Genomic DNA, 110000 nt, shown 5'->3' with positions numbered 1-110000 from the left:
TGTGTGCAGTTCTACAGGTGTTTCAGGGCGTTCCTGAGCTGCTCCGCCCCCGAGCGAGGCTCCACCTTAAAGACGTTGTCCCGGGCGACCAAAACCCTCCGCACCGTTCGCCACGGAAACGAACCCAACGTGTCCGTCCCCGCGGCCTCCACCGCCCCGCCCACGCCCAACTACGTCCGAGGCTCCTCCGAGGGAGCCAATCACGTGGCTCCGTCTAATCCGGACCCACCGCCGGCCCCTCCCGCCGTCCAAACCCCGACCGCTAACAGTCCCAGACCCAAAGTAACTCTGGTGGCTCACTACAGGGAATAGGGACACAGAAAAACTAAACAAAAAAAACAAAAAAACACAACAGGGGGTAGAGGAGAAAGTTTACAGAAAAGAAAGGGAGCAGTGGACCGGGGCACAGGCCTCCAATTAAGACACAAATCTCCTTAATAGTAAAAAAGAGCAAGCACAAATAGAGCTCAGAGGGAGTCTTATACAATTTAGATAAAGACATTTTGGGACTGTTTAATCCCAGACTAGGTTACGATGGGTCTGTGAAGGATAATTCACAAGGCATTAATGAACAAGGACACATTGTACTAAAAAAATGTAATGGCACACTAAACACAGCAGAAGGTAGACATGGAGACTAGGGCTAAACACAGTGTTTGGTATGAGGAAGATTTACAGGAATATATTAAGATTTGTCCCCTTGGAATGTACTTCCTGTCCGGGAAGTGGCGTCCTTCTCATCAGCGAGGTCAATTACAAGTGTAATCAGCGGTCTTTCAGCCGTCGAGACCCCCCACCCCCCAACCCCCTTTGCTAGGTGTCTCTCTAATCACTTTCAGTAATCACATTCATTATACACACACAGAGCACACAGTGAAAATCGCACGAAAACACACTCACCTGTTGCTCGGGCCTTGAGAGAGGCATCACAACAAAATAAAAACACAATTCAACAAGTTTCTGTAGATTTATGTAGTTTTGTCCTTGGTAAAGATTAAGACCTTGAAAGAGTCGGTAATGCATAAATACAGTGGGATAATTAATGTTTGTTTTGGCTAGTGTTAAGTTAGGGCTGCAGGGTCAGAACTCGGCCCACATAGAGTGAAAAATGGAGAGGCTGATGTCAAAATGAGATGGTCCACTGTTTGGAAAAACTGACGCCCGAAAGTAAAGCACATCGTGGGTTAAAGTGATTAGTCATGTTAAGAGCTCTGCTTACAAAAAAAATCTAATGTTTTTGAGGACAGAATCATCTGTGGTTTAGAAATAGAGAAATAAATTATCATGTAGCGAAGGTTTTCGAAAAAAACGGGTGTAGCATTTTGAGATGAAACCCTTTAATTGTAAATTTAGACCTGTTTTTTCTGTTTTTTTTTTTTTTTTTAGAAGATTTGATAATGAATGTGCAATGTGCACCATCTTAGCTACGATCCAAGAATTAGCATGTTTATTGGGTTGGTATTAGCATGTTAGCAATGCACATGGAAATAAGCACGATAGCACTTTACTGATCCAACAGAAACAGATGGAGAGGAACACGCAAAAAAAAAAAAAATTGCATTCGCTCCACCCCGATAATGCAATTACGAAAAAAGACCCACGAAAATAGGTCAAGCCTTTTGCTTGTATTGATGAAATATCGCTGTTATGTAACTAAATGTTCTGTCTTAATCTGAGAAATAATTCAGGGCCATTTCTGAGAAGCACAGTGTTCTTTGGCAGAGATTTGATGAGCTGTTTGGTGATGTTTTTTTGTAAGCGGGGCAATGAGATATTTTGTCAGCACAAGTACGCACTGTTACCAGGATAATTAATTTTTCGATGATAATGCGGCTGAGGAAGGGGGTTCGCGTTTTTTTCCGGCCCCATTTTCACGCTTCATACTTAAGGATTTGATACAGAGTATTACAGATTCGTTAGCAGTGTATGCAGCAATTTTATGCAATTTAGAACTGTCAAGGTTTTTACTATGCCATTAGAAGACATGCCTTTATTTTCACCTTGCTGTATATAGGCCCTCTTGATGGTGGGATTGTTATGGAAGCCATTAAAGGGACATTTCACCTGAAACATGTTTGAGGGACATGTAGAAAAGAGTCGATGTGTCTGAGGCTGCTGCTTCTCTTTGATGTTTGGTTGAAACATGGCTTTGTGTTGATTGTCTCCTAATGACTTATTGTATTTTCCACTGCTTGTGTAACATAAATGAAATCATGTCACAAATTGATTTGGGTGTCTCCTGGTGTTATTCTATTAACTTCACATCCTTATGTGTCCGTGTGTGTCCGTATAATGTGTCTGCACGTGTGTGTGTGTGTGTGTGTGTGTGTGTGTGTGTGTGTGTGTACGTGCATGTGTCTCTCCCTTCAGAAACTGGAGCACAGTGTCGCTTGTCGCTCTCTTTCTTTCGCTCTCTCTCTCTCCTCTTAGTCATATTCACATGTGTTGATTAATCCATGCATTATTAAGTGCAGCTTTAGAGGGAGGAGAGCAGATTAAAGATCTAAATTACAGCCCTCATTTCAGTGAGAAACAAACAGCACTGGAACATTAGAATGGAATATTACATCTGACAGCCATGAATGAATAATGAGCAGAGGGCTGCACGCGCACACACACGCACACGCACACGCACACACACACACGCACACGCACACACACACACACACACACACAATGATCTGTCTGTCACTACACCTCTGATCTTTCAGAATGAATATACCAAACTTTTGAGAACAGGGCTGCTTGTGTGTGTGTGTGTGTGTGTGTGTGTGTGTGTCTGTCTTGTCTGTCTAGGACCCAATTATAAACATTGGTACATTTCTGGAGTTAACCAGCCATGGCTTCATCACTTGCCAAGACAGAGATTACATAATGAAACAGATAAATTATGGACTGATTATCAATTCCAGACATCTGGAGCAAACTGCAATGTCCTTTATAAGATACGACTTGTGATTCTGTTGCAACGACAGTCAGGACGCAGTGTGTCTGTTTTGATGAACTTTTACTGAAAAGTTGGAGGCAAGACGTTTCACATACACTGCTTAGCTCCCATTGGTTACATACAGATTTTTTTTAATAGTATAGTACAGAGCGGTGGCGAAGACAGCATGGAGGGTGGAGGACCAGCTGTTTACCATTCTGTTTATATTGTAACAGCACAAAGATAATTCTACACTCAAAAGACACGCATGTTACGGATGTTAGGTATCAGACACTCCTGCCATTGCCCTTAACCGAGGCACTGCCTCAGAACTGGGGTTGGTCCCTGGGCACTGCACTGTGGCTGCCCACTGCTCCTAAGTAGTTAGGATGGGTCAAAGACAGAGGACAACTTAAGGTAACTTAACGTTATTGCTCTATGCTATTACAGGATGCTTTGCATCGATGAATCCTGTAATGTACTGTACATATCACTATACAGTTTTTAACCCAGGAATGTTAAATTGATAAAATTAAAGATTTTATAACGTAACCTACCTCTGTATGTTTGAATGGAATTCATTTATACATATATTATAATTTGATGGAAGGTTTCCATCACACTGAGAACCAACAGCTGCAAACATAAAAAAAAAAAAAAAAAAAGTGCAGTCCAGTCTGGATTTGGGGTTTGTTTGGTGTGGCTGCTCTTTGCTGTCTCCCTGACCCTGACTCCCTCAATCTCTTGTTGCTATGATACTGATAGAATGGACATTAACTTTAAAAGGTGATCGTACAAAATAGCATCCATAATATTTATTATACAATGGCCTGGCTGAATACTTTATTCTGATTGGCTGGAGGGGTGTTGGTCATTTCAGATAACCACATGGCTCTGACATAGCTCCTTATCACAAGGATGCCAGTTAGGAGATGGGCATCACTTTTATGGCATCAACAACATCTTTAGAAAAACCAGGAATACACTTATTTTAGCTTTATTAATGTGTACACATGGAGTCACCTGAACTCAGCTGGTCTGTCTCCTCTAATCTGTGACTCCTGCCTCCGTTTGGCTCTGTTAAACAGATCAGTGCATGTATTCAGAAGTTACAGGACTGATGGCTGTCTATAGGAGACTTTTTAAATGACTATATTCAGTTTAACTCAAAGATAATATATGATAGGCTGCACCACTGCAAATTATTTAGCTAAAGCTAATATTTAGTTACAGTTAATCAAACAACAATAGATAGCTACATATTCCTTCACTCTCCTTGCCCTGCTTGGTAGCAATAGTTACACTAGGCTAAAGTAATTTCAGTTACAACGATGGCTCATGTGAAAATGACATTTCCGTCTGTTTACTAGTTAAATTCACCTGAACATGTTGCTTTATCACTCACATGGGCTGAAAATAAGACAGAATGTCTAGATGATTCTTTCTTGACAGTTTCACAACACAACCGTCAGCTCCGCAGCTCAAATTGAACTGTCTGTACCTGTCATTTGATTGTATGTTTGTTTAACGTGGCCCAGCTTCCCGGTTGGGTGGAGTGAGGTTTTTAAGCACTATGATTGGCCCAAAGGTCCAAACACTGCCCAGCCGGCAAACTATGGTGTTAAAACGAACTGAACCCCCGCCCTCGGATTTGCTGAAAACTCCAGATGCGCTATACTCTCTAAAATGATTAAATATCAATAATAAATGGCTTACACATTTCTTGATTAGGCTAATATCTTAGTGCCACGAAGAGGGATGAAATGGGGGATGGCAGTTTTACATCCCCCCTGAAATCGACTACTGGGTCTACTGATAGTTCTCATTGAGCAGTTGGTGCTTGCCGTCTGAACAGGCGGGTCTGAGTCAATCTGAGACAATCATCTTGGCGATCTGGCTTTACAATGTCCCTTTGTGTCCGAAGGTTGGGAGTTCAGCTTGTCCTCTTCGTCAGATGTTTCTGTGTCTACGTCAACTGGAAGCAGTATGAAGAATGCAGAGTTTCTGGTAACCTCACATCCAGAAAGGATTTGCTGTCACCGTTGATTTCTTGATCCTCGCAATTTTGTCAGGCTTAGAGTCACAGGGAGTCATTATAGCTTTCCATTGACCTGTTGAGAGTAGAGGGCTTTGCTTTGTTCCTACAGGTCAGCATTCTCTTTCATGTGTCGTTTGGCATGCTGGTCAGTGTCTCAGAGTTTGGTTTTGGGTGCACAGCGCTGGAGTCTGTTGCGTTGTGCTATGAAATGTTCCATGGTAATTCCTGCATAAAACTGTAAAGACTCTGTTTCCAAGGTCTTCCTTCAGATGTTGTGGCTGTAACAGTCTTCTGTAGAGTCTTCATGAAGCGTTCTGTCTCTGCCAGCATGGTGTCAGCTTTCGGTGTTTAAATCTAAGGTAGTGGCTGAAATCTGTGAATTGATGTCCATGAAGTAGGGGTCCATTGTCTGTTCAGAAATCCATGAAATTGTCCATGAAATAGGGGTCCGATGTCTGTCAGCAGCTGGTATTCCACATGATGAAAAGATCTTGTCCAATTCGGGAATTACAGTAGCAGCTGTTGTGGACTTTACTATCTCAGTGTCAGGGAATCTAGAGTATTCATCAATAACAGCAAAAAGGTAGATGCCAGATAGGAAAGGACATGTGAAGTCCATGGAAACATCTTGCCACAGACCTGCGGGAGGCTCAGACATCTTGAGTGGTTCCATGTGGTTTTCTGGTGGATTCTTCTTGACATGAAAGACAGTGTTGTATAGTCTTTTCTACCATGTTGGCTATGCCTGGAAACCATGTTCTCCATCACCATCAGCAACTGTTTAGTCTTGACAATACCAAGATGTCCTGTGTGGGCTATCGGCTAATGGCTTTGTGGTGGAGAGCGGTTGGTAATACAAGCCTTGTTTCTCTGAAAATGACATCCCTTTCTGCACTGACAGTAAGTTCATGCCACAGGAAAGAAGTGCTTGCAAAGTGTGGAAAAAAAATCGGAATTTATGGCTTTGTCCACTAAAAAGTGGACTTACTGTAATATGCCTCAGTCTTCTGTGGTAAGCATTCAAAGTTTGTTCTCATTTTGCCTGGTTTGTCTAAAAACATACTTACCTAGGGACAGAAGTCGTCTTTTAGCCTGTCAACGCCTGTATCGTAGTCATCAAAAATGTCCTACACACACAAAGTGGTCTTTTCTGTGTATCATCCCTAACGTCCAATGCCACCAGGAAGGTCTGGAATTAGTTAATCTATTTCCTCCACCTCGAGCCAACTGAGCTGGGTTTTGTGTGCACAACAAATGATGGGAAAGGCAGTAGGCTTGCCATGGTGTGTTGGTGCTGTTTGCTGTGTGGATTGGGCTTGGTAACTAGTCATTACAGATGCAGATGTGCAAATGTTCTCTGTGTTAGATTACTCACGTGCATAGTTCCATTAGCCACATCGTCACCAGTTGAAATGTCCTTTGCATGGTACTATCAATTGTTATTCTGTTGTAATGGAATAATAGGATGTAGTGAATCCATTTTGATGATTTTTTACTGAGAGTGGCAGGCATTACATGTTTTATATCGGAGTGGCATACACTACTTGGTTGCGTACCGAATTACATTTATAGTCACGCATGTACAGAGCGTAATCATGAAAGTGAACCAATCAATGTTCTCACAATACACTAACCAAATTGTTTGAATCTCTACTTTGTTGTCACTCACTGCCACACACACATCAAAAGACTGGGCTGTGTGTTCATAGATTTTTCTAGTACACTCAAAAGCACTCTCATATATATGTATTTTGTTGATTGTTTATGAGTTTGTGTATTTTGTAAGCATTGCATAGCTATTGAGGCTACTGTCAGTGGAGAAATTGGTCTCTCTCCTCTTCTACGATGGATTTCTCCCTGTATGATTGTTGAACGTCTCTTGGTGCAAAATGGTGAGCCTAGAAAGAAGCCCTTGCTCTTTGATTCTGAGGGACTGACACCAAAACCTGACCTGTTTACCATTGATGTTTTCGATAGCTGAGATTTTTTTTTCTATCAAACTCCATTGTAGCTGCGCTGGAAATATCTTGTGACGTCACATTATCTATGTTTGGCCAGTTATTGAATAAGAAAAATACACCACCGAACAACAAAATGGTCCCAGAAACACAGTAGTAATACAATGTTTTAGGGTGTATTTTTCATTTAATGTTTCTTTACAGTCACAATCACGATAGAGGAGCACTGACAATATCCAACATACAGCAGAGATATGATGGTGATGTTGCCCCTCAACGATTTCAAATAAAATGGATTGGTCAGTCATTCAGCAGCACTCCCAGGACTATTAATGTCACCATGGCGATTACAACAAATGTAGATAAATACTGGCCAGCGCACACACTGAAGATGAGTCAGACAAGATAAATGAGCTAATTATCAATGTCCTCTCATCGCCAGCAAACACTTAGCAAAAGAGTAACAATAGGAAAACACTTCCATTAGTAGCAATTGATTGTTTCACATGTCCTTAGCGTGTCCCTCCTCTGGCTCAACTGTAATTGGATTGAGCAGCGCCAGCTCTCTCATCACATTGCTATCTCATCTGTTACCGGAGTGAATTCAATCATACCAGGAGTCCTACTGGGAAAGTGAGCGAGTGTGTATCTCCATAGAATCACTACATGGATCCTAATTTCGCTGCTTGATAAAGAGCGGTGGTTTGAAATTGGTTTTACAATTGTTGCACGTTCAGGATGAATGTCCAGTCCAGCTCCAGACAGTGAACAGTATGTAGGGAAGAGGATGCTAAGGTGGCCTGGTGGTTAGAGAAACAATTAAAAAACTGAAAGGCAACAGGTGTGATTCTTGCAACAGGTAAACCCCTACTGCTCACTCACTGACATTACTAACATTTGGGTAAACGTGACATTAAAAAGTGACTTTATCCAAATAATATATGATACTTATCAATGGAGAATGACACCCAGTTTAAGAATTCACATTTGTTATTTCGTGCCTCCTCTTTCCTAAAGCTAGAAATCACAGAGAGAATCCTTGAATTTGTGTCTGGGGTGTAAAATCAGGGGCAGCTCCATAGACAATGAATGGGGTGCTGACTCTGTGGAACCATAAGATGCTAAGTTGAGTTATCACACTAAAAGTTTCCATTCTAGCATTGCTAACACGTATGAGCCAGAAGTTAATCCTCATTTGGGTGAAAGAACTCACACAAAAATCAGTCATTCATTCAATCCCATTCATTGTCTATGGAGCAGTGCCAGATTTTACATCCCAGTGAAAACTTCAAGGGTTAGCTCCCCAGTTTCTAGCTTTAGGAAAGAGTGGTGCATGTTCACAAGTATTGACTGAACTATCCTGGGGCACAGGAATAATATATGTAAATTCTTAAAATAAGTGGCATTCCCATGTAAATGCCTTGCTCTGGAGCCTCTCAGCAGGCGCCTTTAACGGTGGGGAGAGTACAACAGCAATGCTTTCAAATCTAGCGGTGCATTTCATTAGTCATTTCAACCGGCATTCGTTGACTTCTACTCAGGGGGAATCCCTCTCACCATCCGAAGTGCCGTTCCATTACTCTTATAACTGAAGTGAATTTCCTGAGTTCGACCCTTCAAGGGCCGAGGGAGCGAGTCAATAACGATGTAGACTTCACAAGCGCATATTTCCCAGGATGCATTGTTATCGTCCGTCAATTCCGGTGCACGAACAGCTGATAAATATAAATGCAAGTAAACAAACAATATTTAGAGGATTTAGACATATTTATGAAATTAACTAATCTGCAATATTCCATTACTCATTGTTTTGTGTAATTTTTATTATTTATTCTTATTATTAATTATTAGGCCTGCTTAAACGCACAGTATGTAATTTCTGCCGCTAGGGTTCTCTCAATCAAAACAATAACAAAAGACATAGTTTGATGACGTCGTGAAGTAGCATGGGATCATGGGAGGTTTTTTTTATGGGGACAGCTTCGGCGACAGAACGCACAGCAAACGGGAATGAATAATCGTGATCCGTCACGAGTGAGCAATAAAAACAATAGAACGACTTCCTTCCTCACTCTCTGATGTATCATCTGGTGTTTCCTGTGTTTCCCCGGAAGTTAGGAGGTAAAGGGGATATGACGCCATTGACAGGCGACCAAATGAAACGCACCGTTACCTTGAATAAAAGAGAATAACAGAGAATAACAGATCCTGAAAATTTGCTGAAATGGAGTGATAAATAGGGCTATTTACGGTATTTTCTGAACAAATTATGAAAGGAATACACACATTAAAGTGTGTGTGTGTGTGTGTGAGAGAGAGAGAGAGAGAGAAAGAAAGAGAGAAAGAGATAGAATGAGAAAAAAGATAGAAAGAGAGAATGAGACGCTAGTCGCCTACTATCACTCAACATAGTGTATGCTAAAGCATGGCAAACTGGTGCAAACAATCTAATGGGACACATGGGTGATTTTGGTGTCTTTTCTCATCACTTAACGGGTAAACTGACTAATGGGCCAATCTCACATAGACTTGATGTACTCCTTTGATGCCCTTCTGTGGGGACAACCTGCCACTTGTGCTCCCAGCATGCAACAGGAGGACGAGCAGTATGAGAGTCTCTTCATTCTGTTCCCTTCGCTCATGTAACCTCCCTCAGAAGTGTTAAGCCGCACTGTTTATTTCTCACCTCTCATTTGTGTGTGATTTGTGTGTGATCATTAGCACATAGCGCACATAGCGCACATTGCAAGTCTCACACCTTTCCCCACTTTCTCTCTCTCTTTCTCTCTTGCACTCATACAATATCCTTCATTTCTCTTTTTCCTGCTTTTTTTGCTCCTGCCTCTTCTTTGCTTCCCCTCTCTTTCTCCTGTCCATCCCTCTCTCTCTCATTATGTCTTACTCTTTGTCATATTCTATCTCTCTATGTCTCTCTCAGTTTAATTTTAAATCAATAGACCTTAATTGGTATGAATGTAACATGAACAGTATCGTGTCTAAACATGAGTAGGAATTCATCATGGAAAGAAGATAGTAGCCACGTGTTTGTTTGTATGTACAGTATATGTGTGTGTGTTGCGGTGTGTGTGTGTTGAAGTGTTTTGTTAATGAAGGTTTTCTGCTGCTGTGTATTCAGCTCCCTACTGCAGAGTGACTCCCTCTCTCCTGACCTCCTCCCTCTCTTTCTGGTATTGGCCATGGGCTGCCAGTCTGTCAGCACAGCTGTGAGCTGACATGTTTTTGGTGAAAACAAGATTAAACGCACGCACACGCACACACACACACACACACACACACACTGTACTACATACACACATTCATGCACATTCATTCACTGTTGGAGGGCATGATGACTTAAGAGAAACTATTCACACAGTAAGTAACACTCAATTAGTCACGCACACACACATGCACAAACAAATCTATGCCTGGACACACACACACACACACACACACACACACACACACAAAGGTTTCCTCTCTTGGCAACATGAGCGTAGAGCCATGTGACACTCGTTTATTGCCAAGCCATTCTGCTCCATCCATCATCTCTCACCTCCGTCCTTCTCTCTATCCCGAGGATGATGAAGAAGAATGCCGCTGCTCGTCTTCACCCCACATAAACATCCTCACCAACATCCTTGACCTCTCTGGGTCCTGTTTGGATGCTCTCACTCTCTCCCTCTCTCTCTCTGTTTCGTCTTGTTTGTTAGCCTTGAATGGGAGTCGTAACATACAGCACGTGGCTTGGATACACACATCACTGGTGTACAAAAGTCAAGGTGCTCAGAAGGCAAAAGATAATCAAAATAGGGAAGGAAGCCACCAGTAATGTAAAAACACATCAATATTTATTGGGTAGCTGGAACCCTCTGTGTGTGTCTGTGTCTGTGTGGCCTCTCACAGCTATCTCATTATTGCTTTGTGCTTTTGTATAATTGCGACTCCACATATGTTTCACGGTGCCCAATAAGTTTTGATATTTTTGCATCATTGGTGGCCGCTGAGAGAAGGAAATGATGGCACCGCTGTATCAAATTACCATTTTATGTAAAAATAAAACAAGTGAGAACTAGCTTAGCGCTAGTTACATTCTCGCCATCTTGACAAATGAGAATATAACAATGAAAACTAAAAACAAATCACAAACAATGACTCACTTCCAACTAATGTTACTGCTAACATACACTTAGCAAGACCCACTACAGTAATGTTACACCCTCAGCAAAGGCTTAAACACATTAAGAAGTCCAGCAAATACAATGCAAAACCTAAATCAAACAATCTAAAGTTGCAAAATGACACAACCTTACCGTTACCTCATCAGGAAACCAGGGAAGTTGACATGAATCTTCTACTAGCTAGCGAAACCTTTCCCCAAGCAGTTTTAATCGTAGAGAAATGTGGAATGGTAAAATCCATCTTTCAATGAAAATGAACTGAACTACCAAAGGCAGTTCAACAAGGACCTAATGAAAACCCTACAGTCTCTTGACCGCATTAGCTCATATAGACACTTCTGAAAACTGGTAACACTTTACAGTGGATTTATTCCACTGTAGTAAGCTGTGTATAAACCTGTGGAAAAGTATTGTAAGTACATTTGAAAATACTCTGTAAGTGCTTAATGAGAATCAGCCTGAAACATGATGTACTACAACACAAGTGTACAATATACACACGTAATTTTTGTACTTTGTGTTGTTATACCCTTGTCATGCATTAAGAATTGGGTAGATTTTCATTGAGGACTAATGCAGTATTATTATTATAAGCTAGAATAAAGCTGTTTGCAAAGTTGCAAAGTGTTGGTGAAAGTTTTAATGTCATGTTCTCTAAAAGCTGTTTCAGTGGCCTTTCTAAACCACCAAGTAGTAATGCCTTGGGGAAACACTAACTCTCACACACACACACACACACACACACGCACACACTCACTCACGTACAAACAAACACAAATACTGACTTTGCTTTTGATGATTAGTTCCCTTCCTGTCTCTCCTCCCTGATGTCTCTCTCACTGTTCGCCTGCTGAGTCCTGAACTTTCTGATACCTGTTATCTGACTTCAGCTCGTCTCGGACCAGGAGAGATGGAGTGGAGGCGGAGAGGAACGCAAGACAGAGTCAGAGGAAAAGACATGGATTTTACTCTCCCTTCCTCCATCCTCCCCAGTGTTAATCTCTAATCTCTAAATTAACGACTGAAATACTCATTGACGAAGGGTTTTTTTTGCCGTTTCATCAACAAAGACTATGAGTAAATATTCTGTCCCATTATGGAATTCTAGTCATTCATTCTAGTATTGATGAAAATATGATAAAACGAAAAAACACTGTTCTGCCCATTCTACTATATCATCGTGATACCAAGAAGAATTATCTCCTCATTATCTGTGCTTGGAACTGCTTTTTCCCTTGAGTGTTATGAAAAAATGTCTGTCAATATTTGAAGGTACACAGGTAAAGTTCCTGGCTATTTAGATCTCCAGTATAGCATGGTCACAATGTTTTTTAATACCTGTATTTGACTGTTTAAATTTAATGTTTTCAACATTATCCTCACAAAAAAATGGCGTTTTGTTTCATTTTAGTTTCAGTTTCATTTATAAGGAAAAATAGGAAAATGCTTAACTTTTGCACATGTAATCTACTCTACAAGAGTGATGCTATTGTGTTTTTTTGTCGAAAGTAGTTGACTAAAATCACAGGCCATTTTAGTAAATACTGACTAAATTTAATCAGTATGCCATGACTAAATTTAGAGGCTATTTTGTCAAAAGACTAAGACTATGACTGAATTAATGAATTAACACTGCTGCTCTCATCTCCCTCCCCTCCCTTGAATGAAGGTCAACATACAAATCTCTGTCGCTTGGGCTATCTCTCCCACTTTCTGATGTCCCACCTCTCTCTCTCTCTCTCTCTCTCTCTCTCCCTCTCTCTCTCTCTCTCTCAAGGGTTAAATGTGTAGGGCCTCAGGAGAGAGGAGGAGGGGCCATCTGTTGCTGTTTTAAACAGCTGCTCTCCCCCTCAAATGCACGTGCACACACACACACACACACACACACACACACACACACAAAAGCACAGAAACACCCACATGGACACACACACACACAAGGACACAAACCCCGGGCATCATGGCTCCAGATGGCACAGCTGCATGGCCAAACATGAAAAGTTTTGAACACACACACACACACACACACAAAGGGGCACACCGACATATTTCAAAAAGGACACACACACTTACATATTCCAACAAATTTGATTAGAATGGACTTTGTCACGCTGAGCAAATGGCTGCTCCACTTCCGCGGCCCTTCAGATTTAATTTCCAGACTGTACCATTAATTCCCTTTAATTAAATGTAGAAAAGGATACACACAGAGGGAAGCAGAGGAAGTGTTACTTCTGTTAACTCTAGTTATCCCCAGGGGCAGATGTGGGGAAGTTTGGATAACAATCCCTACCACTGAACTTGCAGACACACACACACACACAGACACTCACACACACCTGGCAGTGTTTTAATAAGTGATTAATATTTAATCAGACACACTGTTAGCGAGGGATGTGCCCCCCCCCCCCCATGGAACAGCGGAATGATGAACGAGAGCTCAGAGCGAAGGATAGCAAGATAAACACCAGAGCATCGCCAAGACGACAGCAGGAGGCGGGGCCATCTATCACACCAAGGTTTCCACGACAACCTGTCGGCGGCGTCGCCAGGCGACCGCTCCGCGCCGCTCGCCTCCGAGAGCCGTGGCCCTCAAGCAGCACGCGGCACTGGATCCAACTAATCACCAAGTTATACAATGGCAAGTGTTTGGAGGAGAAACAAAAGGGGAGTGTAAAACTTTTCAACAGGGACGAGACACACACACACACACACACACAGTGCGGCACCCAGGGCGCCACGCCACTAGGGGTGCCAAATTTGTCCACACTTGTCTTAATTTGACTGTTACTAGGGTCACACTGGGTGACACAGCATAAATACATTTATCGTGATCTACAAAGAAAGAAAAAACATAAATAAACCTACTAGGCTTATACTCTTTGTTTTACTGAGACTGAGTTACAGCAACAGATTGAGTTCTACTCCCAGTCTATCTCCCGACCTGCTCCCCACGAGTAGCTTTGAATAGCTTTAAGTCTCTTTCAGTAAAGTAATAATAAATATTGCACTACGTGAGTTGATTTAAGTGACATGAGACACAACTGGGGAGGATTTACTAAATTATTTTGAATGTAGCGTAATGTATTAACCAATCAAGGGCGATGTGTGTGTGCGGGTAGGCCTATGTTGTGCGTCGGGTGAAGGTAAGATGCCTTTGCAGTTTATTTTCATGACTTTTTGCTGGGCTGTGCTTTTTACATATTTACTGTGTTGTTTTTTCTTGGTTGTAGGTTGTGTATCTAGCAATTGGCAATGTGTGATGATGGTTAACGGGACATGCACGTTGCGCATTTGGCATCGAAAGCATATGGCAATTTGGCAACAAAATACATGTCAGGAACGAAGTAAAGTGCAAATTTTCATAGTAGATGATCCTATTTTTCTATTTTGCATGGTAACGTTGTGTGTGTGTGTTTGTGAGAGAGAGAGAGAGAGAGAGAGAGAACTGATTGATGCTGTGGGTCATTGTGTGGCAATAACAATCAATGGGCATCATATTATTATTAGTTTTTGAGTTTGTGAAATGAAACCCTACGTGAAATAGTTGATAAAACGTGAGAACGTGTGGATGGGCGGCATTTATAGTTTTGCCCAGGGCGCCTGATTGGCACACGCCGGCACTGCACACACACACACACACACACAAAGAGAGAGAGAGTGTGTGTATGACATACGGCCTCCAAAAGTCAAACTGTCTCTCCCTGGGTTTGTTTTTCAAGTCTCAACAACCAAATGAACCGTTCACACCCCTCACGCGGGGAACAGAAACAAAATTACATTTGCATAATAATGTCAGCATGTGGAACGTATAATTGTTTCCAACACACCTAATATCTCTAAGTAATTAATAGTAATTTTCATGTAAATTTGGTATGAAATTAGTTCACGGCTTTTTTTCTCTCTCTGAGCAACGCTGCTTTGCAACGATAAGACAACCCCAACCCACCTCTCTGTCTCTCCTTCTTTGTCTCGATCCCTCTTTCTCTCTCTCTCTGTCTCTCTCTCTCTCAGCCTCCTTTTTCTCTCCTCCCTTCTGTCTCCCTCAGCCTCCTCATCCTTGTTAGCTCAACGTCTCTCTTTTTCCCCCGGGGGAATGAGATGAACCTTAATGACTGCGTTGGAAGTAAAGACCAGATGCCTTCAGTAATAAAGACTAAACAGTGAATGAGCAATGAAACACTGAATTTTGGAGTGGTGGAGAATGGAGAAGATAGAAGCTTACAGATATATTGGGGCTCTGGTGTGTCGTTATTTCATATTATGTCTTAAAATGCTGTTTTTCTCAAAATATGTGGATACAAAACATCTGCCAATGGTGTGGGATAATTTTGCATTATTTTCAATACAATTCAACTTGTTTCTGAAATGTTCATCATGAAAGTAAGTAGAGTGATATTCATTATTTCAAAACAATATCAGTTGTTACCCAATTTACAGGTTTTTTCCACTTGTTAAATTTGTATCACTTATTCTGAGGCTTACAGGAATATTTCACCAAAATGAAAATTCAGTCATTATCTACTCACCTGCATGTAAGTCGAAACTGTGTTTGGACCATCAAAAACACAGTGAGTAGCTCCATCTCAGTCTATTCTCAAGTTATTAAAGTTATTCAAAGCAATAATGAGGTAAATATTGGACTTTTGGACCCACAGTGCAATCGTTTGGGTACAAAACACACGCTGATTATGCTGCTGTTTGGAGAAATTTGATGGACATTTTATGCTTTTTTTTGGAGCTGTAATAAGAAGGCTCCATTAACTTCAATAGTTTGGGAGAAGGCTGAGATGGAGCTACTCGCTGTGTGTTTGATGATCCTACGAACTTCAGTAGAATTTTGACTGATATGGGGGTGAGTGCATAATGACTGAATTTTCATTTTGGGGTGAACCGTTCCTTTAATATTACATTTTACATGGACATTTTTAACAGTGTAGCTGAAGCAAATGCACTGACATGGACCGTCCAGATTACTTCAACGCATCACTGTGTTGGTCTCCAAATGGTAAGTGTTACTAAAATCTATTTATATTTACATTCATACTGTTCTTATCCAAAGCCACTTACAATAAGTGCAACTATGGAATGAGCTTAACTTAAATCACCATCATCATTACAACCAACCAAAAGTAGAAAGTGCAAGAGTCAAAGCTGCAGGGCCGCAACAATAGATGTCAACATCGCAACACATATATGGTAAAGCAAAGGTAAAGCAAATGTGTGTTGTCCCAATAAGTGATGTGTTGAAAATGACACATCCTTTTTAAGAGTGCAAGACTCTGATCACCTTTACAGAGACAGAAAAGTCAGGCTGCTCCTAGAAGTCAGGGAAGGTGACAGCAAGGGATTAGAAATAGGGAATAATATGGAGGATAAAAGTTCCCTTCAAATCCCCTAATTTCAACATTGTGGACTCTTCTTCAGTTTAATCCTGCAGATGTAGATCTTGTGCAAATCTGCTTTTCAAAATCGCTGACTCTGTGTTCCTCTGTCCTCTCTCTCTGACTGTGAGCACAGATGGATCTTCCACAGTGATGGAGTCACATATGGCTCTGTCATCCACATGCACAGTACAGAAATACACCAACACCACTAACAACTTTTTACAACTAAAAGGTCAGTCTGCTTACTTTAGATAATGTTTGTCACCTAATATAGTGTTATAGTGTGTAATGTTGACAGTTTGAACAATCTACTGGGGGACACATGGGTGATACTGGTGTCTATGTATGTATCTTACATCTCTAGGTCCATGTTGTTGTTTGGTGGTGTATTTTTCTTATTCCCACGGATAACTGGCCAAACATAGATGACATGATATCATGTTAATGTATTCTTGATATATTCTTGTAATCCATTGTTAGTTTATTAATAAAATTAGAATGCCGTTCATATTGTTTCATTTTTAGGGCATTTTCCAGTGTCCCATGGCATGCAGACACCCTGCTGAAAAAAAATGCAAAAATTGAAAAATGCAATCTAAGTATATTTAAAAATGATTGACAGCACACAGGCCACATTGCATGACTTGTTTTTGAAATGCCAAAGAACTCCAACGAGTTGCATAAAGAGTAACTTTGTGACATAACTAGTTACTTTTTAAGATCAGTAATGAAGCAAAGTAACCAATTACTTTCAAAAGTCATTTTCCCCAACACTGCTTATATCTAAACAAAAAAAAAAACGGTCTGTTTACGGTCACAGGTTTTGTTTCACTATCACAGGTTTGTTCGTAAAGTGACTTCACTCTTCTCCCTCTTCATGAAACTCGCTGTAAAATGTTTACAGCTGAAAGAGTTGGTAAAACTGGTAATGGAGGACTTTTACTACAGACTCAATAAAAAAAACTGTCTCTCCTGTTTAATCATGATTTAAAAGGGCATTAAGTAATCTGTGATGTGTATCCACCTCTATCGGCGACCAGAGAGAACTGCAACAACATCGATAGAACTTTTCTCCTCTTACACAATGTAAAACAAATATAACTTTCTGGTTGATGTGTGTGTGTGTGTGTGTGTGTGTGTGTGTGCAAGAGAGAGAAAGACAATGAGCGAGGAAGAGGGAAAACGAGATAAACAGAGAGATAGTTTGGGAGACAGACAGAGAGAGAGAGGGGGGGGGAGAGAGGGAGAGAGCGATAATTCAAACTGGGACCATTTCTCCCTGGTATTTTTTAACCTTCACATCATGACGTCTTATAATCGGCGGTGTGTGCTGGAATATTCCTGCAGAACGCGCCATTCTGTGAGCTTGCCCTTTAGCAAGACGCCTACTCTCTCTCTCTCTCTCTCTCTCTCTCTCTCTCTTCCCCCTGTCTCCTTGCTATAACTCACCCCCCCCCCCCTTGCTCTCTCACCTACTTTCCCTCTTCTCTCTCTGTATTTTTACCCTCTTTCTATTGCTGTCTCTCTTACCCTCTTCTCTCTAACTCTCTCTCTCTCTCCCCCCCCCCCCCCCCCTCTCTCAATTTCTTTTGCTCTCTCTCACTCTTCCTGTCTCTTTCACTTTCTAAAGATCAGTAATTGGATGTGACAGTTGAGTTGGACCCCCTAAGGTTTCCGCCCACCGGTGGTCCGCCTGGTATAGTTCCCTTTTTACAATCCAGCAAAAAAACACTCTGAACCCAAGGTGACTGAATTAACACTGTTTTATATTTGACGCACCATGCTGACGTCACCAGAGCTTATGAGTCATTACCTGAAGTCCATCATTTCCATATCACTAAAATATAGAGGTAAATATAGAGTATTTCGTCAACCGATTACGTTTTTCAGTGGTGCAAATCTCACTTTTGGAATAAAATGCAAAGTGGGTTAGAATTAAAGCTGCAATATTTTTATGTAAAACTACACCTGTTTTATCAGACTAAATCACAAAATGGGGCTGCAACAGAGAGAGAGCATCTCATGCCCCCTAATTGAGATGCTTTGAAATTACACCCAGTCATTTGAAAATGGAAAGGTGAGCGTAAAAAAAAATTGCAAGTGTAGCAGCGAGTCGAAAGTAGAGCTCAAGTCTACTTAATGCAAATTTCAGGTGTCTAGCGTTTACAGCTGAAATGCCAGGTGTCTGTTTGATTGACGTCTGCTCATAAAACATCCAACTTCCACCTAGTTTCACCCCAGAATAAGAATTATCATGGAGGAGAAACTGATCCTCGCCGTCTCCAGTTTTCACATTATCTATGATGCTTCTGTTTTTGAGCACAAAGGGACAAATTAAAACGTGCAGCAGCATGGAAGAAGGTCTCCGAAGCTGCGGGAGTGGATGGTGGGTGAAGACCGGAGAGAACGTAAGCATCACACATATATTGTGTAATTATAAGCCAAGTCCAAATGATCACAGAATTTGTCTACACCCATTCCAAGCCCACGAAGCATCCACAATTTCCCAGCATAGCGTTGTCAAGCGTCGGGAGCGTTGTTATTGTCGGTGTCATTGACAGTCACTGTTAGATTCACTCTATTTGCCCAAATTCAATTCTGGTTTCACATTTGGTCGCTGGCGGAGAGTCTTCTCCATGCACAGGAACTGACGAATCAAAACTTAAGAAGCTCTTTCACCCCACAGCAGTCTGTGCTGCGGCAGATAAAAATAGTTCTGCGATTTCCTGATTAGTGAAAGTGTGCGAAACGGTGGAATTCTGTCATGAAAAATCAGAGTTAATTTAAATAACTTTTCCGTTTCCTCTCATCTCCCCTGTGGAGCCTACAAATGGCTTTTTTGCCAAAGCCCATTTGGACTCATTGTTAGAAGCAAGAGGCAGCGGAGCTCGCCGTTTCAACCGACAGCTGACTCTGGAGCCACTATTCTCTGTGGGTCCAAGTCCTACAGGTATGTATAAGACAAATGATATATAGGTCCAAAATCACCGAGCCTATCCTTTAATGCATTTTGCAACAGCTACACTCTGGACATTATGCTTTGCTCTGTGTGTGACGCTCTGATGTATTGTTGGTCTTGTAAATCAAGAGCCACAAGAGGGAGTCTCAGCTCTTATGCTTAGTGTGTGTGTGAGTGTGAGTGTGTGTGTCTGTGTGTGTATTCCTGGCAGGTCATTTGGACAGTGTATGGGGGGTCTGACTTTGTCACCCGCTGGAGGCAGACTCACTCCTATATTTAGGAGTGACAATCTCACACACATATACACACATACACACATACGCACACACACACACACACACACACACACACACACCTAAATGAGACACACGTCATCACTCAGTTTTTCATTCACTTGGACAGTCTTTGTCACTCTCTCTTCTCTTCAATTTTCTCTTTTTACTGTCTTATTCCCTGCAGGAGTCCAGGGGAAAAGGTAAGAACAGAGCCGCTCTTTTTTTTTTTACAGCACTGTGATCTCTCTCTCTCTCTCTCTCTGTCTCTCTCTCTCTCTCTCTCTCTCCCTCTTTTACAGCATTGTCTTTAATCTCTCTCTCTCTCTTTCAGTACTTCTAAAGGAAACATATGCTCTGTAAACTAGTCACAGACTTTCTCCACATGGTCCATTATGGTTGACAAAGAATAGGGAGACACACACACACACACACACACACACACACACACACACACACACACACACACACACACACTCCCGCACACATACTGTTTTACTGCAGGGACTACCATTAGTGCCATACAGTTTATGTTTACATCATATTTTATATTCCCCCAGGTAGTCGTAGTAAAATCTAATTACAGAATCATTAATCATTATTTTGCTCTCCATGCTTTTATCGCTTCTCGCTTAGACTCCTGCAACTTTCTCTGTTTCTGCCTCCCTTCTCTTTCTCTTGTACGAAATGCAGCAGCAGGGATTATTACTGGAACAAAAACAGAAGACCACATCACCCCAAGTTTAACATCTTTACATTGCTTACCTGTTAGCTTCTGAATTGATTTAATCTTTTTTTTTTTTTTATCACTTTTAAGATTTTACTGATCATGTTTAAGGCACGAATAGGCCTGGCACCAAGCTATATCTCAGACCTTTTAAGCCCATATGAGCCGGATCGTAGCCTGAGGTCTTTGGGTGGGTTCTTATTGGCTGTTCCTAAATGGAGATTATTGATTGGGCCATTGGCAAAATCTATATTATCTTTTAAATCACTTCTTAAAATTAAGGGTTAGGGTTAGTAATTGTTTTTGACCTTCTTTTTATGGCTTGTTCATTAGTTCGATCGTCAGTCCATAACGCGCAGTATCTCAGACACCACTGATTGGATTTTGACAAAAACTGCACTCCAGCATTTTCAGAATTACTCTGACTGGCCCAAGGGGGGGCGCTACATTGGTTGTTTGTTTGTCCATGTGCCATGATCGATATCTCAGACACCACTTATCTGATTTTGAGTAAACTCTGGGAAATTATGCATCTCACCGCAGCACTCTGGAATTTTCTAAATTACACTGACTAACCCAAGGGGGGCGCTGCAACTACAGGTCAAAACAAGGTGATATTTGTAACTGATTACATCACTTGTAAGGAGCGACATGTTTACTGTTACCTTGTTATATTACAAGTAGTGTGTGTCTAGCATTTGTTCATTTGTTCATCATTCACTGTGAGGTCGCTCTGATGAAAGCATGCTGGCTGCTGTTTCTTGTGTGTTGGCTGCTGGGTGGAGCCGGGGCCAAGGTGAGGAGGTGACCCTTGACCCCAGAGAGGGCTGTGCGGACTGGATGAGAGGAGTACCGGGGACCCCAGGCTGGGACGGACAGCCGGGACCGGACGGGCGAGAGGGCCGTCCTGGGGAGCCAGGCGAGACTGGAGAGAGAGGTAGAGCAAACACACTGAATTACATACTAAATTACATTACATTCTACATTTGGACACATGGTAATTGAGGCATATTGGCTATTACAGAAATCAGACATGTGACCTTTCAGTTACAGGACGGTCTCCAGCCCACTTTAACATGTGGACACTTGGTCCTAACGTGGTAGAAACTCGTTCAGCAAAACCTCACAGAGCTTGATAGATCTGTTTACCAAACATGTATGCATCACTGCAAAAATGTATTCTACTGATATTTTGAATTTCCTTGGTTAACACATGCAGTCACAGGTATTTCAACTGTGAATTAAGCTATGCAAGCAAGCAGAAATATGGCTTACAATGAGTGAGCAGGTAGGATACACTTTGGCTGTTTTGGGGATCAAACCTGTGACATAACACCTCCATTTCTCTAGGCTTATGGATTACATGCATACTAACACAGACAATACACACACCTAGGTGTACAGGGCGAGAGAGGGGATCCGGGTGAACCTGGAGATGCCGGGTCACTCTAGAAACCCCCAGTTTCACAACATGCCCCAGTACTCATTCATTCAGTCATTCAGTCATTCATTCATTCAGTCATTCAATCTGTTATTCAGTCAGCCAGTAATTCCTCTCTTCATTTCATAGCATCACTATGATGATATTTCGGGGAAGTTCAGGTGCTTTATCCCAGGATTGTACTACTTCACCTTCCACATCACTGTTCAGGTAACACACACACACACACACACACACACACACACACACACACACACATACACACACAAATGCATTCAAGCATTTGCACACAACCGCGTGCACACACACACACACACACTTTAAATATTTTATTTGAACCCGCTTGTTCAGATAACAGCACAGGATTCAAATATTTCAAGGTTCTACAGTTACGGACGCTTGGTGGCTCCTCCTCCATCTCACAGCCGGTCTACCAGTGACAGTCCAGATGGATCAGTATCTTGCCAGCTGCTTAGCTCTTTCTCCTGGCAGACTTGCAATCCCCAAGCCTCTGACAGCCAGCTGATGGACGCATCCAAGGCTGCCAATAATCCAAACCATGAGCCTACAGGAGAAGAACCCAAGTTACAGATACATTAAGCTAATGGCCTGATTCATATATACGTCAAATATGCAGGCTGTTCCCAGAATCAGGACTTTCCTTAGGCTTTTGTTTACAAAAATGTCATCATGGGTGTTGGGTGCATTGGAAAACACATCATATGGAATATCAAACCACCTCGCCATCACAAGAAAGTGTTTATACATTGTTACAGTACTTGGCAGAACCTCTGGCATCTGTAGCTGTAACTCAACAATACAGAAGCGGAAGCCAGAAGCCTCCCAGAAAATACACCGGTCTTGAAAACAGACTCTGGTCAGGATGGATCACGGCAGTCTGCTCCATTTCCCTGGGTCTCCAGAGGATAGGAAGTTGGTTCTGTCCTGGAGCAGGTTGGTGTCAAGCCCTCCTCTGAAGTTGTATCTATTTATGGTCAAGCTGTGGTCGCTCACAGATGCTGGAGTCCAGTGAAGTATCACCCCTGCCGCACAGGGCTGTATAGGCAGCAACCATGCAAGCTTCACTGGAAGCACACACACATACATGTTGATGTCTGTGTGTCTTCCAGGGTGAGTGGGTTTGTACATTTGGCATCCCTGACCCTGGACCAGTACCTGTCCTCTGATCTGGACCAGGCTTCAGTAGGAGCCGTTCTCTCCCTCACACATGGAGACCAGGTCTGGCTGCAGGTGAGTAACACCACAAATAGAAAAAAAAACTCTACCAGCTGTTGGATGCTTTTACCCAAAACACCTTGCAGTGCCATGAGTGCATTCATTTTTAGCATGGGTGGCCCCAGTGGGAGTCTGACTGCAAAACCTGTCTTGTCATGCTCCATTACTTTATCTAAACAAGGCCACTACAGTTCTGCCTTCACTGTAACATTAATGGAAGAAGCAGCATGCAACCTTTGTATGAAGGTAAATATGTTGCAAAATGCGAGAGCTTGTAGACTTGATGTGAGAACTTGTAAAATACGATGTGAGAACTTGAAGAACAAAAATGAATGTGAAGTCACAGAAAAAATATTCACAAATGTGTAGATTGGTATTTACACGAATGCAATGACAGCTGCAAACTTGTAATCCAACATTTACTCATATTTATTTATTTTACTTGAGTCCATTTTCCAGTACAACCACAACTCTGTGATTACAACCTCTCGAATCGGTCACTGCACCTTCACAAATGTGCTCTCTTGCATCACAAAGTGACGAATCTGCGTGCCTTGACTTTTGCAACACTTCTTGTGATAAATGTGTTCCAAAACTCACTCCCTGTATGATTGCTGAACGTTGGTACAAAACATCTAGAAAGAAGCTCTTACTCTTTGATTTTGAGGGGCTGACACAAAAACCTGACGTTTACCGCTGATGTTTGCTATCAAATTTCACTGTAGCTGTGCTGGAAATAGAGTGTCATCTACATTTGTCCAGTTATCGATGGGAATAAGAAAAATACATCACCAAACAACAAAATGGGCCCAGATAATAAGGTACATAACTGGCTCCTATCAGACTTGCTCTTCTTCCCTGTCAGTTTTTTCCTGTTTCTCTCCCTTCAAAACGAATGTGTCATTTTCAATACGTCCATGTGTCTAGTTTGGGACAACACACATTTACATTTATTTTTTTTACATTACATCTGTTCTACATCTGTTCAGAACAATATACAGTATGTTGCATCAACAGATGTCTCTGTTAACGTACTGCATTTTGTGTTAAAACGGAACAAAAATTAAAGAGACAATGTCGAGAGGCTGAGTGCATATGGAAAGCTTACAAGTTGCAAGTTTCCTCTGAGATTTAATAAAAAACTCAAAAGGCAGTTAAGGATGCAAGAACAACCTTCTATTCTGACAGTGATCTATGTGAATCACCCTAAATCTAGGGTGCTGTTCACTGTAATTAATTCTGTTGTCACCCCTTCCCCTAGATATTCTTCAGAGGCCTCCCCTGCAAAGTGTGAAGAGTTTCTGAAAATCCTCACCAAAGAGTGGAAAATATAAAGTGAAATATTTCCCCTGTGTGGGACCTGTCTATTACTCCAGTTAACTCAGCAGTATTGAACTCTTTTGAAACCATCTCTCTACTCCTGGAGGAGACTTCTACCTGCCATCTTGATATTGTTCCCACTAAACTCCTCAAAGATGTTTTTAGTGTTATATCTATTGTCAACCGCTCTCTGACTCTACAATTTCTCAACCTTTTTTAAGCACGCAGTAGTTCAACCCCTACTAAAGAAAACCTAAGCTGGACCTCACAGTTGTGTGCAACTACAGAGCTACTTCCAAACTTCCTTTTTTATCTAATGTTGTTGAGAAAGTCATATTCTAACAAATTTGGGTAATGTCTTTTCTAATTTTTTTTTACATATTTGAAAAACATATTTGGTTTTGGAATGCTTCATAGCACTGAGACTGCTCTCCTTAAGGTTACAAATGTCCTTCTTTTGACACTCTTGTCAGTTTTAGTTCTTTTAGATCTCAGGGCAGCTTTTGATACGTTTGATCATGCAATTCCTTTAAACCGCCTTAAAGGCTGGCTTGGCTTCTCAGAGACCGCACTAGTCTGGTTCAACTCTTATCTCATTAATAGAACATACTTGAATACACTCTTAAAGCTGCAATAAGCAATTTTTCTGACCACTAGAGGGCTACATAAACCGCAACACATTAAATCACAGACAGCAAAGCCACTGCACTACAGAGACCTATGAAGGACAAATGGAAGGAAAATGCTATAGTTAAGCTAAACGTACCTGCAGAGAAGTCTCACGGTTACCGGTCTCACTTTGCAAGATCTTTCTCCCGCTGAAGATTACATGTCCCAGAATGACAAGTGAAGAGGTAGCTAGCAAATTTACTAGTTTAACAAGTTTACTCGCTCGCATCATTGCTTTTCTTCAGGAATGGGAGGGGGTGAGGTTTGCTTTTAAACAGCGAGGGAGGAGCCAAGCTAGTTTAAAAAAAAAGTGGAAAGGAAATGGAGTGGGAGGAGTTTTGTTCCGGAGCAGAATTTGATAACTAGCTTTAGAAAAGAGGTGAAAACAGCAAGACAGCTGGTCCCCTGTATGGATATTATCATTATGTCTCAATGAAATCTCCACATAGCACATAGTTTCAGGATTGGTTATAAGCTCTGATATCGCTTATTGCAGGTTTAACAGGTAAGTTATTCTCCTTAAGATATAGCCTTTGGGGTCCCACAGGGCTCTATTCTAGGCCCCATTCTGTTGAGTAGGAAAATGTATCAGAATGGGCTAATATCTGTATAAACGTGGTAAGCTGATAGACTTCCGTCTCCTGCCTGAACTAAAGCGATGCTCCATGGTAGCTAGGTGACTGTGGACAAGTTTAAAACATGACCTAGCTTTTGAAACCAAATGGAGTATAAGCCAACATTTCTTGATTTGAGGTAATAATCAACTGACCGCTGCCTTGTTGCTGGCTTGCTGAACATTTCAACCACCTCTTAACACATTAAGTTGTATATCTGGCATGTGTAGATGCTTTAGGGTGGTGGCACAGCACTGTGGACAAACATCTGGCCTTCTTCTGTCAGTTCAGCTCCTCTTTGGCCACAGTGACAGTTGGTGTGAGACTGTGATTCATCTTCCCTGCTGGGCGCTATTTATGTCCCTCTCTTATCTTCTGCTTTATACTAATATGTAATGACACAAGGTCAGCGAGTCTGTGGACATTTTAAAACCAACCTGCTGTGCCTCTGAATGAGTGGAGGAGCCATAGCGATGATAGCTTGTACATCATGATTGCTGTGCCTGCCATTAAGAGGACAAGTACGGGCTCGGAGACAAAGATGAGTGAAGTGGAAAGTGGTACCAGGAAATAATGTTCTGTCTGTAGTGAATTGTTTGAAAGTAGCTAGATAGTCTGTGATGTGGATGTGAGAGCTTCCCTCCGGACCGCCCAACAGCTGGTGTTGTTAGTGTGTCTGAGTGCTCTCTCCGATCAATAAAGTCAGGTCTATGCTCTCTGTGACCCCCTCATGCTGTCTTTTGTGTATTTGGAATTGACAGAGAGAGTCGGTGCGGTAGGCGGCATGGCGGAGGAGGAGCTCAAGGGAGGGGCGAGACGAGAGCAGGAGGGCAGAGGAACCCCTTCAAATAACAAAGCGCAGACCTGGTTCTCTCTGTAAGTTCAAGTCTTGCTCGACTTGGCTGACGAGCCTTTCCAAAAATCAACAATTTCTTTCTGACAGTAGAGACCAGGAGGGAGCAAAAGGATTGATTGTAGGAATACAGAGAAAAATATGACCTGAATGAAAACTTGAGGAGGGGTTTACCTATAATGAATCCATTTTGAGAGAAAAAACAACGTGAAATTCATCACTGAATATTTCCAAAATATTTATGATTCCATCTTCAAAAATCTTTTGAAGATGAAAAGTTGAAAAGTTTTGCAGACAAAGGTCTTCAAATACATAATGGTTTCCATTGAGATGTACTTATATGCCTACAATTATTTTACCAAAGTGTTATTTGTTCAAATGGTGAAGAATTCATTATGGAAAGAAACTCTTCACTTGATATATGAGTCAGTAGGTTTATTAAACTGTTAGCATCAATTTTCATTTCATATGAGGTTGTAAGGAAGTGAGGAGTATGAATCACTGCAGTAATAGGAATGGCGTCATGTATTGTGCCTGGTGGATTGCCCACAGTGGGTCTAGTTTAAGACAATAATTGGAATGTTTTCTTCTAAAATGAAATAGCCACCATCTGGAAAAAAGTGAGATACTGATGATTGACAGTACAAAATTAAATTATGCAACTTTGAAAAGGATAGTGTGTAACTCCAGTCCTTGGCTAACAAAATTCTTACATTTTACATATTAGAATGGAACTCAACAAATACGTTATGTTTGGGTTTCCCAAAATCACCTCAACACATAGAACATCTTTGTCCCATTATAAGTCAATCTGTCCCATGTAAAGGCAATGGCCAAATATGATCTTAAGGCCAAGATGTTTTCAGGTGGCCAGATCTAGGTAGCTGGTAGTACAAAGGACTATTGCATAAAAGAGGCCACAGGTCTTTATTCAGTAAAGCAAAAGCAAAAAAAAAAGTTTTCTAGAGCTTTTATTAGAACATTCAAAATGAAAAAAAAAAAAAACTTTACATAATCCATCATTGACAAAAAGCGACAAACAAATAAAATATGTGAGATGCATAGATGCAGAAGCGAAGCTGAGCGTTGAGAAGTCATTACACATTCCAGTGGTTTGAGGAGGCTTGAGGAGGGAAACTGCAAAGCGAAAGGCCAGATAAAGCAACACGTCTACAGCAGCTACAGAGATGAGAATATTGCCGAAACACCTTCTGCCTGCCAAGCACGCTCCTACAGCTGAGAGCGATGTATGTGTGGGTGTGTGTTTGTGCATGTGCGTGTGTGTGTGTGTGTATGCTTGTGTGCACATGCATGCGTGAGCTTGTGTGTGTGCAAGCGTATGTACATGTATGTGTGTATGTGTGTGCATGCATGTTGAGAATTTGGCATTCTCTGTGACCGCCCAGTTGGTCCATAGACTTGTCCCATAACTGCTCCAGTTAGACCGGATGTGTGCTGATGTTACGATCTGTTAGGCGGTCTAGGGCATAACAAGAACGCATGGGACTGTGTGTTCATGTCCGTCTGTATGTGTGTGTGCGTTTACTTCTTGCGGTAGTCGTCTGCGTAGGCTCTGTGATCACCCTGCTCGGGGAACTGGTCTCCGTAGCCCCTCAGTATGTCCTGGAAGCTGGGCATGCCCTGTGAGAGCTGGGGATAGGCCATGTAGGGCTCCTCCTGGCCGCTCTCGTACTGCTCCTGCTGCTCCGGCTGCTGCTCGCTCTCCGGCGCCCCCTGGCCGCGCTCGTCCTCGGCGTGATGCTCGGGCTGGGCCTCGGCGCGGGGATCCTCGGGCTCGTAGCGGCGCAGGCGGCAGTCGGGGTCGTACTCGGGGTCGCAGTGGGGGTTGGCGGGCTCCAGGACTCCGTTCCGGGAGCCGTCGCCGTTGAGGTGCGGCTCGTAGGCCTCGGCGGGGTAGGCGATGTGGCGGTGAGCTCCGGAGCGAGGCTCGTTGGGCTTCACTGGGAAGCAGTCGCGGTCGTAGCCGATGAAGCAGTCGTAGCCTTCTTTGGTTTTACCCGGGGGGCCCAGAGGGTGGTGCTCCTCCTGGGCGGGCTCCTCGTGGTGGGGCTGGGGGAACTGCTGCCTGGGGGAGGCGGGGCCACGGCGGTGCATGGCAGCCGCCGCCTCGCGCAACACAGAGAAAGGATCGTTAGGGTTAGCCTCTGGGGCGGCTTCCATACGTGGAGCGTACGGGTCGTTAACCTGGGCTTGAGCCATATATTGGCGTAGCATGGCGTATGGGTCGTTAGCTGGAGCGGGAGCTGGAGTGCTAGGCTGGCGGTACATGGCGTATGGGTCATTAGCTGGAGCGGCAGCTGGAGCGCTAGCCTGGCGGTACATGGCGTATGGGTCATTAGCTGGAGCGGCTGCCTGGCGGTACATGGCGTATGGGTCACTAGCAGGAGCACTAGCCTGGCGGTACATAGCGTATGGGTCACTAGCTGGAGCGGCAGCTGGAGCGCTAGCCTGGCGGAACATAGCATAAGGATCACTGGCTCTGTTAGCATTAGCGTTAGCATAAGCATCTCTAAACATAGCGTAGGGGTCGTTGCTGCGCTGCTCGGCGGCAGGAGGGGCGGCACGAATGGCAGCGGCCTCCTCTTTGGGCTCGTTCTTGTACGACTCTGGGGGGGAGGCGTACTTGGTGGCAGTCAGAGGGTTGCAGCCTTCCTCAAACAGAGGGTTGCAGGATCCAGGGCCAGCAGGTGCAGGGGGGTTAGGGGCACGGGACGCCTGGTGGGATGGATCACAAAAAAAACACAGTGAGTCATGATAATCATCATGGAGGAACAGGCAGTGCTAAATGAATGAAACTGATAAATAGATGGGTACTCAAAAAAACATTAATGCAGTACTTAAGTCAAATAATGAATCAATAATAAATTAAGCGTACCACTAGTGAGGCTGCGTAGGCGCACATGGGGTCTCTGAGCGGGTCGCAGTTGGGGTACTGGAGGTAGAGACCAGACGGGGCTTTCTGCACCAGCTGGGGTTTGCAGTTGGGGTCTTTCTTGGGGTCGCAGCCGAGGTGGGCGTAGGAGGGCAGGGGCCCAGCGGAGGGCTTGTAGCCGTAGGCGGCTTTCAGGTGATACTGGAGACACTCCACGTCATCAGAAGAGCAGATACGCAGCAGCTCCGCCTTCTGCTCCTGGAGCGGGAGAAACAATATGGCAGCAGGGTGTCATACATAGTTCAAATGCTGCAGGTTCGATACCCTGCAACAGCTGAGGGTGAGCAAGATGCTGCACCTCTATCTGCTCCCTCAGTGTAAACTGTTCTGGTTAAGAGAGTCAGCTAAAATCCCTAAAATAAAAACATGAGTGAGAACAGTTTCGAGACATTTTCAATGGATTTCGCAGCATTTTGATAAAAGATTGTTTCACAGTCCAAAGAATTTTCTTCTAGAAAATAGTAGACATACAGGTTCAGACAGACATTGTATTTTCCCAGACATGTAATAAATGAAATAGCCGAATTATGTGATAAATTTGTGGTAAAATTGTGATAAACTGTATTTTTTACGGCCCAATATACAAGACATTATTTTTAACTCATATATTATCCTCCTGAAAACAGTAGGCTGACATTGCACTAAACCCCTCAATAAATCACAGTAAGGAAGGGTAATACATGATAAATCAACACGGCCTGGTAGTGTTACCTTGGAAAGGAAAGGCTGCACGGCGGGGGCGTAGTAGTGATACCCTGACTTGGGGTCTTTCACTGGAGCACCAGAGCGGACGTAAAGAGGAGCGGGGGCCTTGACTGGAGCCGGAGCTGGTGCCGGGGCAGCGGGGGCAACAGCGGGGAGCACCAGGGGCAGGTAGGGACTCTTGCCCTGGACCAGAGCGGCGTACAGGCAGTAAGGGTCCTTGGTGGGATCGCAGGTTTTCACTGGCGCAGGCTTGGGGGGCTCTGGTTTAGGTTTGGGCCTGGTGGTGTAGGACGCCACGCAGTTGGGGTCTTCCGTATCGGCGCAGGACTTGTAGATCTCCCCCAGGTGGCGCAGGTAGGCCTTGTAGGAGCGGCGTCCCTCGGCACGGTTCTTGTTCTGGAGGTAGGCCAGGTAGATGCGGTCCAGCTCCTGAACCTGAACGGTAAGGAGGGTTTTTTTTTTTTTACTGAGGAGTCGCTTCAGATAAAGACAGCGTGGGCACGGTTTGGACACATCAGCAAGGGCAAAGATTTAAGACTTTCATTATGATGGAGGAAGAAGTAGGAGGGATAAACACTAGGGTCCCAAGGCAGTGTGTTTTTGCATGTGTGTGTGTGTTTACTCACTGCCTCCTGGTTGCCGTTGTCGGTGAAGTACTTGTACCAGCCCCAGAAGTCGGAGTGCTCTTTGTACCAGCTGATGTTCCTGCGGTTGCGGATCAGCCTCCTGTGTGCCGCAGCAGCAGCCTCTTTCTCCTGGATGCTCTCCCCTGCTGAGGACAACACAGAGGCATCATTTTTTACTCTTCATCTTGTCAAGTCAAGAAATCACCGTGAACACATTCATCTTAAAACTGCTGCTATATCAACACAAATATCCATCAAAGTCTTTTCCGCAGATTGTGAAGTGTTGATGTCAGGACGGAGAGAGATGAGGCATATTGATGAATTTGGGCACTATTGATTTTTACAAAATCAAGTAATTTCAAGGACAGGCATTCATTTTCAAAAACTTTCAAGGCCTTTCAACCCTGTGATACAGTATGGGCATGAGCGCTGTACCTATAGGGTTGAAAGATGGATGTATGTTACACAAGTGGTGGAAATATGATAAACCATTAAGAAACAAACAACACAAACTAAGTTAAATTGCATACATACCATCTCCTTTCTGCTTTTGCACAATTGGTCCAGCGGACAAGAATTCTAAAGGGCCAAAAAAAATGAGACAAACAGAGCTGTAAACAGAGCCAGATGTTGCTGGAGTCAAAGTAAAATCTCAGAAATTGCTTATTCTGTCGATTCTGGCTAATTTTTTATTAAAGTGTCTATAATGCATTGGTGATAATATATGACATTAAACCTCAAACACACACACAGACAGGTAGATATGTGTTATATAGGGCAGGGGTAATTGGCTCTGCCTGTAGGGCTGGTGACTGCATCTCTTTGTAGATTTTATAGGTGAGCCTGTAACAGCAAACCCATGCTGTGCTACCTCAAAGAGCTGTGTGAGCACTTGTGTGTGTGTGTGTGTGTAGGTGTGTGTGTGTGTGTGTGTGTGTGCGGTGTGTGTCTATGCACACGCACTTCTGTACGTATGTGTACTGTTTGACCCCAGTTGAGGAAAGAGTGGATTCATCTCAGCTCCTGGTCTCTTTCATCTCCACAGGGAAAAGGTGTTAATGCCTTACAGAAGGAGAGGAAGAGGAGGAGGAGGGAGGGAGGAGGAAGAGCGGGAGAGGAACAACAGATGACAGGTTTAAAGGAGAGCTCCAGAGGGAGTCATACAGGGTTTCCTGGCACGTGTCGGGAGTGTTAAACGTCTATCTGCTGATAAAGGAAGAGAGGGAGAAAAAACGAAAGAGGAAGAGACGGAAAGGCGGCGAGTTTTGATAAAGCTTTGATGGAATAATCAGGGAGAGTCAGGGTGCATCGTTGCATAAAAGGTCGCGGAGAAGCGGTAACAAGCAAAAGTAGAGAGAAACGCAGAAAAAGAGAGAGAGAGGGGGGCGTGAAGGTGACCCAGGGTGATGGAGAGAGAGAGAGGGAGAGAGGAGGGTGGGTTAAATGATGCTGTCTCAGTGTATCCGCTGTATTGTTTTTTACGAGCCTGTAAAAAACTGGCTGGCACATCTGGAAACAGCAGAGCTTTAACAGGGTAGAGGAGGAGGTTTGGGGAGGGGGGGTAGAGGGGGGGGGGGGGGGGGGGGGGCAATGCTGACAGGTACTAATCTTTTACAGGACCAGGAGCGATGAAAGAAACCCACGAGAAAACCCTCCCTTCTTCCCCTCAATTCCCCACTCCTCCCTCCCTCCTTCCCTCTTTTCCCTTCTAACTGTCAGACAGGTCCATTTTTAAAAGCCGTTTTTAAGGGAAAGATGAGACTCCAGTAAAGCCTCGTCCGACGTAAATATGTCAGTCATGTCAGGAACAAACTGGAAAGGAGGAGAAACCTGTCTTCCACTCGTAGCGTATAGATGATATATGAACGTCATGTAGGCTATGTTAGAGAGCCACGTTGTGATGAACGTGGAGCACAGTTGAGTTACAGCCACACTAAACCATCAGGTGACTTTGTCTCCTTCAACTGGCCTCAGGAGTCTCCTCATACAGAGATTTACCTTGGCAGAACATGTACTTTAAAATGAAACTGCACACTATATGGTGTAGTAACTCAAGTCAAGCCAAGTCAAGTGAACAGGTTCACTGTTAAGTTTTACAGGGAACAGAGGAAACAAATACAGACAGAAAAATTAGGGAAAAACAGCTTGTGAGTGATTGTTTAGAAGATGAGAAAGAAGCTAATAGAGAAGGGCAACTGTGTGTGTGTGTGTGTGTGTGTGTGTGTGTGTGTGTGTGAGTGTGTGGTGGTTTAGGAAGAACACTTTCCAAAACTAATAAACTGTAGATTAATGACTATCTGCTCAACATTGAAACTATTCACAACATCCATTGGATTACTCTACTCAAGAAATGTAATCAGATTACTTTTAGTGATTTTAGGGATTACCTGGCCTCCAAAATCTATAGAATAGGACTTTGAACAAGAGACAGACAATTTACTCCAATATACAATTTGAATAGCGTTGTCAACATCATGATCATCCTTAACCAACTATTATTTGGAGTAGTGTAAAATGATTATAATTTCACAATCAAAATTATTTATTTATTTATTTATAATTTATTATTTTTCCTCCTATTATAGGGTTATGTGTATCCAGCTAATGAAGCATTCTATTACAAAATGCCATGTAACTTCATTATCATTCATTATCTCTAACATAAAGTGGATTCAGTCTGTGAACGTTTTATTATTTTAACCAATGACTTACGCTTCCTGTCTTTTAAAATTGCACTGTAGTTTTAATTCTGTGCTATCAGTGATTTTGTAAAAGTGGGAGTCACTTTTTTTTTCAAATTGTGGATGGAGTGAAATTATCACCATTTTTTAAAAGCATATCTGTAATATCAGTGCTGTGCGTTTTCTTTTCTTTTCAGTGACAGTAAGAGCTAGTAGCTGACATCTTCTGCAGTTGCACCACTGTAATCATCAGGACTATTATGATTCATCTTTGGCCGCAGTATATTGATAAGTTCGTTTGGGCTTATTCATCGCCACATGATTTATTCTCCACTCACAGTGTTGCAATTATCAAAAACACAAAAGAATTCTGTTTCTTTTGTGTTTAATTTCAGTTTGCTTTGTGTGCAAGACATTTTAACCTTGCATAAAAACCTTGCTAATGCTATAATCTCATTTATTTGTGTGTGTGTGTGTGTGTGTGTGTGTGTGTGTGTGTCCCACTGTGTACTCACCAGGCAGCAACACTACAGCCAGCAGTGCGGTGATGAACACACCGGAGAAAGGTGTTCTCCTTCCTCCAGCCATGACTTGACCTCCTCCTCTCCTGATGGGACCAGAGACAAAACAAAATGTTTTCCACCCCAAATTTCCAAACCATCGATTCCATCGATGCCCCATCATGTGCCTTGTTGATCCCAGTGCTGTCTTACGAATTCCCACCTTACAGACGGACACAGCACATTCACATCAGCTATCCTTTAAACTTAACAAACATCACACATGCGGAATGAAGACTCCCACTCCCTGGCAGATATCTACTTTGTGTCCCCACTGTAACATCCAGCACCGACAGAATGCGTTTTAAATTGCACTTTAATTGCCTACCATTTGTAAAGGTGACTGTGTTAAGCACCTACACCTGGTACTGAGCAAAAAGTAGATTACTACTACACATGCAGACAGTTTTTGATCAATGTTACTGGGATTTCAACCAATTGTTATGCACTAGTCAAACTCAGTGTGTGTGTGAACTGAAATTTTCACTATTTTAGCAGCCAGCTACATTTTTAGAAAAGGATGCCCTCACAACAGGAGCTCCAAAAGATGCTTGGTTGCCTGCCAGAGTGTCTGGCCGTGTAGGCAAACTTACAAATGAGTAAAAAATCGCTCTGTTGGAAGGTGTTAGATTTCCACCCTGATCCCAACTTTAAGTCCCCAGGCTTGAGGCAGTTTGAGCCTGGAGAGCTGGAAGTGACCCCCGGAGCCTGGAAGTGACCCTTCACTTTAAACCAACATGTTACTGGAAGGCGCCGAGTCGGGTTCAAGCTGTTTTCTTGTCATCGTAAAAGAAAAACGCCAGGTGTTTTCTGCAGTCAAACTGGACTTCAACCTGAACTTGAATTCCTGGGAAGTACCTGAGTCTACCAGCGTAGGTTTAAACATGCAGATGCAGAGGTGTGTGTGTATGTGTGTGTGTGTGTGTGTGTTTGCTCTCTTACCTGTGGTTGTTTATCACTGTGTCCGCCTGTTGATCCTGAGGTGAAGCGTTATCTGATGAAGCCGACAGGCCGGATGACTCTGTCCACCTTGGCGTGGTTTGACTCGAACGCTATGTGTGTGTGTGTGTGTTTGTGTGTGTGTGTGTGAAAGAGACTCCTGGTGCACCCTGTCCCTGCGGCCCTTCTGACAGACTGCCCCAACGAAGGGATCCGGCAGGTTTTAAACCGAGCCCGTCATCTCTGACACACACACACACACACATGCAATAAGCATTCATTAACATTCATGCAGAAAAAACGCACACGGAGACTTCCCGAGGGGGTCAAGGGCCACCTCAACATGACGCCTGATTGGTTGAAACGTTAGGAAGGATCTGACCAATCAGAGGCACCGTAATTAAAGACAGGAAGAGAGAGAAGGTGGGAGGGCTGAGGTGGAGAGATGGAGACGTGGAAAAAGGGGGAGAAAAAAGGAGAAGAAGAGAGTGGGAGAGAAGTTGCCTCAAGTGATGTTTATTGATTAATAGTACTTTATGATTGGCAGTGATTTCTGTGATTTTTTTTGTGATTTACATTAAAGGTTAGGAAGGAAAGTTGGGATCTGGTCCCACATGCAACATGGACCTGTGAGCCAGAAAAAAACACAGGGAGAGATGGACAGAGGGAGGGAAGAAGGAAAACAGAAGGAAATAATGAAGGGGAGTTGAGGTGCCACATAAGCACTTCTCAAAGACCTCTATGGGGGCCAAACCACAGCGTCTGTCTGAACGTGAGCACACACACACACACACACACACACACACACAGTGACAGCTGGTCTACACAAGGAATTTCATAATCTACAGTTTCCTCCTCAGTTTAGCTGTGTTGAGACATGCCAGCCTTGTAATAAACACACACACACACATACACACACACACACACACACAGACGTATTCAGCTTTTAGTGGATCTCTAAATGGCCATATTGCTGCGATGAATGATGCAATACCAGTCAATCCAATTGGATATTCCAGTAATTAAATATAGCTATACCAGGACCGCTATGATCAGGCCTAGATAATGAGATAATAATGAGATATCCACCATGAAAAAACATCTACTTTTATAAAGTAACTGATTTCATAAAAGTAAAACCTACTTTAAAGGCTTTTAAAGGACACCTTACCCCCTGTGTTGACAAAATGTCAGCCCTTAAACATTTCTCAGTAGTTTAGAGATGATTTAATTCAGGTAATGACATTTTCCTATTATCACTGGATGTATTGAATTTGGGGATTTAATTCATCATTTTGAGCCTGTGATGAGGCCAGATGAACACTGATTGGCTGTAGTGTGAATCTTCATATAAGCTTGATTAGATTTCCTTTACAAAATCATTACTGCACACAGCCTTTTTATTTGCCTACTTTAGCTGGCTCTGCACATTAAGTCAAAGTAACTCCTTCTTAAATTGTTATCATCTGTCTTGAGCAGCCCTCTCTCTGCCCCTTTGAGATAAATCCGCCACTTACACCGCAATATATATACATATAAAACTAGGATTATGATGATAATGTAGCTGTGTGGTATTTCCAAACCCATCTTTACTTTTTCTACAGTCTTCGACTTTGACTTTTTCAGTCTGCAAATACAGCAGCTTTAGATAAGCCAGCTTCTTCTGTCTGAGGGAAAATAGAAAATGAGGACATGAAAATTTTATTTGTTTTGATATAAGAACTCCCACTTTCATGAGACAATCAATACAATTGGTTGAGGATAGTTGAGGCCCACGAGGAGTGACACTAAAATCAAATCACAGCTTGCCCATTCCTGCTTCTTCCCTATTTATGAGATTTGATTGCATCTCCGCTGACTCCGACCTGACAGCAGACCATTTCCCCACTGGAGTCTCCACCTGAATGCGAATGCTTTATTTGCTCCACATTTTTGCAGCGGAGCCCCTTTCTTGTCCCGTCGTGCCCCGACCGAACACTTAGTGGTCATGTTAGCACTGTATCTCGTATGTAATTACGTTTGCTAACAGGTGTTGCCCAGCGCCCGCAAACCTACAATCCAGCCGGGAGCAGATTGAAACACGACGACGCCAAAACCATACTCATAATTTTCTCCAACGCAGGAATGTATGGGATTCTCAGAATTCACAGACACCTGGTTCACCATGACTGCTTTTATTTTCTTCGTTTTTGTAAAAAAAAAAAAAAAAGGCTTTATTTCAGCAAAGTGGTGAGTGAAAGGTAAGGGCTGTACAAATAATACAGAGCTCGTTTCAGGAAGAATAAACCCATTCCATCAAACTGATATGTACACACACACACACACACACACAGAAACACACACAGAGGTATCAGGATGCTGTCATCACTGCAGGTCATCGTCATCGTACAGGTCCTCGAAGTCTGCAGATGTGAAAGGTAGAGCCAAAAACACAAGGTGGAGAGAAAAGAGAGACAGAAAGAGAGGGAGAGGAGAAGAGCAGGGTGAGAATTAGGCCTGTTGTTTCCCAGCGCTCCTGCATTCTCAGCTAATTATGCCGCAACTCAACTCGACTCGACTTAACTGGCTGCTGTGTCTTTTCTGTCTAACGCATTTGGACCAGTCATGAGTTCTCAGAACATACGCTGCTGTCTAGCTGTCCACAGAGTCATGTGCTCGCTTCATGCCTTCTGTGTGGCTAGACGCACGGGAGGAGCCGCAGACCGTTTACCTTTGCATTCGTGTGCTCGAAAACCTTTGTGGTGCCGTACGAGAATTCAGCTCTCCACATCCGACAAGCAACAAGAAAAAACAAACAAACGGATGGAGGCAGTGCATCGGCATCTACGTTGTCGTCTGCCTTGTTTCAGATTTCAGGTGCTACATGACTTTGCACGACTCCAATGCACCCAGTCATTTTGGCCGCAATTATGTCATTTTGACCACACTTACATCATTTTGACTGTGTGCCTTCACATGGCTTCCGTTTCGTTATGAAGCATGAACCGAGCGTTGCAGTACCATGAGTGTATCCTCTGAGTGTATACATTATAGAGCTGCAACGATTAATCGATTAATCGATTAGTTGTCAACTATTAAATTAATCGACAACTATTTTGATAATCGATTAATCGGTTTGAGTAATTTTTTAAGAAAAATAAAGAAATAAGTCAAAATTCTCTGATTCCAGCTTCTTAAATGTGAATATTTTCTGGTTTCTTTACTCCTCTATGACAGTAAACTGAATATCTTTGGGTTGTGGACAAAACAAGACATTTGAGGACGTCATCTTGGGCTTTGGGAAACACTGATCAACATTTTTCACCATTTTCTGACATTTTATAGACCAAACAACTAATCGATTAATCGAGAAAATAATCGACAGATTAATCGACAATGAAAATAATCATTAGTTGCAGCCCTAATACAGTATTGTTATGGGATTCAAACCCCTCTTAATGCCACGCTCTACTCTTTGAGCTGCACAAGGCCGAGCCATGCAGGAGTCGAGGCTTGTTGTGCTGCTTACAGCTGAACTGAAGTCAGAGAATTCACAGGACATGAGTATCAAGAAGCGTTAACAACACTAGCAACCTCAGTCAGAGTGTGTGTGTGTGTGTGTGTGTGTGTGTGCGCACGTGTGTGTGTTCAAAGTGGCTGACTGGCGAGGTGCCCTGCTGAGTTTCAGTCTACCAGCAGCCATAAACCCAATTTACCATCCTCCTCTTCTCTCCTCTTTTTCCCCCCTCCCTCTCTCTCTTCTCCCCTTCACCCGGCTTCCCCGCTACTCCCCTCTTTTTTTTTAACAATCAGCTCTTTTCTAGGTCATGTGCTGAGCCATAAACTGTTTTGCCTGTAGCCGACGCTGCAAGACGGAAAACAGATTAGCTTAAGTGTTTGTATGCGTGTTCCTGTGCAAGCCTGTGTGTGTGTGTGTGTGTGTGTGTGTGTGTGTGTGTGTGTGTGTGTGTGTGCCTGCCTGCCTTTGTGTGGGTGTTAGCGCCCTAATTGAGATTTACAGGGGAACAACAGGTTTTAAGAGTTAATCTGAGAAGACAGTCCTGTTGGCAAAGCAAACATTAAAGTGGATTTAAGTGCATCTGTTGCTCCATTAATGTCAAAAATTTCTAGCAGCTACTGAGAAGTGTTAGTAACTAATGCTAGCTAAAGATTCTCATATATCTCTGCTTAATCTGTTTGTTCTGGTTTGAACCTGCAAAGTCCATGAAGAATTCAAATTCTCCAGCTTTCCTCCTCGAAATGTGCACCGCTCCACAGAATACAGATAAATTAGTGTTTTAAGTGTAAATGCCAATCTTATTATTTTAAATGCATGTTATACAATGTATTATATACTTGTATTGTATACAATTTAGGAACAAGAAGTAGGGTTTGGGACAATGTTTCTGGGTAGGTACAGAGCGGGGATGGAGTAAGACTGAGCCTTACCATTGAAGAAATCAGAGTGAACTGCTTTTTCATTAGCTGCCAGGTCCATTAGCAGCCCGCTGCTGCCTCCTGCCTGCAACACACAGCAGCACAGCCGGTCATATGGGGACATGGGGAAAAAACACAGGAGAAATCTGAAGACTGTTCGTACGTGTCTTCGCACTTATGCACTGCTGCACTTCTTTTAAAATGTTGTATTTTACTTGATTTTATGCATTCTATGTAGTCTATTTCTTAACTTTATTTTTATTATTATTCAGTGGGTTTTATTTTCCATCTTATGTTATGCTCATTCTGTCTATTTTCATGCATGTAATTTATTTGTTGTAAAGCACTTTGAGCTGCATTTCTTGTATGAAAGGTGCTATACAAATACAGTTTATTATTATTACCGTTGATCAGAGAAACAATAAATGAAGAGTCTATGTTTCTACATTTGTAAGTATAAATCTCCCCTGAGATTGTTCCAGGTCAGTAACGTTATTCAACAGCTTTGATTGGCCAATTCTGTGTCTGTTCTTGATCACATCTAAATCATATCACTCTGTAGCCAAGAAGTCTGGTCCATCTTTTTTGAAAGGTTTATTTAATCTATTCCTTCATGGAAAAAATATATAATAATACCCATAATTATAATGAATTGTGAATGAAATTGAGAAAAAATTTTTTGGCTCTGCCTATTCCAGTCCATTTTGTTGATTTCTAATCAAATTAACCAGTGATACCTTGGAAACATGGAAGATTTTCCCAATATTACTTATAATTTAGTATGAAAGGAGAGGACAAACTTTTGATTGCTGGTTAGTCTGAACTGCAATCTTACCAGATTTGCTATGGTTACAGCTCTGCTACAGTGTTACGTTAGCTACAGACGTTTCTATGGTTACAGCTCTGCTACAGTGTACGTTAGCTACAGACGTTTCTATGGTTACACGGGTTACAGTGTAGCCATACATTGTAACAGTGTAGTGATGCTAGCTGCAGACGCAGCAGGGTCGGAGGTGCAGTCCTGTTGATTTTTTTGTCTGAAGCTTGTGAATTAGGCTACTTATTTTTATTATTATTATTACGAATGGTGTGGTAAGCAGACGTGTAAAAAGCGGGATAATGTACAGTGAGCTGGTCATTATCGCAAAGTTAATCAAAATGTTTTCACTAAAATGAATAATGATCACTTCCAGACAAAAGCAATGGATACGTATTCCTTATTCGGCTGACGTTACAGCAGGGTGTCTGTGGGCTTCGGCAAGTTAAATAAAATAATTTGTATGACCTTTTCCATGGCGGAATAATATTTCAATCGGGTTTGACAACAAAAATAAAGCTCAAAAGAAAAAAAAAAGCTTGTCAGAATGTAAGTGCATAAACTGACTGCCTGATTTCTTGCTAAAGAAAGAACAGACAATATTTTAACCTCTGTAACTGAAACTGCTGCAAATGCTACAATTAATTGTATTTGAGACATTTTAAGGCTTTGATTTCAGACATTTTAAGACGTTTGACGACTTGATGAGAGATTAAATTAACCGAAACATTTCCAAAACTATGTCGAAAGCGACTGTACCTAGCTAGCAAACACACTAACGTTAGCCAGCGTCATTGTGTTGTTGTTCTCATCCCAAATTTGTCAACCCACCTCGTCTAGATCCACGTACGGACCAGCACCTTCAGGAAACATCTCGTCCACTGCAGGTTTCATGCTGTCTCGATGTCAGTAAAGTAAAATAATGTAGAGATTTCAGTTGGTAGCTAGTTAGCCGCTCGCTACGCACGTAAACAAAACAAACGCCGGCTTGTGTCACACTAAATTGTGCTCGACTTTCTCTACTCGCCTGCCACAATCGGTCCGCTTTTACCTGTAGATAGACTACAACGTTTTAATGTAATGTAATATAATTCTCACACATTTGATCCATAAAAAATACTATCAGTTGTTACGGTAGTGAAATAATCGTATAGACAACCATTCCGCAGAAACATATTTGATTTATTTGCACATTACATGAAGATATAACACAATCTTTACTATATGACATAATATGGCTACTCCCTCTACTACTGAATCCTATGTATGGCTATGCTATAGTAAAACATATACAGTACAATTGAAAAAATCTTACATATTTGCCCTTATTCAATTTTCCCTCATATTAAATGTTTTCTTCTTTACTTTCAAGCCCCCTTCCCCTCTCCATGTCTGTCTTCTTGTCTCCCCCTTTTCCCCCTTTTATTTGGATATCATTCTATCTCTCTCTGGTTCCTCACACTTGCTCCTCCTCATATCTCCTCCTCCCACTCTCCCTCCCTCCCTGCCTCCTTGCAGCCGCCTCAGTGTTCGTGTCCCTCGTTGGTCTCGTACCCCAGGGTGTCCCCGAGGTGCTGGTGGGCGAAGAAGGCCCGGGCCATCTCGTTGATGTGGTTGTAGGCTCCGATGGATCTGAAGTACTCGATGTACTGCCAGAAGTCTGAGGTGGAGTAGGGCCAGTAGGGAACCGCTGGTGGCTCGTCATACGGTACTGCAGACACAGCAGATTTGACTCTGTTAGATATCAATCTGGGATGTTCAGTGCATTCCAGGAGTTATTTTGTGATGAAGTGTTGTAATTTACTGTTTTTGGTGAACCCACTTTCCCTCAACCTGCCTTCTACTTCAGTTAGTGATTTCCTACATTTCCCAGGATGCCTTTCAAGAAACCCCAGAGAACAGGCGTGAATTATTAGCAGAGGTACGAATACTGTACTTAAGTACAATTTTTTACTTATTTATTGACTTAATATTTCAGAGGGAAATATTGTACTTTTTACTCCACTACCTTTATTTGATAACTTAAGTTACTAGTTACTTTGCAGATTCAGATTATTAATACAAAATATAATCAACTAATACATTGTGATGTATTAGCACAGATTACTGTAAACTACCCAGCAGTATATAAAGTAGTGGAAATCAGCCCCATCTTTTCCAGCTGCAACATTAAAGTGATGCTTACACATTAATGCATCAATAATTATAATTCAATAATACTGTATTATTCTGAAATGGGCTATTCTGCATAATGAGTACTTTTACTTTTGTTGCTTTAAGTACATTTTGATATACTTTTGTACTTTTACTTAGTACTTACTGAGTACTTATTCCACCACTGATTATTAGTATGTGTAGGTGAAAAGAGCGATAGTGATAACATAGTAAGAGTAAGACAGTTTTTCCAGTCAAGAAAAACGTACTAAAAACTCAACATGACTTGTGGCTGCACTGCATTCTGGTCTATTGAGACTACTTTTGGGTTGGAAATTTGGAAACTGGTCTCTCTCCTCTTCTACGATTAGGATTTCTCCCTGTATGATTGTTGAACGTCTCTTGGTGCAAAATGGCGGCTCTAGAAAGAAGCCCTCGCTCTTTGATTCTGAGGGACTGACAGCAAAACCTGACGTTTACCGACAATTGGAAAAAAAAAAATCTGCTATCAAACTCCATTGTGGCTGGAAATGTCATCTGCGTTTGGCCAGTTATCGACAGAAATAAGAAAAAATATACCACCAAGCAAGAAAATGGGCCCCTAAATGGAAGGTATATTGCCAATAGCTGCTTTTTAATAGTATTAAAAATGTTTTAGGGTGGATTTTTCCATTAAACTGGAATTTTTTGGGGGTTAAAAGTCTTGAAAAATGAATGAGCCATGGTATGCTGTATATCATATCTGCATCTGCAGCACTGGCTGACACCTCCAGCCTCTATTTGTTTTTTGGTGGAGATAAACAAAGACAGATTCTATTTGGGTGGATGAGTGAGAGAGCGAGTGGTTGAATTAAATATTTCCACTGCAGTAAAATCAGATGCAAGGCATTTTGGGGTTTCTGCTGCAAAATATGAAGGTGTCTAAAAGGAGAAGATGTTATTTATATTATACCTCCTTCTGGGACGATGACTCTGGCCTCTGTGAGGAGAGAGAGAGAGAGAGAGAGAGAGAGAGAGAGAGAGAGAGAGAGAGAGAGAGAGAGAGAGAGAGAGAGAGAGAGAGAGAGAGAGAGAGAGAAGAGAGAAACATTCCAAGCATTCAGGCTTCCTCATACAAAGACAGGATTCAAGGTCCGGAAAACTGAAAACTGAGCTTTCTCCCAGAGGAATCCAGGATACCTGTTTCCTCCTCAAATATTATTGCTGACTATTTGCAAGTGCACGCACGCACACACACACACATACACACACACACACACACACACACACACACACACACACACACACACACACACACAGTCTGAAGCAGAAGGAATTCATCACACAGACTGCTCTTTGTAACATGGCAGTGGTCAAAAACAAATCTTCTATAGATGCAGCGCTGTCATATCTGGGGGAATCACACAGGATTCACAGTTTCCTAATTAATTTTTTATAAACATTTGTACATGCATGTATCATAGCAGGTTTTATCACTTCACTTGTGGGTTTTTTCACTCTACAAACTAAACCTTACCACAACGCATCAACTTTTCCCATCGAGACAGTAGTCAAACTTTCATTTAACAGTTTTAAAAAAGTGATATAGACGGAAACTCACCGCTGAGATGACAGGCAATGAGACAGAGGAGAACACTGAGCCACACCAGCCACTTCATCTTGCCCTCCTGAGGGAACAGAAATACCCATGATGCTCTAATTATTCAGCGCAATGGTCAGTATATCAGCTCCGTGATACAATAGCTGTTATGTTATGTTTTAGAGATTTCCATAATTCTGTGAGGTTAAAACGACACGCAGGCACCTGAAATGTTTGCGGATCTTTACCTGTGAATAGTTTGTGAAGCCGTGCGGAGAGAGGCTGCTGTTCATCTGCTGGTCCGCAGTGGTGTGAGGGGCTCGCTGGAGGAAGAACCAGTGGACCGACACACACACACACACTCACACACACACGTCCCAGCTCAGCCAAGCCTTGCCCACAGGGTTGTGTGTGTTGAAAAAAAAACACAGAAGTCCTTCCTTAAGGTTTCCAGGTGGGACAACATATAATGAAGTTACACAGATGTGCGCTCATTGAGAATGAATTAGAATTTATTAAAAGTGTGTGATATATGAGGGATGTGGATACATTTTCTGGTTTAGAAGTGTTAGCACATATTTGACAGAGTCATATTGTAATGCTTTATGTGTGTGTAAAAGCTCAAATAAACATTCAGTAGATTCCACAAAGTTAGTGTCCAAATCAGTTAGTGGAGAAGTCTAAGTTCCCCAATCTTGACGCTACAAATCAAGTTTTGATTATTTCACTCATTACTGTTCTCTCTCTCTCACACACAACCTCACTGTGCACTTAATGACCTGATTATAGTACTGATTGTTATTTGAGTGACTCAATAGGACTGACTGCAAGAGATGATGTTGCATGTGATACTCTGTCTGCCTTCCTCCTGTTTAAACAAAGAGAAGAAACCTAACTGAAGAAACCTATTCTTTCAAAATGACTGACAGCACACTTCTGATTTATTTTTAAAGGATAGCTGTCCTTTACTGAATCTCCTGTATTTTAGAGATATACTATGATGATTGTTTCTTGCTAAATGGATGTGGAAAGGAACTCTACACAAGGAGGGCAAACTACCCAGTCTTCAGTAAAAGATAGGCAAACACACCTGCTGTTTCACTAGACTCCCAGGAGAGGGAAGCAGAAATCCAGTTTGAATCATCAAGCCACAAACAGTGATCCTCTCTCATTTTCTTCACAGCAGGAACACAACCCAGAACAGCGTTAGAGAAAACTCCAAAACTTGTAGTTACCATGTCTGATATTTCTTGAATAAATAAAAGGAATGCATAGTGAAATTAAAACACCTACAAGGGAAGGGTTTCATTCAGCAACACTGAAAAGTAAGGCTGGGGTATTGGCAAGGACCTCACGATACGATACGTATCACGATACATGGGTCACGATACGATTGTATCACGATACATTGCGATACGTACATATTGCGATACACTGCATACTCTACATTAATTTGCTGAAAATTAAAAAATAGAGCTTAAACTACAACTTGCTGTGTACCACCTGGGTAGTCTAATATGTACATCACATTATATTGATAACTCAACGGACAAATTGAGTCAAACTATTTAATTCAAAGGGATTTGAGGGAAATTTAAGGACATTTTAAATCAGTTTAAAACATGAACAATTTTTTTTAATGTATCGATACGAAGGGCTGGAAAATCGATACAGTATCATGGAAAAAATATTGCAATACTCAGCTGTATCGATTTTTTTGCACAACCCTACTGAAAAGCCACTTTGGGAGGGGGGGGGGATTCCTCTTCATCACAGACTTTACCTCATGTTATCCTCTCAATGAGAGCCGGGACAGTGTTCACACCTAGCAGACAAACTGCTGTTAAAAAAAAATGAAGAGTAATCACACATCTGACTTACAGTATGAACAAAGCTTTAATTTACATAGAAAATCCCCCAAAGTTCTTCCCATCACCAAAAACAATGTTGTTTCACTGCAACTGGTCACAACATAATCCAACAAACCCTTTTACACAGTGAAACATGTCCTATTAGAATATATAAAGACTTTGTATTGATATGTACGATGTATAACATTATAACATTATTCCTGAATAATGTTAGAAAGATTCCATAATTCCCCCTTGAAGGTACTAAGCAGTTATATAGGCTTCAGTGCAGCAGACCTGTACTGGTTTGTTCCTCCTCTAGTTGTCCTTGCAGCCGGTCTGGTCGGTGGCCTTCATCCTGAACAGGTCGATGCCCTCGTTGACCAGCAGCGTCTTGGCGTACTGAACCGTCTGGGGCGGCAGGAAGCGGGAGCGGCCAGGATCCAGGCGTACTCGACGTGGAACAAGCGGAGGATGTCGTGACAGGAATACACGACGGACAGGCTGGAGTAGTCGGTGGTCAGAATCCAGTAGGGACTGTAGGGAGTAACTGGGAGGAGGGAGAGAGAGAGGGAGAGAGAGAGAGAGAGAGAGAGAGAGAGAGAGAGAGAGAGAGAGAGAGAGAGACTCAGTGTCATGCATTTCCCTCTCAAGTGACAATGATGAAATGATACAAACGGTGAGTCTGCTGTCAGGCGCTGTCGTCCTCATTCAGTAAATATGTTAACTCTGACCAGGAATGAGCTCAGATTAGCTCACTGATGACTGCAGAGAACACTATGTGGATGACAATGAATATGCATACAAAAAAACAAAAACAAATGATACACAAAATAATGAGGATTCATGTAGAAGACTCTTACTACGACAAAATTATTCGTTTTTATTTTGTATTTTTGTGTTAATTTTATATCTTACTGTATTTTGTACTATACAATTATTTTATTATGATTATCTCTTACCTGTGTTTAAAAAGTAGGTATACGATTGATAATACTACTAATACTAAAAACAAAGCTGTATACTTTGTCATTTTTAATTTTGTCATTTTAATAAAAAATAATTCAGCCTTCAATTGATAAGTGTAAAAGCTGTATACACAAATGTATACCTACTTTTGAAACAGGCTGGATTATTATTATTATCTCTAAAACTTTGACTAACTCCATATCATCATCATCTCCTCTTAAATTTTGACTCTGAACTCGATATAATAATCAGCAGGAGTAGTAGCAGCATCAGAAAAAGAGGGAGAAGGAGATGTGGAAGAAGAACATAAAGAAGAAGAAGAAGAAGAAGAAGAAGGAAGAGGAAGAAGAAGAAGAGTCTTACAGTAGGAGAAGCTGACTCCCAGTTTGGCTGCTTCTCTTGGGTCTTCAACCACTGCTGTTCCCTCTGCTGTCCTCACCTTGTCCTTACTGAGAGACAGACAGACAGAGAGAGAGAAAAACAAACATGGAGACGGACAGAGACACAACTAAAGGCTTTGATCCCGGGCAGTTTAGTCTTGCTGGACTCGGCACAGAATCCTCAACACCAAAAATCAGCCGATACTCACTAGAACTGGGAGTTGAGCACCTGGATGGTCCCGTCGCTCCTGACGCCGTAGTTCGCCTCGATGCACTTCCCTCTCTCGAAGGAGGCGGGAAGCTTCTCGATCTCATACCACCTCCCCAGGTACTGAGGCAGGAGACAGGTCGGATTAGTCCTGTGTGGTTCAGTGTGTGGTTCAACGTGTGTGTGTGTGTGTGTGTGTGTGTGTCACCTGCTGCAGGTTGAAGCTGGGCTGGACCTTGGGGTTGGGGCAGGGACCCCAGTGGTAGGTCTGAGCCGAGACCAGAGGGAGGAGCAGGACGAGCAGGAAGACGGGACACATCGTTCCTGTGGGAGGGGAGAGTGAGGGAAAGTGGAATCATGGGCATTTTGTGTTGTAACACCTGTAGCCTACATGTGCATAAGAGGAATAGGGCCACATGTGAAAAATTTATTTGAGTTCTGAGATTAATCTCTGAATTCTGAGTATACATTTAGAATTCTGACTTTAACATCTGACTTTATACATTTTTCACATGTGGCCCTAATCCTCTTCTGTATACATGAGATACGTCAGCAACTGATTCTGATCTGATGATTGAAAGCATTTACATTTTAGCAGGGATGGAAAGAGTATAAATCATCCTACTCAAGGAGAAGTACTGTTACCTTGTTGACATTTGACTTAAGTAGAAGTAAAATTACCGGTGTGAAAATCTAAAAGTAAAAAGAAGCTAATTTTTTTTTTTTAATTTAATTTTTGTGGACCCCAGGAAGACTAGCTGTGCTTTAGGGCAAAGCTAATGGGGATCCTAACAAACAAATAAAATAAACAAATAAATCATCTGAGGAGTCAAAGTTATTGAGTTTCATGTGTTTTTTTTCTATGCAGTTCTAAAAGGACAGAGTTCAAATTTGATTCTTTTAACTGGAAACGTTAGAAATTACACAATAAACCGCACAAAGTAGAGCCACATTACTCTTCTCTTCTTTGACTGACCGGCTGTTTTCTGTGAATGGCTCCACAATTGGCCAATTTACAATTGTCCGGTCTCTGATGCTTATGGAGAACGCACAAAATCTGTACTCTGTAATGGATGTGATTTAAATTGTAGCCCAATGCAATACTTAAGCTAAAACGTACTCAAGTAAAAGTGAAATTTCTGACTTTAAAAAATACACAAAAAGCACAAGTAGACACAAAAGCTACTTAATTGCAGTAAATCTAATTAATTAACCTCCATCCTTGTATTTTAGTGATTTTAGGTGAACTAACTCATGAGTGTTATGAGTGTTATGTGAAACTACAGGCAGACAGTTGTAACCTCTGACCATCTGATTCCTTCAGTGCTGCTTAAGAATTTAATCTTTTGTCTCTTTACACAACATCAAGTGTTGCAGCACTTGTTCTTCTGGTTTCACACATACCTGCACCCCTGCAGGCCCGGGGCTAACTGTATGGGGAGGAGACAGTGTGCAATAACAAGGAGAAGTGTGAGTTTCTCAGGGGATTCAAACCCAATGGTCCAATTAAAGAATGGCATAGTAAAACTGTTTCGCAACGCCTGGCAAAATACTCACCTAATGTAGGACTGCAGAGGAAAATTCAAAGTGGAAATCAAATTGTTTGGGTGTATGGCAGAAACAATAAGTGCCTTTAAATGTTAAATCAGATTGTGAAAGGAATATTTACCCCTCCACAGTGAATTTCACTATTATCAAGGGTGGAAGTAACTAATTACTTCCATTATTTACTCACGTTACTGTAATTGAGCAGCTTTTTTGTGTGCTTGTACTTTGAGTATTTTTTAAAGTCAGTAACTTTTCTGTTTCTGCTTAAGTATTTACTTAGCTATATTTGAAATTGGCCAATTGTAGAGCCATTCACAGTGAACGATCAGTCAGCAAAGAAGAGAAGAGTAATCTCACTTTACTTTGTGCACTTTAGTTTGTAATTTCATTTTTTTCTAAGAATCTAGTTTAAACTCTGTCCTCTCATCCTTTTAGAATTGCATGGAAAATCACAGCTAACAACGTTTTTTTTTACTCTGACTACATTTTAAATGAGCTACACTTTTTACTTTTACTTCAGTAGATTTTTACACCTGTAGTTTTACCTCTAGCCTACTTGAGTAAAAATCTCAGCAAAGTAACAATACTTCTACTTGAGTAGGATATTCTAATCATTCTAATTATTATTCTCAATAACCAAACTATGTGAAAACACTTTCTTACCTCAGGTGGATGGGGACAAGATGTGAAGAGGAAGGCCAAGGTCTTTCCGCAGCTTTTGGAGCAGAGTGTCTGTGCTATTCTGCTGACACACACACACACACACACACACACACACAGGCTGGGAGTGTGTTCAGGCTACGTCACTCTGGCAGCACGAGGCAGCTCATTAGCTAAATTGTCATCATGCGCGCATTCCCAAGTGATAGCACGCACACATACAGAGGGGACACACACACACACACACACACACACACAGAAGTGTTAGCACCCACACCATGAATGAGTTTTTATTCAGCCTATTCTGACTATTTCTTTTATAATTATGATGGTGATGATGATTAGGCTATAATTATTATTATTTCCTTTGGCTCTCTACTTTCAGCTCGTGACAACGGAATATAGGAATGGTAACACTTTACAATAAGGGTACATTAATTACGGGTTAGTTAATGCTTAATAAGCATTAACATTAACATTATTTAATAGTTTATAAAGATGACTATTAAATAATGTATAAATTAATACCTTAGTTAACATGAACACCATTAGTAAATTATTACCAGACACATTAGTTAATTAATGTACCTTAATGTACTTAATTAATGTACCCTTATTTTAAAGTGTTACCATAGTAATACATTTCAGGATAGTATACAAATATCACAGCAAACTGTATAGGAATATTATAGGACTATAATAGCGATGCCTAGAGATTTAAAAAAAAAAAAAAATACCATTAAGTAAGATGATAGTGAGATGCGCTATAGCCTAAGTCCCTATAGGAACATTATTTACATTTTTCAGCTTTTTTCAGGTATTTTTATATTTGTGGATGTAGTCAGCTTTTTGATACTCTACACTTTTTCAGACATTTAACCTTTATTATTAATTTTACCTTTGAAGGTGAAGCAAGCTCACCTCCATCTGCTTTCAGATATCCCACACATTTTCTCCAGGACATCTAATTTTGTTCACTGTTCGTACACAGTTCACTTGATTTATATATATACTGTATCTATTCCTTGATAAATGTGTGAAATGAGAGTGTCCAAACAAGGTTAGAGAGTGACACATGTATCACACCAACGTGGCTGTATAGCTTCAGTGGAAACAGGTATTTTTAATGAATACTTCATTATTCTTATTCTTCATCTTGCCCAAACTATTAAAATGCATATAAGATGTTTGATGTCAGTTAGTCTTTGCAATTGCTGCTAGGGCTGGCGATATGGTTATATCACTATCACAATAATCATAAGGATGTTTTTCTATATCAATATCACAGTATGGGTCATGTATGCAAAATCACATCACACTACTATAATTGGAGAGCGGTTTGTGTGTTTGTGTGTCCCACCATGGAGGAGAGGAGAGGAGAGGAGGAGACAAGGACAGGAGAGAAGAGGAGAGAGGAGAGGAGAGGAGGGGAGAGGAGAGGAGACAAGGAGAGGAGAGAGGAGACAAGGAGAGAGGAGAGGAGGAGAGGAGACAAGGAGAGGGGAGAGGAGACAAGGAGAGGAGGAGAGGAGAGGAGGAGAGAGGAGGGGAGAGGAGACGAGGAGAGGAGGAGAGGAGAGTAGAGGAGAGGAGACAAGGAGAGGAGAGGAGGAGAGAGGAGAAGAGAGAGGAGAGGGGGGAGGAAACAAGGATAGGAGGAGAGGAGACAAGGAGAGGGGAGAGAAGAGGAGGAGAGGAGACAAGGAGAGGAGAGGAGAAGAGACAAGGAGAGGAGGAGACAAGGAGAGGAGAGGAGGGAGGAGAGAAGGAGAGGACAGGAAAGGAGAGGAGAGAGGAGACAAGGAGAGAAGAGAGGAGAGGAGACAAGGAGAGGAGAGGAGAGGAAAGGAGACAAGGAGAGGAGAGGAGGAGAGGAAAGGAGAGGAGAGGAGAGAGGAGACAAGGAGAGTAGAGGAGGAGGTTATAAATTCTAGTATAAATAATCAAATTCATGTTCATTCCATCGAACGGAATGGTAAAGTTAGGTGTGATGTCAAACAAAACTGAAATTTTCAAATAATATTCCTACTGTCCATACCTCATTTTCTGACTAGTTTATCTAACATACTTTACTTTGACTGAATCTTGGTTGTATGTCAGAGTTGGGAAAGAACGCCCCGTGCCAGTTTTAAAATAAAATTTGATTATCATCAATTTAGACAGCAGAATTGTGTCACGATATCCCAAAATCCCCATATCATCACATATGATGCCACTGAAAGACTATAAACTATAATATTGACTTATCACACAGTCGTACTTGCTATGTAAAACAGTATGAGACACACACAGACACCACAATCTAATAAAGATTATTTATTTCCAGTGTTTCTTGAGGGAGGGCGTTGCACCCACATTATGCTGTACACAGGCGAGATGTTCACTGTTCAGAAAACATTGTCTCATGCAGTTCCAGAGATAAGTTTTTTTTTTCTCCCAGTTTCTCCCAGGTTTTGAGCAACCATGCACTTTACTGCAGTTGAAAAATTACAAAGGGGGAAAAAACGAAGCAAAAAAAAAAAACAGGAAACATACACATTGAAATATAAACTCAATGTTCCAAATTCTCTGTGAGAAAGTTTAACTAAAAAAAGAGATAGGACCCGAAAAACAAGAAACATACTCTGGAATGCCTATAAGATTTTGCGTTCCTAAAAAATGTTTTCAAAATTCAGTCTCGTTGGTAAAAACAAGGTAATGGCACCCTAATCTATTTCATGGTGGTAAATTCAAAAAAGAGGCACTTTTTTTTCTTTTGGGATAAAGAAAACAATGATTCACACAGATTTGAAAAAACATACTTTTTGGACTATTAACTGGACAAAGTTTGGAAATGACAATTCTATTGTACCAAGCATAACATACTACTGTATCAGCACTTCATCGCAAGGTTTTTTCAGTTTTTATTTGATAAAACTATTCTCTCCAGTCCCTCAAGCTAATATCTGGCTGTTATGACTGTACTGTAAAAAAAAAAACACAACTTCCTACAGTACACAGCTCAGAAAGCAGCCCTCAATTATATCAACATACTTCAAGTACAGACAAAAAAAAACACGTACATATTGTTCTGAAAATGACATTATTGTCACGAGCAACTAGTGTTAGTCAAAAATAGGAAAGAGTAATACATTCTTCATACCGTTTATTATAGGAAGAACTGAACCATGATTCCTTAGAAAAAAAAAAAAGGCTTCCTCGTGCAGAGTAGGTGACGGATTCTTCAGTAATAGTCAAGTTGACCCTTTTTGTTTTCATGTTGCAATGCATTTCAGTCCTGTATAACATTCCACACGTGTATCCTGTGTTATAGGGAAGGAAATGTTTTCATGTCCGTCATATTAACGTCACGCATCAACAGCTCGGTCACATTCTTGCATTACTGGGGTTCGATCTTTACAGGAGGAAGTCCGCATTTTTTTTTTTTTCCCCCCCATGTCTGTTCCAGTATAGCCGACAAGCCAATGGAATTACACACAAACAAACCTCTTCAACTTTACTCCAGTAACAATTCATGTGAGCCTATACACAATATGTACAGTAGATACATACAGTATACATATACTTTGTAGAAAAAATATTGTGCAGTAACCTTAGCTAAAATACCTACATACATACATTCACGCAGCCATTCTCTCTCTTTTCTCTCTCTCTCACGAAACACACAAGAACACATCGACGAGCCCACCCTCGCTGTTTCACAGATACTGATAGAACCGTGAGCGGACGACTTGCGCTCCAGAGAGTTTGTGCGGGTGTGCGTCTGCCACCAGGTTGGCTTTGTTTTTGCCCTGCAGCCCGCTTCCGTTGACTTGCTCCCCCGGCGGAGGCTGCGGGCCGGGGGAGGCGGACGGAGACGGCCTCTGAGGAGGAGCCTGCGCTTCCGGACGGTCGTCCTCGGGGACGGCTTTGGGAGCGACCTCCGTGCCGAGGTCGGAGCCTCCGCCCTGGCAGCGCTCCCTGGCGATCCAGTCCCGGATGGAGAAGTCCTGAGAGGAGCATTTGGGCTTGAGGCGGTCCATAGCTGACAGTTCAGCCGCCTGGTCCACTCCGCCCTGCTCCCTCCAGTCATTGATGACCGCCAGCTCCGCGAAGTCCCTCTGCCCGCCCATGGTGTGCCTCCTGCGGATGTTCTTCTTCTTGCTGCGAGCGTCGGGGGCGCGGTTCTTCTGGGCGCCCACGCCGAACATGTCATCGGCGGACGAGCGCAACCTGAACTTGAGCCGCTCGGTGATCTTGAGGCGCCAGGCCGGTTCGGGGCGCTCCGACTCGCTGCGGGAGGAGGAGCTGAGGCTGCCGGTGGACCGCCCCTTCTTCATCACCTCCAGGACGCGAGACAGCCGCGTGGAAGACTCCGCCCTGCCCTCGCTACGCTCCCCGCTGCCAGCCACACCCTCCACTGATGACTCGCTGTCCGTTTTCTGTCTCAGGGACCGTCTCCTGGAGAGGGTGTCGCACTCGATCAGCCTGTGCGAGGGGAAGAGGCGCCGCGCCTCCAGTTTTGGGGTGGTGCTCCCCTCAGCTGCCCCAGCTGCTGGTTCAGTCTTTTCCTGACTCTGACTCTGCTCGGGGCAGGGCGTGGACTGGCTGCTGCCGCCCCCCGGGGCAAACACCGGGAAGTCACTTTCACTGTCTGTCTCCATAGGCCGTCCCTCACTGATGAGCTCGCTGCGTTCATCGTCTGCCTCTTCCCCACCCTGCAGCTCTGGACTGAGCGCGCTCGACTCTGCTCCGGTCAGGAAAGTGATGGAAGAAGTGGTGGAGTAGTCAGAGGTGATGGAGCTCACCTCTGCACCGGCGGACGCCCCGGCTCCTGCTCCCAGTCCCGCACCTGTCCCTGCTGCAGGCAAGTCAGGCGACGCTCCCGACGTCCACTTTTTGGGTCGTGACCTTGGCACCGACGCCCCGGAGCTCATGGTTCCCAGGTCCGAGGTGTTCTCATCGAGCTGGGAGGGGGGATCTGACAGGGACAACTTCCCCTGAGGGGCTGCTTGGTAGCTGAGGCTGGGAGAGCCTGAGAGATTTGGGGATGGAGAGGGCGAGGGGGAGGGCTGTCTGGACGGAGTCTTCTCCTTCAGGAAGAAGGAGTTTCTGTGCTCTCTCTTGGTCTTAGGTGTCAGCTCCACACTTCTCCCATTCTCCTTCCTCTCTTCTGCCCGTACTTGTTGTTTGGTGTTCGGGCAAGGTCGGGTCTCGTTCTGCGCCTCTGCCTGGAGGCCGTGGTGGTTCGGCTTCTGGCCAGGGATTTCCTTCTTGGGGAACACTGCATCTAAGTCATCATCTGAGCTGCTAGGCTGCGGCTTCTCCTTTGACTTCTTTCGTTTGCGACTGGCTGCAGCAAAGATGGAGGAGACCAGGAGCTCTCGGCTGCACTGGTCCTTCCCTGACCCCCAGGAACCCTGCAGAGAGCGACGGAGGGAGAGAAAGAGAGAGGAAGAGAGAGCAGAAGAATGCAAAAGTCAATATTTATGATGCCAAAAATCATGAGGAACACAGCAAACCGAGAAAAAAACCCTTCATCCCTGCCTGAGAACTCCAATCTGTACTCCACCTGTTCCTCTGAAGCACCACAAACCAGAGAAGTGGACAGAGAGAGGAACATTAGGGGCGTCATTGACAGGGAACACAGTATTGTATCCATGCCGGCCTTTAAGCAGAAGCGGAGGAGCAATAGCACAGCATGAGCTGAAGCGTCCCTGCAGGAGGAGTCTGAGCTCTGTCATGATTGGCATCAAAGCTGAAGGAAGGCAGCCAGATAACAGCAGTGCAATGATGAAAAAGCACCAGCTTCTGCTATTGACAGATTGTATTTTTTCCCCCCTTAAACTCAGGATTATATAGTTGCTTGTGAATATATATTCAGCCATAAATAAATTAAATGCGTTACTCAGCAGAACATTCATGTGAAAATTTTAAAGGCATACATGATCTTTGATATGAAAAGCTGTGTTTTGAAAGTTGGTTGTAGACTTTGTCTGGCCAGTGTTGACAGACTAAACATTGGCTAGCCTTTGTCTAAGCGTATGCTATGCTAAGTGTATTTAGTGCTGATCTTGACTGGTGGGGCAAGCTTTAGTGCTAGTCACCTACCTCTTGTTATCCTACACTACCAATGGCCTGAGAGGAGTGACACTGTGCACACACACTCACCTTGGATTTAGCTGAGTCACTAGTCGGTGAATCTGTAGGGAATAGAGAAAGAAGAGAGGGAGAAATTAGATTTATCTTAAGACACAGATGAAATCATCTAGGAAGTGCAACATGAGAAAATGAATCAAGGAGGAAAAAAAAGAGGACAAGAGAGAACCGTGTTGATGAGACAGACCATGAGGAACGTGAAGTGAATGAACACAGAACTAGATGGATGACGGGTGAGCGGGGCGAGGAAACACAGGAGCAGACAACAGGCCATGCTGCACACACGTACAGATGAGCTCTACGTTACACTCAGATCCACATCCACATGGCATGGGGCGTTCTTTCCCAACTCTGACACACACCCAAGCATCGACAAAAGTCAAGGTAAAAGTGAAGTATGTTAGATAAACTGTATACTCAAAAAAAGAGACACAGGAGTCACTTCGTAATAGCAGCTGATACTAGACACGAAAGATGCTATCATCAAAAACCTTCAATGTTTCTTCAAGTTTCTTGGGGATACTGAGTGCAACTTTGGCAATGGACATAAATTCAGTGCATAGATAATGAGAACAGATAATGTACCATGCAGAGCAAGAATGGTAATTGATTTTGCAGATGCTAATAAGTTAAAAGGCAAATCCAAGTGAACAGACACGACCCCTATCTCCAAATTAATGTATTCAGTATACATGATCAATGCAAGTGCAGTAATTAACTGACAAAAGTTGGTAGAAAAGTCAAAGCTATTCATTTATTAAAAAAACAGTATCTGACTGAGCAAAATCGACAGATATTGACTGTGCTGTTCATTCTGGTTGAAGTGAAGAAGAGATGACAACGTTGCAAAGTGTGGTGACATGTGCTGCCATGACAACAGTGACACACGGTGATGAGATAGACGGCTATGGAGGAAAAAAACAAAAACAAAAACAGAAGTGACAGGGGGGTCACAGAGGGGCTAGCTATGAAAAGAGAGGACGCTACATGAGAAAGAGAGTGTCAGCAAGGAAAACCTACAATCAATCCACTGCTGCCCTTTAATCATAGCTATAAATCAGCTTTCGTTTCTATCTAAAATTTGTTTTGTTTGTTTTTGTGACATAGCCAAGCCCCCCTACACGCCCCTTAAGACAGATGGTGGCACAGTATGCGAGTGCACATTGACTGGTGAGGTAGAAGCCTAGTGTAGAAACCATACCATGCTATCTCTCCTGTTGGCAAGCTTGCGAGACAGTGAGGAGAGACAGCGGAGAGCCTTTCAGACAGTAGCACCGGCCTGTGTAAGGTATATTCTGATAGAAAACCCACAACACCGGACACCGTACAGTACCGTGTAGCCGCTCTGCTTCCCCTTTTGTCACGGTTTCTTTGTTTAACGCTTTTTTCTCATTTCTCTTTGGCATTTCTCGCGCTTAAAAGAACCGCGGGTTTCTGCAGACTAGACAGCTACACTGGGGGCAACAATCCTCCTTCTTCCTACAGTTCCAGCTGTCCATCACGGACATTATAGAGTCCATCAGTGTCATCATGGTGTGATAGACTCCTCCCACTTGGCCTGTGTCAAGATCAGTATGTGTGAATGCTGGGAAAGCCTTTAGGACACCCGACAGAGCCTCACTAGAGACAGAGGAATCAGAGGTCGCCTTTCACTGTAAAAACATCTACTTTTGACGTCTTTGGGAAAGAACATGCCGTGTTAGTGCAACAGTAGGCAGGATCAAGGAAAGGGGGAGGAAAAAAGAGGGTAAATATTCAGAGAGAACACACAGCCCAGTAGTGGAGTTTGACCAAAACAAGGTATTAAGGGGCAGAGGGATGATTAAAGAAAGAAAATGAGATCTAAGACTCTTAGTGCCTGTTCTAAAGACAGAGAGAGAATTACACTCTACAAGACTAACAAATACAAAGGAAGGGAGATCTCATTTAAAGCAAATGAAGAAGCGCGACAATTTATTCCCTCCCTTCTCCATTCATGTCACAGACTGACCAAATGGAGGAGTGATAGAAATAATTTGCCCACTCAAACCCACACGGGCCTTTTGAGTTCATGGTTAGCCATAGACATTTCTATCTAATGGCAACAGCCAAAGAAGCAAGGGAAGCTCACTCTAGGGAGGAAGCAGCGTTATCCATCAACATTTGTTACTGGATCTAACAGTCATACAGCACATCACAGTTGTGGAGCAGTGAGCCTGTCGGACACCGGTCCCTCCATGACAGCAGTGCTCAGCAGCGGAAGGGTATAGAAAGGTTGACCCACCACAGAGTTGCCCTGCCACAGGGAGCGCGTTACCTGATACTTCACCCTGCGAAGCGCCGGTACGGCCGATGTTGGTGAGCAGGTGGTCGATGTTGGGGACAGGCTGAGACTCCACCGCACTCTCTTCCTGGGACACCGTCTGGAATGAAAGAAGGACCAGATTTACTCAGATTGCATTGTGAGGACAATTTGTATGCTTTTTTGCACGTCGGTTTCTTAAGCTAAGAGCCCTTTCATCAACAAAAGCAAATGCAAACTGTGTGCTTCAGTTTTAAGAATAATCTATCCAGGCTGGTCTGTAAACTGACTGATATTCTAGGATGGAAAACCCTCTCCCTTGCTTTCCTGACTTGCTGGCGGTGATGCCTGTCTTGCAGCAACAATAGCAGCCATTCTGAATGGTCAAAAAGTCTTCACACCGCCGTTGAAAGGACTTTAAATGCACTACAACAATCTGGGTGACTTGGTGTTGTGAAGTGTCAGTGAATTGGCAGCAATCTTGATTTGCATGGCCTCATTTACAAATAACTACTGTGTGGGCAAAATAAAGAGATTTACATATAATTTACATATGCATGTTCCTGATAGGCCCAAAAAGGCTTTATTTTTTGACCTGCGCTATTAGGCCAGCTGTCCATTCATTATGCACGATTAGTGAATAGCAGTGCATGCTGATTTGGTCATTTTGGTGATGTAGCACCTGCTCTTTCCTGCACAAACCTTTATTGAAACTGGGCCTTTATCACTTCCACTTTGACATAATATCAGAAACAACAAAAGGACATTTAAGATATCTGTTAACTTGTTAATGTATCCAGTTTATGAGCCTATATACAGTACAGGTTTAAACAACACAGCATACCCTGAATGATACCCTGAAGAAACATAGCATATCTTTTGATCCTCCTTTTTGTTGTAATAGAGACTTTTTTAGACAAAGGTAAGACGGGATAGAGCCAGAAGAAGAGAATTGTATGGCAGTGATGCCTGTACCCACCACTGGCTCTCCGTTGCCATCCTCAGTGAAAAACCAGTCATACTAGAAGAAGAGGAAGAAGAAAAAAAAAGAAGAAATTAATTGTTATGCTTTACATGTTGGAATCTGGTTTAATACTCAGGAAAGGCCATGCAGAGGACACCTAAAGATGTGGGGCTCACATTTTGAATGAGTGTCTCCACTATCTTGTACTGGTCTGGCATGTGTGTCACCATGTGGGTCATGTTGTCCTCTGAAGTGCGCACCAGAGTGGGACCGAACACGATGGCCAGGTTCCTTGGCTCCATCTAACACAAACACACACAGAATAGTACTTAAAACAATTTTCAATACCAAAAAAAGTTCCCTAACCTTAACCCTAATCCTAACCCTTTATGGCATAATTTAACATAGGACCTGTTAATGTAAAGTTACCCAAATTATTATAACTGTCAGCACTGTGGAAATTTGACAATATTTGAAAAACTCTCTGTCTGGTTGTCAACAGAATCAAACTTTAGAACTTTAGAACTCCTGTCTACTTCCTGGTGTAAATGATGTCACCTACACCCAGGGGTTAATGAAAGCTCTGATTGGTCAACAGTATACATAGTTAATCAGGTGTCCCATAGTCTGTCAGACAATTAGCCAGCCAGCTACTTGCCAAACTAGCCAAAATCTCCATGCCTCCATTGCTGCTGGGTGTCGAATATCCAACACTGGATATTGGATGAATGAATGAACTGAATAAAATGATGCTTTTTGTGTTAGAGATCTATATCAAACTTTTCCTGCCTGAGTTGAATTTATTGGACTGGATCTTTAGGAATAATGGAATAAAACCACTAGGTCGCATACCTTATTCTTCTCAGAGTTTTCAGCTACAGTTTTCAGATGAGCTGAGAGGAACTTGAGAGTCTCATAATGATGACTTGGCAACTCATGAAGCTGTAAGGAAACAGAGAGAACATGCTGACATGATACTACAGCAGAGGAAACAGAGGTGGACCAACACAAGAATTAATTTTCAAAGCAACCCACCAGCCTCTTGAGCACTTTGAGTCTCTCCACTGGGTCTTCTATTCTGTTGGCCTCTATGAAGTCTGCATACTTATCTGCAGGGAGAAATGGACAATGAAGACACAGACTGGAAGCAACAGATGTCAGCGTTTTACTAGGTTGTAATTCTCATTTTCAACCACTAGATGGCACACAGACACTTTGCTATGATCTTGCAAGGAAAAAAAGTGACTTACCATTGGTGAACAAAGGCTCTGGAAGCTTACGGAAGAAGGACTTCAGTAAACTACTGATCACATTCAGGTCCCTCCATTTCTGTCAAATGGGAGATTTTAGGTAAGATGGGAAATTATGCAGCAAATGAGAGCAAAGTGGAAATTTCTCCACCATGCATAATAATTCTGGGTTCACATCCATTGTCACAACACTGTAGCTCTGACCACTGCACTCCATACTATTAGTTATTTGTAATGTTGGTGATCTAAAGACCTACGCTTATTCTACTGTTGCATTCAGTGTAAGTCTCTCTGGATAAAAGCATCAGCTAAATGCCTAAAATGTAATATAAATGTACAAAAATATTTACAGAATGCTAAATAAATGTATGGAGAATGTCAAAATGTCTTTCAGTCCTGCGCACAGTTATATTTATCCCGATGTGTGACTCCACAGGGAGCGAAAATAAGGCCACAGAGGATCGATCGAGTAGCACTCACATCGTCCTGGATATCGATGTCATTCATGCCCTTGTTATTGAGCTCCTCTTGCATGTTGGAGATGGCCGCGTTGTTTCCCGGGACTCTGTAGATGCCGGTGTACTCCAGCCCCCTCTCCTCCACCAGCTTACAGCAAACCTCCACAATCAGAGGCACAAACTACAACACACATAGATAAAGGGACAATTTAGGCTTTTGGACATACAGTATGCCACCACTTTGAGCAGAAAGGCCTATTCAAGAGCAAAAACTCAACAAAATCTCACAACTGGAATAGAGTGGTCAAAATCCACAAAGGAAGCATACTCCAACCAACAACAATCATGCAGTGCTTGACGTATGAATTTTGTTTTACTATTGTGTAAAATTAACCTTGCACCCTTACATTTCCCCTTAAATCTCCTCTTAAATAGCTTCAAAGTTTCCATACTGTGCAACAATGTCACATGCATAATATATTCTGCATCTGCTCGTTCCAACGCTTCATTGAAGCTATAGCTGCTCATATTGAGTGAAATATTCAAACCCAATGTGCCATTTTTTTTATGGTTGCACCATTACAAAAAAGGAATGTTTGTGCACCATTTTATACACATTTCCCTGTAATTCAGCATGACATATTTGGTATCTTTGGAAACCTTGGGGTCTTGACTAGAATCTAAAATAAAGTTCTGTGGGTTTGAACAAAGCTTGGCTGCGAAAAGTGTTTGTAATGATGCATGCAGGTAGAAGTGGTTTAACTGCACTCATGAGGTTGTGAGTCCTACCCTGTTGTTCTGTGCAGGAGGACAGTCATCCAGTCTCACGCCAAACGTGACTCCAGGAGACGGCTTCTTCTCGAAGGGTTTCCTCATCAGCCCCGGGATTCCCTTCCTCCACGTTCCCTTGTCCTTGGGCGGGCTGGTGTCATCTGGGAGCAGAGTGAAACGCACCATGAGAAAAACGCAAAAATTCTGAAGAGAATGAATCAGTATTGTGTATTTGAAATTCTTGGCTGAAGATATGATGCAAACTTTTAGGCTCAGAGTAAATACCAAGTAAAATTGTTTCCATGGTGGAAGACATTCATAGTGCTTAGAAGAAATACATCTTAAGCTTGGAATTATAAGGTTCTATCTGCCTTTTTTGTTATCAAAATTTAGTTATCCACATATTCATGATCTTTGAATATTACTTTACAATTGTGTGGTGTTATTTTGCTTTTTGAAGAAACCTTTTGGGGTTAAATATTTACAAAGATAGAAAGTACATAACAGTTTTGCAAGCTGGTATGTTGAATCTTTGATGCTCAATATCTCAAAACTGCACTCCACTTTCTTATCTTAAGCTCAGGAAATATCAGAGTCTCCCATAGAGAAAGAGTGTTGCATCTGAGGATCGTCTCCTACCTTTGTGCATGTTCTTCCTCTCCTGCTCGGGTTTGGGTGAGTGCGGACTCGTTGCTTTGGTCTCTCCTTTCCCTCCCAGCAGCGTCTGCCTGATGCTTAGGGACTGGCGTGACGGTTTGGGCGACGGCTCCGTCTTGCTGCCTGTCGGGCTGAGTGAGACACGCAAACAAAAAGATGAGCTTCCTCGACAGGCATCCGATCGGATCTAACCGTGCAGCGCTGTGACGTTCTCCAAAAGTGTGAAGACCTTCCCCTCCTTCTCTCCTTCCCTTCTCTTTCCTCTTCCCCTCCCTGCTTACCTCATCAAGGTGTTGTACTCCTTGATCTTCCGGCTGATGAGGTCGCGGCTGGTAAAGGCTGCGTTCTAAAATCAGAATAAAAAAAAAGGAGGGAAGGAAAGGGGGAAGAGAACAGAAAGGACAGAGGACACACAAAGATGATGGTTAACTCATCAGCCGACCCTCCCCCCACTCTAACAGGCCATACACTAACAGACCTTTATATAACCTGCTGCTATCAGGTGACATAGGTAAGTCCAGTGGAATGCCATAGGAAAGACGTAGTGTGGTTAGGGACTCAAAAGAGGGGAAAGAGGGGCTTGGATTTCTAGTGGGGGAAGACCTGCGGTGGTGTCAGCCTATTTTAAGACACAGCGGAGTAAGGAGCATAATGTAAAGTATATTGTATTATACTTGTTGTGTTGCGTGACCCATATTCTATTACCGTAGTTGAACCTTGCAGCAGCTAGTATTAAGTGCCCAATATACAGTATGTCCTCAATATATGCCCAATAATGTTAGTTTCTTTTTTTTGCAAGTGTAAATGGGAAACCTTCCCAGCAAGAGGCAACAAAGTGAGACACAAACAAAAAAATCTGCCAAAGTTGACAAAAAAGTTGCGCCCCAACTTTGGCCACTTTTAAAACTAGACTCAAAACTTTTTTGTTCTGCGCTGCCTATGCAACTTGATCTTTATTCTCTTTTTATGCATTTTAATTCTTTATTTATTCATTCTTATTATCTCTTTTTATGCATTTTAATTCTTTATTTCTCATCTAATGTCTTTATATACCTTGTGTAAAGCACTTTGAATTGCTTTTGTGTAAAAAATGTCCTATATAAATAAACTTGCCTTGCCTTGCCTGTGTATCACTGCCTATCTGTGCACAATAATTGATCACTGTCTCATCGGTGTGAATACTTGGTCCTCACCTCCTCATCCAGGTTGCTTTTCTCCTGTATGACCCTGATCCAGGCCAGCATGTCTTCTCGGTCCTCGGCCTGGAACAGATACTCGCAGTCCGACGTTGTGAGCCGCAGCACATTCTTACGTTTCGTGTCGCTGTAGGAGATGTCGATCAGACAGGCCTTGATGCTGATTGGCAGGGGCTCGTCCACCGCTTGGCAGTTGGCATGGGCCTGTCCCTCCTTTTTGTCTTTATACAGGCAGAGGGTGTGGCCTCTCAACACTGCGTACATCTGTTTCCACGGACGCATACCGCCTCCGACACGCTGCAGAGAGAGGTGGTGAGGGAGAGGTGGTTTTGGCAAAGTAAAATGGAAGGAATTAAACTGTAATCTTTTTGCAGTCATGTCAGAAACATGCCTATTGTTGCTATCTTGAGGCATAATCCCTGCCTCGAGGAAAATATGAAAGGGTCAGACACAATGAGGTCAGAGGGAGCCAAGAGTTCAAACTAGTCAAAGAAGTCAGTTATACAAAGGTAAGTGGATACACTCTGAAAACAAGGGCATCCCTTATCAATCTCGCTACTGTTTACAAACCATGTCATAGGTCATGTAATGCTTTGACCCCTTGTGTGCAGGTGTGTAGATGTGTTACATGTCAACGTGTGTGTGAATGTATCAGTTCACAGATGTGAGGGTGATAGGTGTGTCTGTGTGTAGAGTCAGTACACACCTTGCTCTTGTCTGTGTTGAACTGTTTGAAATGCAGCAAACCCTCCTTGGTGGCGTCACAGAAGACGTCCGATGAAGAGTCTCTCCTGGACCCTGAATCTTCTGATGACCTGTCCACAGCCTGTGATCAAGTGACAAAACAACATAAAGCTTAAAATATTTTTTGAACACTAGAAAGGCTAATGGATTTTGGAGGTCTAAGAGAAAACCAAGACACCATCAGTTGGGTGTAAACAGAATTATAGCCACTTTTTCCTTGTGTGATTTTGAAAATCTAATAACACTGGTTTGTAAGTGGCTCTAGGAAAAGTCATAGAGGAACATTTTAAAAGCCAAGATAATTCTAAAACTCAAAACAATTGATTGATGACAGCTTGGTCTTTCTAGTGTCAAAGAAATTATAATATTGGAGGCAATGGTGGCCTGGAGACTAAAGAAGCAGTTCTGCTGGTTCAAACACCCAGACCAGGTGGGAAAATCTGGGTGGGCAAAGTGAATGAGTAATATAGTAATGAGCAATATAAAGTTGTGGTTGTACTGGGCAGCTACCAGGTGTAAATGTGTGGAACTGTATGAACGGAAAGTTGTTGCTGCAAAAGAGCAAATTTCCCTGGATAAATAAAGGTTTAAATAAATACACACAAATAGGTGTCTACTCCCTAAAAGAGTAGCAGAGCTGAGAGAGAAACAAGCTAACTGGGGCACATGTGACTCCAGCGGCTGCGGTTTTAACCACCAGGCGAATCAAGTGTTTACTGAAAAGCCTTTATAAGATATTGCTTTTATAGTTGCTCCTATTTTCCATAATATATTCCACTTCAATAGGAGCCTTTCAGAGGAGTTTTATCTTCTGGGTGTGAATCAATGAGCTGCCAAACCTCCGGGCAGGAAATGCAGATAAACCAATGACGTGTGGCAGGTAAGGACGGGCGCTACTGAGCTGAGAAACCAACTCCTGTTTGGTATGATGTAGACTGGACTCACCTTCTTAAGACCCTTCAGACCCGGTATTAAAGACCTCCTGAATGTGAGAGAAAAAAAATATGATATTTAACAAATTATCTGAGATGAGTAAAAGCAAAGTGCAAGGACCAGACAGTACTTCAAACAGAATTGAAGAGTTTTATTCCAAAATGAGATATCCACCATCTGAAAAGGGGAACAATTAATTAATTGCACAAAATTATAACTAATTCTGGTACTTTTTAAGGGACAGTAGGTCACTTAAGTTCTTTCATTAACAAAATGAAAACACTTTTTAACAGACTGGATTAGCTATATTTTAGAGATCATGAATAATGATTTTTTTCCCCAAATTTTTTTTTTTCATTCCTGTTTGTGAAACTCCTGTAAGTAGAACTCACCCTCTGCCTTCTTCCCGGTAGTTATCCAGCCCCTCATCATAAGACTTTGACCGCTCTGTTTTGGTACCAGAATCTGACTCAATAATTGTGAGACGGAGAGAATCTATTAAGAGAGGGTCAGACAGTTATTCGCGATTGTCCATTACATGCAATTCAAACACAGGAATTAACGTCAGATCTATTGTGCTGTCTTGACATGCGCGTACCTTGGTCATGTGACAGCTGGCGTCGCATGAAGGGGGCTGGCGAGGTGGGGCTGGGTGGGATGGTGGTGATGATGGGCGTTCCAGATATCACAGCAGAGGCAAGAATGTGTGTGCTGTCCTGGTCAATACTGGGACTGGACGGTTCGTCTAAAAACGGAAACAGAGGAATTCAGTTACAATGCTGAACGAGAACAGACTGAACTTTTTGACGAGAAGATGATAGTAGGCCAGGATGACTGTCTGGCAGGTAATATCATATTGTATCCTGGCCAACTCATCCGACGGTGACAATGTCTAATTCATCTCTGCTATCTCAGCTTGAATAAATGCACAGCCAGACAGCAATAAAACGCTATGATAAGGACGCATGAGGCGAAGGAAAGTCCCACGAAATGATGCAGACAGAGACGCAGTCAGAGAATCGATGGGCGTTTCCATTCAGATAACCAAAAGCACACCTTTACTTTTCAACACACACACACACACACACACACACAGGAAGGAAAGTGAGCTATCATTACATCATTCACAGACGACGCCACGTCACTGCCTCTGATATCATGCAATATCAACAAGACGGCAAGCCCTAAAAACAAATGAGGAGAGAAGTGCAATGGACAGAATCATTAGATCCAGTAATGAACCATATCTGCAACTGCATATGGTGACTAAGCCTGGCTCTGTCGTGTGTCTGCTCTCTGTATTTTTGAATGAGGAACAGGTCAGGCAAGTGATGAACAGCTGTACTGTATAATGTGAAAGCAAATGCAGCACTAGCAACACTAAACACTGTCTATTTAAAACAAAATTGGGCTAGATTCAGCTTAGGGTTAAGATTATGTTTAGGGTTTGATTTCAGTTAACCCAGCAGCTGAGACAGGAAATAGTACTGTTACGCAGAGCACTACTTATTGTCTATGGCGGGCAAGCACCAAAACACCTACTGGGCAACTAAATGTGTTACAGTAGACCGCTAAATTATTATGCCCTAACATTTTTTTGTGGGATAGTTTCAAGCCTTTCAGCATGATCATTTCCTTGCGGGCATTGTAGGCTATGTGTCACTGTTGTTCAACTCTGTGAATAACCCACATTGCATTTATTGCCCAAAAATATTTCATTACCCCCCCCCCACCCTCAAACCCCACAGACTGCTCCCATGACGCTCCAAACTTCATTCCTGCCAAGCCAGGCAGATGCTGCCCATTTCACTTAATCATTTGTTTGTGTATCTCGAAATCTGTTTCTGGGAAAACAGCGGCAACCAGTGATGTCTGACACGTACAATTACCATTTATTTTTTCAGGGGTTGTCAGTTTCAGACATCAGGATAGATCGACCTTTTAACAGAAGATGCAGAACAATACAAGTTATTGTTGTCACAGAGAATTCGAATCCACAATATGTAAGGTGTGGCCAAATATTTAATTTAAGGCAACACATGTTTTTCTTTCATATTCTTGAAGAAGTACAGTACACTGCTGGTGTTAAGAGATCTGTGGAAAGTGCTGAGATTCTGGATTTAGATGCAAACACTAAAAACATAAAAAGCAAGAGCTGAGGAAGGTACACAGAGGAAAATGGTATTGGAAAGAGGATACGTTTAACCCCTGTAGGTTCTGGGACACTAAGAAACATAAGATTGGCTGGTGATGAGTCACACATAAGGACACAACAGGTGATGTAAGGTCAAGTTCAAGCTTGCTGTCTGCAGATAAGATGGCACAGTTTCAAGACGTGGAAAAAGACACGTTCCAAGCCACCTCAGAATGAGCTAAAAAAAAAAAAAACCTCCTATCAACTCCAATTAGAAAACCTCTTCACTAAAACACGATAACAAGTAAATCTGGAGCTCCATTCCATTCTGACACCTTATCTGTGTTTTGAATGCATTTAATTTCTGAAAGAAAACCACAGAAATGCCAGAATTTTTACTCATAGCAGACAGGTAGGGACGTGACATTTTGCATGCACTTCAGTGAGTTATGCTCTCTTCCCTGTACAAATTACCTTGGCAGACACATAATGTATGGGAGTTGGCAGTTGCTTGACTTTTGGAAAAGTACTACGAAATCTAATTGTAGCAGATTGCTGTAGGAATGTTCTTATTTCACTGTTATGTCACAGTCCATTAGGACCGAGATGTTCTTAGGTTTCCCTTGCTGTACGACCCTGGGGGATACATGAGACATTTATGGAGGGGGGGGGGGGGGGAGTATGGAGCTGGAGAATGACAGAAAAACCAAAAGAGTGTGTGTGTGTGTGTGTGTGTACCTAATGATATGTTTCTGTGCCTCCCTATTCAAATGCCAAAAGGTGTATACGTCATGGTCGCCTGCAGTACAGTGTCACATTGTCACATAATCCTATGACTGACATGATGCCATCTTGAGTTCAAAATGCCACAAGCACTCTGGGTAACGGTGACAATTCCATTCGAGGCACCCACTTTCTTTAGCATTTACATACCCGGATAACAGGTTCGGTTTTGGTTATAACCTAAATGACATTGCCTTCATAGCTGCCGACTCATTTCTCCCTTATTCTATCCAACGTTGTTCTGAGAAAACGCTTTGAAGACAGATTAATAAGTTACTGGTGAACTTCCCTGTAGAGATAACACTACCATTAAGCTCTCATTTATTTTCCTATGATCTATCATCATAATGTTTTTACCATGATCGATAAACCGTTCTATAAAAGTTAACGAGGGCAACAGTACCTCTACTGTTCACAATGTCTGGTTCTATCAGGAGGAGCAAAGCAGGTTGCCAAGACAAGCACACTGAAAATATTAGACACATAAACAACAGTACATCTGTACAACAATAAATTCTAACTACATAACTACACCTACAAGTGGGAAACATTTCTTAATAAAACAGTATTGCAATCAGGCCAATTCAACAGGCCAATGCCTGCTTGACAGATTCCACCTGCAAGGACTTGGATGCAAAATGTGGCATACTGTATAGCTTTTTACCTGACTGGTTACAACTTGCCACACACACACACACACACACACACACACCACACACACACATAGATACACACTCCCTTTCCTTCTCAATCGCAGTTTATCATGTGAAGGCTAACAGTAATTAGAGCATGTGAAACCCCTGATACCCTTTCAAAATAGAAATCCCCTCTAGCCAACGGGAACATTACACAATTATGGTGCAAATCTATGTCAAAGCATTCCAATATTCTGTAACCAGCTGAATATTCACTACAAATGATAGTGTGGAAGATGGTATATACCTTGATGTTTCAACTGTAAACATACTTTCATCTGTACAGCCCACACAAACACAACTTTCTCGCTCACACAGAACACATGCTGTGTCATGTTTTTTCCCCCGACTCCCCTGTCACTTTGTCATTGCCATAGAAACAGGAAGGGGAAACAAGGTGAGAGGAGGCGGTATAAGCAACAGTACAGTCTTACCTATGAAGGGGATGGAGTCCAGAGAGTCGTCCAGGTTGTTGGAGCCAGAGGTTTGCCGTGTGTCTCCCAGCCTCCTGATGTGCACCTCCCTGTGGGTGTCATTAGGCAGCCAGAACACCCCTCCCTCTGCAGAGCCCGCCTTCACTAACGGCGGCGACTTAGAGTGAGTTTCTGCTCCCTCGTTGTCATTAACGGCCAGTATGTAGGATGGATGGCGAATGGGATGGGGTCCAGAGTTTTTGTCCCTCCTTAGTACCACTACTGTAGCGTCAGGTCCCTCTACGCCCTCTGTGGGACCCCCGTTGGTCCGTATAGGGGTGTTGGTGGTAGAGTTTTCTTTCACCTTTGGCCTGAGTGTCACACCTCCATTAGTGGTGGAGCTAGAGGAAGAGGAGGCAGCTCCGCTCTGCAGCTGTCTCTGAATGGGCAGTTTGGAGGAGGGGCCACAGCAAGAAGAGGACCTGGCTGCCAGCCCAGTCTCCTGCCTGCTCTCCATCTTCAGACTGTCGGCCCGGCCCCGGAGCTGCAGGTGCTGCAGGGGCGAGGGGTAGCCGAGATGGTTTCCCGTGATGGCAGCTCTTTGGTCTTTGAGTGGGTCTGTGGTGTTAGTGGAGGATAAGGCAGGTGATGGGTCTAAGATGGGGTTTTTGACAGGCAAACGTGAGGGTCTAAGAATGAGACTGTCTGTCCTAGAGGAGAGTACAGAATCCGTCGTACCTTTAGTAAACACCGGAGCAGCTAGGGGTGAGTTAGAGAATCCGCCCCCTCGCCCTTCTGCCTCCTGCCCAGCGAGGGTCCTGTGAGGCTGAGGTAAAGCTCTCAGGCCTGCTCCCTGCCTGTTGGCTCTAGCTTCCTCTCCCCGGCAGAGTAGCAGCCTGTCCTCCAGCTCTGGCCGGCCGTACCCCGCTCTGTCCCCGGACGTGAGCCACCCCGGCTCCCCAGGCTGCTGGCCCAGGTAGTCACAGGACCGTGCCCGGGGTTTGGGGACTCCTGTGGGGGTGGAGGAGGGCAGTGTGTCCTGGGAAGCACTCCGAGGCCAGTTCCTGGCCGGTACTGTCCTCTCTGCTCCCCCTCCCAGCCTCTCCTGGGAGGCGCTGCGTAACGGAGTTATCACTGGAGTCGCTTGGCAGCCCACACCCACCCCTCGGTCATGGGACGTGCTCCTCCGTCTGACCTGGGAGCCCAGCGCCAGCCCTCTCTGACTGGTGCTGGGGGGAGGGGGTGTGCGTTGCTGGGAGTAGGCAGAGCTGGAGTTGGCAGCGGCACGCAAACTGTCCAAGCGCTCCTGGATGGTGCGGCAGCCATAATTGTGCAGCCGCTTGGCGTCAATATAATCCTTATAGGTGGTGTAGTTCCGCCAGTCGATGTTCTGGTGTGGGGAGGTGGAGGGGGCCGTGGGGGAGGGGGAGTAGTGGTTGCTGTTGGGTGAGATGGCAGAGGAGAAGGCGTCGGGTGAGGCAGGGGTGAGAGGGGCTCGAACGGGTGGGGATAAGGTGTCTGTGTAGATCTGTCCGGGTCTGGAGCTCGAGGAAGGGGAGTATACTGGGGGTTCTGTGGGACGGGACGGGGTGTACTGCAACTGCGCCCCCCCAGGAGGTACTGAGGCTATGAGGGGTCTGGCTGAGCCTAGGTCCGCTGAGGGACTGTACCGGTTCTCCTCTGTCCTGTGGCTGGGTCCAACCCGAGCCGAACGGGACGCCCTGTCCACCGGATCAGGGGGCACCACCACTGTCCTCACACTCTCGTTACACACACACACCACTGTCTGGGTCTTTGAGGTCTGTTGGGGCGGAGGAGACGGCGGAACGGGGATTTCTACGCGGTAGCTCAAGTCTGTCGCCCCCCCTCGCCTCCCCGGTCCCTGAGCCGGCCCTCGGGGCGTCTCGCTGACTGTGGAGGGCTCGGGCGCCTGGGCCATGCCCACAGCCTTAGCTTCTATCCGAGGGTAGCATATGGGAGGGGGCTCGGGGATGTTCCGGGCATTTCCGCTGTACGCCTCATTTCCCTTGAGGTATGCATCTTGGGAATAGGCCTGCAAGAGATTATAGGACATTATGTCACTTCAGTTGCCGGGAGGTTGTAGCGCTAAAATAGATCACATTAAACCCTGAGAGAACATCTGACCCAACCTGGGACAAGCTATATAAGCAAGACTTCCCTAAATGAAATACATGATAAGGAACAGGGAGTGCTGTAGTGAAGCCCTGTGTGAGACTTCTGCTATAACATTAAAAAACAAATGATGACATTCAGTTCCAAAAATGGTCATTCATGTTGACAACTGTCACCTAATTTCTTCATTTGTCAGCTCAGAATGGTTAACTGCAGCTGAACTTTATCCATCACCAGCCAATCATTTTATCGCCACACCTCGCCTATGACTTCACCACTTTTGCTGTTACAGCTACCGATCATGCAAATCTTAACTAACATCAGACTGTAGCACGGGAATGTGGTTGTTCGCGGTTTGGTTTGAAAGCAGAGTAAGAGTGGTAATCCACTAGTGTCATTTAAGAGCCTCTGTGTGAGCTGATGAGATTATCAGGAAGACAAACACTATCACTGCATTCCCTAGGAGAACTCTAAGTGACAGATGGACAACTGGATACAGCCTGTCAGTAGAAATAAAACAACACACTGAGAGAAGAGATAATACTCAGGTATATTACTCTAAACCAAACATAACCATCCCTCTCTCAACAGTTTCTCAATTCTTTCAGAAAAAAATGTGATTGATAAAAATCAACAGCTCAGAAAAGCAACAGATGTGGAAGAGTGAAAAAAGTGAAAGGCACAGAAGTAAATAAGGAGAGATGGAAGGCTGCCAGGTCCAGAATAAAGCTGTGGGACCCGGAGTGAGGATTAAGCTGGCAGGGGCTTACCCACCTTTGGTCCTGGAGAGTGGGACCTGAGGCATGAGGAGAGGCTGAACGGAGGACGCCTCTGTCTGCCTTTGGCAACTATCGCTACTTCTGTCAGCATAGCTCCACAACTCCACTGTCACGCTCACTACTAAGTCGCTTTCCTTGATCAAAACTCAATAGAAAAACACTTAAACCCCGCCAGTAATAACCTCACTCATTCTCCAGTGAAGGACTGAGGAAACGCGTGATCCCGTATTGAACAAGCATTAATTTCCCATCCTTGCTGTGTGCGAGCTCTTGAGGAAATGAAAGGGAGAGAGTAGTCGTCTTGGACTTTAATCGATAGCACTCTACCTGAGGTGTCGGGTTACGTTTGTACTAACAGCAGCAGCACGTCTGCTGCTTGGTGCCTCCCTTTAGATTTGCATAAGTCATGCAGAAAAAAAACAAAACAAAGAGCTTCCTGGATATGAGAATTGTGCAAAACTTTCCAGCAACTTTCCATGAATCAGAAAATCAAAGCTTTTGTTTTCTGTTTACACTCATCTTGCTGTCCACCTGCTTTTCAGAAAAAAAACATGCATACACCAATACACAGAAGACATACTACTGCAAGGGAAGGGTACTGTATTTTGGTTTGTTTTAGGGGTTTGACAACTTCTAGATGTGGGAGTACAAGTTCTAATGGTGGTGCAATACGCTGTGAATCATTCGGTGCAAACAAGACAGGAAAATTCAAAGGAAAGTGACTAGTTAGTATAGTTTCCCTTCTTACCAGAGCAGTGATATCCCTGGAAAACTGCAGTCCACAGGTTAGAGAAGGGCAAGCAGAGAGAAAAAAGACAAGGGAATAAAGAGAAGTAAACAGGTGAGCATAAAGAAAAATGAGAGGTACAACGCCGGCGATGAGGAGGTGAGACTGGCAACTTCTGTCACTTCAGCACAGGCTAAAAATACATCCTGCTGTGGGAACGCCGGACAGAGGCATCGCAGGAGTAGGAATGGAAGACGATTATGAAGAGGAGAAAGAGGAATGGAGAAGTGGAGAACATCAGGAGTGTCGCTGCCTGTACGCTGTCCCTCTCAGACCTGAATCCTGGTCCGGCCATCCCCATCATTTTCCTGCTTTTAGCCCCCATCCAAATCTACCAAACACCACAGCTGCAGCCAGAATACAGTGGTATACTAACGGTACCGTACCGCTCGCTTTCTCTTTCTCTCTCAACACACTCAGCATTTCTTTCCTTTGCTCTGTCACTCTCACCTGCTCACTGTCAAACCCTCCCCTCCCCCTCCATGGTTTCTCTGGCATTTCAATGGCTCATGCTCTACACTCCCTACTTCCAGTCTCTTCCCTCCTCTCTTCAGTCCCTCTCTCTCTCTCATCTGTTAGATGCTGCTCTATCATATGTTCACTTTTGGGTGAGCATAAGAGCACACTTGCCTGATCTGCGCCCTCTCCCGTCTCTCTCTTTTTCTTCCCCACTCTCTTTCTCTCTCTTTCTTCCTCTCTCTCTCCCTCCAGTAAACAGTGTGCTGAGAGGAGTCAGCTGACTGCAGCTGCACTCCCTCTGGTAGTGAGTGGCTCAATGTCTCCCAACACACACACACACACAAACACAAACACACACAGGCATTCTACACACAAAAACAGACACAGACCCACATACTGTACACACACACTTGCCTGTGTATATACACATACCATCGCATGCCTCCGTCCATCCTTATCTAAACAAATATTATTTGAATTATCTCACTCTGAACTCTACAGCAGTAATGTCATTTTGAAAACACTGTATGGTGTATTAATGTATTCTCAGTCCCCAGGTTGTTAGAGCAGCAACACTGAAAGACTTCATCATGTTCTCTCCTCCCAAAACATCAAACAGAGCAGACAAGGGGCTATTGATAGTCAAGGAGTAAATAAGTATTCATTAAGACAATTTTAGAGGAATGACTGATTCTCACGTAGGTGTTATGTATCTGTTGTATAAGTGCAAATATTGAGAAGAAAGAGAATGAAGAGAAGGAAAGAGAAAGGAAAAGAAACATTTTCCAATTAAATCACATCTTGTATTTATGTTTCACTTTAATTTGCAATTGGGGTGAACGGTACATCATGCACTAGTTTAAACCCGTAAATCTGGCTAATGGCAGGCAGTCTCTAAAGGAAAAAAATAACCTTGGCTGGCAGATCAAGCACAGAAATTAATTTTGACTCATGTTTCCCTCGTTGGGGAGAAACAGCTAATTGCTTCTGTAGAAGTCTTCGGCCTCGTGAGCGCTCAGACGCATTCCAAAATGCCAAAAGCGAGTTTCTGTGGCTTTTGGCGAGCTGCGGCCAAGTCAACTAGCTATGCGTGGAATTTAGCGTCACAGTGGGATCCGACTGAGTTCTCTGCTCCAAGGGAGAATTTCCAAGGGGAGGTGAATAACGTTTGAGGTGGCCTGGCGTTGTCTTATCGTCTGTGGGGCTCTGGACCCTGACGGATGGCGTGGGCTGGCTGTTCGCATCACTGAGCTCATCAGCGTGACTGACGGAGGGAGCGTGGAACTGTGGCACAAGGTCTAGCTCTCGACATCAGATGACGCATATTGAGTCTTGATCGGAAACGGCAGGATGGCCTAGAAAGAAGTCCTGTAACCTGAAAGTCACTGATCTCTACAAGAACCAATGTGTCCAACCACAGCCATCTGGATCTTGCATGGATCAAACCTTTGACTTTCAGGTTACAGAACAATCTTTCTAACCATTAGACCGCCCTGTTTCCAATCTTGACCATTAAGAGTAAATATTCATCCTCTCATTTCAGCATTGCTGGCTGGAAATCTGTGTGAGATGGACTGAAGGAGGATTTATAGTTCACTCAAATCAGTATGCATGTGAAGCTCATGTGCGAATGGGAATGACACTTGCCTACTCTCTTGCTCTCCCTCTCTGTTAGGGAATCTGCTGGATGAAGTCTACTTGTAGGGGGAGGAAATGCTCTGGGCTACCCTTAAGCCAAGGAGAATAGTATTCTTCATAAAGAAACATATGCAAAGGCACTAAATAAAACTATATATTTGTTGCACACAACGCTATTAAGCTCAATGCAGTGGAAGCGCACCGCTCTGACACTTAATCAGATTTCAATTCGGATAACCTAAAAATGTCTATACACTTTCATGGATGGTATTTCAATGAAAACAAAACCTTCTTGGAAAAATATTTGAGAGCACTGGTGATGTTTACTGATGAATGAATGCTTACCAGCTGCAAAATGTCCTCATCCTTTGGCATCACACAGAGTTCCAGTGAGGCATCACTGATGGAAGCAAGGGTGTGGGAGTGAGAAAGAGAGAAAGTGGGGGGGGGGGGGGGGGGGGGGAGAGAGAGAGAGAGAGAGAGAGAGAGAGAACACAGGAGTCAAAGTGTCGAAATGCATTGCACTCCTCACACAGATTTACTGTAAGAAATTTGATGATTATGTCTAATAATAACCGCAGAGGAGAGTGAGTGTGGAACAAATGGTACATGCATGGTTGTCATTGATAAGGAAATTACATTCCCTGTAACACTGAATGTGTACTTCCCCTAACAAGTTTTACAATGACAAACGCTCCTTTAATGATTTACTGACTCACTCTCTATGAATATGTTATTCAGTCCACAAACATGCGCTGTGGTGTGTTGTACTGGAGAGATTTGATAGAAACTTGATAGACATGGGCATTAGGGCCTGAATCAAAGTGGCATTCATTCTATTCATCATAGCGAAGCATACGCAATGAACCATGAAATTGAATATAGAGTGATGGGGTCCTTACCTGTTCTGGATCAAGGCTATGACTTGCGAGTAGGTCTTCCCAATGATGCTCTCTCCATTCACCTTCACTATCCGATCCCCTGAGGAGAATTTGAGAATAAATAACGTGCCAGCAGTTTACTGGCAATAACAACATAACAAATTAACAGTTAACTGCACTACTGTGGCTCTGCACTCGAGAAAACGATCTGGAATCCGGTCAATACGGCTCTTGACCAAGGAAACGACTCTGGAGTGTCTCCCGTCAGTAGGAAGATAGATCAGATCTGTGTCCAGATCGCAGGAGAATAGTAACACCAAGGCCGGATGCCAGACACTTGTTTACTCGCAGGACCCCACGTTGGGACCCGTCTCCATTCAAGTTTTCTGAAGATGGCCATCTTACAGGAAGACAGGCGAGGAGAGTTTAGCAGAGAAACTAGATAATTGTGGGAAAATCGGTGTACTCCCCTGTCCCAGGAGAGGAGAGGGAAGAGATAAAAGGAGAGAGCTTAGAAGGCTTGTCCAGGCCACTTAGCATTTCCTGTAATACACTGTGCTAACCTGGCAATAATGCTGACAGCACAGCGCACAGAGCTGCAGCTGTGCACGGGTTTTAGTTACCACAGTGTCACTTCCATTTCAGGGAAAGCACCTTGCCCCAGAAATTTGAAGGAACCGATTCATATATTAACAAGGAAGGAATTCTAGCCGCTTTATTATTTTATCCTTGCTGCTTCAAATTAGAAATGATTCACATGAGTGAGAGGAAGAAAGAAAGTGGGAGACCTAAAAAAAAAAAAAAGAAAGAAACAGAAAGTTGGAATACCAGAGTGCATCTAACGCTTAGTTCAACCTCCCACAAAGGAGCCATCTGTTATTTTGTAACTCTCATATTTGTTTTGCCTGGCGGCTTATAAGGAAGTGGAATTAACTACAGACGTGAGGAAATCTTGGCATCAAACAGCGCTTTGAGGTCAAACGTGAGCCAGGCATAGTTAATCATAAGATTTACCGTTTATCAGAAAGAGTGTGACTGCAACGATCTCCATGGCAACAGTGTGTGTGTGTGAGCGTGTGTGTGTGTGTGTACCTGTACAGAGTCCAGCTCCGTGGGCGGGGCCTCCCTCCTTCACTTGCTTGACGAAAATGGTGTCCATTGGCTCCAGACGGTTCCGCTGTCTCCCTGGCAACGACAGAGCACATGCACGCAGGCGATTGGTCACACAGTCAGGAAGAGCAAGGGGAGAATCAGAACTAGGCCATACTGTAACTGGCTGGGGAAAAAGAGTAGAGCTTCAACTGCAGCAACACTGTGGCTTATTGAAATGACAGTCGTCGATTGACCGCCTGCAAAGCAGAGCCGCGTGATATTGACGAAAAAATGGCATTGCAATTTTCCCGCTGAATATTTCACTTGTGATATGAATTGCGATATACTGCATGCGGATAAAGCTTTTTCTACATTGCGGTGGTGTGGGTGGGACAATGCAAATGCAAAAGGATTGACTCGATTTGAATGAGATAGAAAATTGGCAGCTTGGCTTGTGGGCAAAACATGAACTGTTATCAGAAGCTGTCTGAGTTCATCTAAGCTGCTTGTGATTGGGAGAGTAGTCAATATTGAGAGGTAAATATTTGTGTGAATAACAGAGCATCCCTGAGTACATGTAGAAAATGTGTATGCATAAATATGTTGCACAGCCAATGCGAAAATGCCTTCTTCTTCAACTCTGATCAGCATCAATGTCAGCTTTTCTAAACAAGACACCCTCTGTCCTATTGGTTGTCAAAGACACACAAGCTCAATGCTTTAGACAAAACTGCCATTTATGAAACAAGTCCTAAAATATCCCTTTACACCCTGAGTCCTGTGCATCACTCTTTCCCTCAATCCCTCTTTCCATCCCTTCCTCTGCACCCTCAGTTCATCCCTCCATCGGCTCTGATACGCTGTCAAACGTGTCCTGAGCTGCAGCGTGAGACAGAGGAGAGGTCAGAGCGTGCTGACAGGGCTACAGGCAGCCAGGCCACGGGGGAGTTGGGTTTCATACAACAAAGAGAGAGAGAGAGAAAGAGAGAGAGAGAGAGAGAGAGAGAGAGAGAGAGAGAGAGAGAGAGAGAGAGAGAGAGAGAGAGAGAGAGAGCACAGCATGTCGTCAGGGAGAGAGGGCAAAGCAGGAGGCTGGAGGACATAATCTAGCTAATTAAGACTGAGTGTGAATGTGTCAATAATCTCATCTTCAGAATACACGTGTGATATGAAAAAGAAACAGCGATGATGTGTGTGTTTGTGAGAGAGGGAGAGAAAGAAAGAGATACATCCCCTGTCCCTGGGCCATAAGCCACACTGTCAGTTGGCCTCAGCTGCCTTTTAAAGCCCTCCGCTTTGAGGAAGTGCAATATCAGAGCACCTCACTGCTCTTTTTTTCTCCGCAGGGAAGGTTGACAGAGTACGCATGCTCTTTTCAGCAACGCCCTGCCTCACGGTGAAACCACACATTGAAAACTAGGAGCTGCCCAATGCAACCAGTCTTCTGTCTGGCAGTGAGCAGCTCTACTGGAGCAGTTGTTGGTTAAAGCAATATTCCACTTCCACTTTTAACATGGGGCTTATTCAGCACTTGACCGCCATGAAAACCATAATATAAACTAATCACCCAGATCGGATGCGGACGAGTTTGTAGCATTCAGATTTTTACTTTCCATTCAAAGAAAATAGCCTGAAAACTTAGGCTATATTTAACACGTTCATGAACAGATCCAACAACAGATCCCGCTTTTAAGACAACAAAGTAGACCTGGGTCCATCGTCATTTTGCATTTCTATTCTCCCAAACAGGAAGTATCTCTCCTAAACTCTATTCCTCCCCTATGTTCTCCTCTATCATAAAAATGCTAATTTATGTTCTAAAACGTTGGAATATTGCTTTAGTGCCTTGCTGAAAGGCACCTCCGCAGTAGCTGTCAAGGGAGGGGAGAGTGTTTCTCACACGCTCTCCACAACCAGTTTATCCCAGTTAGTCCAGGGAATTGAACCTGCAACCTTCTAATCACAAGACCTCTGGGCTGCCTCTAAAAAACCTGGAAAATGCCTAACTTCTTGTTTCAAATGCAAACCTGAACCACACACTCTCTTATTGTCAGTGTGGAGAGAAAGGCTTTCTCCATACTGTTGCACATATTACACAGGAACTTGCTCCCTAATCCAGATATTTGTTTTGGTAGATTTCAAAATGTAATTCATTTCAGTTCCTGTTGGCAGAAAACTTGCCTTGTCACATTGCCCAAAAAGTTCCCTCAATGTTTTCAGCATGGGTTGTCGCACATGAGCATGCCCTTTTTCCATTTGTGATGATGGCATGTCAGTGTGGCCAGTGCATTCACCTGCACACTCTGCTGCCTCCCTCTTGTGGCTAAAAGTGTTACTGCCAAGGATTAATGCCTGTGACGTACATAGTTTTGATTTACAGATCATCTGTGTGACAGCATCTAAAAGCTACAGCCTCACCAAAGGGAATTCATACTATAGCTGACTGATCAGTCCTTCATCGCTCTGACCCATCAAACCCTCCCTCTGGTACCTTGTGGTGACATAGTAATCATCACTGAAACCTTTTGACGGTGGTAAGAAGCAGCTCTGTAACTGCAAACTCACAGGTTTGATCCCTGCCACAGCTGATGCATCTTTCTGAAGTGTCTTTGAGCAACACACTACACTGCCCTACCTGCTCCCTCACTGTACAGTAAGTCACTCTGGATGAGAGTGTCAGCTGCTGTGAATGCTTGAAATGTCAACAACAGATGCAGGGATTTTTTTGATCCAGCAGAAGGCAGTAGAGTACACAAAATGTTTCTCATCTTTCTTATGACTTTGACATTACTGTGGAACACTGTAAAACCGTCAAGGGCAACACCGTGTTACCATTCACCTTCATGCTAGTCGTGTTCTCATTGGACGACCCGGTGTCATCATGCTCTGTTGAGACGAGGATATACACTTGACATATGGAAAATGACATTGCAGCATAAAGGCTGTATTGCTCTTTGCACAGCCTTTAGAAAATTGCATTGCAGCATTGTTAATGTGTCACATTCTTAACTTCATCTTTAGTCAGAAAGACTTATGAAGGATATGATTGACCTGTGTTGTAGGTGCAGATGTCAACCGATGCCTCCCTTCCCCCCTACCCTCTCTCTCTCCCCCTCTCTCTCTCCTGCTCTCTTCCTCTCTTCCACTCCCACTCTGCACTAGGCAGATTCCCAATCCAGAGCCAATCTCACAGCGCTCCAACTCTGCAGCACAAATTGGATTCTGGAAGTTTCCATGCCCTGCAGCTGGATGAACAGGATTAAATGTGCAAATCTAAAGCTTTAGATATTTTAATGCTCCCAACCATCTTACCAAAGCATAAACTACTGTGTGGATTAATGAAATACATCAGCCCACCCCATACTGACACTGGGCGTTCCAAAACCCAGAATGACTGTTGAAAAACTCTCTTGCTCTTGGATGGTACTTGGGGCAAATGTTACGCTATTGGACAAGGCAAAAAGTACTACATGCTTATAGACTGTACACTAAAGGGAGCATAATGCAATTAGTGATCTCGTGAATGCCTGAACTAGACCTTGGCCAAAATTTGCAAATAATTCTCAGCTCAGTATGGCGTCAGGTAAGTTGTCAGTCACAGTAAACTGAAGTGAACTGAAAATACTTCCCTGTGATTGTTCATGCTTGCTTCACTCATTATAAACCTAAAAGGCTAAAATAAACAATACAAAAGTACTTGCTGTTTGACCCTAGTCTGGTGTGTGCATGTGTGTTTTCTCAAAGTTAAATCTGGCCCTTACTATAGTTGTTGAGTCAGCACTGGCTTGAAAATCTAGTGGTATGATAAACACAATTACAAACACATTTAATCAAAATAACAATATTGATGACTACACTTTCCAAATTGCAAGATAGCGCAACCTTTCTCCTGGTATTGTGCAGAAACCATGGCCATAAAAATCAAGCTGCAAATTGACCAAATCCAAAGCACTGGCATTTCGCTTCTCTTCCCAGAATAGGTTTTATTATTTTTTTCCCCACAGGCACTGAAAAAATAAATTCTGCAGACAAATATGTGTCCACACGTTTCGCAATTCACATCGCAATTGTATTAAGCAAAAAAAAATGGCAATGTGACTGTTTTCTTCTTGTTTCCCTATCTAGTCCTATGTAGCAGTTCACATTCAATGGCCATCCACTGGTGTGGCTGGGTGTCAGCGTTGCTCTATGGCCTTAACAAGCTCTGGTTTGGCTGCCGTCCCCGGCTGCACAGCTGGGCCTGGTTGTGTGGGCTGGCTCCCCGCTCCCCCGTTGTTTTGGGTTAGATAATGTTATTCTACAGAGGGCTGGGCCCACCGCCCGCTCACTGCATTAACCCTGGCGTAATGCCTCTCTATCCATCTCGCTCTCTCTCACACTTACAAACACCACATGCACATACAAACATGCATGGGTATACATAAAACATACACAACAACATATGCAGATGTGCAGTCGAAACAGTGTTCCCAAGCTCTCTCACTCTGACAGAGAGAGAGAGGTGGATCTGGACCTGAGCTAGGAACTGTGTGTGCTTTCCTCCAACTTTCCCAACACTTCAAACGCAGAGGAGGAGGAGGACTGTGTGTGTGTTTAGATGGCTATCTATCTCAGCTCTGCTCCAGCAGAGAAATATGAAAATGGGAGGCACATGATCCTGGCACAAGGAGGTCTCCCCATAGTGTGGGAAGGTCAGAGCACAAGCGTACTCCACTTAAATCCACAAACTCCAACTTCCTTCAAAAGCACAGCGTGCCGTATTGTCAAACTTCGACTCGAAGGAGTGGGATTGCCCTGGGCGAAGAAGACACTGATGAAGCTCTGAAAACATTCTGCCCGTCATGAAATTAAATTAAATATTGGAATATATTTTCTTTGTTGATCCCATTCCCATGAACAGACATTCTGTGCACGGTTAACACACCGACTAGTCTAAGCGCTGTGGCATTTGTACAAATTTACTGTCAAACTTCAACCCTGCCAAGACACCTGGGTACAAAATAGCAACCCGACCCTGTTCCTCACCCCCTTGTAACCCTTAACAAACCCACAGCCTCACAACTGTGTAAATAGACTTTGTCAGATGGCGAAACAGCTTGTAAGTGCCAGTCTCGGATGGACAGGTCTCATTTCACTAATCGCTGCACTCCGTAAACAGCCACAGCTTCATGTCAGTAACCTAAGCACACAGCGGGGGAAGGTATGCCAGCGTGCCTTAAAGCCCCTGTCATCACTGACAATGTCAAGTCAGGAGTTTGTCTTTGCATGTGTGTGTGTGTGTGTGTGTGTGTGTGTGTGTGTGCAAATAACAACCCGCAGGGCTAAATTCCTGAAGGGCTGGGGTCCTTCCCAAATAAGTCACTTCCACTCCTGACCTGGGAGAGAAATGCCATAACATGGCTGACACCATTACTACATCTGTCCGCTCATCCGCTCATTGCAGCCTCTGTCAACAATAACACACACACGCACACACACGCACACATCTGGTGTTTTTTTTCCACCATGGACAGAAAGGTGGTGGTGTACTTTCCATCACTTTTTTCTAAGAATTCCAAATACCAAAATCCACCCAGGGGAAAGAGGATACGTACTGAATTAATTCTAACCACACAGTGAAAAAGGCCATGTTAACAGGTGATTCAATCTTGTATTAAGATTGAATCCTCAGCTTAAAATCCTATTTTTTCTTAAAACAAGCCAAACAATCTGTCAAGGGGGTTTCAGTTCAACTAAGCTTGTTCTGGGAATTGTCTGGAAACAATAATTACAATATCTTGAAACAGATGGTGTGACCTTCCTTATACTAATATACTACCACTTGTTTCAAGAAAACTATTAAAACAAAGCAAATTAGAATGAGATATTTGGACTTGCTTAAAAGAGGGTTTTAAGACTTAAGACCCATGATTAAATTACTTCAAGATGGATAGGTGTATGTCAACACATATCAAAAAAACTTAAAACAATTTATGCAAGAACATACCTGTGGATTCTTTGTATTTGTAGACATATATTCAAAGATAAAACACAGGCCAGGTGCTGGAGCCAGAGTAAAATAAGAGACAAAATGTGCTATTAAAATGAAACTGGATCTTGTGAGTTCAAGTAGGGCCTGATGGGAACAAAAGCTGGGGAATTTTAAGTCAAGAAGTCATCTAGGGCAAAAGGAAAACAGATATAGAGAGAAACGGAAAGAGAAAGCAAGAGATAGACAGAGGAGAAAATGAAAGAGAGAGAGAAAGTGAGAGAATGAGAGAGAGGGAAAGAGAGATAAGGAGAGAGAGAGAGAGAGAGAGAAAACTTTGAGAGACGAGCAAGCTGGACAAAGCTCTGTTAAAGAAGGTGGGGCGTTTAAAAACCCACTAGAGAATACTGGGGAATTCTGTTTGCTTGTGCTATGGCTCCCTCTGCAATCTTTATGGATGCTAACCAAAATCTGACCAAAAAAAAAAAATTACAAAAATGAAGGAAATAAAGCCAATATCTGCAGCGAAAACTTTCACACAGAATGAAAAACAAATATTTGAACAGATGGGGAAATTTTTATATCGCTCTTTTTGCTGCCTTGAAGTACCACAGTTTCACAAGCATAGCACAATACGCCTCATTTGTGTTTTACCCTTCAACAGCTTGCTAAAATACACAACCGAAGAGAGAGTGAGAGAGAGAGAGATATAGAAGGGGGGGAGGGACGAAAAATGGAAGGAGGGAAGAAGAAGAGGAAGGGAAGAAGAGAGAGAGAGAGCGAGATAGAGAGGAGAATTTGAAATAACAGGCGCTTGGTATGTACACAACCGCTGTGAAAGGAAACAAACAAGATCCATATTTGAGACGCACACGCACGCACGCACGCACACACACACACACACACACACACACACACACACACACACACACACACACACACACACACACAGAGTAAGGCATTCATCATTCCTCTGTTTCCATGTTTGGGTTGCGATGAACTTCCTCCATGCACCTATATATCTATGTCTGTGTTTGTTTATCCATATTTCTATGTCTATGTCCGTGTGTGTGTGTGTGTGTGTGCCTGTGTGTGTGTTTCTGGGGGTTTGAAGTGTTTCCAGCGGCAACACCCAGCTAGTCAACATGCGGTCAGCAGGCCCCCTCTCTCCAAACACCAACAGCCTCATCACACGCTGGCCCGGAGTCAAGCAAATAAACTGCACTGCAGCTCGCTGGGGAGGCTGGGAGGCTGCAGCGAACATCACAGACCTGCACTGCTATCTGTGACTGGGACACAGAAAACCATACAAAACTGGACCTGGGTGGCTTAAAGCTGCAGTATGCACCTTCTTTTTTTTTTTTTACGTTAAAATAATATGTACCTATAGGATATATTATACATTATCAGTCAGAGTCTGTGTTTGACCTTGTGTGCACATGCTGAAATCCCCCCCGTTTGCCTGAAATTGGCTTTTCAGTGATGTTCGGGATGTTTTGGAGCGCATACCGTTTGCTATGGTTGCGACTGGCGGCGAGTCGGGCTGTGGCTATCAAGCGCAGGGAAGCCATAGCAACAGCAACAATGGCAGAAAGCAGTAACAAATGAAAGAACCGCAAAGCGAAGCATGTGGCAGACAAGACCTGTTCGAAAACACAGTGAGCGTTGGCATTGCTTTTTGCAAGACTTTTGCTGTCTGCTTCTTCAATGCCTGATGTGGCTTTACGGATGGTGGTTACCTCAGCCTGATGAGCGACAAGTGTTGGGGAGCTGACCAACTGAGAGGGAGGAGGGTGGAATTAACAATACAAAAATTTGCCTACTGCAGCTTTAAATTCGCCCTTACTTTTTACATTTTAGTTATTTTGATGACACCCTTATCCAGAGCAACATACAGTACAGTGCTTGTAGGGGTTTAGTGTCTTGTTCAAGGATACTTTGACAAGAGAAATGGCTGTTTATGGACACAGTGGCTGTTGTGGGTATCGAACCAGGGCTCACCACTAGGCCACCTTGCCACTGGACTATTCATTTTACTGCATTTACCTTTGAGCCTCTGACACTCCTATCCAGAGCAGTAGACTATGCAATAAGAGAGCAGGTAGGGGTTCTCGTTTTACACAACGATACTTTGAAAGGACACATGGCTGCTGATGGGCACCTTGGCTGTTGCAGGGACTGATCCAGTGCCCTTTGATTTATGGGACCTCTCTACCCACTAGGAAACACTTCTTCCATCTATTATCAGACTACTTAACAGCCTTAAAGGCAGTGTTAAAATTATACGGTGTAAAAACTAAACAGTCGTGATCAGGAACTGCTTTTATCGCTTGAGGTCCAGTTTGAAATTGAGAGTGCTGCGTGGAAAAGCCAGGCAGTCGTGAAAACTGACTCCAAACGACACTCAAGATCCTGAGAAACATTTTAGTCCAACATGCGTAGAACCTTTTCAGAAATGTCTAATAATTCTGATTATTTTTCTAGATATGGATCACGATTGCTTTTACTGCATTTTTTGCACCACATACGTATCAACATCACTTCTGAATTACATGAAATGCTTCACCATTTACAATAATGCCGATATTCTGCGCTTATCAGTTGTGGAAGCTACAGTCGCAATATAAGTTTATACATGATTAATTGTGCAGCCCTTGTCTCTATCAGCTGTGGACCCGCAGGGGGATTCCTGACATTTCTGATATGCATACATGCCCCGCTACCTGTCAGCATGGCCGGGTCTCTGAGCGCGGTGTGAAGCAGAGAGGGATTTATGGGAAGCTGGAAGCAAGCCAAGCGACTTCCTGTGGCAGCAGGGGGGGGGCTCTCAGGGTCATTATTCATCATCTATTGAGCTGAGCAGGGAATGGCTCACATGCACTTAACAACACACTACATATTTGATAATATAGGCACTTACACAGACACACACACGCACAAGTTCAAGTTCATAAAAAGTGTAACACTTCCATGCAAGAATGTGTACAGACACACAAATTCCCCCAAGGGTTTCCTCTTGCCACAGCGCGGCCCTGTGTCTGTGTGTGTGTGTGTGCGTGTGTGTGTGATGTTTTATGTTTCGGGGCCTGTGGTGAATGAGGAGGGGGGGATTGAAGTGGAGGGAGGGAAGAGGGAGGATAGTCGAGGAATGTGACACCGAGGGCCAAGAGGGATGCTGAGGGACACTTACAGGAATCCACCACTTGCTCAATTTCCCTTTGAGAGCCCTTCAGAATCAGATTTATCACTGCTACGCAAACGCTCCACTCACCCGCCTTTCACCCTGGATTCTTCACTTTCACTGTCCACTTATGTCATAGCAATCCACTGAATCACACCTGGTGGGGCACAACCCAGCTTTGGGTCTTTAACAAGCCAAAAATCAAGCTAATGACCGATGATTACTTTCCTAATTCAAGAGTATTCATGAACATAGAAATCTTCTGCACACCTGAAGGGGAGTCTTAGTGACAAGTGGGTAGGAGGAGCGCAATCAATGAGAAGTAAAAAACCCACAAAAGCTGTGTGCACTTGCATATTAAATGATGGAAACGTTTCCAGATAATACATTTATTTAATATGCAAGTGTAGACAGTGTTTGGGAGTTTTTACCTCTATTTCAAGAGTATGAAAGGGCAGCGTTTCTTTTAGAGAGATTTCTAATGCACAAACAGAGCCTGTAATGCCAGGTCCACGTCTTGCGCTACCACTGCGTCACCATATCGATGTTATGACAGCTCAAGAAGCTGAAATTATGTCTTTTCTGTTAAGCATGTGCCAAGATTTAGCGGTGTAGTCTAAACAGTATCAGCCATACGACGGTGTAACCCAGCACATGAGATACGAAAGCAGTCTCAGTGCTGTGGATCACGATTATGAGCGTAACATAAACAAAGATTAATATCTTTAAAGTCATAATCCATGAGATTCTCACTTTTTTTTTGGCAACATCTTTGGTGCTGAGCGGTAATGTGGTGTTTTTGCACTGCACTTCCCAGAGGCAGTCAAACAGTGTGGCCAGTACTGTGACGCCTTTTTCCTTTGACTTTCTTTTGATGAAGTTTGACTTTTTGCAGGTACCGGTCTTTTCTTTGTCTGTTCAGCCATGGTGGCTATCGCTGCTCAACTGCTACCCAGTTCTTCTATTATTTATTCCAAACAAACTGCTGTTGCTGCTGCCAGAGACATAAAACGCAAAAAGCATTTTCCCAGAGAAAGACCTACCAGGTGTTTAGAACAGATGTAATATAAAAGCTTGTAAAAGCTTTCATGAACTGGCTATAGGTTGAATCACTATTGTGTTACATTACTTGGCAATAGAGAGTAGGAAATCAAACATTTATTTATATGAAAATGTCATGGATTATTTCTTTAAGACCAAACTGTTGTTTGGAATGAACTAGAATCAGATTGAGAGAGAAAGGTGTCTGATTGTGTGTCTGTGTGTGTTTGTGCATGTGTGTGCATGAGAGCATATGTAAATGTGCCTTTTTTTGTATCTGTATACCGGACAGACGTGTGATGCGGCGCAGAGCTGTTTGCGAGAGCTGGTGATGAAGCGCAGCAGTGCTATCCCCCTGCTTTCATGCTGGGCTGGCTGCAGACGTGAGAGGAATAGAGAAGACTGGAGTGATGGGCCGGATGCTCTGAGGAATGCTGAGGCCTTGCCAAGCTAACAGCAAAGCTCTGACTGCCGCACTGAGGAGGAAGGACGGACCAGGGCTTCAACCACCACAGTGCAGCATAACACTGCGGAAAAGACAGCTTCACCTGCAATATGCGGCTTTATAACGGCAGTAATATCACCTCCCTGCCCAGGCAAAAACAGGGCATTTGATAAGCTATCGATGAGAATGCGTTTGCTTTTTCAGTGATGAAAAATTGAGCTTGACATTTAGACCAAGACACTATGAATAATCAAAGTGAGTCTAGTTTATTTGAATCTGTGAAAAGTGAGGATACATTGGGGAAACTGACTGCTCTCATCCTAATTTGATCCCTATTCTAGTGACAGGAGAGCTAAGGACTGGAAAGTAAAAGAAGACAAATGGTTTCTGTGTCATGGTCAGATCACTCTGTCTTCCTTTTGTTTTCCTCATAGCCCCACCTGAAGTTTCAGCTACACATGGTGCACATCCCTGCAGCGCATACAGTAATGTAAGAGATAAATATGTCTTTCTACACTTACCTCGGCTGCCATTGTCTTCATCCTACAAGAAAAAACAGAGACGAAAAAGATGTCAGATGATTCCTTATTCAATTTCATAGAGAGCTTTCCTTAATGAAGACGAAGTGACTGTCCCAGCAGTGAAGGAGGAGGAGAGGATCCAGAGAGGAGGAGAGGAGCGTTCGCTATCATTAAACACAGTTAATTGAAACAAATGCGACAAAGGACACAGGGGGACAAGAGGCGGGGCGGTCCAGAGCGTTACCCGAAAGTTTTATAGAAAAAGCCACATCATAGCCATGTTTGTGTTTTTCCATTTCCTTAGCGCGTAAATCCTTAATTTCCCTCAGAGCGCTGGTTAAAACCCACACGCCTCCTTTAATCCGTACCCCCTCAGTGACACATATGTTCTCCATGTATCCTTTAAGACTCCCTGCTTTCCCAAGGCTTTCCTTAAGACTGTCTGACCCTCTTCAAGCTAACCCCAATAGGCTGAGACTGAGATTACTCAAGAGCTCCAGACCCTAAAAGTAATTACAATGAAATTTGGTGAATGTACAAGGACAAGGATTAGGTTTTTTTTTTCTCCCAGTCATGATTGGGTTACGTAATGGAGGACCTGGTTAGGGTCTACAGTAAGTGTGACTGGACAGGGTGAAATTTAAGGTTTCAATTTGAATATTTCCCAGATTCACTCAGCCATGTCTTATGGTAAGCGGGCTAGAGAAGACTTAGACAGTCAGCTAAAAGTTTTACAGAGCAATTACTTGCTTTTGTTGTGTAATTTCATATATCAAAAGCATTATGAATGAGCATAATGCCAGCTGTTACTGCAGGAGACAGGCTCTATTCTGCTTTTACAGGAACTGTCAGTTTTTATGAGAACAAACTCTTGCTAATGGCAGTTCAATGAAAGTTCATAGCAAAACTCTCATATCATAAGATTAAGTTAAAGTGAGATCATAGAAACACAAAGTGGCCCAGATTGGACTTGAAGTCACTGACATATGAGGATGAAAGAGGCCAAAACAACACTGTGATACCCAGGAAGACCTCCAGGGAGAGCCTGCCCATCTATTTGGTTGCACAAATCTCTGAAATATATAAACTGTCGTGCCACAGTTTCTCATCTGAATGTCAGAACCTCAGCCAAAAGCTATAAGAAAGAGAGGGCTTTGTATGAAATCCTTCTTTGCGCACTGAAGAGGTTGTCAAAATACACTTCAGAGCAAAATAAACACAACTTATCCTGAATTATCACTTACAAAAAATCTGACTCCCCCCAAAACTAGGGAAGCCGTAATAAGCCTTCAGAAAGCTGACTTGAAAACACATTTTCCCATTAAAGGAAGCAGTCCTGTAGTATTTACCTAAAGCCCTGTAGACAGTGTCCATTAGGAGGTGGAAGTGCTTTAACATCAGGATTAATGCAAAAGGCAGCTTGCTGCTGATGTTATCCACTGGACGGCTGGCAGACATCCCAGGTGGGATGATACAAGTCAGAGACACTCTGTAAAACCCTTCGCTGTATGACTTTGACATTAAATGACATTACATGTGCATATTGACATTACAAGTCAATAGCAACATTGTGCTGCCCTTTAGTCTAGTCTCAGTGATGAGCACTTAAAGAGTCTGTTCATCTCCCTCTGCAGATACTTATGCTACTACATTCGATACTTTCCCTTTTAGCTATAACAAACCCCATCTCTAAAATACTAGCCAGTCCATGTATGGTGAGCACAGGCTGACCTCGGCCAAAAAGAAAATGGATTCAAACAGTTAAATACAAATTTAAATACAAATCTAACTAGACAGAAATTTGAAGAGCCTCAAATATTGATGTTCACTTGCATGATGTGTGTTTTCAATTCAAAATCTTCTAATTTTCCAAATGCAATAAATGTACTGGTATTTCTCTAAGGCTATGTTCACACTATAGCTAAAAGTGTCCAATTTCTGTTTTTTTCCCCTCGCGTGACACAGATCTGATGTTTTCAAACCAGTGTGAACAGCAAAAAGCTGCATGGAGTCACATGTTTTCAATTCCAATCTGGACCAGCATTGCCATGACAATAAGTAAACCTTACATCATTCACGTGACACATTGGTCATAATTTAGGCGCCCATGGCAGTTTGGCTGAATCAGCGTTAGCTTGGAGGACAAGAAGACACAACAATGGGAAGAAACTGAAATAGCTGACTTGACTGGTATTTGGGGAGATTTCTTGATTCAGTCGAAACTGAAAGGCGCATACTGTAACTGAAATTTGTTTGAAACAAAAACGGATGTGACATCTTTTGTTATTGAGAGATAGTTGACTATATATCAGTCTACATATATACTGTATATTTAGCATTGATTTTGTTTGTGTGTGTGCATATATTACTATTGCAGGAGTAAAGAGAGATGGCTCAACTATACTGTAATAAATATCAGTCTTGAACTGAGTATCAAAGTCTTAAAACTGAAAAAATATGCCAATGGTCTGAGATAATTTCATCTGTTTCCAATACAGTTTCACTTTGTTTAAACATTTTGTGACAATGTCTTGAAAGAAGGCAGACCACCCTACTAGCATCAAGCTTATATCACTTGATTCAAGATTATTTGCTTTGGAAACAAGTGAATATATTATCTTACCCCACATGCAGAATTGTTCACTTGCTCAAACCAAATTACTCAGTACTTTATTACATGATATGTGTTGCAGAGACAATGTGCTCTCACCTTAAGAGAGGAGTGGACGGCAGACTCAGGCGGGTAGACGATGAAGTGCCGCAGCGTGAAGCCGAAGCCCTGGGAGGTTCGGCGCAGGTGGAGCGTCTTGGGCCCCGGCCAGGAGAAGGGCTCTTCCTCCCCGCCGGGAGAAGCCGTGGCCGACGCCTCGCTCTGATCGCGCCCATCCTTCTGCTTGGCCTGGAGGGAGGACAGACATACAGGGAGGTCAGCGTTGATCTTTGGAACATATAGAACCTATATTCTTTTTCCAAAAACACTGTACAGCATCATGAGTACATACATTCTGAAAATAATTGGAGAGAAAGATGAGAAGGGAGGGGAGCATTTTAAAAAAGGCTGTCTTTAGTGATCACGATGGCATTTTGTGTGAGATGTTTGGAATGAAAACATGGCAACCATACTGTTATTCAATAAAAAAAAAAAAAAAACTGGCAGCATATTGCGCCATAGATGATGCATTGCTCCATTCTAAAGAAACCAAGGGTGGCTAAAGAGAGAATGACACATTAACAGTATAACCATCACCATACATGTGGTGACTGGTAAGAATAAACCCAGAGTCACATCAAATTACAGTCACTCCACTCACTTCACCCCTGGTAATTGTGTAAAGCAAAGTGGCTTTGCTATAACAAAGAAAAGTCTGTTTCCGCGGACGAAACAGCCCATGGGTAAGCATGGACCTTCCTTCCCAATTCCATTTAAAACACAAGAAATCCCCCTGTTGTTGATTCTTCACAGTTATCACAGTAGGGCAGGTTGTTTCTGCCGCATAACAAGGTGTCATTTTGCGGTCAAGGTTTGCGCGGCTCTATGCCTGGTGCTCGGGTAATCAGAGGAGGAAGTAGTAGAAGTAGAAGTTCACTGCAGGTTGCTAGGTTGTAAGGTGCTTGTGTGTTAAGTAATGCTGCGTAAATAATTGATAAAACATTGACACTACAGTATTGACAAATGTAACTTGCAAGAGGCTGCAATTTTCTTCCTCAGGAGTAGTAATGTTCAAAACAGCTTCTTCAACAAGATGTTCTGGTGTGGTGTGTAATCCCTGACCTACAATCCTACAAATCAAGTCGAAAAAAAAATTGCACAAGCCAGGTGTTCGGCTCTGTCAACACGAACACGACAGATAGCTGTTGTCACACTGATATGTGAGTACTATCACAGTGGAGTAGGAGTGGATTTACAGGTAAGGTAGCTTCAAGTGGTACTGATTGCATAAGTAGTTATAACTCTGTAATATTTTGTAATACCACCCCCAAAACACACACACACACACTGAGAGTAGAGTAAACAAAGAGGCAGCCCTTTAAAGTTAGTCCGAATGTGTCACAGAGTTCATAGTATTCCCTGACTCTTAAGGACAACAATTCTACATAGGAGCGTAAATGAGAAAACCGCCCTGGTCTCCCCTGCTGCTCTGAGCTGTCTGATCAGTGAGAAATGCATCACATTCACTAGAAGCTGTTGATTAGACATCACATGCATTGCGATTTGATATAGTTTCCACAGTTAATCATAGAACGCCTGGTGTGGTTAGTTGAAAATAGTCAAGATGTTGATAAAAGATGCCAAAAAATACAGTCAAATAACTTTGTTCCTGACATTACAGAGACTACTAATCGTGATTAATAACAGAGAAATATCTGCCAAAATAGCCGGGATTATCATTTTCGCTGTAATCGTACCGCCCAAAGTTCCACAACGATACATATGGCTTTAGTTATAGCACATTTGGGGCTGAGGAGGGCTATTTGGCGTGTCTGCATGATGACAGACTTATCTTCTACATTCCTTTGTACCTACTATGACTAACACGGGATAAAAACAACCCCAAAATACTGACCGCTCTCTGCTTGCATAACATGTCACCCTAAGTTTAAATGCCTACATAACACAACACATGCTGCACATCAGCCATAGCCATCATACAGTAAATGTTCTATTATAAAAACTGTTTATGAGGAAAAGGGCTTTACACCGCTTTGGTCTCAAATGGCAACTGTAACTAAGCAGAAAATACAGTGAGTCACTTCAGTCTACGTCCATGACCCTCTTTTCCTGAAGATGATGTTACGAGACCTAAGAAAAACACACACACATGCAGAGGTACTGTAGACAGAGAAATCATAGAGCAAACCAACAAAGAGCTTGCACTGTGATATGGGCCAATGACACAACATGCTTTTTTTTTTCTGTCCAAATCCATTATTTTCCCCAAAAATATTAAAGAAACACATGATGCAGCCTAATATATTCAATTATTCTGCATGAATGCTTCATACAAACTTCATTCATTTTCTTGAAGAGTAATTCATTTTTGGTGATCCAAGTCCAAAAATGTCAGGTGATGCAAGAGTCCAAACATACAAGATTGGGACAAAACTTTTCTCAATACAATTCTTAATCTAATAGTTATATGCATTTTAGGCACGACAGTGATTGAAGTTTTCAGTGGTGGTAAATACAGTGAAAAGGCATGATTTCAATTTTTTATATGGTTGCACCACTCAAATTGCATTTTAAATCCATTTTGGTCAGAATTTATTTTCCTGGTCAGACTTTTCCTGTAACGTTACCCTAAACACACATCAGAAAACTCTTCTGTGACTCTTAATCACAACAACACTATAATAGCGGTGTCAATGAGAAAGCCATTCTGATGTCTCCTGCTGCTCTGGGCTGTCTGAGCAGTGAGACTTATGTCACATCCATCATCAAAATAACGGTGGAGTCGAACCGCGGCACCGCAGGGCATGCGTTAGCGGTCGTCGCTAACACCACCACAGTGACTCTGGGCCAGGACGGCCTGCCAAGAGCCTCAGCCTCAACCCAGCTCTCTCTACAGGCCTTTTTCCCACCAAAATACATCTTAGGGACGGGTCCAAAACAAAGCCATTGATTCTCTCCACCGCCCTTCTCTCTTTTCTCTGGGTCTCCTTGCCCTCGCAAACTCTCCAAGCTTCTCTATCCACACCTCTCCTCCTCCTGTCTGGGAGCAGCAGATGTAGAGGCCTCCGGAGAGTGGGCTGGGTGTGGGCTTAACGGGACGACTGGTGAAATCACCACCAAATACCCCGTGGTGTGGGCCTGGAAATTCTCCACAGTCCACAATGTAGCTGGGAAAGAAAATGAGGAGAGAAAAGAGGAGAGCGGAGAGGAGAGCAGAGGAGAGGAGAGGAGAGGCTGACACAATCCCGCTTGGTCCTCAGTTGTTTGTTTTGATTCCATGCTTAAAATTTCATGTTGAGTTACGCAATAGCTAAGCCATTAGGCACAAATGCCCTGTTTGGTGCGTGTGCACACATGTACACACACACATACGCGCACAAACACACACACACACACATTTTCCATCTCTGTATATAACAAGTTATACTCTATAATAATTATAGAGCAAGAGAAGCAGCAGCATTGCGCAGTGTGGAGGTAAACTATGGCTGTGTAGCACTGCAGTAACACACTATAGGTTTCCACTACCACCAGTTCCAGTAGAAAAACTGAAACTCATGTTCAAAAGATAATTCAACTCCAAACAAACCCACACAGTCATCTCAATAATATATACTGGCATTGCCCACTTATGCATGCCATCTATTCATCAAAACAGTATCCATTATGTGCATATTGAGGGTTTGATCTGTGTGCTGCCATATGGCGCTGTAGCCCACAGGACAGTGCATTTGCATGCACATTTGTGTTTGTTTATGTATGTGAGACCAGGACTTTGAGTGGATTTGAATGCCATTACCTGTGGACTCTGCTTTTCTCCACAGGTTTTTTAGTCTGTGAGTCACTCCTCATTCTCCTCATCTCCCTCCCTCTGACCACAGGCCACTGCTCTTTAAAATTACTCACCCTCATTCAATTCATCATAGGAAAATATGTCTCCAATCCCCCACTTAGGTCCATAACTCAACAATGGCTGACTTCATTCCAATAAGGTACAGTGCACGCCGCATATAGAAAAAGTAAAAATACATAAATCGCTGTGGCTGATATTTTAGAAGACGACGAAAACACTGAGAATTTGAGGCTAAACCGCATGGGCAGCCACACATGCACAACTGGAAAAAACACTATTGTCCTCTGAAAATATACAGCAAAGCGTCTTTCAGAATCCACCATGGGGACCAACAATAAACGAAACCTAAAACCCCAACACACACACAGACACACTCGCATTACAAAAGATATCGGTCAGTGAAACAGGACTACCCTGCCGCTGGAGAGCAGGATGACGCACACAAAATTCCTGAGACAGCACAACAAAGTGTAGCCGCCCCTAACCTCTCCACCCCTCTCAAATGCTTCCTATGTAAACCTATATGCCTCTGCCAGCCACTGATAGCGCCTCAACGCATATTTCAGCCAGTCAGGGTATTCCTAAACGCCCCAACTGTACGCTTGTCTAGCCTCAAAATGTCAAATAGCAAATGTCAAATCGCAAAACACGGTGTCCCTCTCTGGGCATGTGTCCCATACCTAACTAACCTTACCCTAGATCGGACACAGTTCCTTCTGGAGGCTTCTCGGAGCCTGGCCCAGGACACGCTGCGATTGGGGCTGGTCAGCCCCAGCTCCACCTCTCCCCAGTAGGCTCTGGCCAACAGCTGGAACCAAAGGCAGTAGGGCTCCGACAGGCAGCCGTCCACTCCGGCCAGCCGAGCCCAGGGACAACCTCCGGACGATGGGGAAGGAGAGAGGGAGCAGCACCCCTCAGCATCCGCATCCACATCCCGCAGGTCTGGGCAATCCTTCAGAGGCAGCGGCTTACAGCCTGGAGGTAGCCCATTCCTCTGGGCCAGCATGGCATAGCCAAGGCTGAGGTGGTGGGACCAGATGGCAGAATGGATGAAAACTAACAATACTATCCAGAAGATATCTGTCCCTCAAAAATGCTCCAGTTCTGTGTCTTTTGGTTCCTCTTTTCTTCTGGATTGTCCACTTCCAGTGTCTTTGGTTGCCTCCGTTTTGCTCCCTCTCTCATACGCGCTGTCTTTTTCACTGTGTTCTGCTCTCAGCTAGGAGAAACGGGGCTGTTCCTCTGGGCGTCCCACAGACACATGATGTTTCCACTCTGCCGAGGGGAGAGCACAGCGGCTCAGTGCACTGCAGAGAGCCTGGGCCGACTGACTGACGCACCCACCCACTCACCACACAAAACTCTCTCTGAAGTATGCGCACACATACATACACACACACATCTGGTGAGGCGGCCTGAAGTGAGCTCTCTTCCCTTCCTGTCTCCTCCATCTTTCTCTCTCACTCACCTCTTCCGCTGTCAACCTTTTAAAAGTTTTAGCTGTTGTGCACCCGCCAACACAGGCACACGCTAATGCGCACGTGTCGACACTAATAAATAAATCATAAGAACAAATAGACAGATAAGCCGGCACATGCACACATACACACACACATACACACAAGAGACATTCAAAATGTTATAACTTTGGAGTGTAGGGGGGGATGCAGGCAGCACAGAGCTGCTATCTGGCTGGAGACAGGAATAACTTAAATTGTTTTCACAGTCCCTGGAAGAAGTCAAGTGAGACTAATGCTGATAAGGCGGCATATGGGCTCTGTGAAATCTATAAGGCAAGAAAATGTACAACCAGCCCACTGACCCTAACATGCATACAGCTTGTCTGGCGACAACAAAGGACTCCTGGCTGGGTGGCCTTGTGGTTAGAGAGACTACCAGGAAAATACCATTGTCATTTAAACTTATGTACTTTTACTACTGTCTATGTCTAGTTTACATTTCCCCCAATTACGTAATGCATGCTGTATGTAATTAGATTTACTTGTTTAACGTAATTGTTTAAAATACAAATTTTATAATGTGAAATCTAGCTGGAAATTAACTGCTGTCTCAGCTAACAAAAGCGCCCCAATTAAAAGACATAAATGTAACAATAAAGTTTGTAAGGCGATGTGTTTTGAGGGATTATTCCATGTCGGGGACTTCCATTTCTTCTTGTGGGAGTCAGGTGATTGACAGGAAGCAGCGTGTAAAATAATGGGCGTTATAATATGAAAACACTCATTTTGAGCACAATGAAATAACGCTAAAACAGAAACTGACTAAATCAAATTAAAGCTTCATGTTTACTGTGATGGATTATCTAGCTTGGTCAATTTTAAGTGTGTGGACGTTGTTTTTCATACTGTACAAGAATGAATGGCAGCAAATGGCTTCATCTGAAGGGAGGGAAACAAGCGCTGATATTTCCAACTACACTGACTGTGTGCAAACAAACCAGGAATAATGTAAAGGAGAGGGGCAACCTAAACACTAAAACACTGGCATTATCCTCCAACCAAAAGGTTTTAATCCCAGAAACAGTCATGGTGTCCACCAACAGCCAAAGTCTCCTTGAGCAAGACAATGAAACCCTACCTGCTCACCCTGGCTCTAATTTGCTCTGAATTAGAGCCTCAGCTAAATGTAAACTTTGTAACCCTCTGCAACCACCCATTCTCCCTTCACCCTCTCCTTGGTGTATTACATAAGAGGCAAGCCATGCCGCAGGGGAACACCTCTTTAATGTTTCGAGGGAAACAAGCTGCACGGAGGCTTGGCAACTGCCTTTATTTTAAGACCAGTGAGATGGCTGGGAGCGGGACAGACTCTGCCCTGATACCTTTTAGTGAAGCTCTCTGGTAGGGAGCGGGGCCAATACATCAACTTAATATTTAATCACATTTTCAACTCAGGGCCCTCTGGAGCATTTTCGCTGCTCCAACAACAACAGCATGACTCATGACGTGCGATTACATGGCCTGTTACTAAATGTTGAATAAGTCTACATAACATTAAGGAAAATTGATCTGTCATTTAGTCCACTCAATATTTTCATTGTTTTCACTATGGCAGCAGGATGACTTAGTAGCAAGAGAGACTGTCCCATAACCAACAATTTACAGGTTCAGTTCCCAGAGCAGCCAATGCGTGTCCATCAACAGTCGCGGTGGATTGTACGTCGCTCCGGATGAGAGCATCTGCTAAACGGCGAAAATGTAAATACCAATCTATTTTGATTCTGAGGAATATTTGCCACCCGAGACAGCGGCAGCCATGAAAACAACATCAGGAACCCAGCAGTGGAATGTTCCCGCTCAGCAATTGGTTATGAGCATCTTGTTACCACATTCACTCAACTCAATATAGCATGTGGTATTCCGTATGGAAAAGACGGCAGAAATAGAAATAGCCAAACCCTGCCGGCTCAGACACTTGAGTTATGGAAGTCAAAACAAGGGTTAAGTCTCATAAGAGCGGCTATATATACGAGTGCTGTATTGTCTATAAGCGAAGATGGGAAAAAGTCGTCCATGTGTTGTTTCCATCTTTGCAGAGCCATTCCAGATCGGCATCCAAGGTACAATTTCCAGTCAAACAACACTGTTTACCTACACTAATACATTTCAGACCGTTATAGGACTTCAAACCACATCATATATGTCTCCGGATTCCTTTAAATCTAAAACACATGATAAGAAAAAGATCCCGAGGCAGGGTGTGGAAACTTGAATAGCATTCCTGTTGGCTAGGAAGTGGATTTGGTGCCATGCAGACACAAAAACTAGACATGCTGCCCAGAAATATTATGCCGTTGCCATGACAACAAACCAGACCACAACAATGTCGGCCATTGGACCGGGGTGTTCTCCATGGGCACTCATGTGACTTCATGGTTTGTCTATGTGTGTGTGCGTCTGCGTGTAGCTGTGTGTGCGCTTATGTGAGAGACAGAGTGGGTGAGAGTGTGTGTCTTGTATGTGTTTGAGTGTGTGTGTGTGTGTGTCTGTGTGAATATTTGGGCCTTACTAAGGACAGCAGACAGTGTTAAGGGGGAGAGGTGAGGCCTGAAACTGGCCATCCATCTCACTTCCTCTGAAGCGCTTTGATGTGAGCGAGCGCTGAGGTCGGCGGTTATCCTCCAGACTTAACGCACATTCAAGCTACAGAGGGACTTGCTTGCTATGGATCGATGTGCAAATACAGAGCACAGAGAAAGGCAGGATTTATGTGTGTGTGTTCTGGACTTAGCTGTGCTCTGTTTGTTTTACTAGTGGGGAAACTAGGTCATGTTTTAGTCTGTGCAGAATGGATGCAGCATTAAGGATATAATTCGGGTCATCTCAGGTACTGTAGCTGCAGAGTGCAGTAAGAGGAGCCATGTTTTGCCGTATTAGTGAATTACAGACCGCACAGGCTTTGTCTGTTTACATTGACAGCTGGCATCTCAACGCAATAGGCATGAAAAAGGCCTATCTGAACAGCACACAAAAAATACATAGAAATTAGTGCCTAGGGGCGTCCTGGTGGATCAGTGGTCTAGGGCGTATACCATGTATAGTCTAAGCGACGTCCTGGACCTTTGTCGTGTGTCATCCCCTTCTCTCTCTCTCTCAGTCTTTCCTGTCTCTCTGTACTTTGTATTGTCTAATAAAGGCGAAAAAAATAATAATAAATGAGTGCCTACAAAAATATCAGTGTCTCAGTATCATTGCTGGTTAGCTCACGCTCTTATGTTCCAACATGCCGCCCTTTAGTTGGAAGAAAAGGTTTATGGGATGGTGACCATGTTCACACACACTATAAAATGGACATGGCTATTAACACCGGCTAGGAAAATGCTTTGAAGAAGTTTATGAGACTACAGAAGGGTGTGAATTGTAAGCATCGGTGTCCATCCAAGAAAAACAACAAGAACGAATAATATCAGTGTGGGCCAACCCACAAAATCAACTTGAGTGTGGCCACAGACGGCTGTGAAATTCAACCCACTGGTGAGGAAGGCTGTCCTCCGACCGTTTGACTGGCAGACCGAGGGCTTAGTGATGTGTTGAATGCCTTGCAACTTTCAAAACGTCTTTGTAGCTCCCCTTGTTGTCGTCTCTCTCTGTGCCGCAACACTCATGGCCGGGCGCAACATACTACAAGCTGGACTTGGAGTCCCCCTGCTGATAACTCTACAAATGGCCTTGTGGCTTCACGCAACATCACATGCAGGGCCAAAGGCAACATCCAAACTGAGGCTGTGGTGAAATAAAGACAGGGATGGAGAAATCGACAGGCTTTTAGGAGCTGCTCTGGGTTTTTTAAGACCCCTTATGAGTTTGTAAACTGAAATTACATCAGTGCTGTGCTAAAACACCAGCGCAGAAAGAAGAAGGATTTGGAAAAGAAAGAAAGAAGCAAAAATGGGTTTGAGGAAAGTTGCTTATAATTGCTGTTCAATCATTTACATTTAAGGCAGTTAGCTGACACTTTTCAAAATCCTAAAGATAACAGCCAAATTCTGTTCCCAATGAAACTAATTTCAGATGTTTGCATTTCTGGTGAATACAAAACAATGGAAAACAGGTTGTTTCGTGATGCTGTTTCATTTTAATCCACTCAAATCTTGGAGTCTAGGATTTATTAGCTGATTATCTGCAGCTCTGATTTGTGTAACAATGGAAACAAGGCCCAGGCTCCGAAGCCAGCAGGGTTGACAGGATCGCTGGATGGGGATTAAAAAACATAAGACAGCAACAGTACTCTAAGAACAACAAGAAGTAGCCTAATTTTGATGCTTCAAATTTGCGTGTGTGTGTGCGTGTGTGTCTGGCTAAGTTTATGTATTTGTGGCTGTGAATGTGCGTGCGTGTGAGTGTGTGTGTGTGTGTGTGTGTGTGGTAGAGAGAGCGAGAAGAAAAGAGAAAGTCTTGCGGGAGGATTAGGCTCGATTCGGGGGCGGCTTTTCAAGACTCCTGGAGGGTGTAAGATCTAATCTGGACATGCTGCATCTGGGCTCCGCGAGGTATGGCTTACTGTAACAAAGGACTGGCTAATGAGGGCCAGGGAACAGCCTGCCCCTGCTATGCACCCACACCGCTGCGCACCCTTAAAGCCCCTCTTCATACTGCCCTCAGGGGGCACAAAGGGGTACAGGCCCCACAGTCGGCTGCCCTGGGGAGGCAGCAGGCTGTCCGGCGCAGAGCAGGCCGATATTGGAGCAGATTGGTTTTGTTTCAGGCCCAGATAAGTGCCTCAGTCTGTTTGAGCTTAGGAGGCAACGGTGGAGTCAGGTACTGTATATGAGGGGCTATAATAGAATTTTACTGCCCATCATCTGCCAATGCTGAACACTGGGGAGTGGAAGGGAGGTGGGGGGGGATTGTGGGTATACAGATACAAAGCCAGACTTTCTTTCCTGCAGGGGTGGTAAGAAAGGCAGAGAGGTTGAGTGAGAGAAAGAGAGTGAGCAAGAGAAAGAAAGAAACCTGCTCAGAGCTATTTGCAGTTAGGAAAATTGTTAATTATCTGCTTAAACAAGGGAAAGCAGAAGTGTAAAATAAAGCCGAAAAACCTGAAACAGGCTGCATGGCAAGCTGGGTTTCCCCTTCTGTTGGCTAAATAAGACAAAATAATACTTTGGTGGTAAGTTATATAAAAAAACATCCTGACAAGGATGCATTCAAGTGAAACAGTTGAAGCAATACACAGGGTTGGTGTTTTACTTCAATGCACTGTAAGTAAGCTCTATGACATTAAAAGTATAATGAGTACAGTGGTGTAATGAGTACAGTGGTAGCCACTGCAGAAGTCCCCTATCCTGCTTTTGTCCTACTTCTATATGCAGATAAATCTTTCTTGAAAATTACACAGTAGAACCAATTTTGTATAATCTAAAACAAAACCCTAATGTCTTTAAACCACCAATGACTAGAGCATTCCTTCTAAGTTCTAATGGCTGAAAAGAGAGTAAAACTTGACTTTTCATACTGTCCTTCTTGGGGATAGAGCAAAAGTTCAACATTAGTTCAGCAAACATGCAGTAAAAAGTAGGACTTTTACAATGACTATATCTATATGTAGTCATGTACGTTTTCATTCCAAGGAGGAAGCTACGGTTTCTTTTAATTCTGACTCAGGAATAGGTCATGATGCAACAAATCTCACAGCAAGTCTACAAGACTAAAACTATAATGACTTGCAAGTTCTTATGCATGCTTTCGTTGTGAGGAGGAAGTTGGCGCTAGCTATGGTTTCTTCTAATTTCAGGAAGTATCCAACTCAAAAATAAGTAATGACGCAACATCTCCAAAAACTACCAGTTTACCTCACTGTGACTCACCCCCACGACACATTTACGAGCAAGTGCATCATTTCTATTCCACTGGCAAAAACAACCAAAATTCACACTTTGCTATGGAGACCATCTGTGTGGCTCAGAGGACAAATACAGCACCAAACTTCTACAGTCTGCCAAGGCATGGAGAGTGAAAAAAGGGGGATTTCCTTCAAGACCGAGCAGAAGCTTGCAGTGAGGAGAGGCTGTGTGGGGTGGACACTCACCCTAAAACTACCGGGGAAGACAAAAGCCTTGAGCCCGGGGGGGGGGGGGGTTCGCGTGAGCAAGGCGTATTAGCGAGCTGCCCAGTGAAGGAGCCCTGCTTGATCTGGGCAATTGTCTCCGGAGGTCCCCAGACACCTCCAGACAAATGCCTCTGCCAATCAAGCATTCAGTAGCCAGCTCATTCACTCCTCGGCAGCTGCTCTCAGACAGCGAAAAAAGGAGCAAATATGTTTCTGATGACAGCCCCGCCCCACCCCACCCCAACTCAAACACTTCTAAAAAAAAAAATTAAAAAAAAACAAAAAAAACCTCTCTCTGCCGATGTTTAATTATTGCATCCTTCTCCGCTCTCAGACAGTTTCCATCAGGGAGAAACCACATGGTGAAGGAGAAGTGAGAAAAGAAAGAGCACCGCAGCTCTTGAATGTTAAAGATCAGCAGAAAGCGCTGATGAAGATGCAGTTAGACAGTCTGTAAGAGTTTCTTGTACAATCTTCAGAGGGTAAAAACATGGAGGTACTGCAGGATACATAGGATACCACTGTGCATCCAGAATCCCCCCACACCAAAAACCGCCCATGTCTGGAAACTCTGCATAGATATCATCAATCAGACGCAGACACACGTAGACAAACATCTGATTCAAGAGTCTAGGCTACTAAGGTGCGAGAATAGGACCTATGGACTGGCCTTTCCACCCTGAATGTAAACTAACTCACTCAGGTTTTCCAGCGCTCTGAAAGGCCCCTTTAAGAAACTCTCTGTGACGCTGCCGTTAGCCAACGTGTGCTTCATAAAGAGCCTATATAGCAGCAGTGTAAGTCGATCTTGGAATCCCTTGGCTGGGGTTTTGAGGTTGGGCCGGTGTAGACTCAGAGGGAGGCCAGGGGTGGAGGGTCCACTCATTCCAGACGCATGCCTGACGGATGTATAATTACGGCGTAATGGGTGACAACACACATGGAGAACCAGACAGATACGCATAGCTTTCTGGTGCTCAGCCTAATCACTCCTCATTCATTAAGATGAGACAGGATAGTCTAGGTTGTCCCCCTAGCTAAACTGGTGGAGCAAGAGTTAATGTGATTGAATATATGCAAACAGAGCTGTATGATGAAAAGTAATTCTGGCTGGCTTAATGAAGGGCTGGCATGCATTGACTGTCACATGCATGCAATCATAGTATGGCAACAAGTGAGGCTAATAGTGAGTAGGTCATCTACTCTGATTAAACCATTTTAAAACCAGATAAATGCTGGGATGAGATTAAAGTGATTTTGCGTGACTGTTTTACATGTGAGAATCCCATTATACACTTTAGATTTAATCCACAAGGTTTAATCCTGCATCAGAACATATTTTGATCATTCAGAACATAGGCTAATGCTTGTCTTGAAACTGTTGACATTGATTGGTTGAATACCTGAACACACACTCACACATGCACACACACACAAACACGCAAACACACACTGCATACCGAACATGTTATCTCCTGTGTTCGGCCCGGCTATTTTGGTAGGCTGGTGAAATATTCACAACCACCATTTAAAATTCATGAGCGGCTGGAGAGATTCTCCTCAACTCTAAAAATACTATTCAACGTGATGGAATATGAAATATTCATCTCGATATGAAGCCCCTTTCCCATGTCTGGCTCTGCCTGGTTTACCTCCCTCTCACGTGCGACGGCTGTAACATGGGTTTTGGTAGCAGCAGCTGCTATTCTCTTGATTGAAATTACCGTTACCGTTGAAAGTCATCTCACATGATAGAAGGTTTACACATAGCTCTGCAGGAGAAAGAGGGATCTGCATGCAAGGCTGTCTCATCACTTGCCAGGCGTTTGATCTCTGATGTGATTTCTTCATGCCTTTTTTCTAGTAGGCACGCCTTAACAACACACGGGATACTGCAAAGGAGGCCTTGGGTAGCTTCTATGGGTATTCTGCATATGAAGTATTCTGGTAGATTTATAAGTCAATAAATTAATAAAGGCAAACATTCATACACAGATTCTGAAAGACATTTTAATCGGCAATAATAATGCCGTTGCGTTATTGGAAATGTATTCACTGGACTGTAACAGATTTGGAATGGGACAGATCTGGTATTGGTTATGAAGAGAGGCAGCCTGCGCTGGAGCCAACACTGATGAGGGCTCTGGGACACACCCTTTAAACAACACACACACATACACACAGCCCCGGGCTGACCAAGAGCTGTAAATTACACTGCTATTATGATCCAGCGAAAGGGAGTGAGAGGAAGAACGAGGGGAGAGAGAGAGAGAGAGGGGGAAGACAGAATGAGAGAAACAGACGGAGAAAGAAAAAGCAAGAGGAAGAGTGAAAGAAAAAGTAATAATGGTAATGTGCGCTCTGAGTCATTGTGGATGCCTGTACTGTCTGAGAGGAATGATGGTCCTTGGAAACTACCATGGTGCTTTCCCCCTGTGTAAAGGCCTGAGTTGAAGCACATGGATCTGCCCTCCCCTCCTCCTCCTCTCTCCTCTTCCTCTTCATCCTTCACTCTCCTGCCAATGGGTGTGTCCCTTGAACTCGCCTTTTCCAGGCGCCCTTTACTGCACTTCATCAGACCTCTGATTAAAGCCGCGGTGGCTTCATCACTTAAGAACTCACTGGGTGACATCACTCTGCTTCTACTCAAAAGGACTGTGGTGGTGTTTGATTGTAAGGACTCACAAAGCCCTGTACTCCCATAGTTGTTACATGGTTCAGATCCCAGTTTTGCAGCTAAGCCCGATGTGTCACCACACAGCAAATCAGCTGCAACACTTCTTACAGCTGTATTTTACCAAGAACAAATCCAACGGCATGGCATGAGAAAAGCAAACAAGATTCCAGAGATAGGATCATGCAGTTCATTTTCAGTTCTAAAAGGGTTTTATTGACATGTCTGTCATCGTGAACGGTGTTTTCTGGTTGCTGCAGGGAAAGGCGTTCCTCCTGAGCTGAGCTGGCAGCTTCCAGGAGAGGATACAGGTCTGATTTATGGCCCAAGTAATACTGTGGATCAGCTCAGCTGTAATCAGGGAGGTTTTTTTACGTCATGTCTGTGCTGCTGTCTGCTGTCAGCTGGCGCTCCTCACCAAGGGGAAGAGTTGCTTTGAAGACAAGAGGGGTTTGGGCTGGAGCCTGGAAGCTTGGCCTGGGGTTAGGACTAGAACTGGGTCTAAGGGTGGGAACAAAGATGGGGATAAGAACCCGAGGTAAGCAGCTGGGAATAGAGATGGGAATGGAGAAGAAATTTGCCATTAAGGGTGAGTGTTCCCGGTAGAAAAGGTGGAGCCAGAGGTAGTTTGGCTGAGTGAGACAGAGCAGTGGATTCAAGGCGGAGCAGCGCAATAAAGATGAATTGAGAGCCAGGAGAGGCTTCGGACCACAGAGAGTTGGGAACGGGACTGGACGGTTCATAGCTGTCGCTAACGACTGCCAGGCCCGCCGTTCAGAGTTGGGGTTCAAGAGAGTTCGTGTGACCCACTGCAGACGCAGAGACAGACAGAGAGACAGACATGGGATTTATACTGGGCGGGGCAGGTGTGACCAAACAGTAATGTCCTGTATTAGCCAAGGAGAGAAGAATGTCGCCTTTCAGCTGAGCAACCGCGTCACTCCATGGAGAATAGTTCCCTGCTGGTGAGGGGCTGGTGCTAGGATCATGTGTGTGTGTATGTGTGTGCCAGCATGCCTCGCTGTTTGATGTCCGTTTGCATGTATGAACAAGAAGTCAGGAGCATGTGATTTATTGACAGACATCTTACATCCACTTAGTGAAAGGTTCCTCTCAATTCATTCAATAAAACCCCGCCACACAAATATCAAAACAGATCAAAGCATGCTTTCAGTGTTGACTGTTGACTGTAGCACCACCTCCTTTAATGGCTGACATCAGAGGCTCTTTAGCCCTACAATAGTCCTTGCCTTTCTTAGGCCTGTTCAGTTCTGTTCTCCGGGTGTCTGTCCAACAAAACCCAGTTATGTAATGAGGACCTGGGCCAGATGAACTGAAGAAAAGACTATTTAGCTCTCCCCACCTCTCTCCCTGCGGCGTGGAGCAGCTCAGCCATGATTCACTGGAATGTTTTCCTCCCCTGTTTGTCCAGGGGGGCCAAGTCCCCACAGCCGCAGGGCCGGCGAGTCAGTACTGTATATGTGTGTGTGTGTGTGTGTTTGTCTGCCTGTCTGTCTACATCTTCTTAATCTAGGCTAAATGAGTCCAAGTTCACTGATGAGTAATCCTTTAGTAGAACCACTTAACAACAAGCGCTCTTTTGCGCTCTTTTGATTATTTTCTCGGTAATACACACCTTTTCCTTAACTTCTGAAGAGTCGAACATTATTGTGGCACCCACTTGCCCTTGCTTGTTATTGGAAGATAGCCAAATGGATAAAGTATTCTGTGACATTTTCATATAAATACATATACAGTTTTCTAGTCTCTATCACCGATTGATAAACACAGTAGTGATTCAATCTATATGCAGTTCATGAAAGCTTTTACATTTAGACCTACTGTTCTAAACACCTTGTGTCTGGAAAGTCTTTCCAGGGAAAAATCCTCTGATGCACAGGAAATATTCTGTAATATTACCGGAAGCAGCAACAGTGGTCTGTTTGGAAAAAATTGAAAAAGAACTGAGTAGCTAGCATGAGCAGCAATAGCCAACATGGCTGAACAGAGAAAGAGAAGAGCGCCACCTACAGAAACTCAAACTTTGTCAACAGAAATCCCAGCAAAAAGCCATTTGATTTGATTGACAGGTGATCTCTAGGAAGTGCAGAGGAAAAACACGGCACCAATGAGCACTGAGCGATTACTCCTTTAAAGAGAACATACTAAAACTTAAATTCCCCCAACAACCAATGTGTCCATCAACAGTCATGCGTCCTCCTGATAAGAATCCTTGACCAAGACACTGAACTCACACCTAAAATGTAAATGTAAAGGCTTTACCATTGCAGCATGGACTCTAATGCTAAAGGCATCATGTGGAAAGGCAGGCTGGCATGGCTGAGAACGGCCAGCACACCAAACCATACATGTGATATTCCAGACACTATAGTCTTTGCTAGTGCCAGTATGATAGGCACCTGTGTAGAGTTACAGCGGCAATCACATCAGTGAATGCAAGTGCTGAAACCCCTACTCACTCACTCACCAGCCCAGACTGTTACTCACCTGGGTGCAATTACAGCAGGTAGTCCGCTGACGTCAAGAGCAGCCAAGAAATGACTCTCTTCAACAGTGCAGTGGGAGGATTTCAGTCCTGGCCTTTGATAAATTAGACTGTGTAGGTTGAAAGCATATGTTTTCAATGGCCAGTACTCCCAATGGCTTAACTGGTATATTTACTCAATTTGCAGAGCTGGCTAGAACATAGCAAGATATATTACATTTGCGGTTAACACTTGAAAAGGTTATTTCCATACTGGGAAGACCAATGTAGAGATGGGTAAAGGTTAAAATGTATTTAAAACTATGGCATAATTAGGAAAAAATGTGTAAAAAAAAAAAGAAAAGGTCAATGAGTGACAATGACACAATCCCAAAATTCAGCAAAGGCTTCATGAGGCTGTGTCGACCAATCACAATGTTGCTTGATGTTGGAGGCAGGGCAGGGCAGGGGCAGGTGGGGATGGACACGGTCAGTCCTCGCTGTGGACTTAAGGTCTTATGGACACCGATCGAGCTAAGCTCCTACATGGAGGCGTTAACAGAAAGGGAAACACCATGCCCTTTCATGCAGTCTTAAAAAGGATGTGTCATTTTCAACACACGCATGTCTAGTTTGGGAAAACGCATATTTGCATTACTTGCTGAAATTGAGGGACAAATTGTAGAAACATTTTCTACCCATGTGACACACCTCCAAAATAATTACACAGGAGCCAGATGAAGGCAAAAAGCCAAAGCAGAAAAAAATAAACGTTCACTCAGTTTTTTTTATTTTATGTTGTTTTGTTTTTTCAGTGAGCAGATATTCCTCTCTTTTTCCAGTCTCAGACTACATCAGTTAAGATATTATCTGGAGCTCAAGGGAATACAGTAGCTTTTGATAGGAAATCGAGAGAGAAGAGAGCTGTAGGCGAGTGAGAAACAGGCAGAATCAGTCTGGACTTCCTCGTGACTTTGTGAATTCCGCTGCTCAACGTCTAAAAGATCAGCTGGTTGGGTCATAACAAACCATCACAACACACATCGCTGCACGATTAAGGCTAAAATTATATGTCCAATTATTTTGCTAGATATTGCGATCATTATTATTATTATCTTGATGATGTGAGGAACAAAATATTTTCTTATATCAACATCTTGAATATTTTCAATGGGGGCGGGCTTTCTAAGTGAAGTGAAATGTTTCAACATTGCTGGTCCACCAATATTCTATGGTTAACACTAACACTGAGCTATACAAGAATACAAAATTTTGCGTAATAGGGCTTTTCTCACCACACAGAATGATCACTTGGATCAGTCTGATGCCCATAACTTTGACTCAGCAATGATTGTTTGTGCTGGAATATGGCACATGTGTGAGCTTATGTGTCGGTGTAAGAGAGAGAGCGAGAGAGAGAGAGAGAGAGAGAGAGAGAGAGAGAGAGAGAGAGAGAGAGAGAGAGAGAGGAGAGAAAGCTATCAGTGGCACTGCAAGCCCAGATTGAGGGCCAGATGGCTTCACTAGCAAACTCAACTGAGTGCCACTCGCTCATGTGGGAGGAAAGTGGGGGAGGAGTGTGTGTGTGTATGTGTGTGTGTGTGTGTGTGTGTGTCATGGAAGAGAAGGGGGTGGTGGTGGGGGGCTGAGCAAGAGCAACTGATTAAGCATCAAATCTGTTTCTAATCTGGTGGCAGGAGAGTGGATGATGTCTATTAGGGCCAGGGAGCGAGAGATGAGTCTGTTCATGGCACCCACGCACAATTATGCCACAGTGGCAAGAAACACACACACACGTGTGCAAACACACACATCAACACACTCAGAGCTTTGAGTGGCTGGTGGACTTGGGTTCCAAGGTTAAGGGTTAAAGGTCAAGGGTTATGTGTGAGTAGCACAAGACAAGACACTTGGCCTTGGAGACTTGGAGAGGTGAAGCCAGTGTCTCTTTTATATTGTTATGTTGCACTGACTCTTTCTGAGTCTGCAATCTCAGCAAACGACGGCTTTATTTCAGAAGTCTATTTCTGCTACTGCTAGGGCAACTTGGCATAAAGAGGAATGTCTGCATGTCATAAATCTACAACAGGCTCAAAACCACAAAAGCGTTTTTTATATTATGCCTGGTTTCAGTTTTGAAGATTCATCGGGTCTATCCTGAACATCAAAGAGCCAGGGTGGGTTTTTTTACATTCTAGCTATAAATGTATCCTCCCAGAAAGAGTTGAGTATTACATCACAGTAAAGAGCTTCCTGCCTTTAACCTGCTTGCTTGTCTGGCCAAGGAAAAGGGCAATGACAGCAGGGGATTTGAAGGCAAAGAGGAAAGTGACCTTGGCTACAGTGGAGAAGCGCTTGGGGTCTATAGCAATGGAGCAGGTTGTTCACATCTTAGCATGGTGCAGAGGTTGAAACGTCTTCAGAGTCGGCTTTGTCTGGCCAACGGGTAGCAGTAAGAGGAGAGGGGGTTGGTGACAGGGCAAGGAGTCATGATTAAACGGTTAACCGGGAGAAAGCATAAGCAGACACGCAGAGAGAAAGTAGCAGGGAGTGAGCTAAAGCCAGAGCTCACTGCTGTCTTATTTAACCACCGTGACAACCCAAATTGGTAAGGACAAGGCGTGTGACATCATGATGGATGTACAGTTGAGTGCAGGACAGTTTGGCAGATGGACAGTCACAGACAACTTTAAGGTAGCAACCATCAAGCCTTGCCCACTGTCTACCCTATAGATACTACCACTCTAATCCTTTTACAGTAGCCCTGATCAGCTGCTAAA

General features: G+C 43.4%; 7 protein-coding genes across 7 annotated transcripts in view; 2 read left to right on the top strand and 5 right to left on the bottom strand.

The window, feature by feature from the left end:
• The window catches only part of tmtopsb (teleost multiple tissue opsin b), a 24583-nt gene extending 24271 nt beyond the window's left edge, over window positions 1-312 (top strand). Inside the window, exon 4 of the mRNA XM_071524751.1 lies at window positions 10-312. Coding sequence (XP_071380852.1) covers window positions 10-312 — 303 coding nt within the window. The remainder of the gene's footprint in view (window positions 1-9) is intronic.
• Window positions 313-21192: 20880 nt separating this feature from the next.
• On the top strand, window positions 21193-24419 carry adipoqa (adiponectin, C1Q and collagen domain containing, a). Its single transcript, XM_071524750.1, is given in 5 exon segments — window positions 21193-21385; window positions 21845-21909; window positions 21944-22099; window positions 22982-23140; window positions 24387-24419. Coding segments are annotated over 5 exon segments (606 nt in total).
• A 3704-nt stretch (window positions 24420-28123) lies between these two features.
• Window positions 28124-34134, bottom strand: and1 (actinodin1). Its single transcript, XM_071524745.1, has 6 exons — window positions 34062-34134; window positions 30866-31008; window positions 30246-30674; window positions 29481-29732; window positions 29102-29317; window positions 28124-28708 (listed from the first exon to the last, which is right to left on the bottom strand). Exons 1-6 carry the CDS (start codon window positions 34132-34134, stop codon window positions 28124-28126), a joined length of 1698 nt encoding a protein of 565 aa, XP_071380846.1.
• A 3075-nt stretch (window positions 34135-37209) lies between these two features.
• On the bottom strand, window positions 37210-41267 carry cops9 (COP9 signalosome subunit 9). The gene is made up of 3 exons (XM_071524753.1): window positions 41110-41267; window positions 39474-39546; window positions 37210-37447 (listed from the first exon to the last, which is right to left on the bottom strand). The coding sequence occupies exons 1-3, from the start codon at window positions 41170-41172 to the stop codon at window positions 37410-37412; spliced, it is 174 nt and encodes a 57-aa protein (XP_071380854.1). The 5' UTR covers window positions 41173-41267; the 3' UTR covers window positions 37210-37409.
• Window positions 41268-41447: 180 nt separating this feature from the next.
• Window positions 41448-44350, bottom strand: otos (otospiralin). Its single transcript, XM_071524755.1, has 4 exons — window positions 44260-44350; window positions 44033-44099; window positions 43385-43411; window positions 41448-41989 (listed from the first exon to the last, which is right to left on the bottom strand). Exons 1-4 carry the CDS (start codon window positions 44302-44304, stop codon window positions 41802-41804), a joined length of 327 nt encoding a protein of 108 aa, XP_071380856.1. The 5' UTR covers window positions 44305-44350; the 3' UTR covers window positions 41448-41801.
• A 1538-nt stretch (window positions 44351-45888) lies between these two features.
• On the bottom strand, window positions 45889-49745 carry apodb (apolipoprotein Db). The gene is given in 6 exon segments (XM_071524752.1): window positions 45889-46301; window positions 46304-46411; window positions 47194-47279; window positions 47420-47541; window positions 47627-47742; window positions 49630-49745. Coding segments are annotated over 5 exon segments (549 nt in total). The 5' UTR covers window positions 47738-47742; window positions 49630-49745; the 3' UTR covers window positions 45889-46179.
• A 2209-nt stretch (window positions 49746-51954) lies between these two features.
• LOC139648577 (rho GTPase-activating protein 21-like) lies at window positions 51955-95498 on the bottom strand. Its single transcript, XM_071524748.1, has 25 exons — window positions 95187-95498; window positions 90679-90867; window positions 87969-87990; window positions 76813-76905; window positions 75742-75820; window positions 75185-75239; window positions 72704-72727; window positions 69065-71096; window positions 65617-65763; window positions 65411-65513; window positions 65031-65067; window positions 64048-64167; window positions 63339-63638; window positions 62427-62491; window positions 62128-62276; window positions 61507-61649; window positions 60740-60898; window positions 60260-60338; window positions 60045-60118; window positions 59862-59951; window positions 59186-59311; window positions 59025-59066; window positions 58061-58166; window positions 55777-55808; window positions 51955-55025 (listed from the first exon to the last, which is right to left on the bottom strand). Exons 1-25 carry the CDS (start codon window positions 95496-95498, stop codon window positions 53325-53327), a joined length of 6279 nt encoding a protein of 2092 aa, XP_071380849.1. The 3' UTR covers window positions 51955-53324.
• Window positions 95499-110000: the final 14502 nt, after the last annotated feature.

This window comes from Centroberyx affinis, unplaced genomic scaffold (assembly GCF_046629955.1).
Source record: "Centroberyx affinis isolate AG114_WGS23_722 - 3 ecotype Tasmania unplaced genomic scaffold, CSIRO-AGI_Caff_v1 ptg001229l_1, whole genome shotgun sequence".
NCBI lineage: Eukaryota > Metazoa > Chordata > Actinopteri > Beryciformes > Berycidae > Centroberyx > Centroberyx affinis.
Note: the sequence above shows the minus strand (reverse complement) of the source record. Positions and strands in the feature narration are given on the sequence as shown.

Bases quoted from the DNA above. Each gene is read 5' to 3' on its own strand.
- otos (XM_071524755.1), bottom strand. From the start codon at position 44,304: ATGAACAGCAGCCTCTCTCCGCACGGCTTCACAAACTATTCACAG. The intron at 44,100-44,259 runs GTAAAGATCCGC...CTGTTCCCTCAG, and splicing joins GCTTCACAAACTATTCACAG to GAGGGCAAGATGAAGTGGCT. The intron at 41,990-43,384 runs GTATAATATAAA...CTGTGTCTGCAG, and splicing joins AGTCATCGTCCCAGAAGGAG to TACCGTATGACGAGCCACCA.
- cops9 (XM_071524753.1), bottom strand. From the start codon at position 41,172: ATGAAACCTGCAGTGGACGAGATGTTTCCTGAAGGTGCTGGTCCGTAC. The intron at 39,547-41,109 runs GTGGGTTGACAA...TGTGTGTTGCAG, and splicing joins CGTACGTGGATCTAGACGAG to GCAGGAGGCAGCAGCGGGCT. The intron at 37,448-39,473 runs GTAAGGCTCAGT...TCACATCTGCAG, and splicing joins TCACTCTGATTTCTTCAATG to ACTTCGAGGACCTGTACGAT.
- and1 (XM_071524745.1), bottom strand. From the start codon at position 34,134: ATGGCTGGAGGAAGGAGAACACCTTTCTCCGGTGTGTTCATCACCGCA. The intron at 31,009-34,061 runs GTGAGTACACAG...TGTCCTCAGCAG, and splicing joins GGCTGTAGTGTTGCTGCCTG to GGGAGAGCATCCAGGAGAAA. The intron at 29,733-30,245 runs GTAACACTACCA...CTCCCGCTCCAG, and splicing joins TGCAGCCTTTCCTTTCCAAG to GAGCAGAAGGCGGAGCTGCT.
- LOC139648577 (XM_071524748.1), bottom strand. From the start codon at position 95,498: ATGCTGGCCCAGAGGAATGGGCTACCTCCAGGCTGTAAGCCGCTGCCT. The intron at 65,764-69,064 runs GTAAGACTGTAC...TTCCGTTTTTAG, and splicing joins GGACTCCATCCCCTTCATAG to ACGAACCGTCCAGTCCCAGT. The intron at 65,514-65,616 runs GTACGCGCATGT...CTCTCTTAATAG, and splicing joins CCAGCTGTCACATGACCAAG to ATTCTCTCCGTCTCACAATT.